At 47.2% G+C, this 144,179-nt stretch overlaps 2 protein-coding genes across 3 annotated transcripts; both read left to right on the top strand.

The window, feature by feature from the left end:
• Nucleotides 1-59,129: 59,129 nt before the first annotated feature.
• On the top strand, nucleotides 59,130-68,720 carry LOC119928812 (basic proline-rich protein-like). Its single transcript, XM_038747329.1, has 3 exons — nucleotides 59,130-59,162; nucleotides 66,536-67,500; nucleotides 68,306-68,720. Exons 1-2 carry the CDS (start codon nucleotides 59,130-59,132, stop codon nucleotides 67,349-67,351), a joined length of 849 nt encoding a protein of 282 aa, XP_038603257.1. The 3' UTR covers nucleotides 67,352-67,500; nucleotides 68,306-68,720.
• Nucleotides 68,721-69,237: 517 nt separating this feature from the next.
• Nucleotides 69,238-132,069, top strand: INSYN1 (inhibitory synaptic factor 1). 2 transcript variants are annotated; one of them, XM_038746973.1, is made up of 2 exons: nucleotides 69,238-69,518; nucleotides 131,167-132,069. In XM_038746973.1, exons 1-2 carry the CDS (start codon nucleotides 69,363-69,365, stop codon nucleotides 131,923-131,925), a joined length of 915 nt encoding a protein of 304 aa, XP_038602901.1. In that variant the 5' UTR covers nucleotides 69,238-69,362; the 3' UTR covers nucleotides 131,926-132,069. The 2 variants fall into 2 exon arrangements, with proteins under 2 accessions (XP_038602901.1, XP_038602902.1); XM_038746974.1 differs by lacking the exon at nucleotides 69,238-69,518 and adding an exon at nucleotides 75,408-75,476.
• Nucleotides 132,070-144,179: the final 12,110 nt, after the last annotated feature.

The following is a 144,179-nucleotide window of genomic DNA, read 5'->3' as shown; positions in this document are numbered from 1 at the left end:
AGCCCATAAACACTGAAGAAGCCAGATAGAATCTAGGGCCAGTACCAAGGCAACCTTCAACTCTACTCTCCATTCAGCATTGACTTGCTGTGTAATGCTCAGCAACTTTGCTGACCTCTGTACCTCAATTACCTTTTCCACAAAATGGGGAGAATGACCCTTGACCCCGCCTAAATTCCTGGCAAGTTTGCAGGAATATATTAGATCATGTTTATCATCTCTGACTTCTTAGAAGAGGTGCTCTATGAACATAAGGGATTTTTACTCTTATTATTACAAGTACACCCATTGTCCCAGACACCTGGGCACATATCTGGGGTTATAAAAATATATAAACCAAATTTTGCAAGATGAGCAACTTTACTTCAGATTTCTGGCCAATTTATTACTTGGGTAATTGCATTTCTTCTCACTTAAATAATAATCCTTTGCCCTTATATGGCCCTTCTCACGTCTAAGGATCTCCAATTTTTGTAGACTTGTTTGAAAGGCCCACGAGGTGAGAGGCTGGGTCACTTGTCTGGTTTCATGCCAGGCAGCCTGGCCTTCAGCTTTCCTGATTCTATAGTGTAGTGGGGGCAGAGCAAAAGGAGTTCGGTATTCTTACAAGCCATCAGTGGACACTCTACGAGAGGCAAGAGACTTGGCTTTAGGTTTTGTGTCCAAGCTTCACGGGTCATGTGATTCCAATAGCCAACTACTCCCACTCTCCCATCCTCCTGATTGGAAGTTAACCACACTCTGACAGACAAGCCGGTTCACAAGCAGCAACGTTCTGCAGTGGAAATAAACATGTTCAAAGGCTGCAATCATTTAAAGAAACCTCTCTTGCCTCTTCCCCTGCCTAGATACAGAAAGAAACTGAGCCTGGGCAGTCAGAAGCCAGTGCAGCCTCTCAGCCTTACCATCCCACTAGACCCCTAGCTTTCTGGCCCAGAACAGGGCTGAGGGAGCTGTGGATAAGGGTCACCCCCAGGGTCAGTGTGAGGCAAGCATGGACCCTGGGAAAGATCATTAGGTGAGGCCCTGGGGAGTGGCCTGAAGATGACAAACTCTTGCTGCTACATGATTCTGCTCCTTAAACCGCCCTACCAGGATCTTGTACTTCCAGGGTCAATCAGGGTCAATGTATTTATTGAACTCTTACTCTGTGCAGAGCACTAGCAAGTGCTTAATCCTCTAGACTGTGAGTTCGTTGTGGGTAGGGATTGTCACTCTTTATTGTTGAATTGTACTTTCCTAAGAACTTAGTATAATGCTCTCCACACAGTAAGTGTTTTATAAATAAGATTGAATGAAATTCTAATCCCACATGAGATTTCCCCAGATGGGTGGTGGGAAATTTATTCCCCAAGAATAATAGCCCCGCACCAGCCTCTGCCTGTCTTGGCCTTCTCTGTCCCATCTCTGTCTGGCACCAGAAGAAATTGCTGGGCTGAAAAGATTACACAGGAACTCTGGCCTCATCCACAGAGTTTATGAGAGTACAGTGGCCCCAGTTTTCATAAACCAAGATGCCCCTCAAAAATGCATCAGTGCTTAGTACAGTGTCTTGCACATAGTAAGCACTTAAATACTATTAAAAAATGTTCACCATCCACACTTCGTGTGCCCACAACAGCCTTCAGAACAGGAAATCCGGGAATGAGCTCTGCTCGTCTCCAATTTGCCTTGAGGATCCTAATTCATTCAATCATATTTATTGAGTGCTTACTGTGTGCAAAGCATTGTACTAAACACTTGGGAGAGTGCAATACAACATGAAGATTATACAGTGGAACAATCAGTTGCAAATAAACCCTCCCCTTGGCTACTTAACTGTCCCTTCCAACACTCACACGAGCCTGCACAGAAGCCAGGCACTCAGTTCTGTGGGACAGTCCTTAAATGTGAGGGTCTATCTATCCTGCCATTCACTGTTTTTTTCAGGATGTATTTATGCCACTAGACTCCCAACTCTCCAGCTCTGCCAGTCTTTTCAAAAAAGAAGAATGTCCGACAGTTATCAAGCTGTGCTACAACTCAGCAAATGGGAGGGATTTAACAACAACAGTGATGATTATTAATAATAATTGTGGCATTTTATAAGCACTTATTCTATGTCAAGACTGGAATAAGAGCTGGGATAGGTAGAAGATAATCGGGTCAGACAGAGTTCCTGTCCCTCAAGGAGTTCAGAGCCTGAAGGGGAAGAAGAATGGGTATTGAAATGTCCCTGCCTACACCCATTTCCAGGCACACTATGGCTGCTGCTCCTTGACTCCTTTTGAGGTGTTGAGTTCTGGCTCAGGTGGTCCTCCCTGGGATGGACTGCCACAGTCACTGCAGCATAGGTGGTCCTAGGTGGTCCCAGTGGCAACAGAAGTCCACCGCAGCAGAGGTGAAAGCCTGTCTCCCCTTTTCTCCCCCAAATCCTTCCTCCCTCTTGCCCCTCCCTGCTTTTAGGTCCTGTTGAATTTTCTTCCCCCTCTTAATGCCTCCAAATGAAGCCTGGGATTGGTAGGGTTCCAAATTCCAGCCCGAACCAATCGGCATCTCCAAAGACAAATGAGGGGCTTGGAACTCTGACCCCCAATCCCATGGCAGCTAAGCCTCACCCCAGAGAGCCTGCAGCAAGGTGGATGGGGGCGGGGGAGAAAGGAAAGTCCAGGGCTTCTAATTCTGCAAAGTGCTCTGGGCTTGGCCAGAAGAATGAAGTCGATCGATAAAGGATAATATTATATATTGCACAATTGGCTGGCCTTACAGATATCTAAATTTAAGGCAGAGAGGGGTCTAATGGGAACAGGCAGCCCCATGGGGCTCTGGAGTGTATTTTGAAACTCGAACAAGGCAGCCAGCCGGGAAACATCAGAAAGATCATAAAATTCTCCCCTGGGAGAGCCACCTGGGGTCATCCTGTCCATTCCCCTGCCTGAAGGCAGATTTGCTCAAACATTCCCAGACAACTGTTAACCATTGCCATGGTATCTAGGCAAGTTGCTTCCAGCTGTCCCTGGCTGAGGCCAAAGAGGTTCCAGCCACCCACCTCTGAGCTGACCCAGTTCTGTCTGCGGTTTCCCTGGCTGGGGAGAACGGGAGAGAGAAGCCACAAAAGCTCATGCTCCTCCTGCAGAGGCACCCGGGCCAGATGGTAGCAATTAGAAATGATCCTCTCCAACCCTGCTCCCTCCCCACGTTCCCCACACCCCAAAACGTGGAGTCATGGGAAAATAATTACAGGCTGCACCAGAGCAAAAGAGCTGGATTTCAATAGGGCAAGAGGAGACACACGCACAACGCTCACACATATGCACACACACTCACTCACTGCCTTCCAAAGCTCCCTGAATGCCATCCAGGCCTCATGAATATGCAGAGGGGGTGGTATAAGCGAGCATGGAATCCGAGACGCACTCTGGATTCCGATGGCCGACAGCCATACTGTCTCTCCCTTGATAGGTGACATTCTTAGCACATCCTCTGGCCTGTGAAACTTCAAGGCAGTAGGCTTGGCAACCTGGCATGAGCCACCCTCATTCCCTCCACCTTTCAGGGTTTAGGGGCACGGGAAAGAAGAGAAAGAGAAAAAGGTGGGGGGTGGGGGGAGAAAGAGAGAAAAAGAGAGGGGGAGAGGGAGAAACAGCATAGCCTAGTGGATAGAGCACAGGCCTGGGAGTCAGAAGGACCTGGGTTCTAATCCTGCCTCTGCCACTTGTCTGCTATATGACCTTGGGCAAGTCACTTCACTTCTCTGTGCCTTGGTTACCTCTTCTGTGAAATGGGGATTAAGACTTTGAGCCTAGGTGGGACATGGACTGTATCCAGTGTCTGGCACATAGTGTTTAACAAGGAGAGAGAGAGAGAGAGAGAGAGAGAGAGGGAGAGAGAGAGAGAGAGAGAGAACTTAGTACAGTGCTCTGCACACAGGAAGTGCTCAATAAATGATTGAATGAATGACTGAGAGAGAGTGAGAGAGTGTGTGGAGGGAAGCCTGGGTATATGTGGATGGGGAGTCTGGGGAAGTGGGGAGAAACACATAATCCTGGTCCCCAAGAAGGAGGTCTTCCTCCCACATGGTGCAGAGAAGGGCTGGGGTTATCTGCATTCCAGAGGAGACCATGGGGTGAGGTGCTGAAGGAAAACATGAGAAATGGGGAACTAGAGCTCAGTTCAGAGATCTGCACAAAGTAAGTGGTAGGTCTTCCTGCCCACCCCCGGGGTTCTCCAGGCCCACCCCCAGTTGGTAACCCCTAGGCCCAGCCCTAGATGGTAACCCCAATGAGGGGAGAAGCAGCATGGCTCAGGTGGAAAGAGCACGGGCTTGGGGTCAGAGGTCATGGGCATCCCAGCTTCGCCACATGTCTGCTGTGTGACCTTGGGCAAGTCACTTAACCTCTCTGAACCTAAGTTACCACATCTGTAAAATGGGGATTAAGACTGTGAGCCCCACGTGGGACAACCTGATCACCTTGTATCTCCCCCACCAGCGCTTAGAACAGTGCTTTGCACATAGTAAGCACTTAAATGCCATTATTATTTTTATTTTATTAAATACCATCGATTGAAAGAGCTGGGCCCAGGGTGAGAGGATGCTGAAGGAGCAGCTCTCTGCCCAAAATTGTACCCTCTGGTGGGGAGTAGTGAGAGAAACTCCAGTGTCAAAGGCCCCAAGATACTCTGCTGGGGCCTTCAGTAGGGACAAGGATTATTCCCATTTTACCAAGGGGGAAACTGAAGAAGGGAGAAATAAAATACATTATGAGATGAAGCCCTAGACCCATTGGATGTTGGCAGTCATTTCTCTTTCTATTGGAGTTTAAGCTCCTGGTGGGCAGGTAAGGTGTCCCCTTGGTATTCTGTACTTCTCAATTAGCATACTAACTGGGTATTCAATAAATACTGCTTCTACCACTAAAGCTACTACTATTGGCAGAATTTGAGTCAGGTCCCGAGAGAGTGAAAGAGCTCATAGTAGGGATTTAGTTCTGAAGGCAAAGGGGAGGAAGAGAGGAATATTTTGACTTTTGCACAAAATACAGTGAAAATCTCCACTTTACAGGCAGAGCCCTCCCCGCTGGGGAAGGCACGACCCCAGATCAGAAACAGAAAGAGAGAGGGACCAGGCTGATATCCACCCTCAAAGCAGAAAAAGACAGAGCAGAAACAGATTCCCTGAGCACAGACTCCCTGCAGGTGGTCAGAACTCGGGAGAGGAGAATGAACACTAATTGTAGAAGTAGGGCTGGGCCTCAGTCACCCATGCAGAGATGGGACTGATCCCTTCCCCCAAGTTTCTTTCCTTCTCCTCCCCAGGAAGAGATTAAGGGGGTGGCAAAAACAGCAGAAACAACAACAGTCCTGAGAGAAACAGTGGATGGGACACTGGGTCTGTCCCCAGATGCAGCCCTAGTCATGCCCTCATCCAGGCTCAGGGTGGGGCATGGACTGCCAGTCAGAGAGCAAGGCCAGGGCAGTTATCTTAGCAAGTCACATCAACCCAACAGCCATCCTTAGCAACCCCATGCATTGGCAATGGGTACACTAGCTAGTTACACAGATACATACCCGGATGCAAGTATTCAATTATTTATCCAGACAATTGAGCTACTACCTGTTATATCCAAGGTTTTCCTCCTGCTTCTTCAAACAGTTAATAATTTATGTATGACTGCCTCTCCCTGTTTGATAGTCAGTTCCTTGAGGGCAGTGCCCATTTGCTCCAACTGAACTCCGCCAAACACTTAGTACAGTGCTCTGCCCTCGGTCAGTAATTGATAAATGCGATTGATTTCCTTAACTGGAGTTGCCTGTGGCTCAACCCCCAGAGTCCAAGTCAGGACTGTCTTTCCAATGGTCAGTAACCAGCCAAGCAGACGGCACACCAGCCTCTGCCCTGGGCCAGCCCTCCAGAGAGAGACCATTTACTCATTAATTTTGATCTCCATTTCCAAACGGGCAGGGGGAAGAAATTGAAGCTCACGGCTGAGTAATTTAGCTGAGAAGGAACAAGGTTTGATAATGAAGCATGAGTTGCCTGCAGCTAGGGCTTTATCAAGTACAGGGGATGGGGATGTAAGTGAGAAATAATAGATGAGCCGCTGGAACCTCTGGGCCTCATGTCCGTGGCTCCTGGCTGATTGGGCTGTGCAGCCCTGTGACGCAGGTAGATGATGATACTGTCCAGCTGACCTTCAGCACTCTGGGTAGGCATCTGGTGGAGGGTGGTCTAGTCAGGTCTCTGGGGGCAGCCGTGTACTGACTGCTGCAAGCTCACAAGCCCCAGGGGCCACTCCTGAAGTTTCCAGCCTACCCTGCCACATCTATGGCTCAGCTTGGCACCCATCAATAATAATAATAATTATTATGGTAATTATTAAGCACTTACTATGTGCCAAACACTACTACACTCTTGGGTGGATACAAGCAAATTGGGTTAGACACAGTCCCTTGTGCCATGTGGGGCTTACAGTCTCAATACCCATTTTACAGATGAGGTAACTGGCCTGGAGAAGTGAAGTCTTACCTTAGATCACACAGCAGACAAGTGGAGGAGTCAGGATTAGAACCCATGACCTTCTGACTCCCAGGCCTGTGTTCTACCCAGTACACCATGCTGCTTCTGTGCCCTGAAAAAGATGGCACCTCAGCCTGGAGGGCAGTGAGGCCAAAGCCCGACTGTCTGGTCCCCAGCTCCTGCACCATTGGGGTTTTGGGGTCTAAACTGAAGGCCCACCATGATGGGAACCAAGCCCCACCTCCTCTCTCCCTTCCTCTACTCTTCCAGTATTATTTAACTCATATATCTTTTACCTTTTGGGATCTTCCACTTTAGTCTATAAGCCTAATCATAGTAGGTCAAGCAGGCTCTGTGGCACATGGGGTTCACAGGGCAAGGGGAAGCAAAAGCAAAAGAGGGATTTCAATCCCAATTTACAGATGATGAAACTGAGGCATAGAAAAGTGAAGTGACTTGCCTAAGGGCACACAGCAGGGAAGTGACAGTCAGGTTTATTAATACTAATAATTGTGACAATAATGATGGTATTTCTTAAGCACTTGCTATGTGTCAAGCACTCTTCTAAGTGCTGGGGTAGATAGAAGGTAATAAGGTTTGACACAGTCCTTGTCCCACACAGGACTCACAGCCTTCATCCTCATTTTACAGATGAGGGAACCGAAACAGAGACGTTAAGTGACTTGCTTAAGGTTACACAGCAGACAAGGAGCAGAGCCAGCATTAGATCCACTACAGCATGCTGATTCCCTGTAGGCCAGGGGCTGTGTCTCAGCTCTCCTATATCAACTCTCTGTCCAGCTCTTAGCCTAGCACTCTGCCCATTGCATGTGAACTCTAATGATGATAACAATGTCATGTTGTCTGCCAGTGACCACTCCTCCCTCATACAGGAGGATGGAGGCCAAGGGGGCACTTCAAGGGGAGGAAGCCGAGAAGCCCGAGCAACGCTGTCAGATAGCTTTTCCATGGGAATTCAGAGGCTTGCTGGCCCACAGCCTGATTTTCTTTTGGCCTAGCCTGTTTTCATTCAGGATCTGGGCCAGGGGCCTGAGCCAGTTTGTGATTAGGATCAATCACCAGTTTTCAGGCATTTTGATGTCCAGGGCTGTCTGAGATGCACTTCTTTTCTGCCAGGGCCTCTCCAACTCCTGGTCCAACCCCAAACCACCACTTAGGTGTTAAACCATACCCTAGAGGCATGGCTAATCTCACTTAGTTCCCTCCCTGCAACCCTCTCCCCACCACCACGTCTCATCTCCCCCTCCACCTTCTCCCCGTCCATGGTCCTCCATCCCCTCTCCACTTTCTGTCCCCATCTTGCTATCTGTCCTTCCTCTTCCTGAGGTTCATCCATTTGCCCTGCCTCAACTAGGAAACAGTTCCACAGGATGTGAACTTCAAGGAGATGAAGACACTTGAGTCAGAGCAGATCAGAAGCCCAGACAATTCAAGGTATTCCCAGCTTTCTCCAATCTGATGCAGTGCTCTCTGTGATTCTGCCCATTTCCCAGATGGGGAAAGTGACCTGTACAAGCCTGGACAGTACTCAATACCAAAGGCATATGGGTCATCTAGTCCATGCCCCTACCACGGGAAAGGCTGTGGCTAGACCATTCCTGAAGGGAAAACTTAAGAACAAACTTTAAATCTTAGATTTAAAGGCTCTGGCTCTCCCTGAGGGGCAGGGATTGTTTCTAAATCCCATCTGTGTATTCTTTCCCAGTGTTTGCCCTGCTCCCAGTAAGCACTTAAATACTATAACTATTAGTGCTGGGAGAGAAGACATCCCCACCACCTTCAAAAACCTCTTCTGGTGCTCAGCAACTGTTCATTCATTGATTCATTCAGTAAATCATATTTATTGAGTGCTTACTGTGTGCACAGCACTGTACTAAGCGCTTGGGAAGTACGAGTTGGCAACATATAGAGACAGTCGCTACCCAACAGTGGGCTCACAGTCTAGAAGCGGGAAACAGAACAAAACTAAACATATTAACAAAATAAAATAAATAGAATAAATATGTACAAATGAAAAAAAATAGAGTAATAAATACGTGCTTACATATATACATATATACAGGTGCTGTGGGGAGGGGAAGGAGGTAAGGTGGAGGGAATGGGGAGGGGAAGGAGGGGGAGAGGAAGGAGAGGGCTCAGTCTGGGAAGGCCTCCTGGAGGAGGTGAGCTCTCAGTAGGGCTTTGAAGGAAGGAAAAGAGCTAGCTTGGCAGATGTGCAGAGGGAGGGCATTCCAGGCCGGGAGATGATGTCGACGGCGGTACAGGCGAGAACGAGGCACAGTGAGGAGATTAGCAGCAGAGGAGCGGAGGGTGCAGGCTGGGCTGTAAAAGGAGAGAAGGGAGGTGAGGTAGGAAGGGGTGAGGTGATGGAGAGCCTTGAAGCCGAGGGTAAGGAGTTTTTGCCTGATGTGTAAGTTGATTGGTAGCCACTGGAGATTTTTGAGGAGGGGAGTTACATGCCCAGAGCGTTTCTGGACAAAGACAATCCGGGCAGCGGCGTGAAGTATGGATTGAAGTGGGGAGAGACAGGAGGATGGGAGATCGGAGAGGAGGCTGATGCAATAATAAAGATGGGAGAGCTTGAACGAGCAGGGTAGCAGTTTGGATGGAGAGGAAAGGGCGGATTTTGGCGATGTTGCGGAGGTGAGACCGGCAGGTTTTGGTGACAGATTGGATGTGAGGGGTGAACAAGAGAGTGGAGTCGAGGATGACAACAAGCTCGCGGGTTTGTGATATGGGAAGGATGGTAGTGCCGTCAACAGTGATGGGAAAAGTCAGGGAGAGGGCAGGGTTTGGGAGGGAAGACAAGGAGTTCAGTCTTGGACATATTGAGTTTTAGGTGGCGGGCAGACATCCAGATGGAGATGTCCTGAAGGCAGGAGGAGATGCAAGTCTGGAGGGAGAGAGAGCAGGGGCAGAAATGTAGATTTGGGTGTCATCAGCGTAGAGATGATAGTGGAAGCCGTGGGAGCGAATGAATTCACCAAGTCGAGAACAGAAGGGGACCAAGAACTGACCCTTGAGGAACCCCTACAGTAAGGGGATTCATTCACTCAATCGTATTTATTGAGCACTTACTGTGTGCAGAGCACTGCACTAAGCACTTGAGAAGTACAAGTTGGCAACATATAGAGACGGTCCCTACCCAACAGTGGGCTCACAGTCTAGAAAGGGATGGGAGGGGGAGGAGGAGCCTGCAAAAGAGACTGAGAATGAACAGCCGGAGAGATAAGAGGAGAACCAGGAGAGGACAGAGTCTGTGAAACCAAGTTTGGATAGCGTGTTGAGGAGAAGGGGGTGGTCCACAGTGTTGAAGGCAGCTAAGAGGTCGAGGAGGATTAGGATAGAGTAGGAGCCATTGGATTTGGCAAGCAGGAGGTCATTGGTGACCTTTGAGAGGGCAGTTTCTGTGGAATGTAGGGGACGGAAGCCAGATTGGAGGGGGTCGAGGAGAGAGTTGGCGTTGAGGAATTTGAGTCAGCACATATAGATGACTCGTTCAAGGAGTTTGGAAAGGAATGGTAGGAGGGAGATAGGGTGATAACTAGAAGGTGAGGTGGGGTCAAGAGAGGGTTTTTTTTTAGGATGGGAGAGACGTGGGCATGTTTGAAGGCAAAGGGGAAGGAACCAGTGGAGCAGTTGAAGATGGAAGTTAAGGAGGGGAGAAGGGATGGAGTGAGAAATTTCATAAAATGAGAGGGAATGGGGTCAGAAGCACAGGTGGCCAGAGTAGCACTTGAGAGGAGGGAGGAGAGCTCCTCTGAGGATATTGCTGGGCAGGATGGCAGAGTAGCGGAGAGTGTTGAGAGCCTGGGGGTTAGAGAAGGGGGGGATTGACTTTGGGGAGCTCAGACCTGATGGATTGAATTTTATTAATGAAGTAGGAGGCCAGCTCTTTGGGGGTGAGGGAAGGAGGATGGGGAGGAACCGGGGGCCTGAGAAGGGAGTTGAATGTACAGAAGAGCTGACGGGGATGATGGGCATGGGTGTCAATAAGGGAGGAGAAATAGTTTTGTCTGGAAAAGGAGAGGGCAGAGTTAAGGCAAGAAAGGATAAATTTAAAGTGAACGAGGTTGGCATGTTGTTTAGACTTTCTCCAGCAGCGTTCAGCAGCTCGAGCATAAGAGCGAAGGAGGCGGACAGTGGCAGTGATCCAGGGCTGTGGGTTAGTATTACGAGAGCAGTGAAGGGAAAGGTGAGTGAGTGAGTTGAGCTGAGTAGAGAGGGTAGAGTTGAGAGCAGTAATCTGATCATCAAGATGTAATCTGATGTAATCTGTTCCATTCAGGAAGCTTGAATCTCCCTACAACCACATAAACTCCCGACATCAAAGGCAGCAACAGCCCAGATTGGCAGACAGCAGTCTGGAACTGGGTTGGTGGCAGGGAGGGGGCTTTGTCAGCAAAGGTCAAGTGTCTCAGAGGCAGACTTGAAAACAGCATGGAGAAGGAGTGTGACCTAGTGGATAGAGCACAGGCCTAGGAGTCAGAAGTATCTGAGTTCTAATCCCGCCCCACTACTTGTCTGCTGGGTGACCTTGGGTAAGTCACTTCACTTCTATGTGTAAAATGTGGATTAAGAGTGGGAGCCCCATGTTGGTCAGACAGTATCCAACTTGATTAGCTTGCATCTTTCTCAGTGCTTAGTAGAGTACTTAGCACATCAGTGATTCACAGATACCATTAAAAAAAAAAAGAACCAGCAATTACCAACTGCAGCCATGCAGGAAAAGGGATCTGGATTTGCAGTAAAAGAGACTGAGTCATCCAATCACTCTCTAGCCATACACACACACACACCATACCTCCCCCCCCCCCCCCCCATTCATCATTAGTAGCAGCATCTTGGAACTCCCAAGAGATTTGAGACCAGTGGAGCAGTGGACTAACCATTCAAGCCCCTCTAGACTGTAAGCTCATTGTGGGCAGAGAATGTGTGTTTATTGTTACACTGCACTCTCCCAAGCATTTAGTACAGTGTTCTGCACACAGTCAGTGCTCAATAAATACAATTGATTGAATGAATGAATGACTTGGGGTCAATCTTTCAATGTTAGTGACAAGGAGAGAGCTCATCAAGAAGATACTGATAACCTTACTTGGAACTTATCTGCTGCTCCTAAGGCCCTTACTTGGAACTTATCTGCTGCCCCTTCCCTTTAAGCCTTCTTCCACCATCCTAGTACAATTCTCTGTGGCCAGTAGATTTCCTGCAGAGTGGACCTCCAGGAGCATTGGGAAGCTGACAGCTATGCTCCCTCATTAGTTTGATTTCCCCTTGCCTACTGATGTTTGTGGCTGAGGCTGACCCAGGCTTCCTCAAGAGACTTGCAGCCCAGATGTGCATGTGTGCAAAACTCTGCCCTCCTTTAGCTGAGATGACCAAAAGTGTATGACAGTTCAGCATGGACCTGAAGAGGAGGGAGAGGGAGGGATGGAGGGAGGGAGAGAGGGGGAGAGGGGGAAAGAGGAGGGGGGGGGGGGACAGAGAGGGGGAGGGACAGGGAGAGGGGGAGGGAGAGAGGGAGGGAGAGGGGCGAGGGAAAGGGGGGAGGGAGAGGGGGGAGGAAGAGGGCGAGGGAGAAAATGCAGCTCAGATCTGGCCCAAATGTCATGTCTCTTCCATGTCAGCATCCAGATATTTGAGGGAAAATGGCTTTAATATCATCAACTGCACAAAGCCGTTAGTATCCCACTCAAGCTAGTTTAAAATATTCATCTTGAAGATATTTTATGCAAACCTGCCACTGTCTCTGAAAAGCAGCTGCAAAATTTTTACATGGAGTTTGAAACTTTTATCCATGCCAATCATTACCCAGAGTTCAGGGGAAAGGTGGGGAAAAGGGGATAATTTTATAGAGAGGCTCAACTCTGACATGGAAGAGAGAAAGGGGCCCAGAGGACACACACACACACACACACACACACACACACACACACACACACACAGACACACACACACACACACACAGACACACACACACACACGACTAGGGGATGGGAAAGGGAAAGTGGCAAGGATTAAAAACTGAGAAAATGCCAGAGAAAGGGACATAAATAAAGGACCAGTTGGAAATACAAAAGGGAAGATCAGAGACACAGAGGCAATGGAGTAGAGGATATAATAAAATTCACAGTATATTTCTAAGTCTTCCATCCATAAACCCCTTAAATCCTCCTATTTTTTTAAAGGGTCCCAGTGAACATCTCTCCATAAAAGTTGAGACTCATGGGGTTCAGCCTCCTGAATCCTAGACTTTGCTCAGTTCTTGATCTACTGTGCAACTTTGAGCCTTAATTTTCCCGGTTATAAAATGGGGAGGGTAATACAGTTGGCTTCTTCTTGAGCAATCATCATATTAACTCACCACATTTTTAAGAGCAATTGAAAATGCACACTCATCAGGTAAACAGTCAATTTCCATACAATGTGTTTTCAGATTAACAAACACAACTCTGATCTGCTAAGGTTCTATGAAACCAAAGTTTACTGTATCCATCAGCCACCTCACATGTGATTCAGGGAGATGAATTCAACTTCTAAATAGATAAATGTTGATGTTTAAAGGAACCAACACATAATCTTGCCAAATGGCCCACCTCAATTTTTGAAAAAGCAAGATTCGAGAAGGTATAAAAAGTTAGGAGTCATGATGGCTAAGCAGTGCTGTAGTTGCCTTTTGAAAGTGTAAGAAGAGTGGATTCTGGAAATGACAGAGTCTAGTTTCACTCCCTTGGAATTTAATGGGTGAAAATGAAGAAAAAGAAGCATCTAAAGATTAACAGGATAATGAGCAATAAGTGGTATGAAGCTTTATAAAGAACAATAGGAGCTAGAGAGCTATTTAGGGGAGACCAAATTACAAAGTCTGCTGTGGAAAAGAACTCAATCAATATTAAATATTTGACATTTTTAAAGTATTTGACATGGCATCTCTCAGAAATATAACCTGCAAAATGCATTCCAAGAGATTAAGCTGTGAACGTTATTACAATAAAAGAAAACCAGTGAAAAAGTGTTTGTTGGATATCCCTACTAGCCCACTGAAGTCTAAAGGGGGAAACAATCTTCAGGAAAATTGCATTTAATCAAAAGATAAATGGTATTTGAGAGCTTACTATGTGCAGAGCACTATACTAAGCACTTGGAAGAGTATAATACAATAGAGCTAGTAGACATGTTCCCTGATCACAGTGAGTTTAAAGACGAGAGAGGGTGACAGACATTGTTTGTAGATATGTACACAAATGCTGTGGGGTAGAAGGTGGGATAAACACGAAATGCCCACTGGTCACAGATCCAAGTGCATAGACTACACAGAGGTGAGGAGGCGTCAAGGAAAAGAGAAGGCCTCTTGGGGAAGATGTGACCCTATTCATTAATAAGAACTGTGGCATTTGTTAAGCACCAAACACTGGAGTAGATACAATATAAACAAATCAGACTGTACCTGTCCAACATGGGGCTAACATTCTAAGGGGGAAGGAGAACAGATATTCATCACCATTTTACAAATAAGGAAACTGAGGCAAAGAGAAGTTAAGTGACTTTCCCAAGGTCACATAGCAAGCAAATGGTGGAGTTGGGATTCAGACCCAAGTCTCCTGACTCCCAGGCCAGTTCTCTTTCTATAAGGCCACACTGCGTCACTCCTAACACAGTCTGTGATCTTAGGAATGTCTCTTGACTTTTTGCTCATTTTCCTCCATCCACCCATCTTCTGTCAAATTGGGGACAGAACTGCCCTTATTCCTACCTGGTTGGATAGGAAAATCTGCAAGAGGAACGGAGAGAATCCCTATAGGAGGGTAAGGACTGAACCTACTTTTTAAACATAGACCCCCCTGCCAAAAGCAACAATTATCTAGGATAGTGCCCTTTGCAGATGCCAGGCCATGAAGGGGTGCAATTTGCATAAGAGGAATGTTTGGATTACAACATTGTCTGGGTATCCTAACAAATCTACTGATCCCTAGTAAAAGGGTTGAACTTAGACCCAACATGGCACTGCCTCCCCCCGATTGACATCTATCAGACATATGTCACCAACTGATGCCAGCCTGGTGCCCTCCCCCAGTACATGTTCCCTAAAGAAATTCCTCTCCCCAGCATCACTAGAGGCTCTGCTCTCTGCACTGACTGGAGAGAATTCTGTCCCCTGAAGGACATGATCCTCCCGAAGAGCCAGAATACAACTGCACTGGTTTGAACCCACCCCGGTCCAGCAGAGGAAACCACATGTATTCCCACTGGACAATCCCCTCCCTGGCACCCAGTCCCTCCCAAATACCAAGCAACCCCCCAAAATCCACGCATCCAAATAGGCCCTCATTTCCTCTTCTCCTATGCCCTTCTCTATTGCCCTTGGACTTGAATTTGCACCCTTTATTCACTCCTCCTTTAGCCCCACAGCAGTTATGCCAATGTCTGCCTCCCCCTCTAGACTGTAAACTTTTGTGGCCAAGGAGCCTGTCTACCAAGTGTTATACGGTACTCTCCAAAGCACTTAGTACAGTGCCCAGCACACAGTAAGCACTCAATATGGTTGATTGACTGATTGTTCAGCCTGGGTCCTTTCCTTCCGAGTTTCATGGAAAGTCCCACCTCCTTCTTCCCCTACAACCCCCCCTGCTATCAGGTTGGGTGACTTCATAGTTTAAACTATGAAGATGATCGATCTGAAGCCACTATAAACCGTTCATTTATTGGATCACCTTGAAGGATTTCACCAGCACCAATCCATCTTGGAACCTCAGGTGCTCCATAAAACCTTACTAAATGATTACCTGGTTGAACATCCTTCACTAGCCTTTTCTTGGTCTCTAAGATTACATTTGGGTCCCAAGATTTTATGATCACTTTAACCATGAAATATTTCAAGGCAGTGGAGGTAATTATTCCCATTTCACAGATGGGCAGTCTGAGGCCCCTTAGAGTCACAAAATCAATTGCTTTACCCTATGCTCAATCCCCGATCCACCTGGAACACATTCACTAGTGAGTGGGAGAAGAAAGTGAATTGACCATTAATTAAATCTGCAAATGATGTTAAATTGAGAGACACTATAAACAGAAGGATGAGGAAGAAAAGTAATATGAAAAGGACCACAGTGAAAAAAATGGGCAGGAAATAGCCAAATGAGTTTTCTCCTCAGAAAAATGTCCTCAGTGTACCAGTAAAAAAAAAAAATTAATAATAATAATAATAATAATAATCCCACAGCATTGCATTCCACATGTTTCTGAAGACTGGAAATGTGTAACTGAGAAGGAGGCTTTGGGATCCAGACACAAAATCAATCAGTTTGCTGATAACACAGCATAAAAGTCTTATGCATATGCAAAGGCAATGAGCCATGAAGCCAAAGGGGAGAGATTCTCTTTCTCTCCCTTGCTTCTTGACTCTGGGGAGACTCCACTGGGAATATTGCATTCTATTGGAAACCCTGGGGTCCTGGGAAGATAGAAATAGGAGGCTCTAAAATGCTAAAGGGCCTGAAAGGACTAAATGACTGGGAAAGATTAGAAAATTGATTCTACCTCTGCACTGGGCCAAAGCCACATAGAGATAGGCAGGAGGTGGGTGAGGACACATGGTTCAAAGAGGGCCTTGTCTAAAGGTGGGGGGCAGGGGAATGTCAGGCGAAACCTCATACTCAGCTCTTCTCCTACCACTGAGCCTTTGCCTAAACCTGGAACAACAGCCTTCCTGTTCATCAATCCACAGCCTCTTTTTCTGCAAATCAAACACAAGGACCACCTCCTTCAGGAAGTTTTCTCACAAAGACCTTCGTATGGTGGGCTAAGGGAGTGGTCTATAGGAGATAACTGAAGCCTGGCTGGAGAAAAAGGACTTGAACTAGCCCTTTTATGGCTGCTGTTGTCTGTATATGAAGTCCACTCAGATGGATTTAGATCCTATGAAACTCCCTCTCCTTTCCCTTTTGAAGACCCTCCATCAAAGCCCAATAATTTAATGGAAGTTAGGGGCAGTAGGGCATTCCTAGAAGCTCAACTGGAGCCTCTCCTTCAGATGCAGTGCAGTGGAGACAACTTAAGAAATTTTCATTTCATACCTTGTTGGACTTTAGTTAAATAGAATGTGTATTAAGGGCTTATTTAGTAGTAGTAGTAATAGAATGTATTAAGCAACTACTGTGGGCAGAGCACTAAAGTATGTACTAGAGCACTGCATTAAGAGCTTACAGTGCTGACCATTGTATTAAATGCTCGGGTTGATATATAAGAATCTTCTAAACTGTAAGCTCCTGTGGGCAGGGAACTTGTCTACCAACTTTGTTTTACCATAGTCTCCCAAACAGTTAATACAGTGCCTGGCATGCAGTAAGCACTCAGTAAATGATTTATATAAACAGATTGGGCACAGTCTATGCCCCACATGGAACAACCTAAGGGGCAGAAAAATCAGATATCTTATTGTCATTTTACTGAGGACGCTGAAGCCCAGAGAGGTTATGACTTGCCCAAGGTCACACAGCAGGCCATCGGAAGAGTTGGGATTAGAATCTGAATCTGCTCATTCCAAGCCCCACGCTCTTTCCATTAGACCTCCTTTCCTGTCCAAAACCTCCAGAGTAGGCTGGAGGGCAGCAGAACCACCATGGGCTGGGTCACACTAGAAGGATGTCTTTGCCTTGGACTCTAGGCAGGAGTAGAACTTGTGCTGGATCCCTTCCCTATCCCTGGGTCTCCATTATGCCCCTCCCAGGCTTCTTGCTGCATTTATAGTGAGACATAAACATCTTGGGCCAAGGGCCCAAGATGGCTCTGGGAAGTGTAGGCTCAGACAGGCACATGAGCAACATTAAACTCACTTTTACACTCACCATGGGCTGAATTGAGGGGCAGAGGCTATGGGTCAGCAGTAACAAACTTGTGGTGGGCATGTCTCCCCAAGGTCATGGAGAGCCTTTGGGAACTTGGCAAGGAGCCCACTGCAAACTACAATCCCTGTCACCCTGCCCCTTTCTGATACTTTTTAAATAGCTGCCCTATGGTGGGCAGAGATGGCAAGGAGGTGCCAACACAGCTAGCTGGGCATTATTTCTCTACCTGATACAGAGGCTTACTGCACTTGAATTTGCCCCCTTTATTACCCCTCTCTCAGCCCAACACTTACGTGCATATCCGTAATTCATTGATTTTTATTGTCTCTCTCCCCCTCTAGACTAAGTTCCTTGATATGACAATCAATCAATGGCACTGATTGAGCACTTACTACATGCAGAGCACTGCACTAAGCACTCGGGAGAATACAATGAAACAAAATTAGCACGTGTTCTGTCCATAAGGCCATGCTTGTAAGCTCATTAAGTCAGAACCCCCTTAAAGTGAGAGGTAACAGACAGGGGGATTGTCTTTCAATATGTGCACTTACTGTAACTGGGATTGTTTGAATTTTTTTATAAATTTTCATTTTAAAATTTGAGATTTCAATAGTATTTAACTGAAGAGCCAACACCCTTTTAGGCCTAATAACATGAGACTATACGCGATGCTATGGCAGTCACTCCCCCCAATGCTCAGGAGAGGGAAGAAGCAGTGCAGGAGATTCACTGCTAAGTGTTTCTCCCTCAGGAAAATTTAATTAATGCTTTATATGGCATTAGTTGTAAAAGCCGATCAGAGGGAACATTGAGAAGGGCATAAGGGAAGAAGATAATGGGAGAAGGAGATCCTTAGCCATTTTGTGACAAGAGGTTGGAATCAAGTTCCTCAGAGAGCTGGACACAGGCAAAGATCAGCATTACCCACCCCAGTGTTCTGTCTCCAAAAGTAGTCCCAAAGAGCTTGTAGTAAAGCACAGAACGAAAGCTTTTGTTGACAGTCATCCTAACTTCTCCCTTGTCCATCTCTAAAGCTCCCTCAAGAAGCCCTCTTGAATTTGCTGATATATTTCAGCCTGTGCTAGAAAGCAACTAGAATTTGGTACTTTTCATCTGCTGAGCAATCTCCTTTACCCATTCTCTTTACCAATTGTTACACACACACACACACACACACACACACAAAGCCCCTACCTGAAAAAATAGCGTCAGATTTGCTGAGCCATCAGTTGCTTATATTTATAGGCACTGGCAAGTTTCACCTATTGGAGGCTAATTATATTCTGTTAATTGCAGAGACCAGGGCTGAGAGCATCCATTCAAATTCCTATTAATTTTTAGCAGCTCCTTGTAGAATAAATAGTACAGTTGTCAAAAAGGGAGTCTGCATTTGTACAACCTGTCTGAGATCCATTAAGAAAACTCAAGAGCCCCATAAAGCAGAATTTCCAGGAAATAAAAACCTCAGTCCAATGAAAAAGCTCTGAAAATGAAAATGAACATTTTCCATTGGCCAGCATTATTCAAGCATTAGTAGTGCAGAAACTGAGGCATAGAAGCAGGGAGAGACCTTTCAGAACTTGGCCCAGAGAACTCACATAAATCTCAAGGCTGGGGGCCAGCTCTGTTTTCTCTCACTTCACCTCCTTGGACTGCTAACAATTCTGCCAGCGGTGAGATGAGGTTTGGTGAGCAATGGAGCATTAGTAAAGTATTTGTTAAGTGCTTACTATGTTCCAAGCACTATTCTAAACACTGGGGTAGATACAAGATAAACAAAGTCCCTGTCCCACATGGGCCTCAGAGTAATCAGGAGGGCAAATGGGCACTGAATCCCTATTTTACAGATGAGAAAAAGAAACTGATTCTGATTCTGAGGCATGGAACTGTTAAGTGACTTGCCCACGGACCCACAGCAGACAAGTAGCAAAGTGAGGATTAGAACCCAGGTCCTCTGACTCCCAGGTCTGTACTCTTTCCACTAGGCCGTGCTATGCTCTTTGGATTTCTCTCAGATGATTGTGTAGGATGATGAGACAAGATGTCCAGCTAAAAGAGAGATGGTCATAGATTTTAGGGCCCTGACCCAACCTCTGAAAAGCCTCCAGAAGATTACCAGAATGGAAAGGGAAAGCCGATAACACTGGTGACAGCTGTCTCAAAGCATCACCCCAGAATGACTCCTCAAGTTCAGTCGACTCTAGGACACTTCTATCCCAGCAACTGAACTGGCTGGAGCCCCTGAGGTACTGCTAGCTAGACCAAATCTGTGGAAGTCTTGACACCATGGATTGAGTGTTGGGAGCCAGACCAAGACTTCGGGTTTGCCTCTAGTAGGTCCAGGGGGCAGCAGATGGCAGGGAGAGCAGCAGACAGGGACAAGTTCTTTCCTTCCACCCCCATCCCTACCTTCGGTTTTCCCTTTCACTCTCTTCCTTTCTCTCCCCCCCTGCTCTGGTGTCTCCCTACCCCATCTCACTGAAGGTCACCAGAGGTCTGGTCACCTTACTGTAAGATGGAGGGAAACTGTCAAACCTACTTTCATACTAGCAAATTCACTCATTCAATCAATCATATTTGAGTGCTTACTGTGTGCAAAGCACTGTACTAAGTGCTTGGGAGAGTACAGTACAACAACAGACACATTCCCTGCCCACAATGAGTTTACAGTCTAGAAGATGCCATTCAGTCATTCAATATTGTATATCTGGCCGCTGATCTCTCACTCACATCCTACCTGTGGCCTAGAATGCCCTCCCTCTTCACATCTAACGGAGGATTACCTCTCCATACCTTCAAGGCCTTTTTGAAAGCTAATCTCCTCCAAGAGGTCTTCCCTTACTAAGCCCTCATTTCCTCTTCCCCAACTCCCTTCTGAATCACCCTGATTTGCTCCCTTTACTCACCCCTCCCTCAGCCCCACAACACTTATTGTACATATCCATAATTAATGTCTGTTTCCCCCTCTAGACCGTAAGCTCATTGTGGGAAGGAAACGTGCCTACCAACTCTGTTATATTGCTATATTGTACTCTCCCAAGCATACAGTAAGTGCTTAATACATGTAATTGATTGATTGCTCACTGTGGGTGGAGCACTAAACTTGGTACTAGAGAAAATTCAGTACAAATAAAGGGCATAGTCCCAACTTCAAAGGGGTTGCAATCTAATGGGAGAGACAGATTAACACAAATTGTGTATGTCAGAGGTGAAAGTAAACTGGAACCATTTATAACACTGTTCTGGTAAGGCAGTAAGTGCTGAAATGGCCGTTATCATGTGAATTATTTCAAGACAGAAGCAGCATGTTCTAATGGATAGAGCACAAGCCTGTGTGTTAGAAGGACCAGGGTTCTAACCCTGGCTCCACCATGTGTCTGCTGTGTGCCCTTGGACAAGTCACTTGACTTCTCAGTGCCTCAGTTTCCTCATCTGTAAAATGGGGAGTAAGGCTGTGAGGCCCTTGTGGGACATGAACTGTGTCCAACCAGACTAGCTGTATATAACCAGTGCTTTGTACCATGTCTGGCACATATTAAGTACTTAAATACCATTAAAAAAGCACTTTTGGCACAGTGATGTTTGATCCTAGAGTTGTTGGGTCAGTGACTCTGGAGTGGGGAAATCGAAAGCCATTGGAGGGCAAGGCCTCATGCAAAGGGGAACCCCTCCACAATGAAAGTGACTGAGGGGAGGGTATGGCTGCTGGGGAGCAGAAGTTAATGGGATGGAACTAGAAGCAGGGCCTGTCACCAGAGCCCTCAGGGGTAGCTGTCAAAAGGGCTAGAGCCTCAGGAGCAGTGGGCTGGCTTTCCACTCAACAACACCATGGAAGGGTACTTTGTACCCTCTACACGGAGCCATGCCAGCTCATTACAGAAGCCTGGGCTCAACACTGGCCAAGTGAATCCAAGAGAGTGGCTCCACTCTGTGCCTTCTGCCCGCAGGACGGGGCTGCCAAACAAGGACTGCGAGGTTCCCATCATCCTCAGCATGCAGCCGAGCGTGTCAGAGCAGCTCTCACCAACCTTCCCAGAGCCCATGAGGGTGATCCAGGCTGCCCCCCAGTGCCAGGATGCCTCAGTGCCTGACCCTCCCAACCCCACCCGTGCTCATCCTTACCACCACTTTGGTTAGAAGTTACATTTATTTTCTCCTCAACTATACATTCAGCATGATTTGAAAAGCAGTCTGGCCTAGTGGATACAGCATGAGCCTGTGAGTCAGAAGGACCTGGGTTCTAATACTGACTCCACTACTTGTCTGTTGTGTGACCTTAGGCAAATCGTTTAACTTCTCTGGGTCTCAGTTACCTCAACTGGAAAATGGGAATTAACACGGAGATCTCCATGTGGAACACAGACTGTGTCCAACCTAATTAGTTTGCATCTACCCCGGTGCTTTAGCACAGTGCCTGGCATAGAGTAAGTGCTTAAAAAATACCATAAAAGTATTTTAAAAAAAAAACCTAAAGTAAAAAAATGAATGTGAATTAACACACAGGATTAAATAAAACAGGCAAACCACAGGTAAGAGTTCCAACCAACAGCACTTCCAGCGCTTCTAAATTGGTACCCAATTACAGCTTGAAAACATCAATTTTGACTTTACAACACCAACTCCTAGCTCTGGGGGGTGTGGGCTGTGGGGGCCTGGGAAGCTACAGGGAAATGGGCAAATGGTAATAAAAGCCCTGAAGGTGAGTTGGAATGAAGGGAAAATTTCAAAAAAAGCAGAGAGAAGGATGGTGCTTGATCTCCAGATAGAATCTCCAGGAAGAGTCAATGCCACCTGCTGCCCTGTTAAACCATGGCATAGTGGATAGAGCATGGGCCTGGGAGTCAGAAGGTAATGGGTTCTAATACCAGCTCTGCCACTTGCCTGGGGTGTCACCTTGGGCAAGTCACTAAACTTCTCTCTGCCTCAGTTACCTCATCTATAAAATGGGGATTGAGACTGTGAGCCCCACGTGTGATAAGGGCCTGCGTCCAAACTGATTTGCTTGAATCCACTTCAGTGATTTGTACAGTGCCTGGCACATAATAAGCATTTAACAAATACCATAATTATTAATTGAGGAATTCTTCCTTCTGCTGGTTAAACCCTCTTATGAGTCACCAGATTCCTAGATGTCCTGACATTCAGAATAGTCACACATTTCGGGATTCTGTCTTGCCAGAAGAAAGACCTGGAGTTGGATTCAGAAAGAGGAATGGAGGCTCCAAGGCCAAGAGCAAGTGAGGAAACCCCCAACCAAGATCACTGGGGGCATCAATGACTGAAGTACAGGAAGGACCCAGAATCCCAGACTCCTACTCACAGCATCTCGAGGACCTGGAGTGCAGAAAAGATTGGGTATGGAGGATGCCCTTTATGAATGAACGAATTAATGAATGGGGGGTTTAAACAAAACCTAATGGTAAAAAGAGACCCAGAGTTTGTCAGGGGCCTAGATCAGAAGTAGCATCAAGGTTTACCCCCAGCTGCAGGCAAGTCCTCGTTACTGCTCCCACAACCTTCCTGTTCATTGGGCTAGCCCATCAACTTTCTAGCCCTTCTGCCTTTTGTCCCTCCTGTTCTGCCCTCTATGTGATGATGACAAGATGACCAGAACTACTTAGCCTGCAGTCTTCCCAGACCTTCCTAGAAAAGCAGTATGATCTAGCAGATAGAGCCTAGGCATCAAAAGGACCTGGGTTCTAATCCCGGCTCCTCCACTTGTCCATATGATCTTGGGTAAGTCATTTCACTTATCTGTGCCTCAGTTACCTCATCTATAAAATGGAGATTAAGACTGTAAGCCCCATCTACCCCAGAGCTTAGTACAATGCCTGGCACAAAGTACTTAATAAATAACAAAAACAGAGAAACAGCGTGTCTTAGAGAAGCAACATGGTTCACTGGAAAGAGCATGGGCCTGGGAGTCAGAAGACCTGGGTTTTAATCCTGAACTGCCAATTGCTTGATGTATAACCTTGGGCAAATCACTTAAGTTTTCTGTGCCTCAGTTACCCCATCTGTAAAAAGGGGATTCAAACCTACTCAGAGTGTGCATACCATGTAGGACAGGGAGTGTATCCAACCTGAGTAACTTGTATCTACCCCAGCACTTACAACAGGGTTTGGAACATAGTAAGCACTTAACAAGTACCATAATTACCATTATCATTTTTTGCTGGCCTGTTGACAATATTGCAAGCCTTCTGGTCCCTGCCCAGGCCAGCCCTACATCTCCATTGCAGCCACTCCATCGCCACCTCTCCACCTGGCAGCTCCTAAGAGAGTCCACTCTAAAATGATCTGTCTGTTGCCACAGTGGGAATGGGGTGGGGCACACTGAATTCATCTGCTAATTGGGGTCTGGATAAGCTGGGCAAATGTTAAGGAGGTGAGGAAGAGAGGGGACAGTTAATGGAAAAAGCACTCACCAGGGGCCAGAAATTCATCTGAGCTCACTGAGGCTCTGGGAATGGAGGCTGGGCTGTAGTCCAGGGGATGCCAGCAAGGAGCCCTAGGAAATGATAAACAAGGAATTATTATCTCCTAGAACTGTCCTCCCAGGTCTCACCCACCCCCAGTTCGGAATGAATCCTCTGACTGATGCCCAGGAGACGTCATTAGAACCACACCTCAGGAACCAGGAAAAAAAAAAAGGCCCAGGAAGTCAGGGGGCAAAGACAGTAATAAGCCACCAGTAGCGAAAGAGGCATGAGTAGATCTTATATAATAATAATATTCACAATAATAACTGTGGTATTTGTTCAGCACTCACTAAGTGCTAAGCACTGCACTAAATGTTGGGCTAGATATAAGGTAATCAGCTCAAGCAGTCCCCATCCCACACTGGTTTCCCAGTGTAGGGATAGAGAACAGTTATTTCATCTATATTTTACGGATGAGGGAACTGAGGCACAGGAAAGTGACTTGCCTATGATCACACAGCTGGCAAGTGAGAAGCAACGTGGCTCAGGAGAAAGAGCACGGGCTTGGGAGTCAGAGGTCATGAGTTCTAATTCCAGCTCCACCACTTATCAGCTGTGTGACCTTGGGCAAATCACTAACTTCTCCGTGCTTCAGTTACCTCATCTGTAAAATGGGGATTAAAATTGTAAGCCTCATGTGGGACAACCTGATTAACCTCTACCTACCACAGCACTTAGAACAGTGCTTGGCACATAGTAAATGCTTAACAAATACTATTATTATTATTATTTAGTGCTGTTGGGATTAGAATCCAGGTCCTCTGACTCCAAGGCCCATGCTCTTCCCTCTAGCTTCTGCTGCTTCTCTAAGGATCTATTCCCCTGCAGAAATAAATGCTGTTCAATCAGGGTGCTGCCTCTCCTTTTTACTCCCACTCATTCATTCATTCAATTGTATTTATTGAGTGCTTACTATATGAAAAGCACTTGGGAAAGCACAGTATAGCAGAATTAGCACAACCATTCCCTTCCCATAACGTTTACTATCTAGATTATTCATTCTTTAATATATATTCCATCAATCAATGGTATTTATTGAGTTCATAGCACCATTCTAAACACTGGGAATACAACAGAAATAAAACATAATAAAGAAGACAAAAGTGATTTACAAATAGTGGGAATGGGCCAAAGAATAAGGGCATAATGAGTAGAAGCATAAAGACATCAGAATAAAATAGCTGAATGAATAATTGAACACAAACATCCATCCATACATAAAAGTTCAGGAAAGGAATTAAATACTTTTGTGCTAACAGTAGCTGCTGGGGTGACACAAGTAGGGTACAGAAATTAATCAGGGGAGGCTTCCTGGAGGAGGGGGCATGTTCTGGGTACAGACCATTGTGCTAAATTCTGAGCAGCACGGCCTAGTGGAAAGAGCATGGGCCTGGGAATTAAGAGACTGGAGTTCTAGGTCCAGCTCTATCCTTGGTCTTTATTTATTCATTCATTCAATCATACATATTGAGTGTTTACTGTGTGCAAAGCCCTGTACTAAGCAGTTGGGAGAGTACAATAGTGCCTATCAACTCTGTTATATTGTACTCTCCCAAACACTTAGTACAGTGCACTGCATACAGTAAGCGCTCAATAAATATGATTGAGAGCGTGACTGTTGGCAAGTCACTTGGCATCTCTGGGTCTCGGTTTCCTCATTTTTAGAATGGGAATAAGATACCTGCTCTACCTCCCCCTATACAGTGAAACCCAAGTGAGATAATTATAAAAATAATAATTATGGTAGTTAAGTGCTGACTTTGTGCCAAACATGGTTCTAAGTGATGGTGTAGATCCAAGTTATGCAGATTGGACACAGTTCCTGTCCCACATGGGACTCACAGTTTAAGTAGGAGAGAGTAGGATTTAAACCCCATTTTACAGGGGTGGCAACTGAGGCACAAAGAAAGTTAAGTGATTGCCCAAGGTCACACAGCAGACGTGATGGAGATGGGATTAGAATCCAGGTCCTCTGACTCCCAGGCCTAGGCTCTTTCCAGAAGGCCAAGCTGCTTCTCTTTATACTGTTAGCAGAGCCTGTACCTGATCTGATTACCTAATATGTACCCCAGAGTTTAGCACAATGCTTGGCACTTAGTAAGTGCTCAATAAATACCATGATCAATTAGAATTATTAAGAGTATAAGGAAACTCAATCAGACATGTTTGCAGGCAGACAGGGGGCTCACAGTCTACCAATAAGGGGGAGGGGATGTTATCTATGGACATATAAGGAATGATTTATATGGGAAAAGTAATAAAACATAATAGGAAAAAAGGAAAAAATAAAAAAACAACAGAGCTACAGTACACTATGGCTAGAGGAGCAGGTTATAGGCTTTTCATGGCTGCTGATGGTCCAGAGTCCAAAAGCCATATCAATATATCAATCATATTTATTGAGCAGTTACTGTGTGCAGAGCACTGTATTAAGCACTTGGGAGAGTACTATAACAGAGTGGGTAGACACATTCCCTACCCACATCGAGCACAAAGTCTAGAAGGAGAGAGACATTAATATAAATAAGTTGTAGATATGTACATAAGTGCTGTGGGACTGAGTGAGGGGTGAAAAAAGGGTACAAATCCAAGGGCAAGAGTGACACAGAAGGGAGAGAGAGAAGAGGAAATGAAGTCTATCAGGAACAACCTAACCAATGGACTATAGGTGAGCCTGGAAAGAACCTTACCAAAAGTCTATAGGTGAGCATGGAAAAATCCCACAACTCCTCCTTCTGCCTGTCATGTTCCAATGTGATGGGATGAGATCCTGAAAATAGCATCAGTGGCAAACCCCGGGGCATACTTAATACTTTCTCTGTCCCACCCCAGCACTCTGCACCCCGGGGGATCCACTACTGCTCTCTCAGCCACCAACACCACAGACTTCCAACATGACTAAGACAACATCCCCTTTCAAATGAGCTTCAGCTACAGATGAGCTGCTTCCAGTTCCCTAGGGGAACATCCTACAGTCTGCCCCAAATCCCTCCCATCCGGGTAGGTGGATGGGCCTCCCAGTTGAAGGCAACTGCTCTCTTTCCCCTCCTCCCTCTCTTGTGAAAGTTTTGTGCTTCCTTCCCTCCACGCAAAATTCATTACAGAGGAAAGTTCTATTGATTTTGGATTCAGCCTGTGTTTTCCAGGGTTTGAATGAGTCCCGGGGCTCTTGGAGAGAAATAGCAGCAGTGAGCAAGCCCCTCTTTAGCCATTCGACTCAGGCTCTGCTTTCTGACATTTTGTCACTGCTTCCGCTGAAAAGCCTGCAGGTGCCTGATAGGGGCCTCCGCTGCACTGGGCGTGGGAGGCTGGGTGGTGGAGAAGAGGAAGGGGAGAGGGAAGCTGCTGAACTGGAAAAGGAGCAGCCTCATGGAAAGAGGAGTCAGAGGATGTGTGTTCTAATCCTGGCTCGACCAATTGCTTGCCATGTGACCTTGTAGAAGTCACAACATCTCCAAGCCTCAGTTTCTTCATTTGTAAAAAGGTGATGAAATACTTGTTTTCCCTCAGACTGTGAGCCCCTTGTAGAACAGGAACTGTGTCTGACCTAATAATACTGTATCTACCCCAGCACTTAGAACAGTGCTTGACACATAGTAAGCACTTCATAAATGCCATAATTATATCATCATTATTATTAAAACTTAAAGGCCTATTTGAGCCTGGCCCATTTCCCCACCTTCACCAGAGCAATCGTTTCACTGGTGCTTCTCACTTCTCTGCCAACAGAGGACTGTTTGGGGCAGGATGGTGGCTCAGAAAGAAAGAGTGCAGTACAAGAAGGAAGATTTTGTCAGGGTTGAGCATGGCCGGGGCTGTGGAGAGGCGAAGATAGGAAGAAAGACATGGGACTCTGTAAGGACAAAGTCTAGGTCTTTGAAAGAGTGTGGACTGGGTGCCCACAACTCTAAGAATATTGGGATCAGTTCCCTTCTAGATTGTAAACTCCTTGAAGGCAGTGATTGTGTCTACTAACTATTGTACTTTCAAACACTAAGTGTAGTGCTCAGTCACGGTAAATGCTCAGTAAATATTACTGATTGACTGAATGCCCTGTCTAGCTGTCTCTGGGAAAATGACACCCATTCAATGGGGAGTCTTCCTCCTCATAGAGGAGGAGACATGAGTGGTGATGGGGGTGGGGGGAGAAGGAAGAAAAAATATTCCACTGAATTGTATTTATTGAGCTATTCCTATGTGCAGAGCACTCTACTATGCACTTGGGAGAGTACAATATTACAGAGTTGGTAGAAAAGTTCCCTGCCCACAACAAACTTACAGTCTAGAGGGAGAGACAGACATTAATATAAATGAATTATGGATATGTACATAAGTGCTGTGGGGCTGAGGGAGGGGTGAATAAAGGGAGGAAATTCAAGTGCAAGGGTGACATGGAAGGAAATGGGAGAAGAGGAAATGAGGGCTTAGTCAGGGAAGATCTCTTGGAGGAGGCCTCTCCCCTTCTAGACTGTAAGCTTGTTGTGGGAAGGGAATGTGCCTGTTTATTGTTATGCCATACTCTCCCAAGCACTTAGCACAGAATTCTGAACACAGTAAGTGCTCAATAAATATGATTGAAAAAAATAAATGGATGAGGAGATGTGCCTTCAATAAGGTTTTGAAAGTGGGGAGAGTGATTGTTGGAAACAAAGAGGAAGAGCATTCCAGGCCAGAGGAAGGACATGAGTGAGAGATCAGAGGTGAGATAGATGAAATCTTGGTACAGTGAGAAGCTTGGCATTAGAAGAGTCAAGTGTGTGGGCTGAGTTGTAGTAAGAGAGTAGGAAGGTAAGTTGGAGGGGGCAAGATGTCTGAGTGCTCTAAAGCAGATAGTAAGGGGTTTCTGCTTGATGCTGAGGTGGATGAGCAAACACTGGAGGTTCTTGAAGAGTGGGGAATCATGAACTGAACATTTTTGGTAGAAAAACTATACAGGCAGCAGAGTGAAATATGGACTGGAGTGGGGAGAGAAAGGAGACCGGGAAGTTGCAAGGAGGCTGATATAGTAATCAAGGTGGGATTAGATAAATGCGTCTATTAACATAGTAGCAGTTTGGATGGAGAGGAAAGGGCAGATTTTAGAGATATTGTGAAGGTTGAACCAACCAGATTTAGTGACAGATGGAATATGTGGGTTAAATGAGAGAGATGATTCAAGGACAACATCAAGGAAACAGGATAGAGAAGGAAGGATGGTGGGTACAGTGATGGAAAAGTCATGGGGAGGACAGTGTTTGGGTGGAAAGAAAAGGAGTTCTGTTTTGTACATAAGTTTCTTCCAGAAGAAATAAACCTTATTTCCTTCTACCAATTGAAAAAGGAGCAGCTCTAGACTATACAATCATTATGGGCAGGGAACATGTCTGACAACTCTGTCAATCAATGGTATTTATTAAGTGCTTACTACTTGCAGACCACTGTAGTAAGTGCTTGGGAGAATACAACAGAATTAGCAGACATCTCTGTGCTCTCTGTCCATAACAAACTTATTGTCTAGAGGGGGAGACAGACATTAATATGAATAATATGAATTAGTAATAAATTATTTAAAGATATGTACGTAAGTGCTGTGGGGTTAGGGTGAATATCAAATGTCAAAAGGTCACAGATCCAAGCACATAGACACAGAAGGGTGAGCAAGCCAGGGAAAAGAGGGCTTAATTAGGAAAGGGTTCTTGGAGAAGATGCGACTTTAATAATGCTTTGAAGGTGAAGAGAGTGGTTGTCTGTTGTACGTGGAGAAGGAAGAAGTTCCAGGCCAGAGGGAGGATGAGGGAAAGGGGTTGGACCTGAATTAGGCAAGATTCGGGCATAGTGAGTAAGGTGGTGCTAGAGGAGTGGAGTGTGTGGGCTGGAATGTAGTAAGAGATCAGTGTGGTGAGTTAGAATGGGGCAAACTGATTGATTCCTTAAAATCAAGAGTACAGAGCTTCTGTCTGATGCAGAAGTGTACAGGAAGACATTGGAGGTTCTTGAGTGGAGAGACATGGACAGAACATTTTTGTTGAAAAATATGTGCAGCAGAGTGAAATATGGACTAAAGTGGGGAGAAACAGGAGGGCAGCAGGAGGCAGAAGCAGTAGCTGAGGCAAGATAGGATAAGTGTTGGATCAGCACAGTAACACTTTGGATGGAGAGGAAAGGGCAGATTTTAGTAGCTTTAGCAACACAACTCTGTTGTATTGTACTCTCCCAAGTGCTTAGTACAGTGCTCCACACACAGTAAGCTCTCAGAAAATACCACTAGTAATGATCTCCTGTGCACCCAAGTGCAGCCCCTACCCAGGCCCAAGGAATAAACACACCAGGCAAAAGGGGAGAGGCTCTTATCAAGGAAACACAAAAGCAACACTTCCTCAGAAACCACAACAAGCCCCTTGCTGCCCCATCAGGCCAGAGTATGACGCCCCAAATCAATGCATTTATTGAGCATCTACTGTGTGCGAAGCACTGGACTAAGCGCTTGAGGGGGGGTAAAGGATACACTCCTTCCCCTCAAGGAGTTTGTAATCTAAAGGACCGGTGGCCAGCCCAATGAGTTTTGAAAGCCATGGAAGTAGAGGAAACTAATCACTTGGATTGGTTTGTAATGGGGCAAGAAGAATTCTGGGAAAATATTTCTTGGTGGAAATTTTTAGCTTCTGATGAGATTTTGCATTAAAATAGAATCCTCTTGTATTTTTCCCAAAGCTTAATAGAATTTTGCACCCTGTAGGCACTCAATAAAAAACTACTGACAGAAGGAACAAGGTGCATAGTCTCCAAGGTGCACTTGGAGTCTCAACCACTTGATAGTCACCCCATCCTCTGCCCAACAGGACTTATGTACATACTTGTAATTTATTTATATTAATGTCTGTCTCCCCCTCTAGACTGTAAGCTCACTGTGGGTAGGGAACATGTCTACCAACTCTTTCATATTGAACTCTCCCAAGGGCTTAGTATAGTGCTCTGCACACTCAGTCAATCATATTTATTGAACACTTACTGTGCTCAAAGCACTGTACTAAGTGCTAGGGAGAGTATAACAACAGTCATTCCCTGCCCACAACATTCTTACAGTCTAGAGGGACACAGAAAGCACTCAGTAAATATGGATGATAGGTAAACATGTCAATCAATCACCTGCTTGAGCCCTGTCTCCTTCTCCCATCCTGTACCCAGGTGAATTTTCTCTGCTTTGCCTCCATCTCTGGAAGGTCCCAGGAGGTTTCCCCCAATTAATTTCTTACCACCCCACCTTAGATCCCCCAATTGCCCCTTCAGATCTTCCATACCACCAAAGCACTTAAATAGAGAAACAGCATGGCCTAGTGGATAGAGCACGGGCCTGGGAGTCAGAAGGAGCTGGGTTATAATCCTGACTCTACCGCTTGTCTGCTATGCGACCTTGGGCAAGTCACTTAACTTCTCTGTGCCTCAGTTACCTCATCTGTAAAATGGGGATTAAGACTGTGAACCCCATGTCAGACAGGGACTGTGTCCAACCCGATTGGCATGTATTCACCCCAGAGCTCAGTACAATGCTTTGCACATAGTAAGCCTTTAATAATAAGAACAATAATAACGATGGTACTTGTTACACACTTACTATGTGTCAAGCACTGTTCTAAGTGCTGGAGTAGATACAAGCTAATGGGATTGGACAAAGTCTTTGTCCCTCATTGGGCTCACAGTCTTAATCCCCATTTTACAAATGAGGTAACTGAGGGCCAGCGAAGTTGAGTGACTTGCCCAAGGTCACACAGCAGACAAATACCACAATTATTTGTTACTCACTGTGGCCTTCGGTATCAAACAAACAAAAAATCAATCTTCTTCAAGACTCTCTACTAACTGGCCTCATTTTACTTTCTACTCTCCTCACTTCCTATTCCCCAGCTTGTTCTCTTGGTTCCTCCTAAACCAACCTCCTAATTGTCCTTCACTCTCATTTCTGCCACCTCGGTCCCCTGTCCTGGAACTTCCTCTCTCTCCAAAATCAGCATCCCACAGCTTTCACCACATTCAAAAATCCTCCTCAAAGCCCAACTCCTCCAGCACTCCTTCCCCAACTAGTTCTCAGCCCTCTAAATCCATTAGCCATCTCAAGCACTTGTGAATTTATTCATACCCAATCTGTCCTAATTCAAATTTACCTGCAAATATTTAATTTGGCTATTGCAAATATTGTTAAATTGGTCTCTCCTATAAAAGCTCTCCTTGCAGGAAACATGACACTTCTTGATTTAGTGATAAAAGCACTGAACTAGGCACTAGGACTCCAAGTCCTAGATTGTTTCAGATTGTGAGCCCCAGGGGACAGGGTCTGTGTCTAATTCCCCCCAATAGGAAGGAAGGAAGATAGGAAGAGTACTATCAGCAGAGAGCAGTCAGCACCGCCTCAATAACACAAAGAAATAAATCTAGGACAAGAGTGACAGTCAACTCTGTGTCTCTCCAAATACTTGAAGGGCATTACCTCAGCTTTTTAGGATTTGACTATTTCCAAACTTGTCTACCTGAGCAAAATCCTCTTCTCCCCCTCCATGAAGCCTTCCTCTCAGATAATCCCGGAGCTTTTCTTCCCGTCACTCCTTAACATCTGGGTCTCCATGAATTATGCTTCTATGCTTCTACTGTTTGTTATGAATTTTTATAAATTGCCTTACTTGTTTTTGTAAAAAGCGAAAAACAAAAACCCTTACTTAAAAAACAAACGCATACAAGCAGGATGTTGGTGCTACAGGATCAGGTGATACAGAGGATGCACAGACAAGACCCTCACTCCAGAGCTTTCACAGCACATGCTTGTGGGCATCGGCTGACCAGGTAAGAGTATGGATGGCTCAGCATGAGCCATCACCACTGCTGAGAAATTCCTCCAGCATATAGCCTTCAGAACCAGCTACATTCTGCTGCCAGGGAGTGGCAAGAATTAAGAAGTAGAGGGGAGAAAGTCAAGTCCTTGGTCAAAATACCCTGGGCAATGGGCACAGAGGTCCACGCCTTGTGGAAACACGCAGCTCTGCCCAAGTGGCAGAAGTAAGTGCCTTCGGTCGGAATCCTTAAATCTCTATAGGGAGAGCCCTTGGATTGGATGACATCTTCTGTCCTGGCCACCCGTGTGCCCTCTGAGAACCAGGAGGAGTCCTACTAATGCAGGGTTCAGGGTCAAACCTCTGTTGGGAGTTACAGTCCATGAGAGTTGATCAAGTCCAGGATTGGGAGTCAGGAACCCAGGCCCTGGACTGTGCTGTGCCACTGGCCTGTTGGGTGACCTTGGTTCCATCACTTAATCTTAGGCCTCAGTTTCCTCAAATGAAAAAAAGAGGACTTACTCTCCCAGTGTCTCAGACTACAAGTCCTGAGGGGACAGGCACCATGACCAATCTGATCACCTTCTGTTTACCCCTGCACTTAGGCACGTAGTGAGTGCTTAATATACACCATCCCTATTAAGAACTTCACTTAGGGTGTTTCTGAAGCTGGCAGCATGACCTGGGCAAAATCTGCCCAGCATAGCCAATGAAGCCAGACTGACTTGCTAGCATCCAGGTGGCATCCTTGTTTCATCTGAGATCACTGCTTGTTACCCAAGACTTGCTGCTGCAATCCTATTACATTTGTTCATTGCTCTTGGCAACTTGCACGCTCTCAAGTTTCCTTCCCTCTCGATTTCCCCTTCCCCCACCACTTTTCCTATGCTTTGTGTTGTCTTCTTTCCTGGTCCCACTCGATTCTATGGCCTTAGCAGAGCGAGACCTCAGTTAGGGCAACAAATAGAAGATAATTAAAAGGGAAAATGCAAACTAGAGATGGGGGAGCCACATCCAGTTGTTGCCAAAGAGAGGTAATTTTTTTTATTAATTTTTCAAATTTAATTTCCCTAAGGAAAGCACAAAACAGCACACCAGACCATCTTCCTGCCCAAGAGGAGGAGAAGGAAGTTGATGAGGATGATGCGGTGGAGGAAGAGATGGATTAGTCAGAAATCAAGCATCTGCTATGACGGGGCCCACTATGGTCTGATCTGCCATCAAAGCCACAACTGTCCACCTTCAGGATCCTGATCTGGTGTGAATTCTCTGAGTAGTCCCCATTGGGACCATTTGATCTCACTCCCCATGGTCCTTTGAGTAATCAAAGTCAGGCACCTTGTCCCTAGTTGCAGCTCACTTATGGCCTGCTGGGTGATCTTGGGAATGGTAGAGGGCCTCAGTTTCCTCAACTGTAAAAGTGGGGTGAATCTTCCTCCCCTTACTGGGTACCTCAAATGTTGTATCTCTCTTCCCCCTGACATTCAAAACCCTGAGAGCCCTCCTCCTCCAGGAGGCCTTCCCAGACTGAGCGTCCCTTTTCCTCTGCTCCTCCTCCCCTCCCCATCGCCCCTACTCCCTCCCTCTGCTCTACCTCCTTCCCTGCCCCACAGCACTTATGTATATTTGTACATATTTATTACTTTATTTTATTAATGATGTATATATATAATTCTATATATCTATTTTGATGCTATTGATGCCTGTCTACTTGTTTTGTTGTTTGTCTCCCACTTCTAGACTGTGAACCCATTGTTGGGTAGGGATTGTCTATCTGTTTCCAAATTGTACTTTCCAAGCACTTAGTACAGTGCGCTGCACACAGTAAGTGCTCAATAAATATGACAATGAATGAGTGACAAGTGGAAGATTTGATGCTTTGGAGAATAAGGGGGTTATGAAATGTAAGGCTACATCTGGAGGTAAGACTCCTAAGAGGAAACTTTAATGTGTTGTGGGGAGGAAGGCACCCCATAAAAAAAATGTCTTGTCCACTGCAGTTAAGTTTGCTGCTTCCCGGAATTCAGGCTTTCACAACCCAGGTATGAACTGTTGCAGCAGTGTGGACTAGTGGAAAGAGCACAGGATTATGAGTCAGAGGACGTGAGTCCTCATGCCGGCTCTACCACTTGTTTGCTGTGTGTGACCTTGGGCAAGTCACTTCATTTCTCTGTGCCTCAGTTACCTCATTCATAAAATAGGGATGAAGACTGAGCCCCAAGTGGGATATGAACTGTTCCAGTATTTGGAGAAGTACCTGGCATAGGCCCCTCTAGGCTGTAAGCTCATTGTGGACATGGAATGTGTCTGTTGATTGTTATATTGTACTTTCCCAAGTGCTCAATAAATATGATTGAATGAATAAATGAACAAGTACCATAAAAATACTAGATTATTGGTACTGTTATTATCCAGAACAATCGGAATCTAGTCTTGGACCTGCTATGGAAACAACCCAGTGACCTTAGGCAAATCATTATCTATCTTTCTGGGCTTCTGTTTCTATGTTGTAAACTAGGGAAACCATTCAGGGGGCAGTTGGGCTGTAGTCTGAGAGCCCTGGAAGAATGTTGATAAAGACACAGCCCAGACCATACTCCTGATTAATTCAAGCCTCCAGTTTCTTGCTGCTAAGGATATGAACACCTCTATCAACAGTATGTTGTGAGTACATACTGTGTGCTGAATACTATACTAATTACTTGGGAGAGTGCAAACAACAGAGATGGTAGACATGTTCCCTGCCTAGAAGGACCTTACAGATCAGAATGGGAGATGGACGTTAAAATAAATTACAGATATGTGTTTAGGTGCTGAGGGTGGGGTGAATAAAGTGTACAAATTCAGTGCAAGGGTGATGCAGAAGGGAGAGGGAGTAGGGGAGATGAGGGCTTAGTCGGGGAAGGACTGGGGGAGAAGATGTGATTTTAACACCTCTGAGAGACACGGTTTACTTCTTTGAAGTTAGACAAGGCACCGGCTGCTTGGTCTCCAGGGACAGTTATAAAAACCCACTGATAGACAGCTCTTTCCTGTCCATATGTGCCCGGAAGCGTCAGCAGCAGGTCCTGACAGCCCAGCGACTTGGCTTCCAAGGAACACTGGGGGAGGAAGGAAATTTCCTCAGAGAACACTCTCACCCTGACTCCTCAATTTGTGGGTGCCCACCTTCCCTCCACATGTTCAAGCACTGAAGGACTGTAGAGGTGACTTTTTAATATTGCTATGCTGTAGAGAAGAGGAAGCAGAGTCATCCACTCTGCCACCCAGAGTAGGCTTAGCTTTTGATCACCCAAGGCCCTAGCATTTGAGGGACAGAATCACCATTAGCTGTTGTGTCTACCAATCCTGTTGCACTGTATTCTCCCTAGCATTTTGAACAATGCTCCGCACCCAGTAAGAGTAAGAACTCAAATACCATTGAGTACCCTTGATGATGAACATATGTATCTTATCAGGACTTGGGGGGAAAAGCTACTGTCTCCTACTCACTTTTCAGTGAAGCAGGTACTACCTAAGTTATGTTTCTAATATAATATTTAGAGTCTTGCTTTCTTTGAGATAAGCATATGGTATCTTTTAGTCTCAGCTTTGCCTTTCTCTAGGGTGAGTTCCTTGCACGTCAGAGAACTAGTATTTCCTCTTACATAGACTGTAAGTCCCATGTGGGACAGGGCAGTGTCCAACCTGATTGACTTTTATTTGCCCCAGTGCTCAGAACTGCTTGGCGCATAGTAAATACCTAACAAGTACTGTTATTATCATTATTACCACCATCATTGGAGAGCTTAAAGCCAGGATACAGTCACGGCCACTAGAGGGAGAGCTCAACACACTCAAGTGCGACATCTATTGACATTGCCCTCTGAATGGGACTCCATTGAGTGGCTCTCCAGGGAACGTGTGTGGACACAGCTAAGTTCAATATAAGAGGAGTAATAAGGAGTGGGAATTTAATGGAGTTTTCAATCTCCTCCTTGTTAGTTACCTGTCCTGATTCACCTTTTGGACCTAACCTTGACTTGGAAAGGACAAGGAAGAGGCAGTGCGCAAGGGACCAATCCAGCAGCTCCACATGGACCTGAAGAGCTGCAAAGTTAGGAGAAGAATTGGATGGGGGAAGGGGGCGGGGGAAACTTTGGGTGAGTAGTTACAGAGTAAGAGGGAGATGGAACAGGAGAGACCCAGGGACAGGGGAAAAGCAAAGAAAATCCTCCAGGGAACAGAACAGGAGAAGGTGACAGTTAAATCAGAAAACTGATAGATATGTCAATCAATCATTGGTGTTTATTCAGCTTTTACTATGTGCAGAGCAATGTGCTAAGTGCTGGGAGAGTACAGTACAGAGTTGGTACACACATTCCCTGCTCACAACAAGCTTACATCTAGAGGGCCTCAAATAAGAAAAAGCACAAAGTGAACCTCAACAAATAGGGAAAAAAAGCCCCAACAATCATGCTATCTTTCCATTTACCTCTGTAGTGCTAGAGCTTTTATCACCAAAGTATCTTTACCCTTCAGGCTCCTCCTGCACAGTTAATCCTCATTATTGCTTCTGAGGACTGGGGCCAATTTACTCTTCCACTGTTCAAAGACCAAATTGTAGCAGTTAATGTTTGTCAAATACTCTATCCTAATGAACCCTTGGATTATAATTTGATGACACATTTATTGGAGAAAAACTGTAATGGATTGCATCTTTAAAGAGACCAAAGGAAAATTTCAGGCCACAGTTCCAACTCATATGCCTTATCTAGAGCAAGTGTTTGGAGTGCAATGAAATATGCCTTTTCAATAATTAAAAAAACTTATCGCAGCTTTAGCAAATAGATCTGAGTTATCCAAAACCTATTGGGAAGATATTCAAGTGGAACAAGATTTTAAGAGCTTTTGATCCATTTAAAAAAGATGTTGAATTTAAAAGTAAGTAATTGGATTCATCTGCAGGGGAAAACCAAACAGAAAACTCCCAGGGAGTGAATTTTGCAGGTGCTCAGGTTGCTGCTGAGTAATTAGAATAACTCTTACCTGCTCAGGCTCAGAAACCTGTCCATTTTGCCCCAAGGGAGCTCTGAAGCAAAGCTTAGTGGAAAGAACACAAGGTTAGAAGGAAAGAGAGTGGGTTCCAGAGTCCACCCTACCATGGAGCAGCCATGTGACTAAACAAGCCACTTGCCTTTTCTGAACTTCAGTGACACCAACTATAAATACACAAAGTCAACATCACTCACTGTCCTGAAGAACAGATGTTATGCCCATGGAAAAGCCATTGTCTAGAAATGCACCTAACACCCCGGGGAGGCAAGAATCAGTGTGAAGTAGATTCTTAGGGAGAAGCAGTGTAGCCGATTGGATAGAGCACGGGCCAGGAAGTCAGGACCTGAGTTCTAATCCCACCTCTTCCATTTGTCTGATGGCTACCTTGAGCAAGTCACTTAACTTTGCTGTGCCTCAGTTACCTCATCTGTAATGGGGATTGAGACTGTGAGCCCTATGTGGGACATGGACTGTATCCAACCTGATTAGCTTGTATCTATTCCAACCGCTTAGTACAATGCCTGGCACATAGTAAGCACTTAAATGTCAAAAAGTTAAAAATCCTTATTTTACAGGTGGGGAAACAAAAGCCTACAGAAATAAAATGAAATGCCCAGACTCTTCCCACCAGAATTGGTATATCTAGGTCAGGACCACCTTATTCACTGGGTAAAAGGGACTGTAAACTCATTAGGCAGGGAATTTGTACTTTCCAAGTGCTTAGTACAGTGCTCTGTACAAAGTGCTCAGTAAATACAAGTGAATGAATGAATGTGTCTGATAATACTGCAGTATTGTACTCTCCCAAACACTTAGTATGGTGCTTTGCACATAGTAAGTGCTCAGTAACTACCATTGATTGGTTGATGGCTACCTCCAGGCCTGGTTCCTTAACGAGAATGAGTAACCACTTTGGTCCTTACCTATCACCATCCTTTCCATTCTTGGACACAGAACAGGCTGGCCGTCCAAGTGAATCATCCTGGCTATTTGGTCAGTTTGAACCCCATATGGATCCCTTGGGTAATAAATAAAATAGGCTTCCTCAATAACTGAGTTTTTTTCTAGAGTAATCCAAAACACTTCCTCAGTCCTCTACTTCACCTACAGAAACACAACCATTCAATGTGTAATCCTTGCATTTCATCTCTGCCTTGTCGATATTAAAATTTCACATGTGGACTTTGGTTGCCTGCTAAAAGACCAATGAGAACACACACACACACACACACACACACACACACACACACACACACACTTCAATAGAACCTTTTCTCCTGAGAAGAAAGTCTTTCTGAGCTCCAGTGACAAAGAAAAATAGCCATTCTGAGCATACCCAAAGGCAGTAGGAGGGCAGCTAGGAAAACCTTTATAATCTCCCCCATTTCAAGAAAGCCTATCAAAAGGCCTGCCCTGGGTTAAGGCCTGAATCTTAACAGGCCCTAAAGCCCTTCTAAGCTGGCTAGTGAGGTCTTCTGGAATCAAAGGCTGGAAAACCAAGGAGACCTCTGATGAAATGTCTTTTCTTTTTCTTCTTTCTTTCAGATCATTTTAGACAGAAAAAAAAAATCTTCCAGAACTGGTCTGAGAAATGAGGCCCAAAAAAATAAAATGTAAATAAAGCTGAACATCAAAAGAAAACTAAGTACAGCCTGTTTATTTAGGCCCTGGTTCTTTGAAGGATCCAGCAGGATAGGGGATGTTTGTTGTGCCACTTTAGTGCTGCTCTGTAAACTTCAAGCCCTGTTAGTGCTTGGCAATGGAATTTAGAGTACCTTCAATTCAGGACCCCAGAGGGCTGGCGGGGGGGTTGTTACCTATATTGTTCCTAGGAGTTCAATCCTCCTCGACTTCTCAGCTGCCTTCGACATTGTGGACCAGCCCCTTTTTCCTGGAAACATTATCCAACCTTGACTTCACTGACACAGTCCTCTCCTGCTTCTCCTCTTATTTCTCTAGCCACTCATTTTCAGTCTCTTTCCCAGGTTCCTCCTCCGTTTCCCACCCCATAACTGCGGGAGTCCCTCAAGGTTCAGTTCTGGGTCATTCGCTCCCAGGGCCTCAATTGCCACCTCTTTTTAGATGATACCCAAATCTACATCTCCAGCCCTGATCTCTCTCCCTCTATGCAGTCTTGCATTTCCTCCTGCCTTCAATACATCTCTACTTGGATGTCCTCATGTAACTTCAAGCTTAATGTCTGACAGAACTCCTTATCTTCCCACCAAAATGCTGTCCTCTCCCAACACTGTAGCTGGCACCACTATCCTTCCTGTCTCACAAGCCCGTAACCTTGGTGTTACCCTTGACTTCTCTCTCTCATTCAACCAACATATTCAATCCATCACTAAATCTTGTTGGTTCCACCTTCACAACACAGCTGAAATCCACCTTTTCCTCTCCAAACTGCTACCATGTTAATACAAACACATCCTACCCCACCTCAAAAAACTCATCAACCTGCTTGCTGACCTCCCAGCCTCCTGCCTCTCCCCACTCCAGTCCAGAACAAAAACATTCAGGACACAATTCCCCACAAAAAAAATGCCAGAGGTTGCCCATCTGCCTCCACAACAAAAACTCCAAAGCATTCAATCACCTTGCCCTCTCCTTCCTCACCTCGCTATTCTCCTACTACAACCAGTTAGCACACTTTGCTCCTCTAATGCTATCCTTCTCACTGTTCCTCCATTTTGTCTGTCTTACCACCGACCCCTCGCCCACATCCTAACTCTGACCTGGAACATTCAACCTCCTCAAATCCGACAGTTAATTATTCTCCTTGCCTTCAAAGCCTTATTGAAGGTACATCTCTTCCCAGAGGCCTTTCCTGATTAAGCCCTCCTTTCATCTTCTCCCACTCGCTTCTGCACTGCACTGACTTGCTCCCTTTATTCATCGCCCCCCACAGCACTTATGTACATATCTCTTATTTATATTGATATCTGTCTCCCCCTTTAGACTGTAAGCTTGTTGTGAGCAGGAAATGTGTCTGCTTCTTGTTATATTGTACTCTTCCAAGCTTTTAGTACAGTGCTCTGCACACAGTAAGTGCCCAATAAATATGACGGACTGAATGAATAAGGAATTTGCCAAGGTCATGAAGCAAGTCACTGGCGGAATGTAGAGAGTTCAGGCAGGGCACGCTGGCCTCCCTTGATCTCTCTAACTCTTTTGACTCTGTTTTCTGCTCAGAGCACGCATATAGCTAAAAGAGGCCAGGACCAGGGAGTGGTCAGAAGAGTGTAAAAGGCACCTGCCCACCCAATTCAACAGGCCAGCTGAAGGGCTGCCATCCTGCTGCAAAAACCTGCTCTGCCAGTGCCCACCCCAGACAGACTAGTCCAAGAACAGGTGGCAGCAGGTGACCAGGCCCGAGAGTAGGAGGGAACTGAGGAACAGCAGGAAAGGAGAGCTCTCGGGAGTGACCAGTGGGAACACCGCCCAGCTATTGGCCAACTCTTGGAGAATGTTCCTCCAGGGTCAGGAAGCCCAATCCATATACAGGTAGAGGCAGACCTCCTTTCTAAACTGCAAGCTCATTGTGGTCAGGGAATATGGCTACAAACCATTATATTGTACTCCCCCAAGCCCTAAGTACAGTGCTCTACACAGTAGGTACTCAATACTCTTGATTGATTGGTCCTTGCTGTAATCTGACTTGGAGGACACCCTGTCTACTGAACCCATCCTCCTCACCCTATCTGCCACATCCATACTCTGCCTTCCTTTTCATCCTTTCTGCCATACCCATCCTCCTCCTCCAACCTCACTGTGTCTTCTGCTGCCCTCCTCCTTCTCCTCTCGCTATCTATCTGCTGCACCCACCTCACCCCTCTGTCCCCTCTCAATCGCTCAGGCAACACAGCACTACATCCCAATAGGGTGTCAACCCCTTGAGGTCAAGGAGCAGGGGGTTAGAACTCTCAGAAGCCCTGAGTACAGTGCTTTGCACTTAATAAATATCACTGGGTGACAATCCCAGTTCTGACCACCCCCTTTCCCTTCATGCTGCTTCCCCTTCAAAGTGGGGAAATCACACTCCCCTCTCCTACCTCCTGCCCACCATCCAGCCCCAAAGCATCAGCAAGCCAGAGAGATGTGAGGAAGAGTAGAGACAGCGGCTGCAGCTTCTCCTCAGGCCCATCTCCCCGTCCCCTACTCCACAGCTCTCATGAGCCCCAGGGGCAGGCACGGCTCTGGATAGTCCAAACAGACGGAGCAAGTGTCGCATCTGTTTTTTCCTCCACACAGCTGGGAACAGAGCCAGGAAGCCCCCAGGACAAGCCTCCAGCCCCTCCCAGCCCCATCTCTCACCAACTATGCTGCCAGGTGGTGTTGGCTGGTTAAGTTAAGGCAACTGCTGGCAAGCCCAGAAACACACACCCCACAGGTTGGCAACACAGCAGGCATTTCTGAGCCTGATTCAAGGCTCCTTGCTTAAGGAGGTTTTACAATCCACAGGTACCAATTGTGCCTTTGCACTCTAAGCTCTGGAGTGAGGAGGAAGCTTATTGTTTCTTGAGCAAAAGTTTTATTTATGGTGTGATGCCAGGTACATTTATGACCCTTTATAAATATTGAGTAATCACATTCATTTACTCTTTGCATTCACTCAGGCACACAGAGGGCTGGTGGACCGGAGCCTTACCCAGCCTCCATCAACAAAAGGAAACAATTTGCAAACATTTGAGAGCTGAGGCAAAGACCAGGGCCTTGCAACAGGTGGAGGTTCCTTCTTGAAGGGAAAAGATCCCCTCCAAAGAGCTGACCACAGGCTCAGATCTGAGCTCTCCCACCAAGAGTCCTGGGTAGAAAGGGTTGATTCTGCTCAGGAAGAGGGGCAATGGGAAGAGCACTTGGAATTCCTGAGGGTACCGGATGCTGGGCTAGGAATCAGATCGACACTTATTTATGGTCAGTAAGGGTGGGACTAAACTGTAAGGTCCCCACTATACTGTAAGCACCTTGGCAGCAGAGAATGTGTCTACCAGCTCTGTTGCACTGTACTCTCCCAAGCGCTTAGTATAGTGCTCTGCACACAGTAAGCTAGAAGGAGCATGGTCGGCTGGAGAGAGCACAGGCCTGAGAGTCAGACAACCCCAATTCTATTCCTAGCTCTACCCTTGCCAACTGTGTGACCCTGGACAAGTGACAACTTCTCTGTGCCTCTTCAAATTTAAAATGAAGATTCAATACCCATTCTCCCTCCTACTTAGTCTGTGAGATCCATTAGGGACAGGGACTCCTACAAAAGGCCTTCCCTAAGTCCTTATTTCCTCTTCTCCCACTCCCTTCCACATCTCCTTGACTTACTCCTTTTATTCATTCCCCTTCCAGCCCCCGGCACTAATGTAAATATCTGTAATTTCTTTATTTATATTGTTTGTCTCCCCTCGACACTGTAAGCTCATTGGAAGCAGAGAATGTGTCTGTTTATTGTTATATTTTACTCTTTCAAGCACTTAGTACAGTGCTCTGCACACAGTAAGCACTCAAATACGACTGACTGACTCACTGACAGAGGGGCTGTCTGACCTGATGATATTGTATCTGTCCTGTGCTTGACATATAGTAAGCAAATACAGTAAATAAAAATAATATATATTATTGATTAATTGATGGGTATGCAGCAGGGAGCATTGGACAGGAACTTGTAATCCTCTGCCTCTCCCTGGGGTACTTCCACTGCTTTCCTCCCTGCCTCCCCCACCCAACACCTCCAAAGGCATATCTCCTTAGAATAGGAATTATTGCTCTGGGATCCTCTACTCTGAGGGGAGGAACAGCATACCTAGGAGAGAAGCGGATAGGGGAGTTGGAGGGGGCCACCAGACTGGCAGCACCTTGCTCCTGGGTCCAAGCTGCATGTGCCAGAAAAATTCCTCTCCTTCAATTCTCTTTTACCTCCTCCAATTTGGCTTCCATCCCCTTCACTCCACAGAAACCTCCCTCTCTTTAGGTCACCTCCTTATTGCCAGATCCAACAGCCTCTACTCCATCCTAATCCTCCTCAACCGCTCAGCTGCCTTCAACATTGTGAACCACCCCCTTCTCTTGGAAACGTTATCCAACCTTGACTTCATTAAGTCTCTCCTCTGCTGGTACTCATCCTATCTCTCTGGCCATTCATTCTCAGTCTCCTTTGTGGTCTCCTCCTCTGCCTCCCACTCCCTAACTTTGGGGGTCCCTCAAGGTTCAGTTCTGGGTCTCCTATTCTCCATCTACACCCACTCCCTTGGAGAACTCATTCATTCCCAAGGCTTTAATTGCCACCTCTAAGTGGATGATACCTAAATCTACTCTCCAGCCCTGATCTCTCTCCAGATATGCATCTCCTCCTGCCTTCAATACATCTCTACTTAAATGTCCTCCCATCACCTCAAGCTTAACATGTCTAAAGCAGAGCTCCTTATCTTCCCACCCAAACCCTGTCCTCCTACTGACATTCCCATCACCATAAATGGCACCACCATCCTTTGTGTCTCACAAGCCTGTAAGCTCGGTGTTACCCTTGACTCCTCTGTCATTCAACCCATCACTAAATCCTGTCAGTACCACCTTCACAACATTGCTAAAATCTGCCCATTCCTCTCCATCCAAACTGCTACTACTTTAATGCAATCATTTATCCTATCCGGCCTGGATTACTGCATCAGCCTCCTTACGAACCCCTAGCCTCCTCTAGTCCTTATTTCACTCTGCTCTCTGGATCATTTTTCTACAAAAGCTTTCAGGACATGTCACCCCGCTTCTCAAAAAGCTCCAGTGGTTGCACATCCACTACTTCAAACAAAAACTCCCCACCATTGACTTTAAAGAACTTCACCACCTTGCCCCCTCCTACCTCAAGTTGCTTCTCTCTTTCTACAACCCAGCCTGCACACTTTGCTCCTGTAGTGTTAACCTTCTCACTGTGCCTCAGTCTTGACTATCTCACCGCCAACCCCAGCCCACATCCTGCCTCTGGCCTGCAGTGCCCTCCCTCCTCAAATCTGATAGATAATTCCTCTCTCCCCACCTTCAAAGCCTTATTGAAGGCACATCTCCTCCAAGAGGCCTTCCCAGACTAAACCCCAATTTTCCTCATTTCCCACTCCCTTCTATATTGCCCTGACTTGCTCCTTTTTTCTCTTTTCCCCTCCCAGCCCCACAGCACTTAGGTACATATCCGTAATTTTATTTATTTGTATTGATGCCCATCTCCCCCCTTCTAAAACTGTAAGCTCATTTTGCTAAAGGTACCATAATTTTTTTTTTCAGATCAGATGAGATAAGCCCCTCCTTCAAATCAAAATTCCACTCACGACTTCCCAGGACCCCTGACAAAGAGCAGCCAGGGCCAGCACTGCTTCTTCAGTGTCAGTGTTTGGATGGGAGAAAGCTGAAAGACGGAGCTGTATATTGTGTGTGTGTGTGCGTGTGTGTTAGCCAGCAAGTGTGCAAGAGCAAAAGTGTGAGACCTGAGCCAAACCCTACAGGAACAGGCACAGGAATAACATTCTTGGGTGACCTTAGATAACGGACAGCTAAAGATCTGATACTTTGAGATCTAGGATATGATCAGTATAATTATTATTATGGTATTTGTTAAGCACTTTGTATGTGTCAAGCACTGTTCTAGATACATTCATTCAATCATATTTATTGAGCGCTTACTGTGTGCAGAGCACTGTACTAAGCACTTGGGAAGTACAAGTTGGCAACATATAGAGATGGTCCCTACCCAACAACAGGCTCACAGTCTAGAAGATGTTAATCAGGTTGGATATAGTTCCTGACACACATGAGCAGCAGTTTAACCTAGTGGAAAGAGCATAGGCCTAGGAGCAAGAGGTGCTGGGTTCTAATTCCACCTCTGCCAATTGCTTTAAAAATAATAATAATAATAATAGTATTTGTTAAGGGCTTACTATATGCCAAGCATCATATTTGAGTGCTTAGTGTGTGCAGAGCACTGTACTAAGCGCTTGGGAAGTACAAGTTGGCAACATATAGAGACGGTCCCTACCCAACAACGGGCTCACAGTCTAGAAGAGGGAGACAGACAACAAAACAAACCATATTAACAAAATAAAATAAACCAAACGTGACCCACCACTGACCGGGGAAGGGGGGGAAACCACCGACACCGCATCCCCCCACCACCTCCTCTCTCCCCCCGAAGGGAAAAGAAAGAAGTGGTGGGGGAGAAAGATGGGACGGCGGAACCCCAGACCCCGGAGGTGGGGGATGAGGGGGGAAGGCGCGGCGGTGGTCTGATACAAGATCATCTTGATATGTGACCTTGGGCAAATCACTTAACTTATCTGAGGCTGTAAAATGGCTGTAAAATGGGGATTGAAAAAAAATGATGGTATTAGTAAAGTGCCTACTATGTGCCAAGCACTGTTGTAAGTGCTGGGGTAGATACAAGGTAATCAGGTTGTCCCATGTGGGGCTCACAGTCAATCCCCATTTTATAGATGAGGGAACTGAAGCACAGAGAAGTCAAGTAGCTTGCCCAAGGTCACACTGAAGACAAGTGGTGGGGCCGGGATTAGAAACCATGTCCTCTGACTCCCAAGCCCATGCTTTTTCCACTAAGCCTTGCTGCTTCTCAAAATTATGGTATTTCTTAAGTGCTTACTATGTGCCAGGCACTGTGGGACAACCTGATTAACTTCTATCTACCCCAGTGCTTAGAACAGTGCTTGACATATAGTAAGCACTAATACCATTATCTTCATCAAGTGTCACCTCTATATCCCTCACATACTTGTCACCCAGAGAGACTCCCAAGGTCTCTCCTCTCATAGTTCAAGGCTTGAGTCTCAGTGAGCAAGAAGAAAGTCCCCCTCCCTTGGGGTCATCAATTAAAGCCTCTTATGTCCAAGACTACACAACCGACTGCTGCTCTTCCTTTGCCAAACTCTAGCCCAGATTTTTGTCTTTCAGTGACTCAGCTATTTTAAAAGATAACTCTATATGAGCCATTCTGCCTGACTTTGTGTTTCCAGTATCTCCAGAGAGATCACAGCTTTCCTTGATGTTGTTTAACATATTCTCCGCTTGTTCTGTTGGGAGTGGAGCAATAGTATCTAAAAACCTGGGAGGCAAATTATAGCCAAACAACCGCTCCTCGGAGTGGGGAGGGGACAGGTCAAGCAGCATGGATAGGAGGTGTTTACTGTCTCCGCCTGGAGGAAAGAAAGATTCTGCCAGTACCACAAGGAGAGAAGGCAAGAGCCCCGACCAACCAAGCACTTTGGAGATTCCCATCAGCTGTTCCTGAGAGATGCCATTCCCGACTTCACCTTCCAGGAGGATTTCTTCAGAAAATAGATAAAAGAGATTTTGAGTGAAGCAGGAGAAACTGAGCCCCAAGTGGCTGGAAGAATATCAGGCTGGAGAAGATTTCAACAGTGAATGGAGAAAGATGGAGGAACCTCAAGAGAAGAGGTGCAGATCCGTCAAGACAGTGCTGGGGAAGGAGGATGGACCTCAGGATTCATGGAGGCAGGTGAACAGGAGATGTGAGCTCTTGGAGGCCAGAGACTGTGCCTTTCTAGGCTCAGCTATGTACAGCATTTAGAAAAATGGGGGCAGCTTGATAAATCTGTCTTGGTGAAGATTGGGACATGCCTGCCCCAGAGGAGCAAAGATCTGCTGTGCAAATACTTTGGAAGACTGACATCATCCTCACCACTGCCTACCTTTCTCCAGTGCCATTCCTCCCTATCCTAGGCATTGTCTTCCTAGAAGATAGGCAATGCACATTTATCAGCATCTATTGGTGCCTGTCTACTTGTTTTGTTGCCTTCCCTCCCCCCCCACAAGACTGTGAGCCAATTGTTGGGCAGGGATTGTCTCTATCTGTTGCCAAATTGTACTTTCTGAGCGCTTAGTACAGTGCTCTGCCCACAGTAAGCACTCAAATATGATTGAATGAATGAATGAATCAGCAGCAACACTCTTTGTGTTCCCCCAAACTGGGAGGCAATGTGGTCTAGTGAATACAACAAAGGCTTGGGAGTCAGAGGATCTGAGTTTTAATCCCAGCTCTGTCACATGTCTGCTGTGTGACCTTGGGTAAATCACTTAATTTTGCTATGTCTCAGTTACCTCATCTGTAAAATGGGGATTAAGACTGTGAGCCTCATGTAGGACATGGACTGTGTCCAACCTGATTATCTTCTAACCCAGTGCTTAGTACAGTACTTGGTACTTAACTTTTTAACAAATACGATAACACAAAGACACAGGCTATAAGCTCTTCCTGACCGATAAAAAGAGACAAGGGGAGTGTCTTAAAGCATTAATCCTTTGGAATCCAGGACCCCTTGGTAGGTTCAAGAACACATACCCCTACCACCAAACACTTGCAACAAGTGCTCCAACACCCTAATTTCTCTCAGACAAACTCTCTAAGGAAAGAGAAATTGATGAATTCATGCACTGTTGAGTGATGCCTCAATCAAAATAGAACAGATGCAGGCAAGCGGCTATTCTGAAGAATTGGTATTTAATTAGAAATTGCATTTGTGCCAGGAAATCAGAGAATGGGGGTGAGGCGATCAATCAAAGGGAGGGCAGAGGCTCTTTCTTGGAGCCCATTGGCTGATTTCTTAGCAGCTGTGTGTGACAAGTGGCTGCAGACTTGTACCCAGTACTGGCCCGAATCCACTAGCTTCTTCCAGATGTTGGCTTGCTCTTGGTCACTAGTTGGCTTCAATGGTTTGGGGGCAGCAGTCTCTGACTTGGTGCCCAGGGGTCTGTCACACCCCTCTCACTACAGAAGTCTGATTACATGCCCAAATAACACCACCCAGTTGCTTAAGCCCCATCAGGCTGAGGTGGCAAGGCTTGGTCGTTAGCACCCCAGAAGGCTTCATCTTCAGGAATGATGGGGCTTTGACACTATAGCCAGGACTGTCAAGACTTACCTTTGGCTAACTGATACTTCTTAGCCCCTCTACAAAGCTGGAAGATTCATGCAAAAATTCTTGGAACTGAAAAAAGATTTCTTCAACTCCTCCCAGCCCCTAAAATGCATATGTTGGACCACAGTGATTTCTGAATCCAAGAAGAATAAAGCAAGAGGTTGCTTGGTGTTTACTTGGTGGAAAAGACCCATAGCTCTTCAAACCTGGCCACTAGATAGAGAAATGTGAGGCTGGTGTTGAGTTCCAGCCCTGCAGCCTCTCCTCAGGGCCTATGCTTCCTGCTGATTCAGTCTGCCCTGCTACAGGGAGAGGCATTTGCCCCTTAGAGAAGAGAGGCAGCGTGGCTCAGTGGAAAGAGCAAGGGCTTTGGAGTCAGAGGTCACGGGTTCAAATGCTGGCTCTGCTAATTGTCAGCTGTATGACTTTTGGCAAGTCACTTAACTTCTCTGGGCCTCAGTTACCTCATCTGTAAAATGGGGATTAAGACTGTGAGCCCCTTGTGGGACAATCGGATCACCTTGTAACCTCCTCAGTGCTTAGAACAGTGCTTTGCACATAGTAAGTGCTTAATAAATGCCATTATTATTATTAGTCTTCTTTCTCCAGGGATCCTGGAGAGAAGGCATTCTGAGACCCCAGTATAAGCATAAGAAGCAGAATGGCAGAGTGGATAGAGCATGGGCCTTGCGGTCAGAAGGACCTGGGTTCTAATCCAAGTTCTGCCATTTGTCTGCTATGTGGCCTTGGGCAAGTCACTTAAATTCTGCATGCCTCAATTCTCTCTTCTGTCCATGTGGGACATGGACTGTGTCCAGCCTGATTATCTTGTAGCTACCCCAGCACTTAGTACAGTGCCTTGCACATAGTAAGCAATTATTATTAACCAGTACTGAGAATGTTGAGAAGGCAAGATTGAGACTGGAGTGAACTGGAGAGGGGAAGAGAAGGGAATCTGGGACTGGGGATAAAAGGGCAAAAAGAAAATTGCTTTTGATTTTTATAAGTTATAATTCCCATGCAGGAAGCCTCCCCTATGGGAGTTATCCATCTCAGAGCAGTGTAACATACAGCGTTCTTCACAACAGGAAATTACGAGTTTGTAAGCAACGAACTTCTCCAGTGCTTTTTATTTTTTTTGGAAAAAAAAGCTTATCCTTGTATTATCCCGCTACAAATTATAAATTCATAACCAACTGTGTTATTCTACTGAATGCAAAATGAATTCATTACCAACTACATTATTCCATTGAATACTAAGCAAAGAAAACGCAAAGGGTTTCATTTGGAGCGGGAACAGATGAGCCAGAAAAGAGGCACATCCACAACCCCTGCCCCCTCTCTTGGGGCCCCAGACCCACTCCAGTGTTCTGCTTGTCAAGCCCAAGCCACACATGAGCTCATTTAGAGACAAAACATGGCATAGTGGATAGAGCATTGGCCTGGGAGTCAGAAGGTCATGGGTTCTAATCCAGATCTACCACTTGGCTGTGTGGCCTTGGGCAAGTCACTTCACTTCTCTGTGCCTCAGTTATCTGTAAAAATGGGGACGAAGACCTTGAGTCCTCTAAGGACTGTGCCAACCCTACTTGCTTGTATTCACCCCAGCACTTAGTACAGTACCTGGCACACAGTAAGTTCTTAAATACCATAATTATTATTATTTATTAAGAGGGGGTCCAGGGATTCTTGGAGCCCCAGGGAGAACCACCCTCTAGGCAACTCCTGGGTCACTGGCATTCCAGACTCCCAGCATTCCAGGCTTTCAGGGGGCCCTAGAAAGAAGCGGGAGGAGTGGGAACTGAACAACAGAGGGAGTGGATTGAAATGGGGCTGATGAGCCGGTGGTGAGATTGAATGTGGTAAAGATATGAGCTCCCTGTTCCTTCTTAGAGAAAAGAGGTTGAACAAATGGGAATATGCAGAATTGAGGTTTCCCCGATCTCCATTACACTGTCTGTCCTGTTTAAGTTCTGAAAGGATAGTGATTTCCTGCCCAGGTTCCTTCCCCAGCTACTGGATGAGGAGTCCAGGCAGAGAAAGGGCAGGATAAGGACAGATCACAGTGTATTCACTGCCACCTCCCCATCTTGCTGACCCCAACAATGCTTGTTCTGTTCCCCTGCATTGTCTTTGGGTCTCCCTCTTCCTTAAATTGTGAGCTCCATGACAGGCAGGGTCTGTGTCTGGTTATCCTGCATCTACCCTAGTGCTCAACAGAGTGTTTGGCACAAGATAAGCAGTTAAAAACCACAATTATCATTATTATTATTTGGGCCTTGGATTTCCAGATGTGGTTTCAATGGAGGAAAAATGGATGTTTTGTTCCAAACTGCTAAAGCATCTCACACACAGAGAAGGCTGAGGACCCTTCCCCATTGCCCCGGCTCGTTCCATTTGCTCTACCCCACTCCCCACAACACTTGCGTACATATGTACATATCTATATCTCTATTATTTATATTAATGCCTGCTCACTTGTTTTGATGTGTTTATAATTCTATTTATATTAATGCCTGTTTACTTGTTTTGATGTCTGTCTTCCCCCTTCTAGACTGTAAGCCCACTGTGGACAGGGATTCCAAATGCTTAGTACAGTGCTCTGCACACAGTAAGCGTTCAATAAATATGACTAAATGAATGAAAGTCTTGGCTGCAGATAGCAACCTCCCTCCCTCAGGGCTCCCATTCATTCAATCATAATTGAGTGTTTACTTTATGCAGAGCATTGTACTAAATGCTTAGGGAGAATACAATAACAGACACATTCCCTGCCCACAGTGAGCTTACACTTTAGATTCTACAGTCCCACCTCCCCCAGGATCAATTCTGTCCTAAGTCCAGCCACTCCAGAACCATATGGAATATGGTTCCACCTTGAGTAACCACTCACCTCACCTCCCACTTTGTAAATCATTTTTGTCCATCCATCTCCCCTAGCAGGTTGTAAGCCCTTTGAGGGCAGGGAATATATGTTTTGCTTCTGTTATACTTTCTCAAGTGCCTAGTATAGTGCTTTGCATAGAGTAGGTGCTCAAGAAGTACCTCTGATTAGATTGGGAAGTGAATTGTTTTCCCTTTCACCCATTCATTTCAGTGACCTTAATCTGCATGTCATGAACCCATTTGTACTCTTCTTATTTATGAAAACATTTCATTTATTGATTTTCACCCACCCCCTCTATTAATCTTATTGAGCAAATCTTTGTCTGCCATGTCCCTTCCAAGTTTTGGATGCTTTCAGACACTATTGCCTCCACAAAAGCACTTTTCTTATATTGCTAAGCAGAACAGGCAGTCAATCAGATGGTATTTGTTGAGCATTTACCATGTGCAGAACATAGTATTAAGCACTTGGGAGAGTAAAATAGAGTTAATAGACAAGGTCCCTGCTCTCAAGGATCTTACAATCTAAGTAGGGAAACACACACTAAAATTAATCATAGGTAGAAGAAACCATCAGTGTTTAAAGAGGTGTACATAACTGCTGTTGTGAGAGCCGGGTGGGTGAGGATCCAAGTCCCAGACTTAGCAGGCATGGACTCAACTGCATAGGGGACTCATTAGGGATGAAAATAGGGTGGGAAGCCAAGTGATTAACCCCAGGTCTATGGGGCAAACCCGGCCCTGGAAGCTCACCCACCCACTGAGGCAGGCCTGACCTCTCAGGGACAGAGGGGCCATTATTACATCTTTGACAAGTGGACATTTCCCTTAGATGAATGTATTTAGCTTCCCTTTTACTTGCTTTGAAGTCAATTCTTCAAACAATAATTATTGTTGCCTTTCTCTGAACTTCCTCCAATATATCTCCATTTTGGTGTAGTCACAAAGTCTCAAACTGCATGTACTTCTTTCTTACCAAGCCCAAAGCAAAGGGCTCTCAGGCCCAGGTCCATAATGGGCAGCTGCCATTTGCGGGCCTCACTTTAGTCCTGGGTCATGTGAGGTTCCACAATGCACTGGAAAACTGGTATCTTGAGGAAAGATACCTTCCCTGGGTTCTTTAAATTTCTGAGCTCAGCAGGGCTGGATTGCTTCCAAAATCATTACCAGTAGACCCCAATATTTAGGGACACATAGGGAGGGTCCTTGAGTAACAGATGCTCCTCAACTTCACCTTTTGTTCTCACCTCTCCTCAGCAGCTTTTTGCTTCCTCAAGCAACTGAGGAGCCCCTTGGATTTGGATGAGATCAGGGGTATCCAGTAAGGACACCATCCTAGGATTTTCCTGGTGTCCTAAATGACTTAATCCAGCCCTGTGAGCCAGTATGGTTTGGTGAAGATTCTGTATTCATTCATTCAATCGTATTTATTGAGCACTTACTGTGTGCAGAGCACTGTACTAAGCGCTTGGGAAGTACAAGTTGGCAACATATAGAGACGGTCCCTACCCAACAGCGGGCTCACAGTCTAGAAGGGGGAGACAGAGAACAAAACAAAACATATTAACAAAATAAAATAAATAGAATAAATATGTACAAATAAAATAGAGTAATAAATACATACAAACATATATACAGGTGCTGTGGGGAGGGGAAGGAGGTAAGGCGGGGGGACAGAGATGGGGTGAAAGGGGAGAGGAAGGAGGGGGCTCAGTCTGGGAAGGCCTCCTGGAGGAGGTGAGCTCTCAGTAGGGCCTTGAAGGAAGGAAGAGAGCTAGCTTGGTGGATGTGCGGAGGGAGGGCATTCCAGGCCAGGGGGATGATGTGGGCCGGGGGTCGACGGTGGGACAGGCGAGAATGAGGCATGGTGAGGAGATTAGTGGCAGAGGAGCTGAGGCTGCGGGCTGGGATGTAGAAGGAGAGAAGGGAGGTGAGGTAGGAGGGGGCTAGGTGATGGAGAGCCTTGAAGCGGAGGGTGAGGAGTTTCTGCCTGATGCCAAGGTTGATTGGTAGCCACTGGAGATTTTTGAGGAGGGGAGTAACATGCCCAGAGCGTTTCTGGACAAAGACAATCCGGGCAGCGGCGTGAAGTATGGATTGAAGTGGGGAGAGACAGGAGGACAGGAGATCGGAGAGGAGGCTGACACAGTAATCCAGACGGGATAGGATGAGAGCTTGAACAAGCAGGGTAGCGGTTTGGATGGAGAGGAAAGGGCGGATCTTGGCAATATTGCGGAGGTGAGACTGGTAGGTTTTGGTGAGGGCTTGGATGCGAGGGGTGTATGAGAGAGCAGAGTTGAGGATGACACCAAGGTTGTGGGCTTGTGAGACGCGAAGGATGGTAGTGCTGTCAACAGTGATGGGAAAGTCAGGGAGAGGGCAGAATGAGGACCTGGTTTTGAGTACTGCCTCTATTTTTAATAATTAAAATTATGATATGCCTTCAAGACATCTCTACTTGGATGTCCCACCAACACCTCAAACTTAACATGTCCAAAACAGAGCTCCTCATCTTCCCACTCAATCCTATCTTCCCCATTACCCCAGAGCATAGCCATCTTCCCTGTCTCACAAGACCATAACCTTGGCATTATCCTCGTTCCATCTGTCTCATTCAACGCACGTATGCAATCTGTCACCAAATCCTGTTGGTTCAACCTTCACAACTTTGCTAAAATTCACCCTTTCCTCTCCATCCATGCTACTACCATGTTAATTGAAGTTCTTATCCAATCCTGCCTGGATTACCGCATCAACAGCCTCCTTGCTAGCCTCCCTGCCTCTCCCCACTACAGTTCATACTTCACTCTGCTTTCTAGATTTTTCTACAAAGACCTTCAGGCCATGTTTCCCCACTCCTCAAGAACCTCCAGTGGTTGTCCATCCACCTTCACATCAAATAGAAGCTCCTTACCATAAACACTCATTCACCTTTCCCCCTCCCATGTTACTTCACTGAATTCCTACTACAACCCAGCCCACACACTTTTGCTTCTCAAATGCCAACCTCTTGCTCCCATTTTGCCTCTGGCCTGAAATGCCCTCCTTCTTCATAGCCAACAGTCACTGTCCCACCTTCAAAGCGTTATTAAAATCACATCTCCTTTAAGAGTCCTTCCCCACAAGACCTCATTTCCTCTTCTCCCACTCCTTTCTGTATCACTCTTGCACTTGGATTTGCACCCCTCACATGCATATTAAGTAATTTATGTCTGTCTTCCCCTCTAGATTGAAACCTCTTTGTGGGCAAGGAACATGTCCACTAACTCTGTTATATTTTACTCTCCTAAATACTTAGGACAGTACTCCGCACATTGTGAGTACTCAAATACGATTGTTGATTCATTAAGCACTTTTTTTTTCCTGGGTTCGTATTAAGCACTTATGTGCAAAGCATTGTACTAAGCCCTTGGTGTAGATACAAATCAATCAAGGTGCATATAGCCCCTGTTCCACATGGGGCTCCCAATTCATGAAGGAGGAAGTAGGATTTAATCCTTGCCTGCTTTAACTCTGCCCAGCAGTATTATTTCTCCATTCTTATTGACTCCCAAGCCCACTACCCTCACTAGTTGTTCAACACATTTAACTCCCTCCTAAAACCATCTGTCTCCCTACCTCCCCCATCTCTTGCCCCTAATGAACTGGCCATGTACTTTGTTGAGAAAATTTAAACCATCAAGCATGATCTTCCAAAAAAGTCTCCCCTATTCTTCTCCAGTCCTCCCTTCCTGTCCCTTCATCAGCTCTCCCATCTTTCCCAGCAGTATCTCAAGGGGATATATCCTGCCTTTTCTCAAAATTCATCCCCTTCACCCGCAACTCTTGATAAAATCCCTTCACATCTTATCAAAGCACGTACCCCTTCCTTTTTCAACTGTTCATTTGTCAGTGGCTATTCTCCCCATTGCTTTCAAACTTTGTCTCCTCTATCCTAATAAAACCCTCCTGTGACCCCATGGCTCCCTCCAGCTATTGCCCTGTCTCCTACCATTCCTCTTCAAACTCCTTGAGCACCTTGTCTACACCCAATCTCCACTTCCTCTCCTCCAATTCTCTCCTAAATCTCCTCCATTCTGGCTTCCAACCCCTTCATTTCACAGAAACTGCCCTCTCAAAAGTCAACAACAATCTTCCTTCTTGCCGAATCCAACAGCGGATTTTAGCGATTCCCAAATCCTGATCTCTCTCCCTCTCTGCAGTCTCACATTTCCTCCTTCCTTCAAGATATCGCAAGTCCTCCTGTCATCTCAAACAAATCTAAAACAGAACTCCTTATCTTCCCACTCAAGCCCTGTCCTACCACTGACATTCCTGTCACTGTAGACAGCACCATCCTCCCTGACTCACAAGCCCGTAATCTGGACATTATCCTCATCTCTCATTCAACCCACATATTTGATGTATCACCAAATCTTATCGGCTCAACCTTCACAACATCAGTAAATTCTACCCTTTTCTCTCCAAACTGCTACCACATTAATCCAAGCATTTATCCTATTTTGCCTTGATTACTGCATCAGCCTCCTTGCTGACCTCCCTCTCTCAAATCCAATCCATACTTCACTCTGCTGCCCAGATCATTTTTCTACAGAAACGTTCAGTCCACGTTTCCCTATGCTTCCAGTGATTACCCATGCACCTCCGCAATAATCTCCTTACCATCAACTTTAAACCCATCACCTTTCCCCTTCCTACCTTACCTCCCTGCTTTCCTACTACAATCCAGCTCACACACTTGGCTCCTTTAATACCAACCTATTCACTGTACCTTAATCTCGTTTATCTTGCTGCCGACCTCCTGCTCACATTCTGAAATGCCTTTCCTCTTCATATCCAACAAACTATCACTCTCCCCATCTTCAAGGCCTGTATATCTCCTCCAGGATGCCGTCCCTGACTAGGCCCTCATTTCCTACTTCCTCATGTGCTGTCCTTGAACTTGGATTTGCAGCCTTTATTCACCCCTCCTCCCTTATACACAAATCCATAATTTGTTTATATTAACATTTGTCTTCCCCTCTAGACTGTAAACTCTTGGGCAGGAAATGGGTCTACTAACTCTGTTATACTCTACTCTCCCAAGGGCTTAGTAAAAGTGCTCCGCACACAATAAACTCTCAATAAATGATTGATATAATCCCCATTTTACAGATGCAGAAACAGAGAAGTTAATTGACTTGCCTATAGCCACACAGTAAGCAAATGGCAGAGTCTGGATTGGAACTAAGCCCTTTGAGTCCGAGGCCCATGTTCTTTCCACTAGGCCATGCTGCTTCCCATATACCATACTAGGTGTGCAGCCCTGTGGTATATAGAAGATAATCAGGTTGGACATAGTCTCTGCCCCACAGGTTAAGTAGGAGGAAGAACAAATGAGGAAAATGAGGCACAGAGAAGTTATGTGACTTGCCCAAGGTCACACAGCAGGTAAGTAGTGGAGTTGAGATGAGAACCCAGGAACTCTGACTCGCAGGGCTGTGTTCTTTCCTTTCCACTAAGTTGCTTGGTTCCTCTATGAATTTGCTTTAGATCCTGAGCAAGGTAGCTGACCTCTCAGGGCTGCAATTTCCCCATTTTAAGATAAAGGAGGATTAATAAGTCTTGCCCTCTTCTCCAACTCCCTGGGATGGGATGAAACCAAATGAGACAATCCAATCCATTCTTACACCCATCGTCCTACCTACAGAGAGGCCCCAACAGAGAGAAGCAGTGTGAACTAGTGGAAAGAGCATGAGCCTGGGAGTCAGAGGACCTGGGTTCTAATCCCAGACCCACCACTTACCTGCCGTTAGTCACTTGTCTTCTCTGTGCCTCAGTGCTCTCATCTGCAAGATGGGGATTCAATGCCTGTTTTCCCTCCTACTTATACTGTAAACCCCATGTGTGACCTAATTATCTTCAATCTACTCCATTTTTAAGTGTTTAACACCCCAATTACTATTATTAAACCCAAAAGCTTTTTATATCCACTTCATTCTCCAACCCACCCAGGAGTCAGAGTGGGCCACAGCCACCTACCAGCGCACTACAGGCTTCACAACAACTAGGGGGCAGGATGAAATCTCTCCACTTTGACTTGGGTTAGTTCAAATCCCAGGGAAGCAACAGGAGCAGAAGAGTGTGATCCAAATGCTTGTCATCTCTGGAAACTCCACCCCTGCCCTTTCCTCAAGCTCTGCAGAGGAGCACTCTTCCCCTAGAATTCTCACTGCCCCATCTCCTCCATTCAAACCTGGGGCCAGAGGCCCCAAGACTTGGCCAACGGAACCCTCAGGGAGAATGTTGGGTTGAATAAGTTTGTAATATGTTAAGCACTTACTGTGTTCCAGGCACTGGGGTAGATATAAAACAATCAGGTTGTACAGTCCAACTGAATTAATTCATTCTTCAATAGGTCATTGATCACAACACTCAGTGGCTCAATGGGAGAAAACACTCCAACTTTTCATGGGAGTGGGGCAAGGAATTATTTTAGAAACCTTGAAAAGCCCTCAGTGAAACAGAAAACATCACTGCACTCATTAGTATGCCCAGTTCTGTCCATTTCCTTGCTTTACTAAGCCTCATTAGGATGGATGCTTATTACAGACAGGGAATGGGTATACCACCTCTGTTATATTGTACTCTCCCAAACATTTAGTACAATACTCTGCACATAGTAAGAGCTCAGTAAATACTATTAATGATGTTGGAACTATTTCCCCCACCCCTCTCTGGAGATTAAGAAAAAAATAAAAATCTTACCTGTGAAACCAGGATTTCAAGCTCACAAGGGAGAGCAGTGCAGGTTCTATCCTAACTGAGAACTGTGACAGAGAGTGAAATTCATTCATTCATTCATTCAATTGTATTTATAGAGCACTTACTGTGTGTAGAACACTATACTAAGTGCTTGGGAAGTACAAGTTAGCAACATAAAGAGATGGTCCCTACCCAACAGGGGGTTCACAGTCTAGAAAGTTCAAGTAGAACACTAAGGACTTCCAGATCTTCTGAGAGATAGAAGACAAATACATACATTTTAGACGTGGAGAGCAGTTTTGAAACCTCCCCGAGTTCCTGAGCGTTAATGAGCATTTGGGAATGATGTAATGAGTGGGAAGGCTCAGCAGCTGTCAGCACTAATTCCTGTTCTCCCTCCAGCATGCTGGGTATCACCTGGGATGAACTACCTACCCCCTGGGGGCCATGGCTTTCCTGAACCATTGAAGAAAAGAGCCTAGGCTATCAGCTATCCCCAGAAGGGCATGCAAGAGCCATCTGCCACCCAGAGCTTGCCCACTGGATGCCTACTTGGGCTAGGGTATTTCCTGGACCAAGCCATAGATGTATTCTCACAGGGGTGTGGGTTCCATTAATTGTGTTCTGCAAGGGCCCAGAGATTTCCCCATGCAGCTGGATGCCAGCAGGTGCAATCAATTTGCCCTTAATTGTGCCTTGTCTCACTTAAGCTTGTTTCCCACATCACAAGCTCTAACGTGAATATTTCCTGTAGCACTCATTTTCTGCTCATGCATGCTGGAGACTAACTACACACTGACCAACCTACAACTCTTCCAAATACTCTGGGCCAGACAGGAATCTCCCATCCTGCCTTACTCCCATAAACAGGCATAACCCCCACTTCCTGAAAGACCATGATTGGAAATGATTCTGCACTAATGGATGATGTAGCCTCTAGACTGTGAGCCCATTGTTGGGTAGGGACTGTCTCTATATGTTGCCAACTTGTACTTCCCAAGCGCTTAGTACAGTGCTCTGCACACTAAGCACTCAATAAATACAATTGAATGAATGAATGAATGTAGCCCTGAATGTGAAAGCCCTAACCAACACTATGTTCAATCACTATAGGGAAGACAATTCCTTCCTCACCCTGCATCCATCTAGTGACTTGAAACACCAACTTTTTTTTTTTCCTTTTTTAATGATATTTGTTAAACACCTATTATGTGCCAAGCACTGTTCCAAGCTCTGGAGTGAATATAAGCAAACTGGGTTAGACCCAGTCCCTGTCCTACATGGGGCTCACTGTCTTAATCCCCATCTTACAGATGAGGTAACTGAGATACAGAGAAGTTAAGTGACTTGCCAAAGGTCATACAGAAGACAAGTGGCAGAGTCAGAATTAAAACCCAAGTCCTTCTGACTTCTAGGTCTGTGCTCTAGCCACTAAGCTATGCTGCTCTTCTACTCACCCTGCAAGTACCAGAGCAAAGATGCCAGAAGTAGTTAGGCTTCATTTTCTGGGAAACAAAGGATGAAGAAAGACACAGGGAGGGAGGGAGTGGAGAAGATGGTTTGGGGTCAGACCACCCCTCTCCTTTCTATCCAACCCCGATTCTGTGTTGCCCTCATCCAAAGCAGAGAAGCCCACACTCAGATATCCCCCACCCCCCAACCTCTCCTGCCCTCCCTACCACTTTCCAATCACTGTAGTGGCCCCTAGTCACTGTTCTGGCCCTAGCCTCGGCTCCATCTCTGCTGAAAGCCTGATCCAAGCACAGCTGGATCGAGCATGCTTTCATTCATTCATTCATTCAATCATATTTATTGAGCACTTACTGTGTGCAGAGAACTGTACTAGGCACTTGGGAAGTACAAGTCAGAAACATATAGAGACGGTCCCTACCCAACAATGGGCTCAAAGTCTAGAAGGGGGAGACAGACAACAAAACAAAACATGTAGACAGGTGTCAAAATCGTCAGAACAAATAGAATTACAGCAATATGCATATCATTAAGAAAATAAATAGAATAGTAAATATGTACAAGTAAAATAAATAGAGTAATAAATCTGTACAAATATATACAAGTGCTGTGGGGAGGGGAAGGGGGTAAGGTGGGGGAAGGGGAGGAGAAGAGGAAAAGGGGGGCTCAGTTTGGGAAGGCCTCCTGGAGGAGGTGAGCTCTCAGTAGGGCTTTGAAGGGAGGAAGAGAGCTAGCTTGGCAGATGTGTGGAGGGAGGGTATCCTCTCAACCCTGGCCAGTTATCTCTCACCACCATTGAGCCTGGATTGGCCACCCAGTCTGGACTGGTCCTGGAACAGACCCCAACAAATTGCAATTACAATTCTTATTGCAAATTGCAACAGGGAAGCATACCCACGATACAGCCCTGAGAAGGTGGATGAATTATGGATAGTGGCACCGTGGGGTACTACCCCCTGGACCTGGTTATGGAATGGAGAGCCCTGCATAGGCTGGGGCTAGACTGAGCAGGACTAAGCTGGGACCGTGAATACCCCAATCCTCTTGTGGCACAGGAGACAAGCTCCTAGCAAGAAGGGTGGCTGGGGAGTCCTCTGGTAAGCACACAACAATCACACATGCATGGACACCCCTGGTGCTGGCTGGGAGGAAGTTCAGGTCCCACAGAGCACACAAACATGGCCTAGTGGCAAGATCACGGGCTTGGGAGGCAGAGGACGTGGGCTAATCCCAGCTCCACCACTTGTCTGCTGTGTGACCTTGGGCAAATCACTTCACTTCTCTGGGCCTCAGTGACCTCATCTGTCACATGAAGATTGAGTTTGTGAGCCCCATGTGGGTCAGGGACTGTGTCCAACCTGATTACCTTGTATCTATCCCAGTGCTTAAAACAGTGCTTGGCACATAGTAAACACTTAACAAATATCATAATTATTATTGTTATTATTATATCAGTCAGTCATTTAATCATATTTATTGAGGGCTTACTGTGTGCAGAGCACTGTACTAAGCGCTTAGGAGAGTACAATATAACAATATAACAGACACATTCCCTTCACACAAGGAGCTCACAATTAAGAGAGAAAGACAGACACTGACATAAATAAATAAAGTACTGATATTTACATGTGCCATGTGGCCCCCTCTGGACCCCCTCTTCCCAGTGGGTGGGAAGATGGCACAGCCTGCTCTGCTCAGTGTGAAGAGACCCGGGATTCCCCCCCGAACAGGAATCAAGTCCTTCCTCCATAGTTGAGAGGAGATGGACCCCTGGATGTCTCTGGGCACTTTCATGGCCTAGTGGAAAGAGCACAGTCCTGGGAGTCAGGAGATCTGTGTTTTAATGCCAGCTCAGCCAAATGGCTGCTGTGTAGTCTCGGGCAAATCACTTAACTTCTTTGGGCCTCAGTACCCTCATCTGCAAAATGGCCTAGGGAGAAGCAGCTAGGCCAGTGGAAAGAGCATGGGCTTGGGAATCAACTGGCCTGGGTTCTAATCCTGACTTTGCCATGTGCCTATCTTGTGACCTTGGGCAAGTCACTTAACATATCTGTAATGTATTTATAGTACTGTCTGTCTCCCCTCCTAGACTGTAAGCTCACTGTGGGCAGGGAATGTGTCTGTTTATTGTTATATTCTACTCTCCCAAGAACTTAGTACTGTACTTCACACATGGTAAGCACTCAATAAATATGATTGACTGACTGACTGATTGACAACTTCTCTGTGCCTCAGTTTCCCCATCTGTAAAATAGGGAATAAATCCTCCTACATGAACCATGAGCCCCATGTAGGACAGGGACTTCATCCAACCTGATAAACCTGTATCTGTGCCAGTGGTTAGAACAGTATCTGGCATGTAATAAGTGCTTTACAAATACCATTAATCCCCAGATAAAATCCTAATATGGGATCCTAAACCACTGGGGGATGGAGGGTTACTGTAGGAAGTGGAGGGCCTCATTTGCACAGCACGCTGCTGCATTGACCACATTTGTGGCTGCAATGGAGGAGTTGGAGCACGGACTTTTTTTTTCCCTTTGTTAAGAGCTAACTCTATGCGAGGCACTGCACTAAGCACAGGCACAGGTACTGTACTAAGTTCTGGAGTAGATACAAGCTAATAAGGTTGGACACAGTCCGTGTCCCACATGGAGCTCACAGCCTTAATCTCCATTATACAGATGAGGTAACTGAGGTGCAGAGAGGTGAAGTGACTTGCCCAAGATCACACAGCAGACAAGTGAAAAGGCTGGGATTAGAAGCCAGGTCCTTCTCACTTCCAGGCTCATGCCCTAACCACTGGGGTATTCATTCAGTCATTCAATCAATCGTACTTACTGAATGCCCACTTTATACAGAGCACTGTACTAAGTGCTTAAAAAATACAATACAGCAATAAAAAGAGACAATACTTGCCCACAACAGGCTTACAGTCTAGAGGGGGGAGACAGACGTCAATAGGAGTGAACAGGCATCAATGTAAATAAATATAATTATAATAAGAATTATAATAATAATAATGGCATTTGTTAAGCACTTACTATGTGCAAAGCACTGTTCTAAACACTGGGGAGGATGCAAGGTGATCAGGTTGTCCCACATGGGGCTCACAGTCTTAATCCCCATTTTACAGAAAACTGAGGCACAGAGAAGTTAAGTGACTTGTCCAAAGTCACACAGCTGACAATTGGCAGAGCGAGGATTTGAACCCATGACCTCTGTCTCCCAAGCCCCTACTCTTTCTATTGAGCCACGCTGCTTCTCTATATAGACATATATTCACAAGTGCTGTAGGGTGGGGAAAGGGGAGAAGAGTGTGCGTTATCCCCTCCTCCTTCAAGGGTTTCACTGGACTTGAAGCCACAGTGCCATTTTCCTGTTTTTTTCCTAAGCACATACAACCCTGGGACAACCCCCAGCCATCCTTCCATCCCTCCCCTGCTGGGAGATGGGGCTGGTCCAGGCAGAAAATAAATAGAAGAAGAAGATAATAAATGGAAGATGATCCAGAAGCTATGTGACTTACTGGAAAGAGCTCTGGCCTAGGAGTCAGAAGACCTGGCTTCTAATCCCAGCTCTGTCATATATCAGCTGTGGACCTTGGAAAAGTCACTTAACTTCTCTGTGTCTCAGTTACCTCATTTGTCACATTTCCCCCCTTCAAAGCCCTACTGAAGGTTCACCTCTTCCAGGAGGCCTTCCCAGACTAAGTCCCCCTTTTCCTCAACTCCCCCTCCCCTCACCATTGCCTGGACTTGCTCCCTTTGCTCTACCCCCTCCCCACCCCACAACACTTGTATAAATATGTACTTATCTATAATTCTATTAAATTATTTTAATGCCTGTTTACTTGTTCTGATGTATATATGTATATATATGTACATATATATATCTAAAATTCTGTTTATTTATATTGATGCTATTGATGCCTGTTTACTTGTTTTGATGTCTGTCTCCCCCTTCTAGACGGTGAACCTGTTGTAAGCAGGGTTTGTCTCTTTTTGTTGGTGAGTTGCACATTCCAAGCGCTTAGTACAGTGCTATGCACATAGTAAGCGCTCAATAAAAATGACTGAATGAATGAAATGAATGAATAAAATGAGGATTAAGACGGTGAGCCCCACATAGGACATGGACTGTGTCCAAACCAGTTAGCTTTTATCTACCCCAGAGCTCAGTACAGTGCCTGGCACATAATAATAATAATAATAATAATAATAATAATAATAATAATAATAATAATAATAATAGCATTTGTTAAGCACTTACTATGTGCAAAGCACGGTTCTAAACGCTGGGGAGGATACAAGGTGATCAGGTTGTCCCACGTGGGGATCACAGTCTTAATCCCCATTTTACAGGTGAGGTAACTGAGGCACAGAGAAGTTAAGTGACTTGCCCAAGGTCACACAGCTGACAATTGGCAGAGCTGGGATTTGAACCCGTGACCTCTGACTCCCAAGCCCTTGCTCTTTCCATTGAGCCACGTACTTAAAGAATACCACAAAATAAAAGAAGGAGGATACAACAGATTGCACCTGATAGTGCTTGGCACTGGGATGGGGAGGAGGAGATGGGAGGAATGGAACTGGAGCTAACACGACAGATGTTTCCCGCCACCCCACCCCACATCTCTTGCATCTGTCCGTGGGGCTCCATCCTCATCGGGGAGAGCCAGGGCCACTGCCCCTGAGGCTTGGGCTGTGCTCTCTGCTGACTGAGCAGTGCATCAACCTTACTCAGCCCTCAGGGAAGATCGGCATGCACGGTGCTAAAGAGCTAGTCTCCTTCTGCCAGGACACCCAAACCAGAGAACCGCAGGGAACTGCAGCAAGGGAGATTTGAGTGAGATGAGAGGAAGGACTTCTGGACCTTAATAAAAATAAGAATAATGTTGGTATTTGTTAAGCGCTATGTGCCAAGCACCATTCTAAGCCCTGGGGGAGATACAAGGTCATTAGGTTGACCCACGTGGGGCTCACAGTCTTCACCCCCATTTTACAGATGAGGGAACTGAGGCCCAGAGAAGTTAAGTGACTTGCCCAAAGTCACACAGCTGACAAGTGGCAGAGGCGGGATTAGATCCCCCGACCTCTGACTCCCATGCTCGGGCTCTTTCCACTGAGCCACGCTGCTTCTCTAGGAGGGACTTTCCCATCACTGTTGACGGCACTACCAGCCTTCCCGTCTCACAAGCCCGCAACCTTGGTGTCATCCTCGACTCTGCTCTCTCATTCACCCCTCACATCCAGGCCCTCACCAAAACCGGCCGGCCTCAGCTCCGCAACATTGCCAAGATCCGCCCTTTCCTCTCCATCCAAACCGCTACCCTGATCGTTCAAGCTCTCATCCTATCCCATCTGGACTACTGCATCAGCCTTCTCTCTGATCTCCCATCCTCGTGTCTCTCCCCACTTCAATCCATACTTCATGCTGCTGCCCGGATTGTCTTTGTCCAGAAACGCTCTGGGCATGTTACTCCCCTCCTCAAAAATCTCCAGTGGTTACCAATCAATCTGCGCATCAGGCAGAAACTCCTCACCCTGGGCTTCAAGGCTCTCCATCACCTCGCCCCCTCCTACCTCACCTCCCTTCTCTCCTTCTACAGCCCAGCCCGCACCCTCCGCTCCTCTGCCGCTAATCTCCTCACCGTGCCTCGTTCTCGCCTGTCCCGCCGTCGACCCCCGGCCCACATCATCCCCCTGGCCTGGAATGCCCTCCCTCTGCCCATCCGCCAAGCTAGCTCTCTTCCTCCCTTCAAGGCCCTACTGAGAGCTCACCTCCTCCAGGAGGCCTTCCCAGACTGAGCCCCCTCCTTCCTCTCCCCCTCGTCCCCCTCTCCATCCCCCCGTCTTACCTCCTTCTCTTCCCCACAGCACCTGTATATATGTATATGTTTGTACGTATTTATTACTCTATTATTTATTTTACTGGTACATATCTACTCTATATTTTATTTTGTTAATATGTTTGGTTTTGTTCTCTGTCTCCCCCTTCTAGACTGTGAGCCCACTGTTGGGTAGGGACTGTCTCTATATGTTTCCAACTTGTACTTCCCAAGCGCTTAGTACAGTGCTCTGCACACAGTAAGTGCTCAATAAATACGATTGATTGATTGCTTGACCCTCAAGAAGGCCGGGAACCTCGACAAAGATAGGCTCACTGCCCCCCACCCCACGCCCAACCTGCCTGCTCCCCCAGCCCTTGGCCTGGGGCGGTTTGGGAGGGGTTCCGCTCGGAGGCAGGGGGGATGGCCGTGGGTTCAAATCCCGGCTCCGCCAACCGTCAGCTGGGTGACTTTGGGCAGGTCGCTTAACTTCTCTGTGCCTCAGTTACCTCATCTGCAAAATGGGGATTAAGACTGTGAGCCCCCCCGTAGGACAACCTGATCACTCTGTAGCCTCCCCAGCTCTTAGAACAGTGCTTGGCACATAGTAAGGGCTTAACAAATATCATCACTATTATTACTGCTTGTACTTCCCAAGCGCTTAGTACAGTGCTCTGCACACAGTAAGCGCTCAATAAATACGATTGATTGATTGATGATTATGGCCCCTGGAAACCCCTTTAGGGCAGAGGACTCAGGGACTCCGAAGGGTCCAGGAGCTCCCCTTCAGAGGCCGAGGGGGCGGTCCGGAGGTGGGGTGGGGCTCCGAGCCGGGTCCCGGCTGTGAGCCGGACCTCCCCCCGTCCGGGCGGCCGCGCTCGCCCCTCGAGAGACGCGCCCCGGCGCGCCCCCCGCCCCCCCCGCCGGATTGGAGAGGAAATGGAGACTGTCCCTTTAAACGGTCCCCGCTCCTCGCCGCTCGGCCCCCCTTTTCTGACACAGCACAAGCCGGGCGTCCTGCGAGCCGAGCCATCGCTCGGGCCGTCCGGTCCTCCGGCGTCGCCAGCCGCAGCCCGCCCGCCCGGCCGCCCGGCCGCTCCCCGCCTCCCGGGCGCGCATCCCCGCCGGAGGGTCCGCGGCCTCCGGGCGCCCCGCGGGGAGGAGCCCCCGGACAGGATCGGGGGCCGCTCCCCAGGGTCGCCCCGGCCCCGCCGCTCCGCGACGCCCCTGGCAGGTGGGAGCCGGGCGCCGGGGGAACCGGAGCCGGAGGCGGCGGGAAGGAAGGATCGGAGACGCCTTCGCGGCCTCCCCGGCGCGGAGGACCGGCCGCTGCCCGCCCGGGCCAAGCTCGGCCCCCGGCTGGACAGGCCATCCCGGCCCGCCGCCGCCCGACATCTTCTCTCCGTCCTCTCCCGGCGGGGCGGAGGACGAGGAGGGGGAGGATCGGCCAACGCCGGGGTCACCTGTGGACTGCCTCCCCTGTCCGGCTCTGCGGCCACCCTCGGTGGCCTCCACTCACCGCTCGAGGGTTCCTTCTGTCCGTCAGCCCGTCCATCCCCTCCACCCTCCTCCTCTCTCGCTCCGAGCGGCATCGGGAATTGGAGTCTGGCCGGCCCGGGGGTCGTGGGGCCGGGGCGGAGGAGCCCCTTGACTCTAGACGACCCCCCCCCCTACTCCCCTCCTCCATCCCTCCGTCCTTTCGGGAGGATCCCGCCGGTCCACGCAGCCCCGCCGGCCGCGCAAGATGCTGACCGCCGCTCCCAGGACCTGTCGGACTCCGCAGGGGCCGGCCCGAGGGCCGGAGTGACCCCCCGCTGACCCCCCGGAGGACCCCGGCCCTCCGCTGTCGTCGCCGGCTCGGGGATCGCGACAGGAGGGGGACGACAGAGCCCCCTCCCCGACGGCGCCGGCACGGCCCGCGGAGGGACCCCCCGGCCCTTCGGCCGCCCGCGCCCCTCCCTCGGCCGGTGAGTCCCGCTGAAGGCCTGACGCGGGGGGCTTAGAGGACTAGGGGCTTAGAGGAGAGACAAAGACAGACAGACAGACAGACAGAGAGAGAGAGCGCAAGATTTAGGGGGCAAAGGAGGGAATTCCCGGTGTCACTGGCGCCTGAGGGCCCACTGTTGAGTAGGGACTGTCTCTCTATGTTGCCAACTTGCACTTCCCAAGCGCTTAGTGCAGTGCTTTGCACACAGTAAGCGCTCAATAAATACGATTGACTGATTGATTGAGGGCAGAGTGTGCCCAAGTGCCAGGACGTAGTCGGGGACGGAGGAAGTGTGGGGGGAGGTCACCCAGGGTGAAGGGCGGGAGGCCGGGATTCCCTCCCCCCTGCAACACTCTTTTAGACTGTGAGCCCACTGTTAGGTAGGGACTGTCTCTATATGTTGCCAGCTTGTACTTCCCCAGCGCTTAGTACAGTGCTCTGCACACAGTAAGCGCTCAATAAATACAATTGATTGACGGATTGATCTCCCCACGATCCCGCGGGAGCCCAGTCCCCAGGCCCGAGCCGCAGCGGGGGCCGGTCCTCACCCAGGACAGACCGCCTGCCCCCCAGGCGTGCGGCCCGGGAGTTTACGGGACGAGGAAAGGAGGCGTGGGCCCGGGCTTTGAATCAATCAATCAATCGTATTTATTGAGCGCTTACTGTGTGCAGAGCACTGTACTAAGCGCTTGGGAAGTACAAGCTGGCAACATATAGAGACAGTCCCTACCCAACAGTGGGCACACAGTCTAAAAAGGCCGATGTCTGTCTCGTTCTCTTTGCAGGAGGCTACTCGGGCCCCGCCTGTCCGTCCGGAGCCCCGCTCTCAGCATCCAGAAGATCCTCGTCGGGGGTTCAGCCCGTGTCGCCTCTGGAGGTGTCCCCTTGGTCCTCCCTCCTCCGCCCCGAGCGGTCTCCGCGGGGTTTGGACGGGCGATTTCAGCGTCCCACCGCGGCCTGGCATCTGCCGAGAATTAAGCCGGGCTCGCCCCTTCGGGTGGCCGCCCCATCCCCTTTCCCCTTGGGCAGGCGGCCGGTCCCTCTCGGCCGTCGCAGCGGGGTCTGAGGACGAGGAGGAAGGAACGGACCAGCCCCGGGGGGCCCCTCCGGAGTTTGGGAGCCTGGACCTAGAGCACGGGCCTGGGAGGCAGAAGGTCATGGGTTCTAATCCCGGCTCCGCCACTTGTCAGCTGTGTGACCTTGGGCAAGTCACTTCGCTTCTCCGGGCCTCAGCGACCTTATCTGTAAAATGGGGATGGAGACTGTGAGCCCCACGTGGGACAGGAACTGTGTCCGACCCGATCTGCTCGTATCCACCCCAGCGCTTAGTACGGTGCCTGGCACAGAGTTAAGCGCTTAAAAAATACCATTATTATCATTATTATTATCTGGAGGAGAACTTTACCCCATTCAGTTGCCACCCTCCTGCCAGGCCCTCGTCCCTTCGCCCCTCTTCCTCCTACCTCCTCCCAGAGAGCAGCAACTGCATCTCCGTCCACCGCTTCCCTCCCCTGTGTCCCTCTCCTCTCCTTGAGTCCCCTGCCCCCCCGGGCAGCTCCATACGCGCCTGCAGACCCCCTCCTGCAGACCCCCTCCCCAAGCAGCAGCAGGAGGAGGGAGGGCGAGGGGAAGGGGAGCGGGGGGAGAGGCAGGGGAGGGAACCAGGGCGGTGAGACGTGGTGGCTTGGAGCAGGGGGGTGCGGGTGGGGGGCGTTAAGATGTGGAGATCTCCCCGGCCAAGAGGGGCTCCGCGGCGGCAGCAGCGTGGGGCTGGGGAAGAGAGGCATGGACAGGGCCGCTGCTTCGCCCGCCGCCGCCGGGGCCCCAGGCGCACTGTGAAGGATGCTCCCCCGGGGCTCACAGGACCGGCAGCCCAGTGACAACCCCGGCGGCGGCGGCGGCGAGAGGGAGCGCATCCGGTCCCGGATGAAGATGGTCATCGGGCAGTTGGAAGGCATCTTACAGGAGCTGAAGGAGGTGGCCAAAGAGCTGAGGGAGGTAAGCCCCGGGCCGGGGAAAGCGGGGAGCGAGGAGGAGGAGAGCGAGACCTTAGGCAGAGCATCCCCAACAAACCCTCCTGGGCCGCAGGGCCCGCTGGCATCGGCCGTCTCCAGCTCTCGGCTTCTCGCTGTTGCCCCCGATCGATGCTGTGGCTCTAAGGGCGGGCTGCGGAATGGATCAAAGTCGCAGACAGCTGCCTGGAGCGCAGGGAGTGACCTTCCGGGAACAGTTCCCCCACCCCCAACACCCGGGAGTTGAATGAACTCTTTCAAGGACCCATTTCGTCAACAAGGGAAGCCTGGAAGAGTTCTGCCCTGAATGGCTTAGGGGAATGCCCTCCTGGAGGCAGGAGATCCCACCCGATGGCCTCTTGAGGCCCCTTCCCTCCCTGGGATTCTTGAATGCTATTTCTTTCCCCTCCCGAAGGTGAGCCATCTCCTCCCTGCTCCCGGAGAGGGAGGCTGGCATCCCAAAGGTGAACCATCTCCTCCCTCCCCCCTGCTCCCAGAGAGGGAGATTGACATCCCAAAGGTGTGCCATCTCCTCCCTGCTGCCTGTTCCCAGAGGGAGAGCCTGGTGGCCTCACGTTCTTCTACGTGGTTTCTCTAAAACTCTAGTGGGGCTTTGACAGCAGGGTGGGGTGGGGAGGGAAGAGCATGCTAGATAAACCTTCAGCACGGGTGGCTTAGACCCCAAACTGCCTTTCTGAATGGTGACTATGCTTCTTTCTTCCTTGACTTTTCTCATCTTGCTGTGCTTGCTTGGTATTTCCCCTGGCCTAACCTGCCTGAGAAAAAGTCTTGGGAAATTCCCCCAGTGAGCTTGAAAGGCCCAAAGGAGATGGGGTGGAAAAGGAAGATGAGGAGGAGGGTGGAGAGGGAAATTCCACCAGTGATCCATGATTGTGTCTTGGTTTTAGTTGGTGAGGTGTGGGTGAGCAGATTTCTTCCAGAAGAGGGGTCTGTGGTATAAAGAGATGGGGATGGGAGGCGGGGGGTTGCCCAAAAGGAATTAAGACTGATTTTGTCTCTTCAGGCTGCCTGTGTCACAGCAGCTCAGTCTGGCTTGAAGGAGAATAAAAGTCGTGTGTGTGTGTGTGTGTGTGTGTGTGTGTGTGTGTGTGTGTGTGTGTGTGTGTGTGCCTGTGCATGCGAGTGCCTAACTGGAGCCCAGTTTAATTACTGCTTCCAACATCACCTAGGTAATAAAGTATACATGTTCTCCACTCCTCCCCATGGGTGGTGTTGAAGCCCAGAATGCATGACACACCTCCAGTGCAATTTGGCTGGATTTGTCCATGGGGTAACATTTGGACTTGTCAGGTGGGTCTTAAGCAAATTTAAACTCCTTCGCCAGAGCAGCCGGGACGTTGATTGACCAGGACTGATGGGCTGGGCTCTCTCTGGCCCCCGGGGGATGGATCACACCCTCTGTACCTGCATGGGTGTCGATTGGGCTAATAGAGAAACGTTATCCTGCTGGGGGAAGGAGACTAGATCAGTAGCTGCCAAAGTGGAAAATTGGAACAGATAACACTGGAGGCTCTGGGAATGGGGAGAGCAGAGTCAGCCTGTGAGGTGGGGGGAGCAGGATGGGAAAGCTGTTCCTGCTCAGATCTGTTCAGCGTGTTCAAGCTTTGGGTGCCAGGGACCGAATGTCAGCCAGGAGCTTGGAGGCCCTGAGGCCAGGCCCCCAAAAGGCGGGAGGGTGGGCCTGCCTGCCTGCCTGCCTGCCTGCCTGCCTACCTGCCTGCCTGCCACTTGTTTTGTGTGGCACTGAGCATAGGGGGACTTAGGGCACCTGCTCTCAGACAATGATGGAGAACTATTTACAAGCAGTATGGCTTAGTGAATCAATCAATCAATCAATCATATTTATTGAGTGCTTACTATGTGCAGAGCACTGTACTAAGCGCTTGGGAAGTACAAATTGGCAACACATAGAGACAGTCCCTACCCAACAGTGGGCTCACAGTCTAAAAGGGGGAGACAGAGAACAGAACCAAACATACCAACAAAATAAAATAAATAGGATAGAAATGTACAAGTAAAATAAATAAATAAATAAATAAATAGAGTAATAAATATGTACAACCATATATACATATATACAGGTGCTGTGGGGAAGGGAAGGAGGTAAGATGGGGGGAAGGAGAGGAGGACGAGGGGGAGAGGAAGGAAGGGGCTCAGTCTGGGAAGGCCTCCTGGAAGAGGTGAGCTCTCAGCAGGGCCTTGAAGGGAGGAAGAGAGCTAGCTTGGCGGAGGGGCAGAGGGAGGGCATTCCAGGCCCGAGGGATGACGTGGGCCGGGGGTCGACGGCGGGACAGGCGAGAACGAGGTACAGTGAGGAGATTAGCGGCGGAGGAGCGGAGGTTGCGGGCTGGGCAGTAGAAGGAGAGAAGGGAGGTGAGGTAGGAGGGGGCGAGGTGATGGAGAGCCTTGAAGCCCAGGGTGAGGAGTTTCTGCCTGATGCGCAGATTGATTGGTAGCCACTGGAGATTTTTGAGGAGGGGAGTAATATGCCCAGAGTGTTTCTGGACAAAGAGAATCCGGGCAGCAGCATGAAGTATGGATTGAAGTGGAGAGAGACACGAGGATGGGAGATCAGAGAGAAGGCTGGTGCAGTAGTCCAGACGGGATAGGATGAGAGCTTGAATGAGCAGGGTAGCAGTTTGGATGGAGAGGAAAGGGCGGATCTTGGCAATGTTGCGGAGCTGAGACCGGCAGGTTTTGGTGACGGCTCGGATGTGAGGGGTGAATGAGAGAGCGGAGTCGAGGATGACACCAAGGTTGCGGGCTTGTGAGACGGGAAGGATGGTAGTGCCGTCAACAGAGATGGGAAAGTCAGGGAGAGGACAAGGTTTGGGAGGGAAGACAAGGAGCTCAGTCTTCGACATGTTGAGCTTTAGGTGGCGGGCGGACATCCAGATGGAGATGTCCTGATGGCAGGAGGAGATGCGAGCCTGGAGGGAGGGGGAGAGAGCAGGGGCAGAGATGTAGATCTGGGTGTCATCAGCGTAGAGATGATAGTTGAGCCGTGGGAGCGAATGAGGTCACCAAGGGAGTGAGTGTAGATTGAGAACAGAAGGGGACCAAGCACTGAACCTTGGGGAACCCCCACAGTAAGAGGATGGGAGGGGGAGGAGGAGCCTGCAAAAGAGACTGAGAAAGAACGACCGGAGAGATAAGAGGAGAACCAGGAGAGGACGGAGTCTGTGAAGCCAAGGTCAGATAGCGTGTTGAGGAGAAGGGGGTGGTCCACAGTGTCAAAGGCAGCTGAGAGGTCGAGGAGGATTAGGACAGAGTATGAGCCGTTGGATTTGGCAAGCAGGAGGTCATTGGTGACCTTTGAGAGGGCAGTTTCCGTGGAATGAAGGGGACGGAAGCCAGACTGGAGGGGGTCGAGGAGAGGGTTGTTGTTGAGGAATTCTAGGCAGCGCGTGTAGACGACTCGTTCAAGGAGTTTGGAAAGGAATGGTAAGAGGGATATGGGACGATAACTAGAAGGTGAGGTGGGGTCAAGAGAGGGTTTTTTTAGGATGGGAGAGACATGGGCATGTTTGAAGGCAGAGGGGAAGGAACCAGTGGAGAGTGAGCGGTTGAAGATGGAAGTTAAGGAGGGGAGAAGGGATGGAGCGAGAGATTTCATAAGATGAGAGGGAATGGGGTCAGAAGCACAGGTGGCCGGAGTAGCACTTGAGAGGAGGGAGGAGAGTTCCTCTGAGGATACCGCTGGGAAGGATGGGAGAGTAGCAGAGAGTGTTGAGAGCCGGGGGGATGGAGAAAGGGGGGAAGAGACTTTGGGGAGGTCGGACCTGATGGATTTAATTTTGTTAATGAAGTAGGAGGCCAGATCGTTGGGGGTGAGGGAAGGAGGAGGAGGAGGAACCGGGAAGCAGTAGGCATGGGAAGCAGCATGCCCTCTTGGAAAGAACAGGTCTGGGAGTTGGAAGACCAAGATTCTGATCCTGACTCCACCACTTGAGTGTTTCTGTGCCTCAGTTACCCCATCTGTAAAATGGGGATTAGGACTATGATTCCCACATGGGACATGGACTGTGTCCAACTTGTGTCATATTCATTCATTCAATAGTATTTATTGAGCGTTTACTGTGTGCAGAGCACTGCACTAAGTGCTTGGAAAGTACAAATGGGCAACATATAGAGACGATCCCTACCCAACAATGGGCTCACAGTCTAGAAGGGAGAACAGTGCTTTGCACATAGTAAGCGCTTAATAAATACCATCTTTATTATTACAACAAAACAAAACAAGTAGACAGGTGTCAATACTATCAGAATATGTAGAATTATAGCTATATACACATCTTATACCTAGCCCAGTGCTCAGTTCGGTGCCTGGCATATAGTAAGTACTTACCAAATCCCATTTTAAAAAAAACAAAAGCACCCAGAAATCCTGTGTTTGTACAGATGCCTACAAGCATCTGTCCTGGAGAGCTGTGGAGGGGCTTCCTGTAGAAGATGACGTTTACCAGTCCCTGCAGGATGACTCTCGGGAGCTGCTGGGGCTACCGGCATTGGAGGGCCTCAGCCCAAGGGGATGGCCATGGAGTCTTGGCCTCATAGTCTCTGGCTGCAGAAGGGAACTGACTCTCTGAGGGTCTCGGTGATCCAGTCTATTTCAAAAGGTCCCTCCCCTCTTCATGTCCAGATTCCCAACGGTGAGTTTCAACTGCTCATTTGACTTTTTCCTTGATGCTCTGTGATCCCAGCCCCTGATATGATCTCAACAGCCCGGGCTTTCTCCATCATAGCTGGTTTAGGGTTTGGTGTTGTAGTGGTGGTGCTTAGAAGTCCTGGGTGGTTTTGTCCGAAAAGGAATAGGGGCAAAGGGGAAGGGGGTGGGGAGGGCGCTGCTGCTGCCATCTCCTGGCTAGTAAGCAGAAGCTTGGAATGGGATTTTCTTTGCTCAGGTGGCCCTCCAGGCTGCTCCAGCCTCCCCTGGAGTGAGCCCCCTCAGTAGGGGAAGAGCCAAACGGGGTGAAAAGAGGGATGGGTAAGTGCAGGGAGCCCGCAGACCTTACTCCTCTAGCTGAGGTCCAGAGCTAGTGCTGGCCCCTGGCCCTACCAGGGTCTGACTGTTTTGGAGTACGTCATCTGCTTAACAGCTACATGGTCCACCCTCACCTCCTCTCTCAGATGGCCCTCCCTTCAACCCCTACGGTGTATGGATCTTTACTTCTACATTACAGCTGCCTTCCGCTTCCTCCCCTAATGCCACCTACAACTTATCCCCAGCCCTGCTCCTCTCCTTTAACATTATCCCCTAGCACCTGTTGTGTCTTTACCTTCTTCTGTCCTCCCTACCATCCAATCTCTAACGGCACTGTCAGACCTGCATCTTCAGGACTCAAAACACCCTTTCCCATCTACCCTCCTCTGCTCCTGCTGTGGAATTCCAGGATTCCCAACTGGGAAATACTAGGATTCGGGACTGTGCTTTAGGTAGGACCATGTGCATGCCAGGGCGGGATTCAACCAGGTTTTCATCTCACATGGGGCAAAGGGGATTTTGTAATTCAGGTCCCCATCCTCATCAGATGCCTCTGCAGAGCTTGTTTCAGGGCCAGAGAGAGAGGCTTTTAACTGAAAGCTCAGCCCAGGTCAGCAGGAACCCACAAAAGAAGGCAATAATAATAATAGTGATGATAATGATGGTATTTGTTAAACACTTATTATGTGCCTACCATTGTTCTAAGCACTGGGGTAGATACAAGGTTATCAGTTTGTCCCACGTGGGGCTCACAGCCTTAATTTCTATTTTACAGATAAGGGAACTGAGACACAGAGAAGTGAAGTGACTTGCCCAAAGTCACACAGCTGACGAGTGGCAAAGCTGGGATTTGAACCCATGAACTCTGACTTCCAAGCCCCTGCTCGCCTGGGACACCAAGAGAAGAGATTGGGAAAATGGGGGGAACAGAGCATAGGAGTGAGAGCAGCAGGGAGGTGGTGGGGGGGGGGGAGGATTCTACAGAGGGAAGGCGATTTTAATTTCTATGTGTTTAAGAAGCCTGGGGACAGAAACAACCACTAAACTGCTGGGGAGGAGGGAGGGCTTGATGGGAACAGAGTTGCAGAATCGTGTGTGCGTGTGTGCATGTGTGTGTGTGTGTGTGTGTGTGTGTGTGCTTGTGTGTGCACAGGGCTTTGATAGAGTCTGAGCAGTGACAGGGAGAGCTGAGTCCTATAGGCCATGTGCCCACCTGAATCTTTGGGAGGTTGCTAAGGCAACGGGTGTCTGCCTAGTGGTAATGGCTCAGTGGCGGCTGCCTGTCAGTGGAGTGCAGGCACAGAAGGTTGGAGCCTCAAATCGGACTCTCCAAACTCCTTCTTGGCATAACATAATAATAATAATAATGGCATTTATTAAGCACTTACTATGTGCAAAGCACTGTTCTAAGCACTGGGAAGGTTACAAGGTGATCAGGTTGTCCCACGGGGGGCTCACAATCTTAATCCCCATTTTACAGATGAGGTAACTGAGGCCCAGAGAAGTTAAGTGGCTTGTCCAAAGTCACACAGCTGACAATTGGTGGAGCCAGAATTTGAACCCATGACCTTTGACTCCAAAGCCCATGCTCTTTCCACTGAGCCATGCTGCTTCTCTTTGTACCCTACCCCTGTGCCAGGGCCAGGCCGGGAGCAGTGAGGAGCTGGGTGGATGCACACAGGGGTTGTGTATAGGGGGATGCCCAGTGAGGTTCGCAGGGAAGTGTGGGGTGGAAAGGGTGGTCCCTGAAAGGGCTGCTCCTAAAATGTGAACTTGTGGAAGCTGCACCTAGGCCCTTTCAATGCCAATACTACTACTGATAGTAAAGGCATCTGTTAAGCATCTACCCTGTGGTAAGCGCTGTAGTACGAGTCATGACAGTATTAAGCACATTCTGTGGGCAAAGTACTGGGAGAAAACACAGAGCAGAGATTTAAGCCAGATGGGACATGGTCCCTCTCTTACCTCCATTTTATAGATCACACAGGTCAGCTGAGAATAGAACCCATGTCCACTGACTCCTAGTCCCCTGCTCTGTTCACTACGTGCAACTCTGTGGATACAAAGATAGAACCAACATCAAGTAGTCTGAGCTTTCTGGCACCGTAGAAGGACAAGTCCAGGTTCCCTCCTCTGCAGCTGTGGTATGTGTTGCCAGCCTGGGATGTGGAAGCCCCGGGTTCTAGTCCTAGTTTTGTCACCAACAGGCGCGGTGACCTCAGGCAGGCCACTTAACCTCTCTGAGCTGCAGTCTTCCATCTGGAAAATGGAGGTAGCCATGTTGTTCCCTCTAAAGTAGTGTTCGTAACAGGTGGAGCTGTAATGCTTCCAATTCAGGGGCCCATTTTTGCCAAAGAGAAATTGCCATTTCCTTCTGTTAAACCAGGCTTTCTGGCAGAGGGGTGTGTGTGTGTGTGTGTGTGTGTGTGTGTGTGTGTGTGTGTGTGTGTGTGTGTGTGTGTGTGTGTGTGTGTGTGTGTGTGTGTGTGTGTGTGTGTGTGTGTGTGTGTGTGTGTGTGTGTGTGTGTGTGTGTGTGTGTGTGTGTGTGTGTGTGTGTGTACAAGCGCACTCTGCTGGGAACAGCCTTTGACTTGGGATGTAGAACATCTCCATTTTTTTCATAGTCGCAGTGAGAAAACAATAGACTTTATTCTCTGCTCCCAGGACAGGAGTAGAGAATTGGGACTGTTTTTTCTGAGTTTTCCTTAACTTTGCTGGAAAGGAGCATCTCTGGAGGCTTTTCCATGCCTCTCTCTCAGAGCTCCAGAGCACCAAAAGGTGAAGCCTTGCACTCTCTGAAGCAGTTTCAACAGGGGCTGCCATGAATTGAGGCTTAGTGTGTGGGAAGTGTAGGAGACAGTAGTCATAGCTAGTATTAAGTGCCTAATTGAAACAGTGCACAGGGCTAGGTGCTTGAAGTACAGACTTTTAAAGAGACCTATCCCATGCTTACTAGGAGCTTATGCTCTAACAGGGAAGATACACATAAAACTATTTACAACTGAAGTGGTCAAAATATATTGAGCAGATAAGAATTGCTAAGGAGGATGTAAATTGACCTGTGCTGGAGTTGGATAGAGGGACGATAGAGCTCAGGGTGCTAGGAGAGTATGTATGGAAAGCTTGTTTGAGGAGGAGGGATTATAGGAGATATTTGAAGGTGGGGAGAGCTGTAGTCCATCTGATGAGCAGGAAGGAGGTCCAAGCCACGGGAACAGCGGGAACAAAGACATGGAGACAGGAGAATCAAGAGGGAGGTACAACTAGAAGGTTAGCTTGGGAGGAATGATGTCAGTCAATCAATCATATTTATTGGGCACTTTTTGTGTGCAGAGCACTGTACTAAACACTTGGGAGAGTACAATACAACAGAATTAGCAAGTTCCCTGCCCATATTGAGCTTACAGTCTAGAGAGGGAGGGGAGACAGACATTAATATGAATAGAAGACATGTTCATATGTGCTGTGGAGCTAAGGGAGAGATGAATAAAGGGTGCAAATCCAAGTGCGAGGGAGAGGGAGAGGAGGAAATGAGAGCTTAGTCGGGGAAGGCCTCTGGGAGGAGATGAGTTTTAATAAGGTTTTTAAGGTGAGGAGAGTGATTGTCTGTCTGATATGAAAGAGGGCATTCCAGGCCAGAGGCAAGATGTGGGAAAGAGATCAGTGGCAAGATAAATGAGAGTTAGAGGAGTGAAGTGTGTGGGTTGCGTTGTAGTAGGAAATCAGGGAGGTAAGTTAGGAGACGGTAAGGTGATTAAGTAGAAGCAGTGTGGCTCAGTGGAAAGAGCATGGGCTTTGGAGTCAGAGGTCATGGGTTCAAATTCTGGCTCCGCCAATTGTCAGCTGTGTGACTTTGGGCAAGTCACTTAACTTCTCTGGGCCTCAGTTACCTCATCTGTAAAATGGGAATGAAGACTGTGAGCCCCCCGTGGGACAACCTGATCACCTTGTAACCTCCCCAGCACTTAGAACAGTGCTTTGCACATAGTAAGCACTTAATAAATGCCATTATTATTATTACTTTAAAGCCTATGGTAAGGAGTTTTTATTTGATGTGGTGGTGGATGGGCAACTACTGGAGGTTCTTGAGGAGTGGGGAAATGTGGACTCAATGTTTTTGGAGAAAAATTATCCAGTCAGAAGAGTAAAGAATGGACTGTGTGAACAGACAGGAGGCAGGGAGGTCAGCAAGGAGGCTGATGCAGTAGTCAAGTTTGGGCAAGATAAGTGCTTGAATTAACGTGGTAGCAGTTTGGATGGAGAGGAAAGGGTGGATTGTAGCAATGTTGGGAAGGTTGAACCAACAGGATTTAGTGACAGCTTGAATATGTGGGTTGAATGAGAGAGATGAGTTGAGGATAACACCAGGGTTACAGGCTTGTGAGACAGGGAGATGGTGATGCTATCCACAGTGACAGGAAAGTCAGGGGGCGTACACAGTTTGGGTGGGAAGATAAGTTCTGTTTTGGACATGTTAAGTTTGAGGTGTCTGTGGGACATCCAAGTAGAGATATTCTGAAGGTAGGAGGAAATGTGAGACTGCACAGGAGAAGAGTGAACAGGGCTGGAGATGTAGATTTGGGAATTATCTGCAGAGAGATGGTAGTTGAAGCCATGGGAGTGAATGAGTTCTCCAAGGGAGTGGGTATAGAAGAAGAGTAGTAGAGGATAGAACTGATCCTTGAGAGAGTCCCACAGTAGGAGGCAGAGGAGGAGGCTATGAAAGAGACTGAGAATGAGTGGCCAGAGAGATAGAAGGAGATCCAGGAGAGGACAGTATCAGTGAAGGCATTTCCAGGAGAAGGGAGTGCTTAACAGTATCAAAGGCAGCTAAGAGGTTGAGGAGGATAAGGATGGAGTAGAGGTCATTAGATTTGGCAAGAAGGATATGATTGGTGACCTCTAAGAGAGCAGTGTCTGTAGAGTGAAGGGTGCAGAAGCCAGAATGGAGGGAGTCAAGGAGAGAATCAGAGGAGTGGAAGTAGAGATAGTGGGTATAAACAACTTGCTCAAGAAGTTTGGAGACGAATGGTAGGAGGGAGATAACTGGAGTGGGGTGATAAGTGAAGGAGACCATGAGGTCAAGGGCTTTTTTTTAGGATAGGAGAGACATGAGAATGTTTGAAAGCAGTAGGGGAAAAGCCATTGGAGAGTAAACGTTGAAGATGGCCATCAGGGAGTGAAGTAGGGAGTGGATAGGTATATTGTTGAGGTTCAAATGGAAGGGGTCGGAGGCATAAGTGGAGAAGGTGGATTTTTAGAGAAGGTGGGAGATCTCTTCTTGAGATACTTCTAGGAAAAATGGGAGAGTTGAAAAAGGGGCAGGAGGAGAGGGACTGGAGAGAAACGGGAGATTTTCAGATCACATCTGATGGTTTCAATTTTCTCAGTAATGTACATGGCCATGTCATACATCATTAGGGGCAAGAGATAGGGGAGGCAGGGAGATGGGGGTTTGAGGTTTTAAACATATGAAATAACTGGTGAGGGCAATGGGCATGGGAGTCAGTAAGGATGGAGGAAATCATATTTCTAGATGGAGAAGAGGTTAGGCAAGGATGAACTTGAGGTGGCAATGTAAGCTTGATATCTGGATTTCTGGCAGTAGCACTCTGAGGCTTATGCACAGGAGCAAAGAAGGTGGACTGTGGAGGTGATTTAATAATAATGATGGCATTTATTAAGCACTCACTACGTGCAAAGCACTGTTCTAAGCACTGGGGAGGTTACAAGGTTATCAGATTGTCCCACAAGGGGCTCACAGTCTTAATCCCCATTTTACAGATGAGGTAACTGAGGCACAGAGAAGTTAAGTGACTTGCCCAAGGTCACACAGCTGACAATTGGTGGAGACAGGATTTGAACTCCGGACCTCTGACTCCAAAACCCATGCTCTTTCCACTGAACCACACTGCTTCCCTTTCAGGGCTGTGGGATTTCAGGGCTGTGAGTTAGTGGTACAAGACTGATGAAGAGATAGGGGAGTGAATAAGTCAATTTCATTTGAGAGTGTCAATTTTCTCATCTTTGAAAAATAGGTTGGGCATGGAGACTAAATGGGCCATGATGATTTGTGAAAATTGGATGGGGTCAAAAGAGTGTAGGTCTCTGTGATGGAACAGGACAAGTTTATCATGAAGGGGTTGTATGGGAGAGAAGGCAGGTGAGGAGACTGTGGTCAAATAGAGGGATTTCAGATTTGGTGAGGCTAGAGACTGTACAGTGATTAGGGATGATGAGATAGAGTGTCTATCCAAGTTGGTGAGTGGGTGAGGTGGAGTGGAGCAGGAAGTCAGTGGAGTTGAGTGATAGAAAGCAGGCAGCAGAAGCATCATCAGGAACATCCACATGGATATTGAAGTCCCCAGGGATCAGAGTAGGAATGGAGAAAGAGAGAAGGAATGTGAGAAATTGATCAAAATGTTTGAAAAAGCTGGAGGTGGGGCCTGGGAGATTATAGGTCCCAAGACATCTCCAAGACAGGGAGATGAAGGATGGGTGAAGAGAGCAGATAGGTGAGGTGGAGCCAGATAGTGGAGAGCCTTGAAGCCGATCTGTGAGGGGATTTTGTTGGATCCAAAGAGGCATAGGGAGCCAGTGGAATGTTTTGAGGAGATGAGAGATGTGGACTGAATGATGCTTCAGGAAGATGATGACCTGTGCATTAGCATGGACTATAAATTGGATGAGGCAGAGGGTGAGAAATGAGGAGAGAATGCTAATGCAGTAGTCAATGACAAGATCAAAGCCTATACCACAGTGGTGGTGGTTTGGGTGGAGAGGAAGTGGCAACCAGAGATAGTTTGTGCTGGAAAATCTGGCAAACAATGTGAGAATTGAACAACGGCAAAAAGATGAGGATGACACCAAGGTATGACACCAAGGTTACAGGTTTCTGGGATGGGGAGGTTGGTGGTGTCAGTCAAGATGGGAAAGTTACAAGGAGTGATGGTTAGGGGAAAAGATAAAAAGTCCTGTTTGGGAAATGTTGAGTTTGAGGTGCCGGTGCAACATCCAAGTGTAGAAGTCCTGGAGGCAAGAGGAGATGAGGGACTGTGGGCTGGATGAGAGGTTTGGGCTAGAGGGGTGGATTCAGGAGTCGTCCGCATAGATGTAGTAGCTGAATCCATGTGATCAGATGAGCTCCCTGAGAGAGTGGGTGTAAAGCAAGAGGAGCAGGGAATGTGACACATCCTCAAGAGACACCCATGGTAAAAGGATGAGAGGAAGAGCAGGAGCCAGAGAACAACACTGAGGAGGAGCAATGTAAGAGATAGGAGGCTGAGGATAGGTGGGAATTTAGGTCTTGGGCTGGAAGGAATGGGTCATGCCCAGGACGAAGGGAAGACCTGAACCCGGAAGTCCATTTCTAAAGATCAGACACTCACCCACATTCTTTAGCCCCCAGCCTGTTCCTAGGCCATGCCCGCACTTCCCAGAGCTCCCTTGCCCTTCCTGCCCACACCTGCCCCCTCCTCTGATTCATAAAGAAGGTACTCAAACATAATCCTCCTGTAGCAAGCCTGCTTAGCGTTCCGTCTCCTTTTACCCTTGTTTGAGTTCAGAAGAAAGCCCATACCCATCACAGGGAGGTTTGGATCTTCCCTGCTGCTGCTGCTATCCTGCTGCTGCTGCCTGGTATCCTCCAGGCGTGGGGCCGGCCCAGTCAAGGTTCAGCTTCAAGAACTGGGAGTGGGGGCCAGATTTTCTCCCTTTTGATCCTGACCTTAGTGACCACATTCTGCCTCAGTTTCCCTGGGTAAAAAAGGATCATGTATACTCAGAGCATCCCAGAGCTCATACTGCCTTTCAATTCATCTCCCCATGCTTCCATAAGAAAAGGAGAGGGCAGGTGCATAAACTGAGGCACTAGGCTATACCCAGTTTTACCAATGAACATTTTGGGGGAAAAGGTAGGAATGGGAACCAGAAATCCCAACTGCCAGTCCTATTTCCTTAGAGCCACACAGTATCTATGGCTCCTGGGCAACGTTCACAGGAGTGGTGGAGGGTTTTCCCTCTCCTTGCCACCTGAGGACAGTCAAACTTGGCTTCCAATCAGTCAGGTCAATTAATGGAATTTGTCAAGCATTTGCTGTGTGCAGAGCACTGCTCTCTGGTCAATCACTGGGAAGCAGCATAGTCTAGTGGAAAGAGCATGGGTTTGGGAATCCAAGATCCTGGGTTCCAGTCCCAGCTCTGCCACTTAATTGCTGTGTGATCTTGGGTAAGTCACTTAACCTTTCTGCGCCTCGGTTCCCTCATCTGTAAAATGAGGATCAAGACTGTGAGCCCTCTTTAGGATGGGCACTATGTCCAACCCTATTTTCTTGTATCTACCCCAGTGCTTAATATAACGCAGCACACAATAAGTGATTATGAAGTACCATAAAAAAGCACGCTTTCTTGGACCCTGGAGTGAAGCTATGAAGTGCCCTGTGTCAATCAATCCATCAAAGATATTTATTAAGCATTTACCATGTACAGAGAACTGTACTAAGCGCTTGGGAGAATACAGTACAACAGAATTAGCAACACATTCCCAGCCCATAACGAGCTTACAAATTCCCTTCCTCCCCTCACCACCTTACAGGGCTGGATCCTGGGCCTGAGCTGTTCCTCAGATCTGGTCCAACACCAAGCTTTTATTCATTCAACTACCTTTCTCCCTTCCTTTAATCCCAGCTCCAAGAAGTCCACCCTGATTCACTCTGTTCACTCAGCCTCTCCATCCAAAACCCATTCTGTCCTTCCTTGCTCATTCTTGTTCCTAGAGCATCTAAAGACCAAGGCCATATTTTTGCAGACTGCATATTTGCCTAACTTGTCTCCCCCAGCCTTGAAGGCAGAGATGGATCTTTCATTGAACATGAACTCCAAGCACCTTGTACAGATCCAGAAGGTCTAGAGAGCAATGTATTAAGTGCTGAATGAATGAATGAATGAATGAATGAATGAATGAATGAATGGCCTTCCTTGTGGAAGACCTCAGAGATGCTTGACACTTGCTTGGTGCAGGTGGGGTGTGGTGTCAAAGAGAAGAGGCTGAAAAAGGGCAGAGCAGACAGCAAAGTTCCATTTTAATACCACTGAGCTCCAAATATTTCCCCATCAAAGGAAGCCACTCACTCACTCCCTTTGCCCCCCATCTGACACCTCAAGGCCAAGTGATTCTCTTTAGAACAGAAGTGTTGAAGCATTTTAGCTTTAAGCCCCGTTCTACAATCCTTCCATATAACTTTATGGCAATTTGCAGCGTTTATGCACTGAGGCTCAGAGACCTGTACAACAATAGGCATCCAGGGCTGCTGGAGGCACTGAGGCAAGACTGCCATTAAGATTCTTTGTGAGGGGTGGGCAACACTGCTCTGAGGCAGAGTGAGGTTCAGGTCCTCTCCAGCCACCTGAGGGCCTTTTCCTCTGTCTGAGCCCAGGACATTGTGACCTGAGGAGGCAGGGTCTGTGCAGTGACTTCTGCAACTGTGAGCTCTGAGGTAGCCTGCTGCCCAGGACAGTGATATGAACTGTTGGAGGATGGCCTAGGGAAAGAGCCAGGGTTCTAGTCCCAGCTCATCCACTGGCTTGATGGGTAACCTTGGGCATGTCACTTAATCTCTCTGGGCTTCAAGCTGTTGGTCAGCCCTATGTGGGGCAGGGATCGTGTTATGTTGTATCTGCCAAATCTTCATGTGGATGAGAAGGTGCCAGTACAGACTGGGCTATGGTGGGAAGAACGTTCCCTAATTTTCCATCATATTTTATCCAAAGTACATCAAAGAAATACATATAACAGGATTGACTGAAATCCACTTCCAAGACAATGAATTCGAATATCAATCAATCAATCAATTGTATTTATTGAGCACTTACTATGTGCAGAGCACTGTACTAAGCGCTTGGGAAGTACAAATTGGCAACATATAGAGACAGTCCCTACCCAACAGTGGGCTTACAGTCTAAAAGAGGGGGAGGGAGGTTTGGCTAGAGGGGTGGATTCAGGAGTCGTCCGCATAGATGTAGTAGCTGAATCCATGTGATATTAACAGTGAAAACACTGTGAACAATGAAAAGAATGCCCACGTGAAAAGAGCACAGGGCTCAGCTTTCAAAAGACCTGGGTTCTCATCCTGCCGCTGCCACTCATCTGCTGTGTGACCTGGGGGAGGTCACATCACTTCAATGTGCCTCGCTTTCCTCCTCTGCAATTGTGGATCAAATGCCTGTTCTTCCCACCCGCTTTAAATGGTGAGCCCCATGTACTGCAAAATCTGATCTGCTTATCTTGTATCTATCCTAGTGCTTGGAACAGTGCTTGACACATAACACATGCTTAATAAATACCACAATCATTATTTTTATTGTAACTGGACCTACATGAGCCCTCCCCCCCTCAAGGTTGTGCAGGTAGTGTGTACCATCCTCCCTATCTCAGGGTAAGCTCCAGCACCAGGGTCCCCCACACTCCCCCAGTTCTTCCCAGGCTCTCCTCTCTCTGCTGGGATTCCCCAAGCCCTGGTTCTAGCCCAGAGGAGTCCTGGAATGGGACTCTAGAGCTCAGATGTGGAATCGCTGGCATCCAGAGAGAAAGAGCAGTTTAGTATGTTTCTTGCTAGCCCAGCCGTGCAATCACAACCCCACTGAGCTGTGTTGTAGATATTTCCACGTCTGCTTTCCCCACTAGACTTTAAACTCCTTGTGGGCAGGAAACCTGTCAGTTTGTTATTCTGTGTTTCACAAGTGCCTGATGCAGGGTTCTGGACAGAGGGGGAGCTCAATACAAGCTGCTCTTACTTCCCGAGGGTATCTGGGACTGCTAGGAATGCTGGCTGCAGCCCACCAAACCTTGGGAGGAATCGGGACATGGGGAGGCACCGGGGATGGGGGGATTGAGGCACCGAGGCCCAATGGACTGGGAGGTTCTGAAACAAAGAGGGTCAGACCCATCTTTCTCATGCCAAACTTGAATTTTCTTTCCCTTCCCCCATCTGGACTGGTCACTCAGACATCTCACCAAGCGGCACTGACAGCATAGTCAGAGTTACAGAATGAAATCATGAATCATGGCTCCCTCTTCCTCTCCCACCCTCTACAGAGATCATAAATAACATAATTACAGAATTAAAAAATAATAATTGGTCATAAATAATGCAGCTCTCTAATTATATAACACAGCTTCCTGTGGTGGTGGCAACTGCAGAGGAGGGAGTTGGGTAGAAGAGATGGGTTGTCAGTTGAGAATTGAAAGGAGGCACAATCTTGCTGGAGAAATCTGCAGGAAGGAGTTAAAGGTGGCCAAGCAGGGTCAGACTGTGCTTTGAGATGGCCCAGAAGTTTGTCATTCTCCTGGGGTGAAAAGCAGCCTTTCAACTTTGGGGGTGGGGACTGACCTGAGTAGGCAGGAATGCCTAGTGGATAGAGCATGGGCCTGGGACTCAGAAGGACTTGGATTCTCATCCCAGCTCTACCACTTGTCTGCCGTGTGACGTTGGGCAAGTCACTTCACTTCTCTGTGCCTCTGTCACCTCATCTATAAAATGGGGATTAAGGTTGTGAGCCCCATGTGGGACAGGGACTGTGTCCAACCTGATTCATTTGAATACACCCCAGCACTTAGTACAGTGCCTGGCACATAGGAACCACTTAACAAATACCACAGTTATTATTGTTATTATTATTATTATTATTATTATTGTTATTATAGACAGGGAGAGGATGGGTTAAGATGGGAGGCAGAGAGGGCCAGAGACTGCTCCCCATTCTTTCTATGGTATCGGTTAAGTACTTACTATGTGCCAGACACTGTACTAAGCACTGGGGTAGATACAAGATAATTGGGTTGGACACAGTCCCTGTCCCATACAGGACTCACAGTCTTTATCCCCATTTTACAGATTTTACAGATGAGGTAACTGAGTCACAGAGAAGTTGTGAGTTGCCCAAGGTCACACAGCAGAGAAGTGATGGCTGCTAGACTGACACTGAAGGACCCCAGGCTTCCACCAACGTTTCTATCACACAATGGCCAGGCCCTGGGGTGACTGGGATTGGATTTGGGATTGGGCTCCCCACCAAGTACCATGCAGCCCACATTGCTTCGAAAGTGCAAAGAGATTGTTACTAACTGACCACAAACCAGCATTTTCCATCCAAGGGGCTTACTTGGATTTACAAGTTCTTCATTAAGAGTAAATCCAAGCAAGTCCTAACTGCCCTTCCCTCTCTTCCCCTCCAGGAATCCCACCTCTGTAGAAGATTTCCACCCTTCTAAGGTTGGTTAGGCAGTCTCCAAAGGCCTGAGTCCCTCTGATCCATTAAGTACAGTCATTTGCAAATGTGTCTGAAGCTATGAAGGTGTGTTTGTGTGTGTGTCTCTGTCAGGGGCGGGGGAGGGGGGTGGTAGGGTTGGGTGGTCCCATTCAAAAAGTGTTAAATCCAAGTAATGTTGCAGTAAATGGATTTTATTTATATGGGGGCTTCCTGCTCATGCACCTGGCCCTGGCCCGGAATCAGCCAGTCAGAACTTGAGATCTGGCTGGTCCCAGGCCATGGGCAGCCCAACAGGTGTGGAATCACAGTCTTCCAAGGCTCAGGGAGGGATGTGCCAGTCCACCATTCTTGGCCAATGATTGGTCAAGCTAGGCATTCTTGGTTACTGATTGGTCAGGGGTGTGCAGAGCCTCAGTGTGTGGTGGTAGAACCGTTTGGTCTGAGGAGAACTAATTGTGAGGTTTTCAGCAAAAAGAGAGGCTCTCAGACTCTCCTTCTTGCCTTCCTAAATGACTCTGGCCTTGGGAGCTGCTGGCTGGCCATTTCCCTCTCTTTGGTCCCAAAGCCACTTGTACAAGTTTGACTGACTGGTCTAGGCCAGGGTTCCCCTGGAGAAGGTAGGCAGAGCAAGAGTAAGAAAAGCAAGGTGGTTCCCAGGTTCTGGCTCATAGTCAGGCAGAAGCTCTAGGGTAGGATTGGAGGCCAGAATTGTTATTCATTCAGTTACTCCTATTCTCCGTGACTTGTTGTCTCCATCTGTATAATGAATGGATTGGGATCTTTGCCCTTCTAGCAGCAGTGTTCTAGAGCAGACCAAGATCCTAGCAATTCATTTTATCCATCCCCCTGCCTCTAGGCATGGGTGAATCTTACCCAGTGCAGACAGACTGCCAGCTCCCCGACACTGCTGCTTGTGACCCACTCTAGCAACTTTCCCACCTTGTTACAGCTTCCAGCCAAAGTGTTGGTGTTGTTTTAACACTTGCTGGGAGGTGTTGGGTTTTGACTGGAGTGCTTGAGTCTTTCAGACAGAAATAGGCCACAGAGAAATCAAAGGATCTTATAAAACAGGCGGTACGTACTGGAGGCTGCTTCGGACCTTGTTCTCATGGTACTGCAGGATTCAGATTCAGGAAATTTCTGCTTTTGCTTATCTTCCACCACACTCTTCCTCTCTTCTCAGTCTATCCTCACTCTATCTTCCTTCTCCTCTCATCTTGTCTTCCTTGGTTTCCTCTTCTAACCTTCCTGTTTTCATTTTTTCCCACTTCTTTCTTTTGTTTCTCCTGACCCCTCTAATCTTTCTCTCCCTCTCTATCTCTCTGTCTCCATCTGTCTCTCCCTCTCTCTCCACATGTTATTTCCCTCTCCCTTTCTATCTCACTCCCCTTTTGTGTATATAATTATTTTCCAACACTCCTTCAAGACAACATGGAATTCCACATTGGCAAAATGATGATTAAATCTTTGATTGAAATCCTGCATTTAAAGTGAAATAAAGCGGAGAGGCAGGAACCAAATGAGCTTCTATGTTGGGGCCCCTGCCATCTTCCCATATCTCCTTTCTCCACCCCGTGCAGCTTCTCTTCAGTCAGTTGCCGTGCCTTCTTCCCAAATCCACATCCTTGGGTAGAAAGCAGCCGTGTGGGCAGTACACTGGGGAGGATTTGGCATGATTCTGTCTCCTGCCAAGGACAGAGGTCATGGGAACCATTCCAGACATTTCTGTTGCTCCTGTCACCTGAAGAACCAAAGGCACCTTGCCCTTGTATCTAAAGTTCAGCCTCTTGAGAGGTCATTTACTGATATGAATACCCACACTGCAGGCAGAGAAATGGAGACCTAGACCAGGAGAGGACCTACAGCAGTCAGATTCTTGGGCCAGTGAATGGGGTTCCAGTTCTCCATCCCAGCCACTAGTCCTCACAGCCTTCTGCCGCCTCCTGCCTTTTTTCCTCAGAAGCTGGCCAGGAATTAAAAGGAGTTCAGGTTGAGTGTTTGAAGTAGAGTTCCCCAGGCCTCATCAGCAGCAGCACTGATTTGGCTGCTTGCTCAGTGCAAGGTACTGTAATGAGTACTCTTGAGTGCAGGTTAGTGTTCTGGGTGTCTGCTGAACTTGGGCTAGGGTACTCAAGAACATACAGCTGAGTAAAAACCTTGATCCCTGTCCTCCAGATCTGAGAGCAAGCCTGTGGATTGTCTTGGGTTGTTGTCCTGAAAGGGAGAGAGGTGTTTCTCCCTTTATTTCTCCTCCCTTCTCCCATTGCTCACTGTCCCCTTCTTTGGCCCCACTTTGGGAAGGAAAGGTGCTCCATAATTTATGGTTAGCAATTTCCCATAGGTTTTGATTGTTTCTGTGTGTGTGTGTCCCTTCAGTAATCTCATCATGGGCTCCCTCAGCCTAATCTGTTTCTCTTTACTGCTGTGTGTCCTTGGGCTAGTCATTTAAACCCACCATGCCTCCTACCTCCCTCAACTTCGATTCATCTCCTTCCCTCCTCTACAAATTGCTCTGCTCTTCCTGATCTACTTCCCAACTCAAAGCTGTCTTCTCCCAACCATCTACATCTACACTCCTCCACCTGCCCCGCCCGCTCAGCTGTTTTACCCCCCTCCAGTCCCCCTGCCCTTCCCACCCTTTGTCCCCTCCCATCCCCTTCCTGTGTCTTTCCTTCCTCTCAGTGCCTTGTCCTGGGCCATCCTTGGCCTCCAGTGATGACAGGGATAGATTTATCCTGAAGGTTCTGGCTCTATAAAGCTCACTTTGCCCTGTCTGTCAGAGGAGGGAGGAGACCTTCTGACATAGCCTGGATCAAGCACACGACCTGGTTTGGAGGCTTTATCATCCTCCGGCTGTGGGGCTGTGGCACAATGGTGACTGGGGGTGACTGGCTGGAGGGGCTAATGGGGTCACAGATGTGCTCTGGGTACAGGGGATAATAGAAGCCTCATCAACCATGGGACCACCAGAGCCACAACACTGGTGTCAGCAGGCACCACTTGACCAAGCAGACCAGGGGCCGGGGTATCTGGCTGGAACTTGGGCCAAGGGCCGGTGGCTGAGGGCCAGGGTTGGGCCTTGGGCCAGTGGCTGAGGGCCAGGGTTGGGCCAGGGGCCAGGGGCCAGTGCTTCACCCAAAGGCCAACCGCAAGCTCAAGATCAGGAAGTGGTAAACCAGGATGGGAAAACCGTGGGCCGAGATTGTGTCTAGATTTCTTTGAGGGTTTCCTGCTGGCCCTCAAAGGACAGGGTCTACCCCTTCTTTCTGTGAGCTAGGATGAAGATCTCTCAACCATGCTGGGCCTCAGATATCTGAGATGTTGCAGGCCAGCCCCCATTCTGTGTGATGTCATTTCATAACGATCTCAAAAGCACTTCTTTGCAGAAGACTCTCCTGGGGGACTCCTGACAACTTCCCTTCCCCTCTGCTCCTCCAGCTGCCTGCTCCAGAGCCATCATGATCCCTTCCTGGTCCCTTCTACCTCAGGTACCCCTCCCAGCTCAGGAGGAGGGAGGTTGAGGCTTTCTCTATCACATGGTTGACCCATGGCCACCCGTTACTTCACTCACTTCCCTCTGAAGTCGACCCTGCTCTTGCCCTGGGAATACCCTCCTCTGGGCTGAAGGGGCAAGTTCCAGCCACGTTTCAAGATTTGGGGTTGGAAATCAGAAGACTCAGGTAGTCCCAACTCTACTACTGGCCTGCTGCAAGTCACTTAACCTCTCTGAGCCTCAGGTTCCTCATCTGTAAAATGGGGAGGAGATATCTCTTCTACCTCCCTCCGAGAAAGTGAACACTGTGGGGCAGAGACAGTGTCCAATCGGATTCTCTTGTCGCTTATCTCAGTGCTTAGTAGTAGTGGTGGTAATAATAATAATAATAATAGCATTTATTAAGCACTTATTTTGAGTCAAGCACTGTTCTAAATGTTTCAGAAGATTCATGTTAATCAGGTTGGACACATTTCCTGTCCCACATGGGGCTCACAGTCTAAGTAGAGGGAGGACAATTACTTAATTCCCATACTACAGTTGAGGAAACTGAAGCAAAGAGAAGTTAAGTGACTTGCCCAATATCACATAGTAAATAATTGGCAGAGCTGTGATTAGAATCCAGGTCCTTTGGCTCCCAGGCCTGTGCTCTTTCCATTATGCCATCCTGCTTTGCAGAATGTTTGGCACAGAGTGAGCTCTTAAACATTCCTTGTGGTCAGGGAACATGTCTACTACCTCTGTTACATTGTATTTCCCCAAGTGTTTAGTACAGTGCTCTGCACACACCAAGCACTAAATATATACAATTGATTGATTCATTGATTGAAATGCCACCTTTATTGTTCTATGTGTTTTGGTGCTTCTTTCACCTCAGCCAGAGAAGGCACTATGGAATTGCTCTAGTAGCTTCTGCCCTTGCTGTTATCACTGCTGCTGCAGAAACTGCAGCTAGCTGAAACTCTGGTAATGAAAGCCATGGGATGGGCTCTACCAACTCTATTGTATTGCACTTTCCCAAGCACACAGAAAGCATGCGATAACTACCGTTGATTGATCGATTGAATAATGGGAAGCAACAGTTGCAAGGCTTTCCCAGTGACTCTTTGAGAGCTCCTTGAAAACCTCATTCTCTTTTTCCCTTGGGACCTGTTACTTGCAGGGTGGGTTTGAGGGTCAACTAAATCAAGAGAAGCAGTACAGCTTAGTGGACTCGTAGTGACTCCTCTGGGAGCTAGAGGACCTGGGTTCTAATCAACTCAATGGGGATTCAATGTCTGTTCTCCCTCCTACTTAGACTGTGGACTCCATGTAGAACCTGATTGTCTTGTATCTATTTTAGGACAGTGCTTGTCACATGGTAAGCGCTTTAATGCCATTATTATTATTATCTCCATCATCATCAAGAGTCTGAATATAGCCTGGAAACAGAAATAACATCTTGAATTTTTATATATCATCTGATTTTCCAGAGCATTTTTACATTAGTTATCCCATTTTTGTTCTTACAATGTCCCTGTGAGGCAGGGAGAGGAAAATGGTATTCACATGTTACATATAAGGAAATCGGCACCAGAGTTATATGATTTGTGTATTTATCCTTGTCTTTTATGTTGTTTTAGTGTTTCATCACTCCTTATGCAACTGCCTCCTGTCCCCACTCATATTCTCATACTGTGAACCCCTTGAGGACTAGGGGCTGTGCCTTATTCCCTTCTGTGCATTCTTTCCCGGTGGGTAGTACATTACTCTGCATATAGTAAACACTAAATAAGTACTGTTACTGCTAGTACTATTAATCAATCAGTCAGTGGTATTTATTGAGCATTTACTATGTGTAGAGCACTGCATGAGGCACTTGGAAAACTACTATGCAAGAGTAGGTAGAAATTACTGCTGCCCTCAAGGAGTAAGTGGAAGAGCTTATGTCTACTGCTACAGATTACTCAGCAGGATCTAAGGACAGAGCTGGGACTAATTAGTCCCTCTAGACTGCAAGCTTGCTGTGGGCAAGTAATGTGTATGTTTATTGTTAATTTGTACTCTCCCAAGCGCTTAGTTCAGAGCTCTGCAGACAGTAAGTCTTCAATAAATATGATTGAATGAATGAGTCTATCTATACTATTTGTTGTGCTGTTGCTATGTGCAGAGCACTGCACTAAGCACTTGAGAAAGTCTGATACAGCTGATAGACATGATTCCTTCCCTCAAGGAACTGACCATCTATATGGGGGAGACAGACTAAAATTCATTACAGGTAGGGAGAAGCGACTAGGATCAGATCCATGTTCTTTTCAATAGTCATCACTGATCTGTGATCTCTGACGCGGGTAGCAGTTGGATGATGGTGATTTGCTGGTTGAGCTATTCCTCTCTGCACTCCTGCTCCTCTTGGTTTCAATAGCCAAGCAGACATATCCCAGGACAGTGTACTCTACCTCAGTTTTTCCCTCTGCCAAATGGGCCCTTGGACATTGCTCCTTTACCCCACCAGCCTGGGGGAAATGCCTATGAATAGGATGCAGTACTGGGATGGAGAAAGCCTGGGACAGCCATTCATGGAAGATACTAGGGAAATGAAGATGGCACTTTCCTAAAAAGCCATTACACGGCAAAGTCGACAACTCCCTTAACCTCTTTTTGTTTGTAAAATGGTGAAAATAAAAGTTAAGTCTCTCACTCAGTTCTGATGAGGAGCTAATCAATGTTTGCCAAGTGGGTCAAAATACCGTGACTTAGCATGCAATGAGTATCACTGCAAAAATGTATTAAAATAATTTATATGGGAGGGATGCAAATTTATTTTCATAATCCACAGAGATGCAGAGGTTGATTCTCAGAGCACACCTTCTATGATTTTACAATTGTGAAGCAGCTTGTCTTACTGGAAAGAGCATGGTCTTGGGAGTCAGGGGACCAAAGTTCTAATCCTGGCTCCATAACTTACCTACTGTGTGACCTTGAACAAGTCACAACTTCTCTGTGCCTAAGTTTCCTAATCAGTAAACTAGAGACTCACTAGTTGTTCTCCCTTCCACCAGATTATCTTGTATCTATCCAGATTATTTTGTATCTAATTATGGTATTTTTTAAGGGCTTACTGTGCCAGGCACTGTACTAAGCACAGGGTGGATACAAGTAAATCAGGTTGGACACAGTCCCTGTCCCACATGGAGCTCACAGTCTCAATCCCCATTTTACAGATGAGGTAACTGAGGCACAGAGAGGCAAGTGAAATAACTTGCCCAAGGTCACACAGCAGACAAATGGCAGAGCTGGGATTAGAAACCATGACCTTCTGTCTCCCAGGCCCATGCTCTATCCACTGTGCCATTATTGTTACTATCATGAATTCTGGAAGAAATCTGGTCCATCATCAATCAATCGATCATATTAATTAAGTGCTTACTGTGTGTAGAGTACAATATAAGAGAGTTACTAGACATGCTCCTTGCCCACAATGAGCTTATAGTCTAAATATGGAGCCAGGCATTAATGTAAGTAAATAAATTAAGTGCTGTGGGGCTGAGGGAGAGGGGCAAAAAGAGTGCAAATCCAAGTGCAAGAGAGATGCAGAAGGGCATGGGAGAAGAGGAAATCCTCTTGGAGGAGACGTACCTTCAGTAAAGCTTTGAAGTGGGAAAGAGTGATCATTTGTCAGATAAGAAGAGGGAGGGCATTCCAGGCCACAGGCATGACTTGGGCAAGATGTTGGTGGTGAGATAGACGAGGTTGAGGTACAGTGTGTGGGCTGGCATTAGAGGAGCAAGATGTGCAGGCTGGGTTGTAGTAGAAAATCAGGGAAATAACATCTGTTAAAAAGACAACTATTTTTTTTCAATCTTTTTTCATTTTTAATCAAGTATTTGCTCATACTACCTGCATGTGATGTCCACCAGGAGGTGCATTTCTACCCAGGTTGATTTCCTGTTTCTCTGCTACTGGATGGTGAACACTGACAATTTCTGTCTATAAAAGAGCAGTTATGAGGGCCAGATTTATGGTTTTATAAGTGTTCATTGGAACATTCTCTCATCTTAATTCAATGTCCCCAAGAAAATGGACTTGTTTGTCTTTAATTAAACCTGCAGCATTTGCAGGCAAAACCCTGGAAACAGCAGAACAAGCCACTCTCATTTTATCTCCAAACCAGTGTTGTTAACTGCTAAAACACAAGCTGACGGCATGGTGAAACTGGAACTGTACTGTTGAAAGGTTTTAATTTGAAAATAGCCAGGTGTATAGCTAGGAAGGAGACAAGGTCGTTAATACTTTGATTCTGAAACTATGAGAATCCTTTGTGGAAGGTTGAACTGAGAATGAATGTATCTATCTGTTGGTTATCTATTTATTTAGCCACTCTGGTAGCCATTATTTGTATCTAGTTCCCCATCCTTTAATGTCTACATTTGTCAGTTTCTGACTGCTTGCCTTCCCAATTGGATTGTAAACTCCACCAGGGCAGTGTTTTCATCTTTGGCTTTTGCATGTTTTCAAGTGTCTAATACAGGAGTCTATTACAGTAGATGCTAAACATGATGCTGGTGGGATTGGAGGTGGGGAGGAAAGAGCCCAGAGTGGATGGAAAGAGTGGAAAAATGTTGTGTCCCAGGGGGTTAGCAAGGCTTAGAGTAACACCGGGTTCTTCTTTCTCGCACCTGGATCCTGTCTTATTCAGCACCACTCCCACCTTCCCCACCCCATCTCTGACATCAATAGTCTCTATTGATCCCACATTGGCTCCCAAGTGCTCGGGGAAGTTACAGGAAAGCTGACCACCTTCCAAGGTTAACCAGAACTATTCAGAATATTTTGTAGGCAATGTTGGACTCTCTGTCTTAATTCAGCACCCATCCCAGGATGCGTGGAACAATTTTAAAGGTTTGGACTTTGGCATTCAGGGTGTAACGGGCTCAGTGCAGACTCAACTTGGACCCCACATTATTCTGGGAGAGGGGAAGAGGTCCCAGAATGATGGGAGATTAACCCTTAATAATAACAATATAATAATAATGACAATAATAAGAAGAAACACTTACTTTGAGCTAAGCACTGTTTTAAGTGCTGGGGTAGATACAGGCTAATCAGCTTCTGTCCCTCTTGAGCTCCCTGCTTTCACAGTCAACAAGAAGGTAAGAGAAGTCAAGAAAGCTTGGTACAGTTTCCACTGTTCAATTTTACAAGAGAAATGAAATGGTCAGGCCAGAACAGTGTGGTCCTTTCCTTGGAGCAGTCCAGTAATAGCGGAGCAGGAGAGAAACTAGCATATATATGTTATATCCAATTTAACTTTAAATGGAAGGGGTGGAAAAATAAAGAAATCTGACTCCAAATGACAGAAATATAGGCACTTCATTTAGAAAGACATAAGTCTAAGGTGATCTTGAATGATTGGAGTAACCCAGGTCAGGGATGGGGCTAATCTGGGAAGCCTTCTTAGAATTGGTGATAAGAAAGTGATCCAGCAGGAGAGGAGATGAAGGGATCCTTAGGTGAAAACCCCACTCTCCATTAGGCTTTGTCTCCTTGAGAGCAGGGACTTCACACATGCATAATAATAATTGTGGTATTTGTCAAGTGCTTACTATATCATCAATCGTATTTATTGAGCGCTTACTATGTGCAGAGCACTGTACTAAGCACTTGGGAAGTTCAAATTGGCAACATGTAGACACAGTCCCTACCCAACAGTGGGCTCACAGTCTACTATATGCCAAACACTACACTAAATGCTGGGGTAGGTACAAGATAATCACTTTGGATGCAGTCTCTGTCCCAAACGGGGATCACAGTCTAAGTAGGAGGAAGAAAATGAATCCCCATTTTACAGGAGAGGGAACTGAGGCCGAGAGAAGTGAAGTGACATCCAAAGTCACACAGCAGGCAAGTGATGGAGCTGGGATTAGAACTCAAGACATCTGATGCCCAGATCTGTGCTCTTTCCACTTGGCCACATTACTTCTTAGTAATGATGCTTCTCAGGTTCTAGTGCTCAGAAGATGAGAGAGAAATGCTTCTCCCCTTTGGATGCTGGGAAATTCACCTGGGAGCACATTGAAGTGGACTTCTGGAAACCATGGCTCCCTCTGACAGTTGGGGGATAGCTCTTGAACAGCCTTGTCCAGGCTTCAGGTTCCAGATTACGCTGGCTTTCTTCCTTCTGCCCATGCAGCCTGTCAATCAAGGGTTGGCCAGCCATGGATTTCCACTGAGAATACCCAAAGAGAAAGTGGGCTTAAATTGAGACAGGAGCGACTGAGAGTGGACATCAGGAAGAACTTCCCAAGTGATTGGGCCCTAAAATGGATCCTTGAGAGATTCATTTTAGTGCCCGGATCCATTTTAGTGCCTTCCTTGGAGAGTTTTCCCAAACTGGTTTAGGGGTCTGGAAGATAAGGGTTAGACTAGCTGACCTCTGGAGGGCCTGAAGGCAGGGCTGGCTTTGAGGACAAGCAAGGCAAAAAGCCACCTCAGGGCCATTTGCAGAGAAGCAGGGCATAGCCTCTTGCTCAGATGGTGGCAAGATGGAAGTGAGCCATTAGAGGGGTGGAAGTGTCTGGCATGTGAGGTCAAAATGAACGGGAAGGGGTGGCAAATTTTTCCTCACATCACGGTGGGCAGATATTTGCAGCCAGTTCAGCCTGAACTGTCCCAGATTGTTCCCAATCCAGTAAGGGCAGTAGTATAGGGAAGTGATTAGAAGATTCCCCATCCCAGGATTTCCATCCACAAACCACCCAGTGACCCACGTGACTGTCGCTGAGATAGCCGAGGCTCCGGGCCCAGACCCCACCCAGCTTTCCCACTGCTCTCGCCCACCTCCCGCAGACAGTCATGGGCCTTTAGTGCTGCCAACTCTGCCCAAATGCCGAGTTCTCATTCTAAACCTCATTTGAGCCAGCTGGAAATGGAGGCTCTGACCTGGGGTCCTGCATCACGCCACTTTTCAGGAAGGATGCCCACTGCCAGCAGGAGGCTTGGAAAATGCCAATGTTCATTTAAAAACTGTATTTTCATAATGCGTTTCACAGCTTCACCGATGTGAGAAGTGAATCAGTCACCACATGCGCTTCCCAGAGCCGGCTCATTGATGACTGGGGCTGCTTTTTTCTCGGCAAAATGGCGCCCAGCAGGTATCTAGGCTGGACTGGGGCTGCCACCCGCCACTAGCTAATACGGCCCATAACCATCTTCTGGACCCGCTGCCAGCCATGTGTCGGTGAAGTAACTGTCAGCTCTCCAGGAGGGGTAGGTAATTTGGAGGCCATGGTTCTCTCGGCTTCCTGGGGGTTCGCCACCTCTGGGGGCTCAGGATGGACTCCTGCTTCTCCATGGCAGCTCAGTCTCTTTTGCCAACCAGGATGGACTATTGTAGAGGGAAGGTGGGCATCTGCCTGGGGGATGCAGCTCTTCATAGAGCTGCAGGATCAGACTGGGCCTGTCCCTCACCTCATCCTGGGCTGACATCACTCAGGTCAACACCAGGCCCGGAAGACTCACCCCTTATGCTCCACCCAGTGGGTTGGAATCCTGGAATTTTGCTTGGCATGGTGGGAGGAGATAGGCAGACCTTAGGTATCATAGTTGGTCTGCAGAGAACAGCTTTGGTGGGCTTCCTCTCCACCTGCTTTGAGGAAGCCTGCTGAGATGGCTGGAGGGCAGACCCAGCAAGGCCAGACAAAAAATAGGAGATTAGGGGTCTGTGACGGGAGGTCGGTGGGGCAGGGAGGATGACACATCAGGAAGGCAGGGCAGGGCATTACGGGCCCAAAGCTGCCATTATGCAGAGGAGAACAGTCCAGGCCACTCCAGCTCCCGTGTTCTTCTGGGGAATGAAACCCTCACCCAACAGTCCTCAGGGCCTCTCTCACTCCCTAGGTCAAGGAAGGAACTACCCTAGAGTATATTTGGCTATTTATCCACTGGCCTGTAGGTAACCCGTACTTTCTGGGTTGAGGGGAGCAGTCAACTATTGGGCCTCTGCTCTGCCCATAATTCCATTTCTTCCCCCCACCCAGCCCCAGAGTTATCACCACCACATGTAAGTGTCCCTACTGACTTTTACACTGGATAATCTGCCAGGTGGCATGCACTGGGAATGCTCTCAGCATGCCACCTACAAGCTTGTCCCAGGGCATGTTGGGTTTGCCCAAGAGGGATTTGAAAAATGGCCACCTTACTCCGGCCAACCCAGATGCCAGGAGCCAGGCCCACGGCTGCCCCAAGACAGGAAACAGCAGCAGCAGTAGCAGCAGCAACAGTGGCAGATCATCATTATCATCCATAATATTTACTAATAATAATGGTACTTGTTATGTGTTTACTGTGTGCCGAGCCCTGTTCTAAGCACTGAGGTAATTACAAGTCAATCAGGTTGAACACAGCCCCTGTCCCACATGGGGATCAAACTCTTAATCCCCATTTTACAGATTAAGTACCTGAGGAGCAGGGAAGTTAAGTGACTTGCCCAAGGACATACAGCAGACACATAGCAGAGCCAGGATTAGAGACAAGATCCTTCTGACTCCCAGGCCTGTGCCCGATCCACTAAGCCATGCTGCTTCTTCTGTGTCCAGAGCACTGTAGTAAACACTTGGGAGCTTACATTACCACAGAGTTGATAGACATGTTCCCTGTCCACTCTGAATTTGCAGTCTGGAGATGTTACAGAGAACTGTAAGTGGAGAACTTACAGAGAAGCTGTGTGGCTCAGTGAGAAGAGCATGGTCTTGGGAGTCAGAGGTCATGGGTTCTAATCCCTGCTCCACCATGTGTCGTGTGACTTTGGGCAACTCAGTTTAACTTCTCTGTGCCTCAGTTACCTCATCTGTAAAATGAGGATTAAAAGTGTGAGCCCCACGTGGGACAACCTGACTACCTTGTAACCCCCCACCCAGTGCTTAGAACCGTGATTGGCACATAGTAAGTGCTTATCCTCTCATGGGGGGCAAGAATTAGAGAGCCACACAGAGCACAAACACAAAGCATGAACCACTTGTTATTCTCCCTTCCCCTACTTCCTTTCCTCCAAGGATCTCAAAGCCCTCTACAGGCACAACCTCATTTGTCCTTAGCCTGGCTCCATAAGTAGAGAGTGTGTGTGTGTGTGTTGCAGGCCATTCTATTGATGGGGAAACAGAGACACAGAGTGAATAAGTGACTTTCCAAAGTCACCCAGGAAGTCAATGACAGAAGCCAGGTGCCTGAATTCCCAAGGTCAGAGTTTTTTCTGTTTTCCACCGCCCACTGCCTGAGCCCAAGGTGGTTCATGGGAGTGTTGACCTGATCAGCTGAATGGTGGTGACCCGGAGGAAATAATTGACTGGAATAATCAAGATGCTTTTGATCGAGGCCCTCAGGGGAGATTATTAAGGAAAATGGATAACCACAGGGCACGGAGCAAAGTCCTGCCAAGCATGAGGGAGAAAATAGGCCAAGACAGATAAGCCAGCTCCTAGAGGCCCCTCCTGAGGACACAGTGGCTAATAGTGAGGGCCCCCAGGGCAGGAGAGGAGCTGCCCTGCTTAATGATGAGGAGCCAGAGGAAATGAGCCATGCACAGGGGAAATGCTGGCAGAAGACCACACCTCCAAGGGGGTTGGCCAGGAAGGTTTCTGGAGCCCGTGAGACTCTCCATCCGGGAAGGGAACCTAGCGGCAGAGACACCCCTGCCCAGGCCCTGCTGGCCTAACTCATTTGATCAGCAGCCGCCCCCACCCCACTCTCCAACAGCTCACATCTGACTTGCTCCCTTTATTCAACCCCCCTCCCATCCCCAAAGTACTTATGTACCTATCTATAATGTATTTATGTATATTAATGTCTGTCCTCTAGACTGTAAGCTCATTGTGGGCAGGAATTTGTCTGTTTATAGCTATATTGTACTTTCCCAAGCACTTAGTACGGTGTTCTCCATACAGTAAGTGCTCAATAAATACAGTTGACTGGCTGCCCAACTAACTGACGGCAGCAGCAGCTGCAGCAGGGACTGATGCCCTTGAGGTCCCTGGAGCTCTAGGAGAGGAAGTGCAGACAACAAAGATACCCAATCAGCAATTTGGAGGCTGGGACAGTGCTTAAACACAGTGCTCTGCACACAGTATGCACTCAATGAATATGATTGAATGAATAAATGAATGAAAGGGGCCTGTAACCCCAGACCCACCCTTCCTTTTCATGAGTGGCTTTGCCCTAGGGGAGCCAGGGACTCTCAGAGGGAAGACCTCCTTCCCAGGCTTTGCAAGAAATCGATCAATCATATTATATTGAGAGTTTACTGTGTGCAGAACACTGTACTAAGAACTTGGGAGAGTACAGTATATGAAGACTTTGCAGACATATTCCCTGCCCACAGTGAGTTTCCAGTCTAGAGGAGAGCAAAGGTTATCTGGAGTGGATTTGTGCCCACAACTCCAGAGGAAACTGCGACCCTGAACACAGGGGCTTAAACCTTTCAGACATCCTGTCTTCCAAGCAAGCAAACCAAATCACTGCGTGGCTTTGGATAAATGGCCCAGCTTCACTGGGGCCAGGTTCCTTCATCAGTGTGAGTGCAATGCCTGTGATTGATCCAGACAAGAGACTTGTACTTACCAAGTGCTTAGTACAGAGTTCTGCACACAGTAAGCGCTCAATAAATATGATTGAATGAATCAATGAATGAGGGCTGGAGAGGGGCTTACTCATCTGTGATCATAGAAGGTAGAAACTGCTAAATCACAATGATACCTCATTAAGTATTCCCTTTTGATTGTTCATATTTTCTGAGTGCATACAGCCATCCAGAACACTGCATAGGGAAGAGTAGGAAAGGGAGTTAGTAGACATGATCCCTGCCCTCAAGGAGTTTACAGACTAGCAGGGGAGACAGACACTGAGATACATTACAGATAGGAGGAAGTAATAGAGAATTACAGTTTACAGTTGTTTGATTTCATCAAGTAGAAAGAACCCAGGCCTGGGAGACAGAGGACCTGGATTCTAATCCAGACTCTGCCACTTGCCTGCTGTGTGATTTTGGACAAGTCCCTTAATTTCTTGATGTCTAAGTTTCCTCATCCTTTAAATGGGAATTAAATATCTGTTCTCCCTATTACAAAGACAGTGAAATCATGTGGGATGGGAAATGTGTCCAGTCTCATCACCTTGTATCTGCCTCAGTGCTTAGCATAGTGCTAGATACATAAGTGCTTAACAAATATTAGCATTGTTATTATTTTCATTAATTATCTAATATCCCTAAACTGCCCCCACAGATGCTCACTTACTGTGGGCAGGGCACTGTACTAAGCATTTAGGAGAGTACAATACTCTCCTGACAGATGTGGCTTATCCCCTTTCTCCCAAGCACTTCCTCCTCCTCCTCTTTCTTTCTTCCTCCTCCTTCTTCTCCTCCTCCTCCTTCTCCTTCTCCTCCTCCTCCTTCTCCTCCTCCTCCTCCTCCTCCTTCTCCTTCTCTTCCTCCTCCTCCACTGCTCTCCCCTGGAGAGCTTCCCTGGGTCTCTGCCCCTATGGCTATGTAATTCTGAGAATGGAGGGGAGTGGCACCAAGGCCAGAGGAAGGAAAAAGAAGCGTGGTGAACCAATAGAGGAAAGCAGCTCTGCTAAATACAACACACAAACAACCTGGGGTATCATTCCCTAGGGCTTCTGGGAATTCAAAGGGCTCATCTATTTTACAATCAGGCCTGACATTTGGAGTTCTGCTGTTGAGGCCAGGGAGGGAAGAAGACTCATGGGAGAAACTTATCCTCTGATGTGCAGAAGTATACAATTGCCCAATGGTATATGATGGGAATATCCTTGGAACACTGTCTTGTACCAGTGCTGGCTGGCTATGAGCTCTGATGGACCAGTGTTGGGGTGTCTAGCCTGCTCTGCTAGGTTGCTAAGGGAAATGGGTGTGTCACAGATAGGAGACTGAGAATTTAAGTGAGAAGTTAGAGGGACCGAAGCCAGAGAGATTTCCCAATCTTGGACCTGGCCTCAAATAGCACTGGGTCACATTAGGCCTGTCAGTGATGGACTGGAGATAGGTATCACTAACACAGCCAGCTGGCGGCAGGCAAGGTTGGGATTCCCAGGGCTGCAACAACAGGAAAATCCATAGACCAGGCAGGGGAGGGCAGAGGCATGCCAATTAGAGAAAGCAAACCACACCCCCTCCAAGTCAAAATACAAATTGTCAACTCTTATGGTGTTTTCAGTGACAATGTATGGATCCGAAAGCTGGACAGTGAAAAAACAGAATAGAAAGAACATCGATTCTTTTGAAATGTGGTGTTGGAGAAGGCTTTGCAAATACCATAGACTGCCCAAAAGACAAACAAATGGATTTTAGAGCAAATTAAACCAAAGTGGTCTTTGGAAGGCCAAATGACTTGACTTAGATTAGCATATTTTGGACACATAATCAGGAAGAATAATTCTCTGGAGAAGACGCTAATGCTAGGAAAAGTCCAGGGAAAATGTGGAAGAGGCAGACCAGCAGCTAGATGGATAGAGACCATAACAACGATAATGGAAGAACCATTAGAAAGTTTGTGGATTACGGCAGAGGACAGGACGTTCTGGAGAAAGTGATATCTATGGAGCCGCTATGAATCGGAAATGACTCAAAGACACTTAATAAATAATAAATGGTGGAACCATTGATCACATCCACAGAGAATATTTGGACCTCAAGTGTCCAGTTGCCCAAGACCCTATAGATATCCACTGATTCTCCCACCAACTTCAAGAGGCTAATGGGATCATTTCAATGGTCCTTAATTAGGAGATAACAGGATGAGAGAGAAAAGCACATGGAGCCATTGCTCCTTCACCTACAATAGTTGGAGACCTGCGCTGCTCCTTTGCTCTGCCAGTTCCCACAAACCACTTTGCCATGGAGAAGATCGTGGATGTGCAAGGAAACCTGTTGTGCCTATAACTCCTGGTGCGGTGGGGCCAGTCTTTAGGAACACAAACAGGATGCTCCCAGAAAACTTTCTGCATGGGGCAGCCATGCCAAAAGGGCAGACTCTTCAAGAGGCAGAATCTCCAAGGGGCAGGATCTGACCTTGGAGACACACCCCCGACCCAGACCAGAAGTGGAGCCTTAAAAAGAGCTTTTCCCTGACTTGTCCAGGTTAAGAAACAACAAATGCCAGGGGAATAAGTTTGACTCAGAATTAACTCATTTTACTAGCTAGACACTTCTCTGAGATTGATCTGAGCCACAGTTCAGATTTATTCATGGGGCTAGAGTACTGGATTTTATTTGAGCTACTAAGCATTAGGTTTCACATCCAAAGACAGTATGGTCTAGTGGATAGAGCTCAGGTCTGGGAACCAGAGGACCTGGGTTCTAATTCTGACTCCACCCCTTGCCAGCTGTGTAACCTCGGACAAGTCACTTAACTTCTCCGTCCCTCAGTTTTCTCAACTGAAAAATGAAGATTCAATGTCTGTTCTCCCTCCTGCTTAGACTGTGAGTCCCATATGTGACAGGGACTGTATCTGGCCTGATTAACTTGTATCTACTCCAACACTTACAACACTGCTTGACACTTAATAAGTGCTTAACAAATACCTTAACAAAATTGGGGACGAATTCTTTATCCTAAGGAATACATGACCAAGTCAAACTCTTTCACGAGACCCATCTTTCAGAAGTCCAACAGCATTTATGTTTATCTGTGTAGAATCCAGCTTACTTTTCTGTCATTCTTCAAATCATTTTTTATTAGTCTGTGGGCTTCTTTCTCTTGTGCCTTGTGTTTGAGTTTGTCCTGCCTTCTCCACTGGGCACTGAGGTTCTCAAGAGCAGTAAAAGCACTAACTATTTTTCTCCTCTCTGCCCAGTGTGCTTCACCCCATGCCCAGCACGGGGGTGGAAAAGCTCAGTATACCTTGTTGACCAATCAGTCGATCAATGGTATTTACTGAGCACTTACTAGGTGAGGAGCCCTGTTCTAAACACCTGGGAGAGAACACTAGAGTAGGTAGACAGTATCAGTAGACAGTATCACTGCCCTCAAGGAGTTTACAATCTAGTAAGGGAGACAGGCATTAAAATAAATTACAGATAGGGGAAGCAACAGTGTATAGATATGTCCATATGTGCTGTGGGGCTGGTGTGGGGAGGGGGTGGTGAGTACCATGAGCACTTAGAGGGTATGGACTCAAGTGCATAGGCAGCGCAGTAGGGGGGGAAAATAGGGGATGAGGGATTAGTCAGGGTAGTCTTCCTGGAAGAGATGTGATTTTAGTAGGGCTTTGAAGGTAGGGAGAGCTGTGGTGTTTCATTTTTTATGGCATTTGTTAAGAGCTTACTATGTGCCTGACACTGTACCAAGCACTGGGGTAAATACAAACTAATCAGGTTGGACACAGTCCCTGCCCCACATGGGGCTCATAGTCTTAATTCCCCATTTTACAGATGAGGTAACTGAGGCACAGAGAAGTGAAGTGACTTGCCTAAGGTCACACAACAGACAATTGGCAGAGCTGGGATTATAACCCAGATCCTTCTGACTCCCAGGCCCGTGTTCTATCCACTAGGCCGTGCTGCTTCTCATGATGCTGTGGTCTGTCTAAAGTGAAGGAAGAGGGAGTTCCAGACAAGGCATGAGTATAGGGCCAACAGTGAGACAGATGAGACTGAGGCACAGTGTGTAGGTTTGCATTAGAGGAGCAAAGTGTGTGAGCTAGGTAGAAATAGAAGAGAAGCAAGGATAAGTACAGAGGAAAGAGCTGATTGACTTCCTTAAAGCTGACAGAGAGGAGTTTCTGCTTGCAGAAATGGATGGACAACCCATGGAGGGTTTTGAGGAGTGGGAAGATGTGCACAGAATGATGTTTTAGAAAATCGATCTGGACAGCAGAGTGAAGTGTGGACTGGAGAGGAGAGGCTGGAGGCAAAGGTCAGTGAGATGAGTTATGACCAGGCCTTGGATTTGGTGACTGACCCAATATGCAGGGTGGAGGAACGAGAAGGGCCTAGGATAATGCCAAAGTTACAAGCTTTTGAGACAAGGAGGATACTGGTTTCAACAACAGTGATGAGAAAAGCAGTCATTTGACCAGTGGCTGACTGACTTGCTGACAGCTAACTAACTGGCTAACTGGCTATCTGGTCCACTGGCTACCTGACTACTTGACTGATTGGCTGACTGGTTAACTGACAGGATAACTATTACCGGGTTGACTGATTCAAGGCCCAGTGGCCTTCTCTTTCCTTCCCCAATATTCTGGCAACTGTTCCAGATAAGAACTTTTCTAGGGAGAGAAGAGAGCTGATGCTGCAGAGGTGGATTGCTTCTAACCATCGCTTCAGCCTCTCTGGGACATCTGGACAACTGGGAAACTCAGCTCCAACATAGCCTGCCCAGCCCCCTGCCCCATCTCCCTCCCTCTATGAGGGGTGCTTTCCTCATTTGGAGGGTAAAAGTTCCTTCCCTATAGTTCCCAACGGTAGCAGAAGTCTGTAAGAAACAGCCCTGAGAGAAGCTGGGCTTCAGGTCTGACTCTGAGACTTGGGGCTCTCCATGGGCCTCTCTGGGCCTTGGTTCTCCCATGTAGAAAATGCAGAGAATGACCCCAACCTCCAATCTAATGTGCCAAGCTTTCTCTCAGGAGCTTGGAGAGCAAGAGCAGTGTCTACACCCCAGGAGTTATTCTTCCTGCCAGAGAGATTGGGGACAGAAGTTTACTCTCTCCCCTCCCCCAACCTATCGCCACTGGAGGTCTGGAGGGAGATAGTTTGTCCCAACTTGAGAAAGGTTTTGAAATGGCAGTAAAGCGAAGAGCTCCAAAGAAAAGAGCTGCAGCTGAGCTCCCCCTGCCTATTTCATGTCCTCTGGCCCACACAGAAAATACACTTTGGCATCATATCTTGTAGGATCAAAAGAGCAAAGTGGTGATTAGCTTGATGCTGAAGTCATGGGAGAGAGAAAAGCTTTAAAGCCAAGCAGGTGAGCACATTTCTTACCTCTGCACTTGGGTACAGAGTGTAATGTGGTGATTAATTCCTCACTGAAAGCACTTTTCTCTCCAGAAAGGGCTCAGGATGAAGCTTTGGTGTCATTATGTCCTGATTTATTGGGTGAGCTGGAGCATGGAGCTCTGGGAACTGATCCCCTTCTTCTTCTCACAGATTCTTCCCTCCCTCCCTCGCTCCCCTCATCCGTGCTTTCATCTTCCTCTCCATCTCCTTCTCCATCCCTCCCTAATAATTGTGATATTTGTTATGCACTTACTATATGCTGAGCACTGCATTAAGCCCTGGGGTAGATAAAGGATAATCAGGTCCCGAATGGGGCTCATAGTGTAAGTAGAAAAGCAGTATTGCCTAGTGGATACAGCACAGGCCTGGGGAGTCAGAGGGACATGGGTTCTAATCCCAGCTCTGTCACTAGACTGCTCTGTGACTTTGGGCAGTTACCTCATATGTAAAATGAAGATTAAGACTGTGAGCCCCATATGGGACTGGGACTGGGTCCAAAATGATAAACTTGTATCAACCCTATGCTTAGGACAGTGCCTGAGACATAGTAAACATTTAACAAACACCATAAAAAGTAGGATGAAGAAAAGGTATGGAATCTCTATTTTTGCTGGTGAGGGAACTTAGGCATGGAGAAATTAAGACACTTGTCCAAGGTGATACAGCAGACAAGTGGCAGGGCCAGTATTAGAACCCAGGCCCGGGCTCTTTCCAATAGACCATGCTGGCCCTCCCTCCATCCTTCTGTCCATCACACCCTCCACCTACCTGTAAACTATTTGCAGTTATCTTGTCAACCAATTCAATTGCATTTTACTTTCCCAAGGGCTTTGTATGGTGCTCTGTACATAGTAAGCATTCAATAAATATCATTGATGGATGCCTTTTTTTAATGGTATTTGTTAAGCATTTCCTATGTGTCAAGCACTGTTCGAAGTGCTGAGGTAGATACAAGTTAATGAGGTTGGATGGAGTCCCTACCCCACATAGGGCTTATAGTCTATGTAGGAGGGAGAACAGCTATTGAGTCTCCATTTTATAGTTAAGGAAACTGAGGCACAAAGACATTAAGTGACTTGCCCAAGGTCACACAGCAAGCAAGCAGCAGAGTCATGATTAGAGCCCAGGTCCTCTGACTTCCAGGCCCAAGATTTTCCCCTCCATCTTTGCCTTTATCCCTCTCTCAATCTTTCCTTCAATCACTGCTTCAAACCCTCCCTTCTTCCCCGCCCTCCATCTATCCCTCAATCATTCTCAATCCCTCCCTCCACCCCTCTCCATCGTTCCCTCCATCTCTTCCTCTCTCCCTCCCTCCAGCCTTCCTTCCATCTCTCCCTTGATCTCTCCTTTGAACCCTTGATCTCTCTTTCTTAGGGAAGTTCATTAGTCTGTTGCTTTCATTAGTCTGTTGCTGACTCTGCAGCTTCCTCTCACACCCCATGCTGTCACCTTCTCTTTATCTTTCAGTCCCTTATCTCCCACCACCCACATCCCTTCATGGAAGCAAGATCCTCCTGACAATCCCATGCTGATGCCTCACTCTCCTCCCAGGCTCTGCTAGTTGTGTGAAATAGCAGAGGTCCCCATCCCAGTGCTTAGAACAGTGCTTTACACATAGTAAGTGCCTAACAAATACCATCATTATTATTAGTATTATCTGACAGTGGAAGAAAAATGGAAGGGCTGCCCTGAGGGAGAAGATTAGGCCCAGCCTGCAGCATTCCCAATGAAGGTGAGGCAGAGGCTATGACTGCATGGGGCCATGGGACTACAAGCAGGATGGAAAGTTGGAAAATTCCTCAGTTTGTAATAACAGCTGACTCAATCAATCAGTCATAATTATTAAGTGCTTAATATGTGCAGAACAGTATACTAAGCACTTGCACTATACCAAGCACTTGGGAGAGTACAATACAACAGAATTAGCAGACATGATCCCTGCCAATAACAAGCTTAGAGTCTAGTGCCTGACCAAGTTTAGTATTGTATTTTCAGTCTCAATTCAACAAAGGACGACTCAAAGGTGTTAGGGAGGTCAGCTTGGCCTAGAATAAAGAGCACAGGACTTTGACTCAGGACATGCAGGTTCTAGTCCTGGCTCTGCCACTTGCCTGGTATTTGATCTTTGTGCCTCAGTTTCCTAATCTGTTAAATGAGGACAAGACATCTATTCTTCCTGTCTCTGAGACTGTGACCCCTGGGAGGTGATGCGGGAGGGATGAGGACTGGTCCAATCTGATCATCTTGTATCTATCCCAGCAAACAGTACTTGGCACAAAGTCAGTGCTTAAAAAATACCACCATTATTATGCTCACAAGTCAAACTGGTGCAGCAGTGAGTTTTTGCCATGTTACAGTGATCTTGTGGCCAACCACTGACAAAGGGACCTGACCATAGACAGCTTCGGCTCAGGGACAATATCTTCACTGTGCTGCCTTCCTCTGCAGGCTATAGCCTGCCTGGGTGAGGTAGGATAAGGTGAGCTGATTGAGCCCTTTAAAGCCAGTGGTAAGAAGTTTCTGTTTAATGCAGAGGAGGATGGGCAGCCATTGGAGGTTCTTGAGGAGTGGGGAAACATGGACTGACTTTTTTTTATTAAAAAATGATCCATGCAGCTGAGTGAAGTATGGACTGGAGTGGGGAGAGACAGAAGGCTAGAGGTCAGTGAGGAGGCAGATGCAGTAGTCAAGACAGAATAGGAAAACTGCTTAGATCAGCACGGTAGCAGTTTGATGGAGAGGAAAGGGCAGAATTTATCAATGCTGTGAAGGTAAAACTGACAAGACTTGGTGACACTGACTATGTGGATTTAATGAGAACAATGCCAAGGCTACAGGCTTGTGACATAAGGAGGTTAGTGGTATTGTCTACAGTGATAGGAAAAGACTGCGAGAGGAAAAGGTTTGGGTGGGAAGATAAGGAGTTCAGTTTTGGACATGTTTAGTTTGAGGTGTTGGTGGAACATCCAGATAGAGATATCCTGAAGTCAGGGGGAAATGCACGATTGCAGGGAAGGAGAGAAGCCAAGGTTGGAGGTGTAGATTTGGGAATCATCTACATAGAAACGGTGGATGAAGCCATGGGAGCAAATGAGTTCTCCAAGGGAGTGAGTGTAGATGGAGAATAGAAAGGGACCTAGGACTAAAGCTTTGAGAAGGCTCCATTGTCAGGGGTGAAAGGCAGAGGAAGAGCCAACAAAAGTCACTGAGAAGGAGCCATCAGAGAGATCAGAGGAGAACCAAGCGAGGACAGTGTCACTGAAGCCTAGGTTAGGTAAAGTTTCAAGGAGAAGGCGATGGTGTAGGTCTCTAGCATCTTAGAGGTCTAGGAGTATTAGGATAGAGTAGAGGCCATCAGATTTAGCGGGAAGAACACCACTGGTTACCTTAAAGAGAGCTGTTTCTCTGGAGTGAAGGGGGTGGAAGCCAGGTTGTAGGGGATCTAGGAGATAATTGGAGGAGAGGAAGTGGATACAGCAGGTGTAAACAACTCTCTCCAGAAGTTTGGAGAGAAGTTATGAGAAGCAGCATGGCTTAGAGTATAGAGCACAAGCCTGGGAGTTAGAAGGTCATAGTTTCTAATCCCAGCTGTATCACTTGTCTGCTGTGTGACCTTGGGCAAGTCACTTCACTTCTCTGTGCCTCAGTTACCTCATCTGTAAAATGGGGATTAAGACTGTGAGCCCCATTCCCCTCCTCACAGCACCTGTATATATGCTTGTACAGATTAATCACTCTATTTTACTTATACATATTAACTATTCTATTTATTTTGTTACTGATGTGCATTTAGCTTTAATTCTATTTGTTCTGATGACTTGACACCTGTCTACATGTTTTGTTTTGTTGTCTGTCTCCCCCTTCTAGACTGTAAGCCTGTTGTTGGGTAGGGACCGTCTCTATATGTTGCCAGCGTATACTTCCCAAGCGCTTAGTACAGTGCTCTGCACACAGTAAGCACTCAATAAATATGATTGAATGAATGTGGGACAGGGTCCAACCCAAATACCTTGTATCTACCCCAGTGTTTAAAACCGTGCTTGGGATATAGTAAGTGCTTAACAAACGCCTTAATAATAATAATAATAATAATAATAATTATTATTATTATTATTATTAAGTGGTAGGAGAGAGATAGGGTGACAACTGGGGAAGCCATTGGGTCAAGGGAGGGATTTTTTTTTTACAACAGGGGATACGTACACATGTTTGAAAGCAGTGGAGAAGCTATTGGAAAGTGAACAGTTGAAGATAGCAGTCAAGGAGGAAAGAAGGGAGTGGGCTAGTGTTTTAGATATAGAGAAGAGGTGGAAGATCTCATCTTGAATTACTGCAGGGAATATTGGGAGAGCCAAAGAGGGTGGAGGAGGAGGGAGGGAATGTAGAGGAGCAGGGGAGATTTTAGGGAGATCACGTCTAGACTGTGAGCCCGTTGTTGGGTAGGGACCATCTCTATATGTTGCCAACTTGTACTTCCCAAGTGCTTAGTACAGTGCTCTGCACACAGTAAGCGCTCAATAAATATGATTTAATGAATGAATGAATGAATGGTTTCAGATGACAACTTTCCCTATCTACAAAGCCTTTCTAAAATTGTACTTCCTCCAGGAAACCTCTGATTAATTTATCTTCTCCCCTACTTCCAACAGCCACCACAGCATTTTTGTACCACCTCTGCATGTTTTCACTCACAGGCCTTTATAGAACCTCTATAGTCATCCACTTAGGCTCCTTTTTAAGCCCTTAGTTGTCCACTAATCTATCTTTCCACTGTCTTCCCCCTAGCTGTAATTGATTTTAATGTCTGTCTCCCCTGTCCTTTGTAAAGTCCTTGAGGGCAGGGAGCATGTCAGGGCTTAGAGGATAGACTATGGGCCTCGGAGTCAGAAGACCCTGGGTTCTAATCCCAGCTCCACCACATGTCTGCTGTGTGACCTTGGCCAAGTCACTTCACTTCTCTTGGCCACTGTTACCTCATCTATAAAATGGGGATTAAGAGTGTGACAGGAACTATGTCCAATCTGCCTAACAAGTATCTACCCCAGTGCTTAAAACTGTGCAAGGTACGTAGTAAGTGCTTAACAAGTACCGTTATCATTATTATTATTATTAATTCTACTGTATTGTGCTCTCCCAAGTGCTTATTCATTCAATCATATTTATTGAGTGCTTACTGTGTGCAGAACACTGTACTGAGTGCTTGGGAGAGTACAATACAACAATAAACAGACACATTTCCTGCCCACAATGAGCTTAGTGGGGAGCTGTGGGCCAGCCCTCAAGGAGGCCACAGGACACTTGATGGCCATCCTAGGAGAGGAGGCTAGGAGATGAGTTAAAAGCAGGCAGGCCCACTCCCTCTCCAGGCTCCGGGTAGGTTGCCTATTCTCTGGCTCATCTTCCCTTGTCAGGGAAGCCTCCCCATCCACCTTGTTCTCCTGACTCAGGCAGCCCTGGAAGATCTCATTGGGAAATAGCAATTGACCTACAGTGTCACTGTGGCTGAAAGTGGAAGAGGAACCCAGCCCCCAGGGACACTGGGCAAAGCCATGGCTCTGCTCCTCTACTAAGTGCTTAGTGCAGTGCTCTGCACACAATAAGTGGTCAATAAATGTGACTGATTGATTGATTGCACCAGGGAAGCAGGGACCATCTGCAGGGCACTAAATGGGCAATGCCTGGAGTCTCACTCCCATGGCCTGCAGATCCCAGCCTCACCCCCTCAGCTCTCCTCCAGCCTCTCTGGCAGACAGTCAACAGTCACCTCTTTAAGAACAAGGATACTGAGAGATCAGGTTGCCATATTGATGTTTCCTGCCTGGAGCAGGCTGGGGCACTGGCGGTTTTTACCCAGGGGTCCCCCTGCTCACCTGAAGGAGAATGAGTAAAGTCGACACTGGTGAGGGACTTGGGCAAGTTACTACTTATGCACACATGTGCACAACACACACACACACACACACACACACAGAGAACATTGTGTCTCACTGGAACCACAGGGAAGAACACACAAATTGCTCTTTCTGGTTACTGAGGCACTGTCCTCTCCCATGAAGGAAAAAGCAGATTAAGCACCAGGCAGGCAAGGAGGAGGATGAGGCACCAAGCCACTATGCTCTTTCCCTCTTCCCCTCCCTCTCCCCCATTCTCTCTTTTGTCCTTCTCTTTCTCCCTCTCTCCCTCTCCCAATTTCTCTCCCTCTTTCCTACCTCTCCTTCTCTCCTTCTCTCTCTGTCTCTGCTCCTCCCCACATATTTGGTAGAGCTCCATTCATCCAAAGAGACACAGCAAAAGGGCTCTGTAGTCTCCCAAGCTATGGAGGTGGAAGGCAGATGGCCTGCTAACAAGGATGCCTTGAAATGGATTTGGCTGCCTTCTCCAGGGGACCTCAAAGTGTTTGGCTGACCCAACCTCCTTCATCTTCATTTGGTCTGTGCCCCTATGGAGAGGGTAGAAACAGCCCTATACAAGCAGAGAGAATCAGCATTGTAATAATAATAATAATGATGACATTTGTTAATCGCTTACTATGAGCAAAGCACTGTTCTAAGCACTAGGGAGGATACAACGTGATCAGATTGTCCCACGTGGGGCTCACAGTCCTAATCCCCATTTTGCAGATGAGGAAACTGAGACACAGAGAGGTTAAGTGATTTGCCCAAAGTCACACAGTTGACAATTGGTGGAGCTGGGATTTGAACTCATGACCTCTGACTTCCAAGCCCATGTTCCTTCCATTGAGCCATGCTGCTTCTCATAATAATAATGATGGCATTTATTAAGCTCTTACTATGTGCAAAGCACTGTTCTAAACGCTGGCGAGGTTACAAGGTGATCAGGATGTCCCAAGGGGGGCTCACAGTCTTAATCCCCATTTTACAGATGAGGTAACTGAGGCACAGAGAATTTAAGTGAGTTGCCCAAAGTCACACAGCTGACAATTGGCGGAGCCGGGGTGAACCCATGACCACTGACTCCAAAGCCCACACTCTTACAATAATAATAATAATAATAATAATGGCATTTGTTAAGCACTTACTATGTGCAAAGCAGTGTTCTAAGCACTGGGGAAGATACAAGGTGATCAGATTGTCCCACATGGGGCTCACATCCCCATTTTACAGATGAGGTGACTGAGGCACAGAGAAGTTAAGTGACTGGCCCAAAGTCACACAGCGGACAATTGGTAGAGCTGGGATTTGAACCCATGACCTCTGACTCCAAAGCCCAGGCTCTTTCCATTGAGCCACGCTGCTTCTCCACTCTTTCCACAGTGCTCTTTCCACTGAGCCATGAAATACGATTGAAAGAATAAATGAATGAATCACTTAACTTTCCCTTGATTTACTCAAGCCAATTCTGGCAATGACTCAAATCACTTAAGGACTGGATTTACTCAAGACAACTTAGTTACAAAGATGAAACTACTCTCCTGTGCTAATCAAGACCCCTTGCCCTGCCTATCAGTATTATCAGATCACCTAGAACATAGCAGATCCAGGGTTGTATGGAAAACGCCTGAGGGGTTTACTGCTTTCTATTCTAAAGGATTTCTCTTATATTGTATTCTTCTGATAATATGAATGTTGTTCCAACTGCATGTAGAGAAATTCTGTATTGCTTGAAGTTGAGCTGGCCTTAATGGACAGAGATAATTTTGCCACTTAACCAGCACTGTCTGCTAGCACTCATAGAAATAAACTTGGCTCTGACATAGCCTCTAAACACAATAGAGAATGGGTCTGGGAGTCAGAAGGACTTGGGTTCTAATCCCAGTTCTGCCACTTGTCTGCTGTGTGACCGTGGGTAAGTCGCTTCACTTCTCTGTGCCTTGGTTTCTTTAGCTGTAAAATGGGAACTAAGATTGTGAACCTTATGTGGGACAGGGATTCTGCCCAACCCAATTTGCTTGTATCCACCCTAGCACTTGGAATGGTGCCTGGCACATACTGAGTGCTTAACACATGCTGCTATCATTATTATTGTTATCATTATTATTATTATTAACCACTCAAAAAATACCAAGTGGGTCCATGGGGCTGGCACCATGTTCCCAACCCTCAGCTTGCTCTGTGGATGGTAACTCCTCTTTCAGCTTGGGAACACAGCCAGAGAACAAACATTATTGCTCCCAGCTTCTAGATGGAACAACTGAAGAGCAGCCAGGGGATGTGCCATGACCATACAGGTCACATGGGAAGACAGTGGGCTGCACAAGAACTAGTCTGGAGTCCCTGCTACTAATTCTTTGCTTCACCAACCTCAGTCCCAGAGAGTTTCACCGACTGCCCGATATCCCAACACTGAACTGACAGGTTCCCCTAGGCTCTTGGCTTGCTTCTGTGCTCCCTGTTGCTGAGCTGCCTACTAAATACTGTGCAGTTTGTGGGGAGACACATGGGGTCTTTCCCGGGCTTTCAGGAATCTTGCTTTGCAGATCAGATTGCATACCTCTCTGTGAGTCGCGGCTCTGGCTGGGTCACAGAGCTTTGGGTGATGTAAACTCACTGTGGGCAGGGAATGTGTCTGTTTATTGTTGTATTGTACTCTCCAAAGCACTTAGTTCAGTGTTCTGCATGCAGTAAGTGCTCAATAAATATGATTGAATGAATGGTGTAGCAGCCAGCCACTTCACATCCAAAGTCCTCTGCAAAGACTTGTGTCCATCGAGGGCTCGGGGCCAGGGCAGCTGTGTTCCAGATCAGATCCCCATTCCCTATCAGAGCTGCACTGAGAGGATGGGAAAGGTTGGGGCAGTAAGCTCTGGGAGCCGGGGAGGCACTGGGGAGCTGGAGGGAAGCAGATTGGCAGTGTGAAGCGACATAAGAGGCAGAGAGAGTAGCAGCTCTCCACGGGGCCGCAGCCAGGCCCGAGGGACAGGGAGGCCCCCAGTTAGGTCCGATTGCCCTTTCAGCAGGCGTTGCCTGCTACCATCAGTGAGTGTCAGCCTCTCGGTGGCCCTTTCCCTTTCCGGCTCTCTAGACTTCATTGGGATCAAGGTACAAATTAAGGAGGAGCTGAGGTCTCCAGCCCTCCCTCGAGTCGATAAAGAGCAAATTGGACTGAAGGAAGAGATACTTCCAAATGACAGGTTCTCGTTGAGACGCTCCCCATCACAGAGCAGCGGCATCAGGCTGCAGTAAAAGCCAAGGGGACAGAAAATAAACCACAGGTCTAAGGGGAAATTGAGTCCTGTGAGCACCAGTGAAGCAAATAAAAGTAATAGATAACTAATCACAAGACAAAGAGAGCAGTTGACATGGGAGGCTTGGGAAAGGTACCTAGCCAAAGACCTTTAAAGTCTCCACTGTGTTTTGCCCCAGGATTGCAGTGGACATGCCTGGGGCAAGTCAGAGGAAGAAATGGGACCCTTTGGGGGAAGTAGAAATAAGAAATCATTCTTACTTTAGGTTGAGGCTGGAAGATGAATTCCCAGTCTTATGTCACCTCTTCCTTCCCCTTCTCGGTCTGAGCCATTTTCAAGCACTGAGGAAACTTTGTAAAGGAGTACTTTGTGATGCTGAAGGTGGACAGAGGGCCTTCAGGTGGAAGAGTTGGGGTAGAGAGCCTGTGATCATATCAAAGGACCAGAAGTACAAATGTTATTGGTGATTAGTTTAATGGCCTCAGGAACAGGTCCTCAAAGTGACCAGCCAGAACTGTGGGTCCCACCTTGGCTTTTTCAGCCATATATGTTTCCCTAGGTGATTTTCACTATCAGTGGTGAATTGGGTAACTCTCTCCAGCCAGTGAGAAAGATTCATTGCTAAGGAACCTGATCCTCAGTGGATTGGGAGATAAGGCAAGATTTTCCTGCAGGTCTGAGGGGCGAAGGCAGAGCCAAGTGAGGTTGTGGGGCTGGATTGAAGTAGCAAGAGTTCTTCCTTGTGTTAATCAGCAGAGGCAGAGGAGAGGAGGAAGTAGCAGTGGTCGTGTATGTATGTGTGAGGGTGTGGGTGTGTGTCTAAATGTACACATGTGCATGAGAGAAATTTGGGACTCTCTTAGGGGTAGGTGATAATGCCAATTGAAGTGTTTTTGTGCCATTTAAGGCAGGTCCAGAATTCAATTTCTTTGCTTTCTTGATCCAAATGTATTAACACTATAAGGGAGTGTGCCATCTGTTTTCCTCCAGTGATGGTGAACAGAGCTCATGGAATGATTGCCATGCAGATGGATTTATGGATATACCGGGTGTGTGTGTGTGCACAATATATATGTATATATATATTTATATACCATAGCATATTTTGCTAATTCTGAATTTAGGATGAACAGCCGGACGCAGCTACTTCCTCCTCTCTTCCACTTTGTCTTCTGGAAAGGTCATTTCCTATAGCGTGGGATTTGGATTAACCTCTAACCTCACTCCCATTGGCAAATGATGTTTCATTCTCAAAGAAAGAAGTCAGGAGACAGAGTATCTGGTCATCATAAAGGGGATTGTCACCCCAGAAATGTACCTGGGGTGTTGGCTGCAACCTGCCACCTTCTCAGAGCCTGTTCCTCCTACAATCTGTGTGTGTGTGTGTGTGTGTGTGTGTGTGTGTGTGTAGAGACAAAATATAGAAACACCAATCTGCTTGTTCTGACAGCTCACAATAAAATGATAATAATGGCATTTGTTAAAGTGCTTACTATGTGCCAAGCACTGTTCTAAGCACTGGGGAGGATACAGGGGTGATCAGATTGTCCCACGGGGGGCTCACAGTCTTAATCCCCATTTTACAGATGAGGTAACTAAGGCCCAGAGAAGTTAAGTGACTTGCCCAAAGTCACACAGCTGACAATTGGCGGAGCTGGGGTTTGAACATATGACCTTTGCCTCCAAAGCCCATGCTCTTTCCACTGAGCCATGCTGCTTCTCTGTAATGACTCACTGAGTGAAGGCATACAGAGTGTGTAAGCTCCTTGAAAGCAAAATACGCTGACGAAGTGGTTTGTGCTTGTTGAGCTAAATTTCTCGGAGGAAAAATGCACTATGATGCCTCCAGGCCAAACTGTACCAACCGTCCAGTGGAAATGAGTTTCTGCCCCATTCCTCCAGAAACCTTTCCAGAATCTAAGGGTCCTCACTGTTAGCAAGTCTTCTGTCAATTAATCAATGGTATCTTTTATTATTATTATTATTACTATTATTATTATATTTCTTAAGTGCTTACTTTGTACCAAGCATTGTACTAAGCCCTGGGGTTGGTACAAGTTAATCAGGTCAGACACATTTCCTGTCCCATTCCCTGTCCCACATGAAGCTCACAGTCTAAATGGGAAGACAATAGAAATTGAATCCCCATTTTACAGATGAGTAAACTGAGGCACAGAAAAGTGAAGTGACTTGCCTAAGATTCCACTGCAGGCAAATGGCAAAGCTGGGATTAGGATCCAAGTCGTCTGACTTCCAGGACCATAGTTTTTGCACTAGGCCATTCTGTTTCCCCATGGTAGTTAATGGTATTCAGTAGAGTATCTCTGGGGTGTAGAGCTCTGTATTAAATGCTTGAAAGAATAATCTGCTCTCAAAACAGCTACCTTCTAATGAGAGGAACAGTCAGAAGAAAGAATTTACAAATAATGGGATCAGGAAGAAGGCTAGAACAGGTGTTTACCTAACTATGTCAAGGCATGCTGTATTTAGACAGAGAGAGTACAGCAGAATTAGCAAAGATGACCTCTACCATCAAGGATTTAACAGCCTAACAGGAGAGAAAAACATTACACTACCTTATAGGAAGGAGGAAGTACCACTCTCAGGCTTGCACCTGGAGAGCTTTCAGTACTCTAAAGAAGCAGCATGGCTCAGTGGAAAGAGCATGGGCTTTGGAGTCAGAGGTCATGGGTTCAAATCCCAACTCTGCCAATTGCCAGCTGTGTGACTTTGGGCAAGTCACTTAACTTCTCTGTGCCTCAGTTTCCTCATCTGTAAAATGGGGATTAAGACCGTGAGGCCCCCATGGGACAACCTGATCACTTTGTAACCTCCCCAGCGCTTAGAACAGTGCTTTTCTCATAGTAAGCACTTAATAAATGCTATCATTATTATTATTACAAGTCTCGACTATGGAAGGGAGAGTCAAGCAGAGGCATACCCATTCCATTCCTAGCTTGGGCAGTAGCTAGCAAGTGGAAGGCAATCTGCTACAAGTCAAAACTCACCTGTGCTGGGCAGCAGCATGGGAGAGAGTCAAGGATGGAGACTCGAGATTACTGCACGGAAGGAGACAATGGTAAACCACTTCAGTATTTTTACCAAGAAAGCTCTATGGATACACTACCAGAATGACTGCAGACGGAGGTGGGGTGTTCTTGGTGAGATGTGTCCAGGCATCGCTATGGGTCAGAGATGGAGTTGATAGCATAACAAAAGACAAGGAGGAAATAACATAGAGGGTAAAAATATGTATATATGGGTAAAGTGTGGGGAGAAGGGGTTGGTCATTTTAAGTATCCAAGTGCTGTAGTGTATATATATATGGAGAGAAAGAGAGAGAGAGGCAATAGAGTAGGGAAAAGGGTGGGAAGAGGAGGAGAGCTGAATCAGGGAAGGCTTTGTGAGAGCTCACCTCCTCCACGAGGCCTTCCCAGACTGAGCCCCCTTTTTCCTCTCCCCCTCCCCATCCCCCCTGCCCTACCTCCTTCCCCTCCCCACAGCACCTGTATATATGTTTGTACAGATTTATTACTCTATTTATTTTACTTGTACATATTTACTCTTCTATTAATTTTGTTAATGATGTACATCTAGCTTTACTTCTATTTATTCTGATGACTTGACACCGGTCCACATGTTTTGTTTTGTTGTCTGTCTCCCCCTTCTAGACTGTGAGCCCGCTGTTGAGTAGGGACCATCTCTATATGTTGCCAACTTGTACTTCCCAAGCACTTAGTACAGTGCTCTGCACACAGTAAGTGCTCAGTAAATACGATTGAATGAATTAATGAAAGGACATGTGATTTCAGCAGGACTTTATGGATGGGGAGAGCTGTGTGTTCTGTTGGAAGATGATGGGGAAGGAGTTCTAGTGAGGGAGAAGGATGTGAGCAAGTGATTGGCAGTCAGAGAAATGAGGACAAGGCAAAGTAGATTGCCTTTGAGAGGAACAAAACATGTGAGCTGGGGTGTAGTAGTAGGAGAGGGGAGTTCTTAAAGTAGGAGAGAGTTGATTGAGTGCTATACAGCTAATGTAAAAGAGTCTCTACTTGATGCAGAGAGGAATGTTTAACTATTGGAAGCTTTTGCGGAGGGGGGGCAATGTGGTCAGAAAAATGTCTTAGAAAAATGATCCAGGTATCTACCCCAGCACTCAGTAGGTGCCCAATAAATATGATTGATTGATTAATTGATGAGATAGCTGAGTAAATAATTGAACAGATGGATATACATAAGTGCTAAGTACAGGCATAAATATGTAAATACTAAGGGAGTCTGTTTGCATGACTTTGGAGGATGGGAATTAGTTGGGGAAGATATCTTGGAGGAAATAGGATTTTAGGAGAGTTTTGGAAAAGGGAACTGCTGTGGGAAAAGAATTTCCAAGCAGCAGTGTGAGTGAGGCATTGGAGATGAGTCAAGTGTGAGTAGTCAGAAGATGAGCTTAGGATGAGAAAATAATAATGAAAATAATAACAATGATAATAATATGTTTTCAGATGATACTAATAGCATGTATTAAGTGCTCACTTTGTGTTAAGTGCTGGTAGATACAAGGTTATCAGATTGGACACAGCCCTGTCCCACTTGGGAGTCACAGCCTATCTCTTACCCTTTTTAAAGATGAGGAAACTGAGGCCCATTCATTCATTCATTCAATTCACTGAATTGTATATATTGAGTGCTTACTGTGTGCAGAGCACTGTACTAAGTACTTGGGAAGTACAATTCGGCAACAGATAGAGACAATCCCCACCCAACAACAGGCTCACAGTCTATAGAAGGGGGAGACAGACAACAAAACAAAACAAGTAGACAGGCACCAATAGCATCAAAAATAAATAGAATTATGGATATATATACATCATTAATAAAATAAATAGAGTAATAAATATGTACAAATATACACAAGTGATGTGGGGCAGGGAAGTGGGTAGAGCAGAGGGAGAGAGTAGGGGTGACGGGAAGGGGAGGAGGAGCAGAAAAAAGGGGGGCTCAGTCTGGGAAGGCCTCCTGAAGGACGTGAGCTCTCAGTAGGGCTTTGAAGAGGGGAAGAGGCCCAGGGAGGTTATGTGGTTTACCCAAGGCCACTCTATAAGGCAGTAGAAAAGCTGAAACTAGAACCTGGGTCTCCTGACTCCCAGCCTCATATTCCTTCCTTTAGGTCAAGTTGCCTGAATAAGTGAATAATGCCAGCTGTGCTGGTGTGGGTGAAGAGAATCAACGTGCAAAGAGGAGAGAGCTAGCGGAAAGCCAGTGGTAAAGAGTTTCGGCTTCATGTGGAGAGAGAAAGGTAGCCATTGGAGGTTTGTGAGGAAAGGCAAGTCATGGGCCAAGCCACGCCACGTTTTAGGGAACTGGACAAGGCAGTATTGTATAATATGGACTGAAGACTGAGAGATCAGTAAGGAGGCTGATACAGTAGTAGTCAATCAATGAATCAATCAATCATATTTATTGAGCAATTACTGTGTGCAAAGTACTGTACTGATTACTTGGAAGACTACAATATAACCAAGTTGGTAGTTGTGTTCCTTGCGCACAATGAGCTTACGATCTATAATAGTCTCCCATGACATGACCAGAGATTGAGCAGGTAGTAGCTGTTTCCCAGGAGAGGAAGAGGCAGACTGTGAATTGTTTGAGGGCAGGGATTGGACCTACCAACGCTTTGTATTGTACTCTCCCAAACACTTAACGCAGTGCTCTGCACACAGTAAGTGCTCAATAAATACCAGATTGAGAAAAAAACTGGCAGGATTTGGCAGTTGATCTAATGGTAGAGTTAAAAGCCACTGAGAAGTGGAGGAAGACAACCAGGCTGTGGGCTTTTAGGAGGGAGGATGGCGGAAAAACAGTATGGCCGTACTCATGTCCAACCGGGAGCCGTTTTGAGGAAATGGTACGGCAGGTGAAAGCCACAAACATTGCTCCTTGGGGCTGTGAGTGAGTGTCCTTCTCTCTATGTGGTGGACTGAGAAGAGAGTTGGGTGTTTTGGCCAAAACGGGAGTCCTCCAAGGCAACAGAAGGGCAGACTCTGCCCTCCCTGCCCTGCTACAGGACCAATGTCCCCTGGCTGGGACCACTGTCCCCTGCCTGTTTCACACTCTAAACAAATTTACAGGATGGAGCTGCCCCTACAGAGCAAGAGGACAGGTGTGAAGGGGGAGAGAGGCATTGTCAGATGCCATTCATATATGTCCTTCCCCTCTAGACTAAGTTCATAGAGGGCAACTGCCCAAATACTGCCCCAAGAGAAGTATAATCAGGGTGGTGCCACAGGGCTGTGATCAGATGGCTAATCTCCACCTTGGTCTAACCTAAATCCCCCTTGCTATTGTTTCAGCCCAGTTTCTTTAATTCTGCCCTGAATGGATCGGCCAGTCACTGAGTGTGGACTGAGCTCCATGTACCTAGCCTCCAGGTCTTCCCCCAAGTAAAGTGAGGTTGTCTTCCTGTTGAACCAGAGCACAGAACCCCTATCCTACAGAGAGACTAGATCCCTGGCCTGGAGAGCATGCCCACCCCCCGACTCCCCGCCTGCCACTGACTATGCAAAGGGAGAGAACGGGGAAGGATGGAGCCAAGTGCATCTGCCAAGGACAAAAATATGCAATGAAAATTACCGCTGCTTTCATCTTGGCTCCAAAGCTCTCAGCACCAGAGAGAACCCCACAGTGTTTGTCTAAGCACACATAGCCATGTAAGAAAGAAATAGCAAAGAGCCTGAAAGGGCTCCTCACTTCCCAGGGGTAGGATGACGAATAACGAGCCCCGGACTCTTCCGTGCACTGACACTCTCTGACTTCCGAGCTTGAGGTCCTTTCTGGGCTTGTCCCACCTCCTTCTGGTCTTAAGGTCTTGAGGGATCTTAAATTGAGGGATGTGGGATTGTGTGGAGGCTTGGGTTCAACTTCCTGCTCTGCTCAGATAAGCCTGTTCCTCAGATCTCTCATCTTCCTTCTTTTTTTTTATGGTATTTGTTCAGTATTCACTATGTGCCAGGTTCATAGTGGCACATAGTGACACTAAGCACTGGGAGATATAAGGTAATCAGGTTGGGCACAGTCCCTGTCCCACATGGGGATCACAGTCTTAATTCCCATTTTACAGATGGGGTAACTGAGGCATAGAAAAATAAAGTGACTTGCCCAAGGTCACTCAGCAGACAAGAGGAGGAGCTGGGATTAGAACCCAGGTCCTTCTGACTCCCAGGCCTATGCACTAATCACTAGGCCACACTGCTTCTCTTACAGAAAGATCTCAAAGTGTCCCTTTCTCTATTCGCCAGCCAACACCTCTTGGCGTGCAGCCACCTCTGGTTTGGGGCACTGCTAGCTTTGCAGAACAGCTGCCTGGCAGCATGCCACAGTCAAGTGGGAAGGCAGGCCTCGAGTTGCACTGTTTGAACTATCACATTTTTTTTTAAATGGTATTTGTGAAGCGCTTCCTACGTGCCAGGCAGAGTACTAAGCACTGGGGTAGACACAAGCCACGAAGCAGCGTGGCTCAGTGGAAAGAGCACCGGCTTGGGAGCTAGAGGTCACGGGTTCTAATCCCAGCTCCGCCACTTGTCAGCTGTGTGACTTTGGGCAAGTCACTTCACTTCTCTGTGCCTCAGGTCCCTCATCTGTAAAATGGGGATTAAGACGGTGAGCCCCACATGGGACAACCTGATCACCATGTATCCTCCCCAGTGCTTAGAACAGTGCTTTGCACATAGTAAGGGCTTAACAAATGCCATCATTATTATTATTATTCAAGTTAGTCAGATTGGACACAGTCCATGTCCCACGTGGGGATCACAGTTTAAATCCCCATTTTATAGATGAGGTTACTGAGACACAGAGAAGTGAAGTGAGTTGCCCAAGGTCACACAGCAGACAAGTGGCAGTGCTGGGATTACACTCCAGATTCTCTAAATCCCAGGCCTGAGCTGTTTCCACCAGGCCATGCTGCTTCTTACATGACCAGCAACCCCACCCCAGGGGGCCATACTTCAAGCATTGGTTGCCTTTGTTCTGTTTGAAACTCCATCTTTAGAGCTCTTTACTCAATAGGGGAGAGAGAGCTGTCTGCAGCTGTTAGCCAGAGGACAGGGTGTTATCAGAGCTCAGCTAAAGCCAGGAGCTTGAGTCATTAGCAGCTCTCTGGCCCTGTGCTGTTTTAGCCGGCCAAATTTTCTCTGTCCTCTGGCCAGTACAACTGGGTCAACTTTCCCTCTTTTCTCCTCCCCACCCTCTATTTACAGAGAACAGAGAAGTGTTGCAGGGGCCAAAATCCAAAGCCTGGGAGGCCTTGGCTGCATCTTGGCCTCAGCTAGGAGAGTAACAGCTGCCAGAGTGGAAGCTCACCTGAGAAGATGAAGCCAGAGTCCTGAGATGGAAAGAGACAGGGTGGAGAAAGCAGGGTGGAAAGGCCCTCTCCCCTATGATAATGTATTGGATAAATGGGTCATTGAGCCACAAGTAAACAGTCCAAAGCCAGATTTGATTGTTCCAGTGACCAAATATTGAGCCCAAGGTTCTAATCCTGAGATTTCTTAAGTCCTCATTTCCCCTATCTATGCTCCCCTCACCAATGATTATGTGCTTGACTGTGTTCCCCTTAAATACTTTGTTACTTCATCCCCACAGTCTTACACTTTACTATTTCTCCTCTCTGAAAATTATTTTAACATCTGTCTCCCTTGTAGACCATAAACTCCTTGTGGGCAGTGAAAGAGTCTACCAAGTCTACCACATTATATTTTCCCAAGAGCTTAGAACAATGCTCTGCACACAATAAAAGCTCTATAATACCACTGACTGAATGATAATCCCAGGTCTGCCACTGACACACTCTGTGACCTTGGGCAAATTACTCCTCCTCTCTGAGCCTCATTGTGTAAAATAACTGTTGTGATGAGTGCTTGCTTCTGCATTCTGAGCAGAAAGTGAACTAAGCTCATTCCTCCAGCCCAGAGCCACTGGGCTACATTCTGCCCTCCACCCTTGTGTCCCGGGAACGGATGGGAGGAGAAACATATTAGATATTTGACCCCCAACAAGGAAATCACCAGGTAGCAGTCCATGATCGATCATCTCAAGGAGGCTGCCAAGGAAGCCAATACCCTTGTCTAGACTAGCAGGCTGGGGATGCCTGGGTCTGGGGGCTGGGCCTCCACTCCAATCTGCATCCTGAACATTCAAGTGGGGGACAGTGGGGAAGGGTAGATCTTGGAAAGCAGATCCCAGCCAAGCTCTTGGCATCAGTGGCCAAGCAAGAAGTGGGATGGAAGCTTGTATTCCCAATCCCCTTCGCTGTGCCTTAAAGATCACAAGGTGGTGCTTGACAGCTCTTTCTGCCCTTAAGCCCATCCCAAAGACTGTCTAGGGGAGGCCCAGAAGGCTCTGAGATGCTGGGGTGACCCTGGAGTACTACTGTTTGGGATGGAGTCCTGTCTTGAGTGGCTGGCGTGGCTCTGAAGGTCCTGAGCTGAGCAGAGCTCCTGAGTCTACCCTGGTGCTGGCTCCCAGGCTCATCTGCAGCTGGTCCAAAACCAAACCAGTCCCAGGTGGAGTTGGTGTGGTTGGAGACAACCACTTCAAGTTGTTTTTCCCTACTGTGGATCAGTTTAGAGCCAAAGAAGAGGGCTCAGTGGAGGGCAGGGTTTCTTAAGAATTCCACTGAGCCCCAGGTCAGGCCCATTCCTAATGGCAGCAGCAGCAGGAGCAGCAATAGTCAGTCATTAGTATTTATTGAGCATTAACTAAGCATTTACTATTTACTAAGCACTCAGGAGAGTACAATATAACAGACATATTGCCCACCCACAGTGAACTTGCAGTCTAGAGGGGGAGAGAGACTTCAATATAAATAAAGCTACAGATATGTACATAAATGCTGTAGGGCTGGGAGTGGGGATGAGTAAAGGGAGCAAGTCAGAGTGATGCAGAAGGGAATGGAAGAAAAGGAAAAGAGTGCTTAGTCAGGGAAGGCTTCTTGGAGGAGGTGTGCCTTCAGTAAGGCTTTGAATGTGGGGAGAGCAATTATCTGTCAGATGCGATGAGGGAGGGTGTTCCAGGCCAGAGGCAGGATGTGGGCGAGTGGTTGGCAGAGAGATAGATGAGATCGAAGTACAGTGAGAAGGTGAGTTATAAAGGAGTGAAAAGTGCCAGCTGGGTTGTAGCAGGAGAGTAGCAAGGTGAGGTAGGAGGGGGCAAAGTGACTGAGTGCTTCAAAGTTGATGGTAAAGAGAATAGAAAAATCAGTGGCTGCAGCAGCAGCAGCCTCCTTCCACTTACCCCATCTTCCTCCCAGTCTCCGCCCCAGCAGCTTCCCCCATCTCCCAGGTCCTTCTAGTCCCTGGGATCTAAGCTCTTCATCTGCTGGGACTGGGCTCTGATGAGTGAGACTGGGAGGAAAAAAGAAAGCCCCACTGTGCAGGACAGTCACTCTTTCAGCCCCTGTCTTACCTCCTCCTCTTCTTCCAACCCTTGGAACCACATTGGAATGGGAGAAACCTCACAAGGAAGCAACTATCCAGCAGAAGAGGACTGGCTCCTTGGGCTGATCTCATATGACCCTCCCTCAGATATGCTCTCTCAATCAGCATCTCACTAGGCAGCAAGTGACCTGAAAACTCCTGGCGTTATGGAAGGCAGAGTGCAGCAGGGCAGAGAGCAGTCAATCGATGGTATTTATTGAACACTTACCATGAGCGCTTACTATACTAAGCACTCAGAAGAGTACAATATCACAGAGTTCGTAGACATATTCTCTCCTCATAAGGAGCTTACAGTTTAGAGGAGGCAAAGGATGACTTCAATTAAGGACTTGGTAACTTCTTTTTTGATAGGGCTGTGTTATTCACCCAGCAGGAGTAAGCCTTTCCCCTGGTTTTCTGGGTCTGCTTGCTCTTGGTCACTTTCCCAGGGCCGGTATAATTGGGATTTTTATGGTATTTGTTAAGCACTTACTATGTTCCAGGCACTGTACTAAGTGCTGAGATAGATAAAAACTAATCAGGTTGGACACAGACCAAGTCCCAAATGGGGCTCACAATCTTAATCCCAATCTGAGGCTCAGAGAAATTAAGTGACTTGCCCAACATCACCCAACAGACAGGTGGCAGAGTCAGGATTAAAACCCAGATCCTCCTGACTCCCAGGCCTGGGCTCTATCCACTAGACCACACTGCTTCTCAACCTGCATTCTAGGTCCCACTCTACCACTAACTCAGTGGTGATGATCTCATTCTCTCTCTCTCTCTCTCTCTCTCTCTCTCTCTCTCTAGGTTTGGTGTCTCCCCCCCACCATTTCATGCTCTTTGCAGGAGGCTGAGAGGCCAGAGCCAAGCCTGAGATTCCCATCCAGTAACCTCCTGTGAACACCTCCCAGCCCCTTCATCTAGGAACAGGGGCAAGAGAAAGTGGGAAAGTGGGGAGAATTCTGCATGGGCTCTGTTGTGCTTTGTTCAGAAAGGCCAGATTTAGCTACTATCTGAGTTCTCAGTGTCCGGTTGAAGTACACTCCTGCAGAGCATGGAGAACCACCCTGCCACTTTTTTCTATCGAAAAATAAAGGCAACTCATAGTCGTGCCTCGTTTGGATTCTACTAACTCAGTTGTACCCAAACTACCCTCCATTGACACAGTGTCACTAGGTTCCACTAAGGGCTTTATCCACCCTTCTTATAGTCTCCCTTTCCTTCCCCTTCTTCTGTCCCTCCCATTCTTTCCCCTTCTATTTAGACTGTGAACCCCATGTGGGACAAGGACTCTGTTCAATCAGGTTATCTTATATCTATCACAGTGCTTATAACAGTACTTGGGACATAGTAAGTGCTTAACAAATATACTACTACTACTACTAATAATAATAATAATATATCTAACCTCCCCTGCTGGGTCTGGTGTAAGCTACATGCTAGTTTAGGTAAGGTGGGTCACCTAAACATCTCCATTGCATGGTTGGGGCAGCTGAGCCCTAGAGAGGTGCAGAGGCTTGTTCAGGGTGGTGAAATGACTGGAATTGGAATTTGGGGTCCTGGATTTGGGTTTTGACATCAGCTTGTTCTCTACCTCACCCCTGGACTGAGCTAGGAGGAAGGGGATATTGCACTGCTGTTTCAGAGCAAGGGAGTGAGCCAGATCCCCAACACCTAAGGAAAGGGAAAGCCTTGATTGGGTCCAAAGACACCCAAGAGGTCACACTGGAGCTACCAATGTGTTGGAGAACCATTCGTCTGTCCCCAAGGCGGTGGAAGAGTGGCTCTGTATAGTGGCCACACTGCCCATTCTCTTGTCAGGGAGCATAGCCCCCTAAGGGCTCTGGTGGAGACCTATCTGGGGTGTGTGGAGGAAAACTGGCTGGGCTGTGACAGAGGACCTGCTGGGGCAAGGCTGGGGCCCTGCTCAGGTGTGGTGGGAGATGGGTGAGTGGCAAGCGCCCAGCTGGGGTGAGATAGAGGCACAGTTGAGGTGTGGCAGAGGCATGGCTGGAGTGTGGGGGAGGCATGTCTGAAGTGTGGCAGAGGCATGTCTAGGATGAGGCAGAGGTCCAGCTGGGGTGGCACAAAGACCCAGCTGGGGTGCAGCATGGGCCCTACTGGGATCAGGCAGAGGCCCAGCTGGGGTGAGGTGGAGGCCCGGCTGAGGAGGCCTGGCTGAGGTGTGGTAGAGGGTGTGAGGTGGAGGCCCAGCTGGGCCGTGCCAGAGTCACATGCAACTAAAGAATGTTGGTTGCAGAGTGGCAAACTCTGTGAACCTGTGGGTTCCCACATCATCCCTCCACCATATTTTAGGCCACAAAGAAGCTGGGATTCCTAGAGGCTGCTGACTCCAGGAGGTTGATCCTTCCCCCTTCAGGGTTATAGCTGAGGGGAACGGGAAGGCCTCTTTCCTTTCCCAGCTGCTCTCACCTGGATTTGCAGAAGAGAGTCAGGCAGAGGTCCATTTTAATCCATTTGGCTCATCAGTCCCTCTCAGTTTTATCCAATGAACCACACATGCCTGTGCAGCGGACAGCCCAGTGCATAAGGACTCTTCTCTGAAAGGCAAGAACTTTACCATATTTTTTTCCTGAATAAAAAGCATGGATTTTAATAGTAAGTGATCTGAGTACTAGCTCATCACATATTTCAGCAACGGGATCCCAGTGGCCTAACTGAGCACTTCAACCCAAAGGCTCTGACAAACCATCCTGCAGTCAAAATCTTTTTCCCAGCCACTGCAGTGCAGGCACCTCAGGCAGAGGCATTTGGGAACGGCAGCTTCCTCTGAACATTTCTCCCATTTGGGAGGAGTTGGACTGGGGAAGGAGTCAGGGAGTCGGAGAGGTGTTATGGCTAATGATGTCTAAAACAACATGGCTCTTGTCATTTCAAGAAGGAAAGTGCCTATGGCCTTTTCAAACCAAATGCTGCCTTAAGGGATTCCACCGGATATGATATTGTATAGGCGGCATTTTTTTCCCCAGATGGAAATCCAGATCAGAATCTGCCTGTGCCCTGAGCATTGAATTCAATTGCCTATAGAGCCTATGGAGGTGGTATCAAGCCTGAGTCAAAAAAATCCTCCTCCACCTCTGTCCTTGGGCTTTTGGGAGTTGGGCACATATGGTAGGAGTAAATGGCCTGGTTTAAGCTGGAAATGCTATTGAGTGTGTGTGTGTGTGTGTGTGTGTGTGTGTGTGTGTGTGTGCGCATCTACATCTGAGGCTGCATCCAGAGATCATTTAACAAGAAGCTATCTGCAAAAGAATGGCTTCTTTATTGCTTTTCAAATAATATTTGGTTTATTCATTCTTCCAACGAGTAATACGATCAATGGTAGAGAGAGACAGAGAGAGAGCTTAGTTTCCCCTGGTGTTACAATGCAGCCTCACATTTGAAGAACACACGTATAACCAGATGACGATGATGATTCGATTTTCAATCCACCACCACTGCTAACACCCAATTTTCTTCCCTGAAAATGATGGGGGGGAAGCTGGAGTAATGACAGAAGTTGATTAAACATTTGGATGGATCTGCTTCTTTTTGATTAGGACCACTTTCATTGTCATCCTGGCTCATCACAACACAAGCTGGGGCTTTTCTCCCCACCCCCAAGATAACAGGAGAATGGGAACCATGTTCAAAGCCTGGCAACCATTTCAAGGGAGTGCTGAAGGATCTTCATGGCTTAAGCAAGTCAGTAGTCAAAGCAGAAGACTGAGTTTGGCCTGTGGGAGCAACATCTAGCTGCCCTCCAACATGGGTGGCAGCTAGAAGTTGCAGCCCAGAGGAGTCCCTAGAAACTCAAATTAGTTTCATGGGAAACATGAAAGCCTCAGAGCAGCTTTGGGCTATCTGTCCCATCAGGGAGACTTCCAGGCAACAAAAACAGCAGGAAATCATGGATCTGATTTACTGGCACCTGGCACACCTGATAACCTTGGCTTCTCCATCTAATGAATAATAATAATTAATAATAATTTGCATTATTATTATTAACAATAATAATATATGTGGTATTTGTTAAACACTTACTATACTAAGTGCTGGGGTAGATACAAGGTAATCATGTCCCACATGGGGCTCATAGTCCAAGTAGGAATGAGAACACGTATTGAAATCCCATTTGGCAAATGAGGTAACTGAGGTCCACAGAAGTGAAATGACTTGGTCAAGGTCACACAGCAGACAAGTGGTGGAGCCAGGATTAGAACCCAGATCCTCTGACTCACTTTCCCTTGCTCCTTTCACTAGGCCACTCAGGACAGACACACAGTCTCTGCTCCACATGGGGCTCACAGTCTTAATCTCCATTTTGCAGATGAGGAAACAGGCACAGAGAAGCCAAGTGACTTGCCCAAGGTCACTCTGCAGGCAAATAACACAGCTGGGATTAAAACCCAAGTCCTCTGACTTAGTCCCATGCTCTTTCCAGTAGGTCACACACTTCTCCATCTGAGCTGGAGGGGGCGGTGAGATTTCCTAGTGGGGAAAGAATTGGGCTAGTGTCAGGTGAGTTGGTGGTTGGGATAAACCAAGATATCCAAAAGACATGCTTGAAAACTCCCAGAGTTGGCAGGGTGTGTGTGTGTGTGTGGCATGGGGAAAATATATACATACATATCTAGGTGAAGCAAATCATAATAAAAAGGTGAGAAAAAGCATGGAGAGCTCCCAGAACATCCCCTCAAGGGCAAATATTGCCAAAAAGGCAGCCCGGTGGAGAAGGGGATCCTGGAGCTTCCCTGTAGGTCCAGAGAGAATGCAGAGAGGGGAGGGGAGGGGAATTTGGGGCTTAGAAGGCTCAGAGGAGAATGTGATTGGTTGCAACTGAAGCAGCTTGGAGCTGGGACAAAATGGGGATGGAGAAGAGACTTCTGGTCTTGTCTAGCAGTTGGTCATGGCCACACCCAGACCCAGAAAACTTGCCTGTCTCTGGCGTCCTGCCTCTGACATCCTGCCTGGAGTCTTGGGGCTGGAGGCGCTTAGTAGGAAGGTGATGCTAGAAATGCTCAAGATTCTGATGGCTTGAAGGGTGACTTCCAGTGAACAGTTGCTCCGCCTGTTGTCTTTGGGCTGTTCTCTCCTGCAGTGGGATCCCTGGAGGCCTTCTGCTGCCAAAATGCTGGCAACAGTGAGAACTGCATTTTGCCAAGCATGGTCCATTTGTCCAGGGGATCAAGGGGCACCATGGGAGGGTCGAGGGGCAAAACTCACATCCTCTGCTGACTACCTTTCTGCTCCCCAACAGGTGGTGAGTCAGATCGACAAGCTGACCTCGGACTTCGACTTCGAGCTGGAGCCAGACGACTGGACAACCGCCACGGTGAGCAGCACTTCCAGCAGTGACAAAGGAGGTGGCGGTCTGTTTGACCTGGGCCATCTCGACTTCATGACCTCCGACATCCTCTCTGACAGCTGGGAGTTTTGTTCCTTCCTGGATGTCTCCACTCCCTCAGACTCGGGTGACGGATCTGAGCAGCCTGGGGGCCGGCAGCCTGATTACAGGCTCATGAATGGTGGAGTGCTGATCCCCAATGGGCCTCGTGGGGAGACCCCAGACTCCTCCAGTGAGGAGGCCTTTAGTTCTGCCCCAGCCCCCAGCAAGGGGCAGCCCCAGCGAACCCCAGGGACCCGGGAGCGGGTGCGCTTCAGTGACAAAGTCCTCTACCATGCCTTGTGCTGTGATGATGATGAGGAGGACGAGCAGGGGGAGGAGAATGGGGAGGAGGAAGGGGGCAGTGATGGCGGAGGGGGTGGGGGGGCACCGCCAGAGGCCCCCCAGACAGAGACCGAGGCGGCCCTTAAACCTGCCCCACCCCCTCCCACCTGCAAACCCCGGAGATCCCCCCTCAGCGGCCGGCACTTGCACCTGGCCCCCACGCTCACGGTGGGGGGGCAGACCCGGAAGGTCACCAGGAACAGTAGCACACAGACCGTGTCGGATAAAAGCACGCAGACTGCCCTGCCCTACATCTCTGCCAAGCAGAAAATCAAAGGCAAAAACTGAGCATCCTGGGAGCAGGGACAATGCAAAGACCCCCAGAGTCCTGGGAAGGGGGTGATGGGTGCGGGGTAAACATATATATATATTTAAATGAAACAAATCATAATAAAAAAGGTGAGAAAAAGGATGGAGAGCTCCTGGCCTATTGCCTCAAGGCCAAATATTGCCCAAAAGTGGTTTAATGGAGAAGGGGATTCCTGGTGCCTCTGGAGCTCCCTCCCCTCCACCTTTAGGCTGCGGTGGCTCTGAGCACTGAATGGGAAGAGGGCAGCTGGGCCTTGTTCTCATGTCTCCTCCAGAGCACTGGCTTGGAGTCCCATGGCAGGTGGTGACCTGGATTCATTCATTCAATTGCAGCTGCTTGGAAGGAAGGGCTCTCAGGGAGGGAGGGAGGGAAGGCAGGCAGGTGGGTGGGCAGAGAGGCACATGGAGACTTGTGAATGAGCAGTGGGCCTAGATGGCAGCCCCTGTCATGGGTGGAGCTGGGGGAGGGGAAACAGTGGGGCCTGCCAGTGGCCCTGGCTCATCAGCCTCATCCACTTTGGCGCCCACCCACCACATCAGTGGCCTGACATCTTCAGTTGCTGGAAACGGGGTAGGAGAGCAGACAACACAGAGGCTTCTGCAGAAATCAATCGCAAGGGCAGCAGGTGGGGCTACAAATCCCCTCAGGAATCAGGCAACATCTCAGAGATCTCATTTGTTCTTGGGAAGGCGAGCAGGGTCCTGCATGAGGCCTGGAGAGTGCAGGTTGGTGCTGATGGTCAGCTAATGACCTCTAATGCCCACCACCAAGGCCAGTCTGTGTTTCAGAGGAAGTGTGGAAACACAGACTGCAGTACTGCTGTGGTAGCAGAGTGTCCACTTTCTGGCTCAAAAGGCAAAGTTCACCCACCTCGTCAAAACCTCGGGCTTTCCCCAGTCTCGGATCACAAGAGTGCCAAACCTGCTAACCCCTGGTAATTTTCTTGGTCAGTTTAGAGCAACCTTGTTCAGAGCTGCTCATCCAAGCACCTAAAATCAAACATTAAATCTAGTCGGGTATCGAAAAGGAAAACACTTTACGCTGTTTCTCTTCTGTAATGGTTTTCATGAGATTCTGGGTCTGGGCAGGGGCTGGGGGAATAATGACTCTGAAGGTATTTTCTGCTTGAAAGTATCTGCTGCGAGTCGGGAGAAAGTCTGAAGGGAAGAGGGACTGGGGGAGGTTGGGTGGGGAGAGGGCAGCACAGGCTTTGACGGCCAAGAAGAATGTCTTCAGCCAATAGAATTTTGAAAACCTTGTCCAAGCCTGGATTAATGCCAAAGAGCTAAGTGAGCCTGCTTCACTGAGCAGCTCTTGGGAATATAGTCTGATTCTCACCAAAACGATTAGGGGATTCATACTTAGAGGGCAGATCGAAGGGCACAGTTTGGAAAGGTCTGAGGAAATCAAATCAGGCTTATTTTCCCCAAGTGATAGTCTGAAGCAGTGCCAAGGTCTCTCTGCCAAAGGTCATTGGTACTCAGCATCAGATCGGGGGAGACCTGCATATTGGCAGATAATACACGGGCACCTCTGGAGATTGGCATGGACTGCGCAGATAGGGAAGAAAGCACAAACAATGGGAAAAGGATTCAGGTGGCTCAGGGATGCAGGAGTGGATACAACTGCTGGACTGTGAGAACTAGTGGGGAGCATGAGTTACCTCAAGAGCATGAGGGCCTCAGAACAAGAGCTAGAGAGGTATCTTGGAAAACTCTGCAGAGACAGTCAGGACAGAGGGACTCCTTTTTCCATGGCTATTTCCTTAACCTAAGGGTTTGCTTTCCTGTTGGGACTACTGTGAGATTTTTCAACTCCCTCATTCTGGCTAGAGAATTTGGATGGATGCCCAAAAAAGCCAGTCCATGACTCGAAAGACTGCCAAGGCAATATATCCTGGGAGGTCCTCCTAAGGATGGGATGAAGGATCTATCTGCAATCTGTGGCTCTTCTGGTTATATTTCATCTGGCACTCTCCCTGTACTCTCACCCAGCCACTGACCAATCACTATTAGAGTTGTCTAAAGGCACTTAAAAAAAAACACACAATTCAACCAGTCAGAAACCTGCTTACAAGCCAGTCACTATTTGCCTGGTGATTTTTTTTTTAATGAGTAAAATAATTTCTAATTGGTTTGGTCCCAGGTTTGCATTTGTATTCCAAGTCGGCAGTTAGAAGCCAACCTTTTGTTCCATTCTATGAGCTACTCTGATGTGTCAGCATCTGGCTCAATGGATTCCCCCTGCCAGTTGGACTGTTTGATCAAAAAGAAATAAAGTCACTTTGATGTCCAAAAACACAGGGTGGAAGATGGGATCCCCACTTTTTTCTGACTTTTCCTACTTGCTAATTTTTTCCCAAAATGCAATCCACATCCCTTTTGGAAGAGATGCCATTCTTGGTTCTGTCAGTAGGTTCATGATATTGATGAGTACTTACTGGGTGCAGAATACTGTATTCAGCACTTAGGAGAACAGAAGAGCTCCTTTTTTTTCATGACATTTATTAAGCACTTAGTATGTGCAAGTCATTGTACTAAACTCTGGGATAGATACAAGCTAATCTGGTTGGATATCGTCTATGTCCCCCATGGAGGCACACAGTCTTAATCCCTATTTTACAGATGACGTGACTGAAGGAGAGAGATGTTAAGTGGCTTGACCAAGGTCACACAGCAGACAAATAGCAGAGCCGGAATTAGAACCCAGATCTTTCTGACTCCCAAGCCTGTGCTCTATATACTAGGCCATGCTACACTCCTTTTAAGCAGAGATCATCTAAGCCTACTCTTTTTGTATTGGACTCTCCCATGCACTTAGTAGAGCACCCTGCACAAAGTAAGCACTCTATAGATAAAATGATTGACTCATTGATCCCTGCCCTCAAGGAGTGTAGGAGAAGAGAAAGACACTAAAATAAATTACAAGAGAGGGAAGCAACTACATATGAGGACCTATACATACATGCTGGAGGTGGGAGTGAATACCTAAATGCTCAAGTGGTATGGAGGGACTCAAGTGCCTAGCTGACTCAGGAGAGAGAGAAAGAAGGGTGAGGGAGATGTGAGATTAGACAAAAATACCTTCTGGGAGGAGATGTGGTTTCAGTAGGGCTTTCAAGATAGGAAGAGTGGTGATCTGTCCGATTTGAAGGGAGAGGGAGCTCCAGGTAGGAGGGTGGGTGTGAGCAAGGGGTCCACAGAGAGAGATGAGAGTGAAACCCAGTGAATAGGTGGTCTTAAAGGAGTATTCATTCATTCATTCAATCGTATTTATTGAGCACTTACTGTGTGCCGAGCACTGTATTAAGTGCTTGGGAAGTACAAGTTGGCAACACATAGAGACGGTCCCTACCCAACAGTGGGCTCACAGTCTGAAGCAGCATGGCTCAGTGGAAAGAGCCCGGGCTTGGGGTCAGAGGTCATGGGTTCGAATCCCAGCTCCACCAACGTGTCTGCTGTGTGACCTTGGGCAAGTCACTTAACTTCTCAGAGCCTCAGTTCCCTCATCTGTAAAATGGGGATGATGACTGTGAGCCCCACACAGGACAACCTGATCACCTTGTATCCCTCCAGCACTTAGAACAAATGCCATTATTATTATTATTACTATTAGAAGGGGGAGTATAATGTTCAATGCTGGGGTCTAGTGGGATAGAAGTGAGGATAGATGGCAGGGAGAGCTGATTGAATGCCTTAGAGCCAATGGTGAGGAATATCTGCTTAATGCAGAGATGGATGAGTCAACACTGAACATTTCTGCGAAGTGGAGAGACATGAGAGGAACACTTTTTAAGAAAACTGAATCAGGTAGTACAGTGAAGAGTGAACTGGAGAGGAGGGAGGCTGGAGGCAGGGAAGTCATCCAGGAGGCATGTGAAGTAATCAAGAGGGGATCTAAGTTTGGACCAGATTGGTAGCAGTTTGGATAGAGAGGAAGAGGAGGATTCTGGGGATGTGAAGGTAAAACAAGCAGGAGGTAGTGACTGCATGAATATATGGGTTGAAGGTGAGAGTTAAACAATACCAAGGTTGTGGGCTTGTGAGACAGGGTGGATGATGGTTGTCTACAGTCATGGAAAAGTTATGGGAGGAGATGGTTTTGGAGAGAAGATGAGTTCAGTTTAGAATGTGTTGAATTTGCAGGGATAGTGGGATATTCTGAAAGCAGAATGAAATGTGAAATTGCACAGGAGAGACATCATAGCTGTGGAGAGGTAAATTTGGGAGTTATCCACATAGAGATGGTCATTTAAGTAGAGGGATTGGATGAACTCCCAAGAGATCAGGTATAAATGGAGAGTAGAAGGGATCCCATAACTGAGCTTTGAGGGACCTCCCACAGTAAGGGAGTAGGGGGCAGAGCAGGAACCAGTGAAATAAACTAAAAAGTAGTAACCAGAGGATTTAGAGGAGAACCAGGAGAGGACAATGTCAGAGAAATTCAAATTTGACAGTGTTTTCAGCAGAAGGAGGTGACCTATGGTAGCAAAGGCTGCTGAGAGGTCAAGGAGAAGGTCATTGGTGATTTTGAAGAGAACTGTTTCAGTAGAGTGGAAGGAGCAGAAGACAGAGGTTTCCTGAGCAGGGGTTCAATGTGGAATAGGTGGAAAGGGACTAGATCTGGAAGTCCCTGGGAAGCTGAGAAATCGAAGGCAGGTCTCTTAACTTTGCCCCAATCATGGGCTCAAGAAAGTGCCCAGAAAGACTCCTACTCACAAAAGATTGAGCTTTTTTTTTTCTTTTTAAAAAAAGGTATTTGTTAAGCTCTTGCTATGTGTCAAACACTGTTCTAAGTGCTGGGGTAGGTACAAGCAAATTATGTTGGACACAGTCCCTGTCCCACATGGGGCTCACAGTCTAAGAAGGAGGGAGAACAAGAGGACTGAGGCATGGAGAAATTAAGTGACTTGCCCACCATCACACAGCAAGCATTTGGCAGAGGTGGGATTAGAACTCAGGTCCTCTGACTCACAAGCCTGTCTTCTTTCCACTAGGCCACGCTGCTTCTTCTTTTTCTTGGTAAACAGTGAAAAGACTGATCTGGTGAGAAAAGAGGAGGATATTTGAGGGGCACTACCTTCAGTTTTGATCATTAGGTGTTTCAGAGTGGAGAGGAGATAAGAGAGGAATCCCCGAAATTATTCAGATGTTGCTGGAATTGGTCTCTGCAGGAAGGCTGAGTCAGCAATCTGCGAACAAGGAAACAGATTGATGCTTGAATGTGACAAAGCAAAAGGAGAGAGATGGGTTTGGATGGCCTTAGAGGAAGAGGTAGAAGTACTGGGAAGACTGAAGGGAAGAAAATTCTGGCAGGCACAATGATGGGGCCCTCAGGGACCGAGAGGAACTCTTGGACTCATTGCCTTCTCTGAGATATGTGTGGTGTGACTTGTTGTCTTCTTCCACAGACAGCCAGTTCTAAAATAACCCGTGTTTTCATTACACAAGTTGGAAATAACGGGGGAGAAGAATTAGGGCATGTTCTTCCCACAGCACCACTCTGTCTTGGGATAACACAGTCCACAGATAGATTCGAGGTAGGGAAAAACAGTCACATGTATGTGCAAGTAATCAAAGTGTGATGTTGCCACACTTCTGGCCTCTGTATCCTCCTTAATGTACTATATTACAAACCACTTTGTGTGCCTTGATGTTTTTGCAACTTTTCAGCATTTAATATGGTAGAATAACAAGTGACAAGGTTGTAAAGCTGGCTACAAGTGGTAGAAATAACAACGATAAAGGGAATTGTATTAAAAAATGTCAGTCATGGTAGTATCTTTGAACCATCTTCTCCATAACCTGATGTTCTTCAAGATTGCAACTGCATGTTAGAGCAGAAATGAATCTACTCAGTTTTCCTACCTGTGAAATGATTCCAGAAAGGTTATTTATATTAGTCAATTCCTGGTGGGAAGTCCTATTCCAGCTGTTTACCCAATTTCCCCTGTTCTCTGCAGTCACCGGACTGATAGATCTTTCCTCTCTCTACTGCCCAAATGTGACTGCTTGCAGCCTGGTTGAGCCAGTGGAAACTCTGGAGGAAGCTATTTGTTTTTCTCATGGATAAAAGAGAGCCAAAGGAACAATAATAATTATTATTATTATACTGGTATTTGTTAAATGCTTACTATATACCAAGCACTGTTTTAAGCACTGGGGTAGATACAAGGTAATAAGGTTGTCCCACATGGGGCTCACAGTCTTAATCCCCATTTTACAGTTGAGGTAACTGAGGCAAAGAGAAGTTAAATGACTCGCCCAAAGTCACATAGCTGATAATTGGCAGGGCCAGGATTAGAACCCAGGACCCCTGGGTCCCAAGCCTGGGCTCCTGCCACTAAACTACACTACTTCTCTACTGCCTGCCCAATCCCCTGCCTTTATCCCCGAGCCACTGAGAGGAGAGCAGATGTAAGATACCTCACCTCTCTTCCTGCACCTGGCTAATCAATCCATCCATCAATTAATAGTATTTACTGAGCATTTCCTCTGTGCAGAGTACTCCACTAAGTACTTGGAAAAGCAGCATGGCATAGTGGATAGAGCTTGGGAATCAGAAAGTCACGAGTTTTAATCCCAGCTCAAGCACTTGTCTGCTGTGTGACCTTGGGCAAGTTGCTTCACTTCTCTGTGCCTCAGTTACCTCATCTGTAAAATGGGGATTGAGACTATGAACCCAACATGGGACAGGAACTGTGTCCAACTCAATTTGCTTCTATCCACCCCAGCACTTAATACAGTACATGGCACATAGTAAGTGCTTAACAAATACCATCATTATTATTATTTAGGTAAGCATAAGGGAGAGAAAAATTATGATCCTGTCACTCAAGGAATTTACAACCTAATAATCTAGCAGCTGACCCTCCTGCTTAGACCAGGTGAACCCTCAAGTGATCTCTCACCCTCTGAAAGGTAAGCAGATGAGTGGAGGCCAAAAAAGGACTAACTCCCCTCCCTCACTCACCTCCCCACCCCCCAACAGTGGCCAGACCTTTTTCAGCATTGCCACCAAGTTTCAGGTGTGTGGAGGGAGAAGGTAGGAGATGCGGGGATGGACCGGGTTCTAGAGAGAATGTTTCCATATTTCCTTTTGTGGCATGAATGAATTAAGGGTGAAAGAGGAGGGTTTTGGGTAACAAGGCACCCAGCATTTCTTCACACCAATGTTCATTCATGAAACTAGTTCAATTTCCAAGTGAAGAGAGTGTGGGATTTCCAATTCGTTGTAGATGGGGTATGCTGATGGTGACATTCCCTTAGACTGGTCCAGGAATGCCTGGGTTTGGCTGGATAGAGGAAGTAGGAGTCTTTCTGTGCCTAAATCTGGGATTGACCTGCCAAGGCAGCTGCAGGTTAGGGGAAGAGAGGGTGAGCTGAAACAATCTTTGGAGGTCAGAATTGTAGACCTGGAATATGCGAAAGCCATTCTCTCCAGGGACAGAGGAAGGGAATAGAAAACCAGCCCCACCTGTTGCCTGGAGGATTGAATTGAAAACATTTGACTGTATTTTCTTCCTTTATTTTTTCTACAAATTTGTTAGCCCCAAACGTGCAGGATCTCAAGGGAACTTTTTCATTTTCCTCCCTCCCTGTTTGATCTGTCTACCCAGGAGTTACAAGCTCCCCAAAGAGGAAAGGACCAATGTTGGAGAGCTTGCAGGGGGTTGTCCGCTACTAAAGGGCAAGGATGGTGTTGTAATCTCCCAAGAGTTTAGTACAGTGTTCTGCACATAGTAAACACTCTGCACACAGTAAACACTCAATAAATCCCGTTGATTGATTAATTGATTGAGGGGCATAGGAAGTCAGAGGCAGGTTGGCACCTAAGGGAGCAGATAGGGAATGTGTCTAGTAATTCTGTTGTATCCTCCCAAGTGCTCTGCACATAGTCTCAATAAATATCATTGATTGATTGATTGTTGCCTCAAAAGGGCTTAGTGAATCCAGACTCACACTAAGGAAGTACTGGGCTGTGTCAAGAGCATTTTTAGAAGTCCAAATATTAATAAGCAGACTACTGGTGAGGTGCAGAATCACCTGGAGAAGTAGCCTGGTCCAGTGGATCAAGCACATAGGTCTGGGAGTCATTAGAACCTGGGTTCTAATCCCTCCTCCACCACTTGTCTGCTTTGTGACCTTGGGCAAATCACTTACCTTCTCTGTGCCTCAGTTACCTCATCTGTAAAATGAGGATTAAGACTATGAGCCCCATGTGGGACATGGACAGTGTCTAACCTGATTAGCTTCTATCTATCCTTTCACCTAGTATAGTGCCTGGTTCACAGTAAGCACTTAACAAATACCATTTTTTAAAAAGTGCTTTAACAAATACCATAACAAACTGGAATGTTCTATTAGGTTGCAGCATACTTCATCCCTAGTCCTCAATATAAGAATGTTCATTCCCCTTTATTTACACCTACACCACCCTGCTCCTCTGAGAACCCTGCCCCTCTGAGTCCCAGGCCCTCTCCATCCAAACTGCTACCATGTAAATCAAGCACTTATCCTATCATGCCTTGATTACTATATCAGCCTCCTTACCTCCTGTCTCTCCCCACTACAGTCTGTACTTCACTCTGTTGTGTGCTGTGAGGGGCCTTCCTCTTTGACCCCTTCCCTACTGGGAAGCATGACCCTATGGGTGGCTTCCCCCTTCTTAGGTTTGTCACAAAACTTGACTCCCCCTAAAAAGCCTTACACCATAAGCCTTTCCCTGCAAAAGGAAGGAACTGGTGAATAACTTTTGGATGAGCATGGAAATAACTGCAGGAGAAAGCAGCCTCCTGAACCTGTAGGAAGAGATGGGATGGGATAGAGCGGCAGAGATGGGACTAATTGATCATGCAACCTCGAACAATTTTTTTCTCAAAATTTCTCAATGGCCATGGACCCAAAATAGCCTCACTCCCCATCATCTTAGACAAGGACTTTCCACATTCCATCCTGCTCTTCTTGTTCTTATGCCAATCAATCATTCGTACTCATTGAGTGCTTACTGTATTCAGAGTGCTGTACTAAGCTCTTGGGAGAGTACAATATAACAGAGTTGGTAGACATGTAACCTGTCCACAATGTGCTCACAGTAGAGGAGGAAATAGACATTCATATAAATAAATAAATTACAGATACATATTTAAGTGCTGTGGGGCTGAGGGAAGGTTGACTAAAGGAAGCAAATCAGAGTGACTCAGAAAGGAGTGGGATAAGGAGAAATGAAGTCTTCGTCAAGAAATCCTCTTGGAGAAGATGTGTCTTCAATAAGGCTTTGAAGGTGGAGAGAGTAATTGTCTGTAGGATAAGAAGAGAAAGGGTGCTCCAGGCCAGAGGCAGGACTCGGGGAAGAAGTTGGCAGCAAGATAGATGATACTGAAATACAGTGAATAAGGTGGCATTACATGAGTGAAATGTGCAGGCTGGGTTGTAACAGGAGAGCAGTGAAATGAGATTGGAGGGGGCACAGTGATTGAGTGCTTTCAAATTGAATGTAAGGAGTTTCTGTTTGATGGGGAGATGGATGGCAACCTCTGGAGGTTCTTGAGGAGTGGGGAAACATGGCCTGAATGTTTTTGTAGAAAAATGATCCACACAGCAGAGTGAAGTACAGCCTGGAGTGGGGAGAGACAGGAGGCAGGGAGGTCTGAGACAGGAGGCTAATACAGTAATCAAGGCATGATAGGATAAGTGCTTGGCTTACATGGTAGCAGTTTGGATGGAGAGGAAAAGGCATATTTTAGTGATGTGCTGAAGGTTCAACTGAAACACATTAGTGATAGATTGAATATGTGGGTTAAATAAGAGGAGACTCAAGGATAACAAGGTTTCGGGAATGAGAGACAGGAAGGATGGTGGTGTTGTGTACAGTGATGGGAAAAATCAGGGAGAGGACAGGGTTTAGGAAGATAAGAAGTTCTGTTTTGGACATCTTAAGTTTGAGGTGTCAGCAGGACATCCAATTCGAGATGTCTTGAAGGCAGAAGGAAACACAAGACTGTAGTGGAGAGGAATCAGGGCTGGAAATGTAGATTCAGGAATCATCTGCATAGAGGTGGTAGTTGAAGGCTATGTGAGTGCATGAGTTCTCCAAGGGAGTGGGTGCAGGTGGAAAATAGAAGAAGACCAAAAACTGAGCATTGAGGGATCCCCACAGTTAGAAGCATTGAAGGATCCTCACAGAAGATGGGAGGCAAAGGAGGAGCCCACAAAAGAGACTGAGAATTAGTGGCCAGAGAGATAGGAGGAGAACCAGGAAAGGACAGTGTCAGTGAAGCCAAGGTTGGATAATGATTCCAGGAGAAGGGGGTAGTCTACCTTGTCAAAGGCAGCTGAGAGGTTGAGGAGGATTAGAATGGTGTAGAGGCCATTGGATTTAGCTAAAAGGAGATCATTGATGACCTTTAAGAGGGCAGTTTCTGTGGAGTGAAGGGAATGGAAGCCATATTTGAAAGGGTCAAGGAGAGAACTGAAGGAAAGAAACTTGAAACAGTGGATGTAGAAAACCTGCTCAAGGAGTTTGGAAAGGAATGGCAAGAGGGAGATGAGGTGAAAACCAGATGGAGCTGTGGGGTCAAGGAAGGGTTTTTTTAGGGTAGGTGAGACATGGGCATGTTTGAAAGCAGTGGAGAATAAGCCATTGGAGAGAGAAGACTTAAAGATGGCTGTCAGGGAGGGATAATTGAAATTAGTATAATTGGTGTAATTGAGAAAACATCTGCAGGTGCAAATTTCTAAAAGGCAGAATCTTTATTGCGGGTGCATCTTTCACACTGATATCTCTACCTCCACATAAATAAGGCAACTCTTCAGTTGAATTAACAATGTACTAGACTTGCCTTGTTATCTTTCAATGTACAGCTCATATAAATTTAACTTAAGCTAATCTTTTGGGTCATTTTGAAATGTACAGCTCAAAGTATTGACAAAGTATACTAATCTAGGAAAAGCATATGGTTTTGCATGGGCCTGGGACTCAGAAAGGCGTGGGTTCTAACCCCAGCTCTGCCACTTGCTTGCTGTGTAACCATAAGTCACTTAACTTCTCTGTGTCTCAGTTACCTCAACTGTAAAATGAGGATTAAGACTGCGAGCCCTAAGGGGGACAAGGACTGTGTCCAACCTGATTAACTTGTACCTACCCCCCATGCTTATTACAGTGCCTGACACAAAGTAAGCACTTAACAAATACCACAAAAATACTGTAACTTCAAAATTATTCTAGAAAAATTAACACTTTTAACCATCTTTTTTGATTTAGTGGTTTTTATAAAATGACACATACTTCAAAAAGTGAAAATACATTATCTGAAAATAGAAAGGAAAAAGGCAAATTCTAAATGATGATGTGAACGTGCTTACCTATAAAAATTAACCTGCTTTAGATACACAAAGAAAGGTTGTACTGCATTACCAGAATGATAAAAAGAAAATGAACTAGGTTCTAAGTAGCGTTTAATTTCTTAAGTAACCAAATTATTAAAAGGAATATTTAGGTATTGATTCATTGTTCATGTTGTGCCACAGCACTGAGCTAAGCATTTTAGTAGATTCAAGAGAATTAGATCAGACACAATTCTTGTCCCATGTGGGGATCATTCATCCATTCATTCATTCAGTTGTAATTACTGAGCACTTACTGAGTGCAGAGTACTGTATTAAACCCTTGGGAGAGTACAATACAACAACAAACACACACACATTCCCTGCCCACAGGGAATATGGTCTAGAGGGAGCTTACACCCAAGAAGTAGGGAAAGCAGGTATCGTCTTTCTCCCCATTTTACAGGTGAGGAAGCAGAGGCTCAGGAAAGTTAAGTGACTTGCCCACAGTCACGCAACAGGAAGTTGGTGCCAGAGCTGAGGCAAGATCCTGGGTCACCTGACTCCTTTTACTCTTTCCCCTGGTCACACTGGCTCCCATTTCTCCCCCTTCTTACAGTTGCTTGTGAGAGCCAGATCCTGTTGTTCCGAACAGCCATTCTTTCTTCCCTGATTCCATCTGCTCCCACACAGAGCCACAGAACTGCCCCCAGCTGGCTCAGAGGCACAGTAATTAGAAGTTCACAACCCCACCCGGAATGGAGGGGTCCTCCAGGAGCTGGGTGTTCAGTGAGAAATATGGCATGGAGCTGAGTAGGAAGGCAACCTCAGTGATCCCAATTAAGTAATGATGATGAGCTCACAATTGCAGAGCAAGTTTTCCTGCAAATGGGCAGAGCTCTTGGAAA

The sequence above is a fragment of the Tachyglossus aculeatus genome, chromosome 5 (assembly GCF_015852505.1).
Source record: "Tachyglossus aculeatus isolate mTacAcu1 chromosome 5, mTacAcu1.pri, whole genome shotgun sequence".
NCBI classification, from domain to species: domain Eukaryota; kingdom Metazoa; phylum Chordata; class Mammalia; order Monotremata; family Tachyglossidae; genus Tachyglossus; species Tachyglossus aculeatus.
Note: the sequence above shows the minus strand (reverse complement) of the source record. Positions and strands in the feature narration are given on the sequence as shown.

Bases quoted from the DNA above. Each gene is read 5' to 3' on its own strand.
- INSYN1 (XM_038746973.1), top strand. From the start codon at position 69,363: ATGCTCCCCCGGGGCTCACAGGACCGGCAGCCCAGTGACAACCCCGGC. The intron at 69,519-131,166 runs GTAAGCCCCGGG...GCTCCCCAACAG, and splicing joins TGGCCAAAGAGCTGAGGGAG to GTGGTGAGTCAGATCGACAA.
- LOC119928812 (XM_038747329.1), top strand. From the start codon at position 59,130: ATGATTGGAAATGATTCTGCACTAATGGATGAT. The intron at 59,163-66,535 runs GTAGCCTCTAGA...TTTCTGACACAG, and splicing joins ATTCTGCACTAATGGATGAT to CACAAGCCGGGCGTCCTGCG.